Source organism: Xenopus tropicalis, chromosome 6 (genome assembly GCF_000004195.4).
Source record: "Xenopus tropicalis strain Nigerian chromosome 6, UCB_Xtro_10.0, whole genome shotgun sequence".
Taxonomy (NCBI): Eukaryota; Metazoa; Chordata; class Amphibia; order Anura; family Pipidae; genus Xenopus; species Xenopus tropicalis.
Genome location: NC_030682.2, coordinates 85,717,729 through 85,844,024, shown reverse-complemented (window position 1 = coordinate 85,844,024; position 126,296 = coordinate 85,717,729). Strand labels below are relative to the sequence as shown.

Sequence of the window (126,296 nt, the reverse complement as noted above, 5' to 3'; positions counted from 1 at the left end):
TTTAATGCTCTGTGCTGCTGTCAGTTACTGAGCTTAGGGACCAACTCAAAATATACTGTATGTAAATATAACATAGTAATTCAGCTCAGAAACCAGTGCAATTAATATCAGAATGTAATAATCAGAGCTGTAGCATCAGTTTCTACAACAGGCCAACCTCATTTTCTGCTTGATAATTTGTGACAACCCCTAAGCTTAGCTTCTTAACAACTGTTTAGACCATTCCCACTGTCTATGGCAATTCTCAACCTCCTGTAATAACTGTAAAGACAAAACATTACTACTATAGACATGCTGAAACTAGTGCAGCCAGTTTGGTATATAAAATATGGCATTTCTAGTCATATTCATCTTTAGGGTTTAGTACACCTTTAATTATATTCATCACTGGATTACAAAATATATCAAAATATGACTATAAAGGGTTTTTTATGCAAAGAAGGATAGGGGTTGCAATAGCTCAAGCTTGACATTAGTAATAAAATATCTTTAGATATAAGTTAATAGTACCCTCAGTGGTTAATGACCTATAACTTCTGCACATTGGCTTATTAATGTTATGCTATCATATTATGCAGTGTCTGATAGGGATTTTTAATTTTTGACTGTAGGTTGACCAAAACCCTTGGGGGTTTTTTTTTGAAGTTGGGCAGATTCAGGCCAAGAAGGTGAGCCCCAGGTGTTGGTTTAGGCAGGTGGTGGTTAAACTTCAAGCTAGGCCCCTCCCCTAAGGTCACTAAACCACCCATATGAGTCATCAAAGAGCAGTGCTGGTCATAAAGTAAAAAAAAGACTTTGAACTTGGTTGGGCTTAGGTTCAGGCTTAAAAATTTCAGACCCACTCATTACTAATTCACATCGACCCTTTGCCCAAACAAGCACAGACAATTTTGATCAGGAGTCAACCTGTGTGTATGGTATGGAGTTTTGTAGGAGGAAATAACGTGCCTATAGGAAAACACAGAGATGGCAAGTGTATAGACTTGAAATGCATTTGTTTTCAGAATTTACTACTAAACAATATACAGTATTATCCCATTAGGATATTTTTTCTGTGTAGACAATGAGACAGAGATAACTCACAAAACTGGGCCAAATAGTGTTGCTGTCCTATGCAACTTGGTCTGGCACCCTGGTATCCCAACCCTCCTGTTTGCTGACACCAGCAAGTGCCCCCAGCTGCCATCACTAGCCACCCACCAATTCTTTTTGTTGCTGATGCCTGAGCTACTTAACGTCCCTCTGCTCACTTGTCACTCACTATCCCCCACCGTCACCCAACTGATGCCTTAGCTATCCGGCTTTACCCCTCTTTGGCTGTTAACTCACTTCACTGTCCCATCACCCCCTCCAGTGTGCCCTATGAAAGTGCAGTCACAGCCTACCTTAATTATGGCCTGTTGTGTATAGTGTAGATGTAGTATATTACAAATATACTGGATATTCCAAGATTTACCAAAGCCAGGTAAAAGGAAACAACCACGGTTCTTTTCCAGAGATGAAGCTAATTTATTTCGATTATCCAGGCCCAGAGACAGAAAATGATACAGAGTTCCTTTAACTATGCCCACAGGATCTGTTCTATAGGGATCAGCCTTCAGGACTTCTCCCTAACCTAACTCCTCTATCTTTGTGTGTGTTTCTACGTTACTGTCCATCTATGTGACTATCAGAGTTTCCTTAGTTATACTCTTAGAATCTCACTGACCAAAGTAGGGATGTGTTCTGATTGGCTGACAAGATAATCAGGTATCAGAATCTTATTGTGTTAGTCAGTCGGGTAGTTCCCATAAGGAGCCCGTCTCACCACATAAACAACAGTACACACAATTCAACTTTGAAATGCAAAAGACCCTCCAGTTGGCTTCCTGTGATATCTTGGTGTTGATCACCCCCCTATAATAAATACCAAGGTAACCAACACAAAGGCACTTCAAAGCATTCCCAACTTAAGCAACTTAATTAACATCTGACTGACTCATTGTTTAAATCTATACAGATATCTTGTGCACTATGTACATTCATATAATTAAATGATACTAATTTCATACACTTGCAGGTAAGTATGCACAGTCCCCAAACATATTACTACATGGCCATGCTGTTAACTAATATAAGTAGTTCGAGGGCATGAGGAGCCAAGATAAAGGGAGAGAAATTCCAAAGAAATACCAGTTTCATGTTTGGAATTTACAATTTTAAAAAATATATTTGATTGCATGGAATAGCTTGCCATTGAGATGGGATGTTTTCCCCACAGATTACAAAGGTTTTTCATTACTAGTAGTTAATTTTAGCACATTGCCATATTTCCCATCATTATGTTTATACATTATATTGAAAACACTGCTTTTTTATAATTAGGGGCCCCAGAACTTCAGTGTCATAAAATTCTCAAGGGTACAAAGCTAGTATAATGTGTGTTGGTTACCGTACAGCTCCATCAAGCACAGCTATGATCAAGCACAGTTGAAGGTTTAAGAAACAATCCTGTTGTACTTTGTGCTCATATGGGGGAATATGGGGCTTACTGTGCACAGGCTTGCCCCAATATTTAGACCATGTAGATTAAACTATTTATTGGGAGATATTGGCTGCAGAGAATATTCTACACATACAGAATATGAATTTACCCACAAATACATATGAACATATGAGGTAGCATTAATCACAGCTCAGTAAAAATCAGACTAATGCTATCTTATAGAGCAGTGCTGTCCAACTGGCGGCCCGCGACCCCCCTCTGTGTGGCCCCCCACCTGTCTGGCTGCTTTGATGGCTTACTCTTGTGTAAGCTTTAAATGGTATCAGTACTGTGATTAACTGCCCCCCCTGCATGGTTCTCACCTCAGATTCAGGCTGTAATCAGGCTGTATTGTTTAAATATGTAATCCCCTGTACTGTTCACACCTTTTAATCTCTGCATTGTTCACCCCCTGCAGTGTTCACACCTCAGGCTCAGGCTGTAATCACCCCCATTGTTCCCCTGTTCACACCTCAGGAGCAGTAGAAACCCACAAATAATCCCTGCATGCTACAAAAAGAACATATACTGAGGTGGTACTGCAATTAAAACGTTTTTTAATATATAGTTATTGTGCATACTGTAGGAGCAGTGCCAGCATTGTGTCACTGTAGGCTGCCTGTGTGTGCCATACACACAGGCAGCATAGGGCAAGCAGAGTATGGCACACACAGGCAGGGTAGGGAAGGCAGAGTATGGCACACACAGGCAGAGTAGGGCAGGCAGAGTATGGCACACACAGGCAGAGTAGGGCAGGCAGAGTATGGCACACACAGGCCAAGTATGGCACAAACCAGCCAAGAATGGCACACACAGTGAAAGTATGGCACGCAGGCAGGGTAGGGAAGGCAGAGTATAGCACACACAAAGGCAGGGTAGGGCAGGCAGAGTATGGCACACAGGCAGGGTAGGGAAGGCAGAATATGGCAGGTTTTTGCTGTACTACAACCATTAATATGGGTATGGTCATGTGATAACATGGGTGTGGTTTCAAGTGGGTGCGGTTTTAAAAAGGGGAGTGGTCAAAACTGGCTTCCATTATCAGCCCTCCACCACGTAGGTCGGAAAAATTCCGGCCCTCGGTACAACAGAAGTTGGACAGCACTGTTATAGAGAATATACATGTCCCAAAAATGTTCACGACAACACAAGGAATTGAAAAGTTGTCATACATTGGGCAATGTCCCCTTAAAGGTTAAACTTTTAGTTGCTTTACAATTAAGCTGTTCTTTAAGTATTGTATCTTGTAAAATCCCCATATGATGGCAACATACAGAATTTCCAGAAAACTGATGATTCCCGGTCGGCTGCATTAACTGTAAGGAAAGAGGAATAAGCAGCTGTGAATGTTGGCAGAAATAGCCAGGGCTTTGTTCTTCAAACAGCAAACGTTTGTGAGATATTATACTTGTGGTATTGCTGCTCTCTGCAGCAAGGCTTTCCCTCTAAGTAGCCACAAGCGGCAAGCATTCCACAAATCTTCTGTTTGAGGGTAAAATGTCAAATAAGAGCCATATTTAGAAAGTAAATGTCCATTAATGAGCTGAACAACAATTGTATTTGATTTACCACTGACATTAAATGAATAGATAAGACAAGAGCACCCATATTAGGAGGTCATTTGAGCAACATTGGCAGTTATGACTGCAAAGCCCCCTCATGCTTGGTTTTCTTACACATGCCATTGCTGCTATCTTCTGATTAAACTAAGCTTCAAAGTGCACAGCTTGTTTAGATTTGCCACAACAATCTTTTCCCTGGGACAGCTGCCTAAGGAAACTATACAAGTAGTGGGATGTGCACTGAGTATTATTTTCAAACCTGCCTAGTACACATGAAATCAGTTACGCAAAATCTCTTGATCCCAGCTGCTGTAACCATGATCTAAACCCATATGTTTGAAAGAGAGCATGCTGCCATATTTACCACACATGCAGACACTAGATACATACATAAGACCTAATTGAATCTAATTCTGGTAAGCAAAATATTACCTTTAACACATAAACCCAAGGGCCATTTTAAATAAACTAAAAGTCTATTTCTGGGGCCCTTGACACAGAATCTGGAGTAATTATTTAAATTCTTGTGGGTTGATGCTTTTGGTATTTCTGGGAGCTAATCAGTGAACAAGAACTGAAAAGAGCAGCACTTCCGTTTTAGCTCCAGTGTAGAATTAAATTTCACCCAATGAGGTGGGTGTAATTTAGCCCTCCATACTTGCAAATCACATGTGATCGGATTACCCAACCTCTGAGACAATTATTTAAACCTTCACAGCTACTAAAAATCTTATACCCCAGTTGAAAAAAAATGTAAAAACTGGTGCCATTTGAGCTCTATTATCATTTCATAAATGGCAGTGTATAAAAAAAGCTTGTGGGGTGAATTGCCCTGCTGCCTCAAGCTTTACAATTCTTTATGGCAGTGACACAATTGATTTGTAATGTATAGCTTGGTGGGAGATGCATTTGAGCAAGCATTTCTGTATTGTTACCTATACACATTTCAACATTGCTCCCCTTCCATCTAATATTGTCCCTTTAAACTCAGACATTTCTACCCCATTTTATCCTCACTTGACCTTTAGTTAAGTCATTAATGTCCTCAGTGCTAAAGGCTTACTGATGCCACAATATTTTAAAGCTAACCCCATGCTTTGATATTTACATATGATGCAAAATAATACATAAATGTGTATATTTCCTTTACCTCTTCCTTAATTAAAATACTGAATTCTTAGAGCCAAAATAAAACTCCACAGCCATAAACAAATATATTCCTTTCATAACTCCAAGATCTAATCATAAACCCAACAATTCTAGATAGACTTACTTTTCTACTGCCAGTTTTGGCTTGTGCTAGTTCAATATAAAGGAAAACAAATGTAATTATTAAAGATTAGTGAGGCAAGAATCAAATCCTCTGTTTCTCTTTATTTTGATTTCCCAAAGGAACCTGGAAATTCCGTTTAAAAACAAGATTACTGTCCCTGGCACACAATGCTCATTTAAAGCATATCATTTCCATGTTTACTTCTACTCTGCTGAAATCGAATACATTGGAAGTCATAGCTTTTATACCGGGTGTCTCAAAACAAGCTGAACACATGCTTTTTTTTTTCAGCATTGTCCTTGAAAATATGTCTTTGTGAAGATTATTATAGAGGGTTTTGGAATGTCTGTTTTGATTGAGATGATTTATTCTAAAGCTATTGTCTCTTGTTTATCTTTTAATGTAGTCTTTAATTTAGAATGTTACATTTTGTTGTTTTACCAGAATAAATGTACAGTTCTTATTTGGCCTTTTATAGTGTGGGGGTTTGCTTACAACTTTAGTTGGAACTGGAAAGGGAGTTAGCTTGCCCTATCTTTCCTAGCCACTAACCCAGTGAAACAGCACAGGCGTGATCCCATTTATTGTTTAGCCTGAGCTAATGGACAAGTTATATTATCTGTGTAAATTTGCTTCTTCTTTGGATGCTATCCTGCTAGGTGCATTTAGGAGAGGCATTTCTTTTAGTTTAGCTTCTTTTCCATAGTCCATGGTCTTCCCTGACATTAATAAACACTACCTGTCTGTAAAAAAGTGTGGCTTCCTTGTGTTACACCTTCCAGTATTATCCTCTGGAAAATTTTGCCTAGTTCTAAAAGCCACAGCCGCCAATAACTATTTAGCTTTGATCTGCTTTCTGTAAAAACTAATGAAATAAAACTTTTTCTTGGTTGCTTAAGTTTACAGCTGTAGAGCAAATGTGTCCTCTATGAGTAAAATAGCCCTAATATATTTTCAGCACCTTAAACAATAAAAAGTAGCACTGCAAATATGCCATTTAAATGACTAAATGACTAAATGATGTATATTTTCTTCATAAAAATGAAACTGGCATTGGGTGACAATGAAAGAAACGTTCCAACCCTGGAGCTTTAGATTTTAAGCTTCTAGCACTCATATCATAGAGAGATCAGTATACAGCAGCTTGCTAATATTGCATGAAGGCATGAAGTTACTAGTGACTGTACAGTGGCCATAGATTAAGCAGGAGTCCCCAACCTTTTTTAACTGTAAGCCACATTTAAATATTAAAGCATTTGGGGAGCAACGCAGTCATGAAAACAAGTTCCTAGGGGTGACCCAATAAGGGCTGTGGTTGGTTATTTGGTAGCCCAATGAGGACTTGCAGACTACAGAATGTTCTTTTTGGCAGTATACATGGTCTTTATGCCTCCAAAACTTGCATTCAATCCAGAAATTTAAAAATGGGCCCCTGCTTTGAGGCAACTGGGAGCAACTGCAAGTGCAGTGTGCAAAGACAAAAGTACAATGTGTCAAATCTGACACTAATTGCTACGATTAACACACAGCTTTTTGTGCATGCAGGTCAAAAGAAGGACATAATGTGCTATTTTCACACAAAATTCTCTGTGCCCACTGGCCCCACCAATCCCTATCAGACCAGTTGAATATACACCATTAACATAAGCCTTTAGTTGTAAATAGCAATTATTGCAGGGTTTTGTCCGAAAGGCAAGTCTGGTTTTGACTAAAAGTCTCAGTATTGCTTGATTGTAAAGAAGAAGTCCCTACTAACAAAATTGTCAGTTCAAATAATATTTTCAGGCCTTTCTGTCTGAGAAGCTTTGCCCTTCACATGCTATTTCCGTCACAGCTACAAATGTTAGCCTTAAGGATGTGATTGAGGCAAAAGCATTAAGGATGTTATTGCTAACTTAATTTACTGAATCAATTGCAACCAGTCAATAATAAGCCTCATTTCTCAGCAGCTATGTGTAGTTTGCAGCTGTCTTTCTAGTTCACAAATAGGCTGTTCCCACCCCACAAAGGGAAGAATCCTTTCTGCTAGATCAGGGCTGTCCAACTGGAGGCCTGAAGATGGGTTTTTATGACCCCTAGTGTGCTCAAGGGCTCCATAGGCTCCACAACGGTCTGGGCCTAGGGCAGCATGCTGGGGAGCTGCACTGGGGACAACACTAGCTTTTAAATCTAGAGTCCTTGGCAAAACTCTTTGTTTTACTCTGGCAGTGCAACATGCAGGTCCTTAATGAAAAAGGGACACTGCTCCAGTGCTGGTCAGTAGGTCATGGTGGGGCAGGTAGTGGTGGGGTTGTGGTGGTGGTCCAGCAGTAAAGGGTGGCCTGGCCTAGGGGCAGAAAGATTTTAAATCTGGCCCTGATCATTTTAATTTTATCTGGCCCTCCAACATGCTATACTGTATGTGATGAAACTGGCCAACTACATGCAAGAAGTTGGACAACTTTAGCACTAGTTGGAAGGTTAATTAAAGGAGAACTATACCCCAGCTATAAAAGTCCCCTTAACTTGCACTGCCTTGACCCCCTTCATTTCTCCCTTATTGCATAGTTTCTAACTTTAACAACTGTCCCTATCGCTAACCCCAACCTAAAACAGCAGAGGAGTGCGGCTGCGTACCTGGCCAACATCGTCTTTTGAACTGAACTGTCTTTGGGTCTCACCACCGACACAGACCCTGCTTGCACATGCACAGTTTAAGCAGATTTCCTGCTACCACCAACTGCGCATGCGCAAGCAGGGTTCGTATCAGCGGTGAGACCCAAAGAGTCTTCAGTTGCAGGGAAGATGTCAGCCAGGTACGCAGATGTGCTACTCTTTTAGCTCTGCTCTTTTAGCTTGGGGTTAGCGATAGGAACAGTTGTTAAAGTTAACTTTAAAGAAACTATGTGATAAGGGAGAAGTGAGGGGGGGGTCAAGGCAGTGCTAGTTAAGGGGGCTTTTATAACCTGGGGGGTATAGTTCTCCTTTAAAGGTGGCCATACACGCACCGATATTATCGTACGAAACCTCGTTTCGTACGATAATCGGTGCGTGTATGGCATGTCGGCGAGTCGACCGATATCGCAGGAAGCTGCCGATATCGGACGACTCGCCGATCGGACAAGTTTGAAAATTTTGATCGGGCGCCATAGAAGGCGCCTGACCAAAATTCTCCCTTCAGAGCTGAATCGGCAGAAGGAGGTAGAAATCCTATTGTTTCTACCTCCTTACCTGCCGATTCAGCCCTGAATGGTGTGTGGCGGATCTTACGATGTTTCGTGCGACCGATGGTCGTACGAAACATCGTCGGATCGCCACGTGTATGGCCACCTTTAGGTAAGGTTTAGGTTAAACACTTATTTGCCATGCTTTATAGAACAGCTGAATAGCTGATAAATCAATGTTTTCGAATACATGTAACATTGTTATATGCAAAGCAAGAGCAGTATCCAGTTATCCCTTTTGAAACCACTCACTTGGAACATGTGAAGCTGAGCTCAAAACTATTAGCTATATTAGCACGGGAGCTTGGATCAGGACAGTGAACTTGTATGTCCAAGAGCTGGGAGAAGGTCTGTTACAAGCCATTTGTCCAGGTCTTCAGCTGTTTCAAGCATCAATGTGGCAGCAGCTAGAGCACACACTAAGGCTGAAGCTGCCCAAGCTAGAGCTGCATTTTCAAAGAGAGAGAAATAAGAATAGAAAATACCCGTCTAGAAGCCATGCTAGAAGCACTAGAAAAAGAGAGAGAAGCAGACAGAGGCTGCTTTGGCTGAAGCAGCTGCAATGGAAGTTGCAGCCGCAAACCCAGAGGCAGCAGACATAAGACTTGGGACTCAGCTACTGCCTGTACAGAGTCAGCAACATTGAACCACTGAGTATGTAATTGAGCATGCACATTTTAACAGTGACAAACATCTATTTAGAGAAGAATGCTTGAATAACCCTGCACAAAATACATGTTTCTCCAGCTTAGCAGCAGAAGCAGGTAATCAGGCATGCAGCCATCCAGCAGACGCTACTGTGCCCAGAAAGACTTCAGATCATTAAAGAATCAGCCATGTGATAGCCTGAGCTTGCCAGTTTTAACACCCCACTTCACTCACTATACCCACAACAGGGGTTCAAATATCCATCGCCCAGGTGATCCGCTTACTTGGCAAGCGGCAAGCGGATCTTCTCCCAATATCCCCACCTATGGGTGGGCGATATCTGGCTAATTCCGTGACATGGAATATCATGTCAGATGTTTTTATATTCCATGTACCTGAAGAAGTCGAAAGACTCTATACTCGCAGGGGAGTGTTTTCAATTGTTAAGTTTATTTGATCCACTGGGGTTCCTGGCACCAGTGACAATTTGGGGACATCTTCTGCTTAGAGAACTCTCAGAATATTGGGACTCTAACTTGCCAGAAAATATGAGGGAGCAGTGGATGACATGGCAAAATTCACTGCAGTGCCTAAGAACTATTCAAATACCCTGTGTTTATTCAAACATTTCTCTTTCCAATGCCCTGCACACAGAACTGTGTGTGTTTTTTGATGCATCTGTTAATGCTATCTGTACTGTGGCATATCTCAGAGTCTCTGGCCTTGATGGACAAATAGAAGTAGGCTTTGTCCTTGGCAAGATTGACTTGCACCTCAACCTGAACTCACAATTCCCAGACTGGAGTTATGTGTAGCAGTGCTAGCTGTTGAAATTGCAGAAGCCATCAATGAGGACCTGAACAGTGGTATTATGTGCCATCTGAACAAATTCCAGCTGACCATGGTTCACAATCTTTCTTGGCTTCCAAGCTCTTCAGTACAACATAGTTAACAGGACCTCCATACTTACAATGCCGACAAAAGCAAATTCCAGAACGAAATGGATTTCACCTTATTGATCCAGAAAGTGATACTGAAATGCCACCTCCAGTGAAGTCCCTATGCAGTCAAGTCTTGGAAAACTGCTTTGGCTCAAAACGGTGGAAACATTTTTTTAAATGGAAAGCCCTGGTAAAGTACGGTATGTGGTTCATCTTTCTTACATTGCCTACTGTTTTGCACATCCAAGGGAAAACAAAGACTGTGTTGGCTGGCATATTTGTAGGAAAGGCATCTCAGATGGTTCACTGGAAGCAGTAGAGAAACTGATCATCAGAAGTGTCCAGCAAGGAGTAATGAAAAATTTTTACAGCCCTATTACAGAATTAGTTTTCTTCCTATCACCAGACTAAGCTGATTAGTTTAGTGAAATGGTGATATCTTAAGATACTAGGTGGGGAGTGTTCTGGCCCTGCCACTTATAGTTAACCAGTTTGGAAATCTCTTTGTTCCCAACCTGTAGTTACTTGCTCAGCTGTTGCTTGAGACAAGCAAGTAAAACATTGAAAGCATTCCCTGTAAGTTATCCTGTTTTTATCCTTGTTAAAATAGCTTGATTGGGAAATGGTAATGTTATTACTGAGTTTATGAAGCTAGTAAGATATTGCTTATAATAGCTAACCATGTTCATAGTACTGCTGTCATTTCTTTAAATGCTGATTAGTATATTCTCGATGTATTTGTAATCACAGTTTTCACACCATTTGTATAAGTAAACACTTTCACCTCCTGGTCTGGAAGTTATTATGCAAGGGTGTTGCTTGCTGGATAACTGAATAGGACATTCAGTGAGACCAGTACAACTGCCACTGGATACGAGAGCTGTGGAAATGGGCCTGATGATCTGAACTTTACCATCTGGCAATCTGACAGACAAGTCTGGGTTTAGAGAATCCCAGGACAACTAGACAGACAACTAGAACACTAGCTGCGTAAATAATGCAGACTGTAGAGTTAAAGGAACAGTAACATCAAAAAATTAAAGTGTTTTAAAGTAATTAAAATTTAATGTGCTGTTGCTCTGCAAAAAAAATGATGTTTTTGCTACAGAAAAGCTACTATATAAATAAGCTGCTGTGTAGCCATGGGGGCAGCCATTCAAGCTGGAAAAAAGGAGAAAAGGCACAGGTTTCATAGCAGATAACTAGTAGATAAGCCCCATTTAATGAGGGTTTGTCTGTTATCGGCTAAGTAACCTGTGCCTTTTCTCCTTTGAATGGCTGCCCCCATGGCTACACAGCAGCTTACTTATAAAAAATATAGTAGTCTTTCTGAAGCACACCAGTTGTAGCAATGCAGGACAAAAGTACATTATATTTTAATTACTTTCATACACTTTCATTTTTTGGTGTTACTGTTCCTTTAAGTGGGAGAAGAATAATGATCTGGGGCCCCTTGTTCCAGTGAAAGGTAGCAAGCTAGAGCATACAATTACATTTGTCAAAATTTGTGAATGCTACCTTGTGGCCAGTGGCGTAACTAGGCCATGGTGCAGAAATTGAACCTTCCCCCCCCACCTCAGTTTGCCCCCGCCGGAAGATGTGCTCACTCTTACCTTAGGGCTCTTTGAGTGTGCAGTAACTCTGACGGCCATACTGTTGGGGGGGGGGGGTCTGGATTCAGTCACAGTTGTTGCATCCCCAGTAGTTACACCACTGTTTCTTGCATCTGAATGAAAGCATATCTCACCAACACTTTCCAAAACTAATTCAAGGCCTTATCAGAAGAATAGAGACTGTTATGACAGCAAAGGAAAAGAAATCTTACACATATATATATATATATATATTATTATATATTTTATCTACAGGAACCGCTACTCTGAGGTCTTGAGAAAAGCTGGGATAATAGCCGAAACGACAGTCCCATTTTGTTGCAATAAAATTTGTTTCTACTTCACAAGACCTGAGAGTAGCAGTTCCTGTTGATTGAATATCTATCAAATTAAATTTGAGGACTGCACCCACACAAGTATAAACTACTATTATCGAGAGTGCCTACTTCTTGGCTTTTTATATATATATATCTGCTGCTTACCTGGAGCAGGTCCCAAGGCAATGGATGAGGGCTCGTTGAAAAAGTCAGCATGGTGACAGTCACGGCTGGAAGTAGGGGTAGGCAGATAAGGAACCTGCCTAGGGTGCAACAATGGGGGGCCCCAGGCAGATACCTTTTCTGCCTACCCCTAGTTCGGTATGGCTTACCCCTGTCACTGTACTTGCCCAATGTGAAACTTCATTGCGCATGTGCCTGTGCATGAAGGCAGGCAATGGGGCAAGGTGGCTGTCTGGGTTGCCTAGGGTGTCAGCTTGGCCTGCCTCTGTTGGGGTGAATATTTGATCTCCTAGATGTTCTAGAAATTGCAGAAATATGATTGATACAATATATATATTTAACATTGTTATTGTATCAGAGGGGCACTAACCAAATACTGGGAAAGGGTTATTTTAACCCAAAATCTGAAAACCACCACCTTAGAATAAGTGATCTTTCTATTTACAGACCCTCTGGCAGCCGATAGAAATATTATAGCACTGCCAAGCCCTTTTAGTATTGTCTCTGAAGCCTGCTCTGGTGAAGCCGGCTGTGTTTGAATATAAAAGTTGTGGAGGCAATAAGATGGAAAATAATTTCCACACTCGTAATGAATTGCCATCGGAAAAGATGCACAAACCTTGGTTCTAAGCGCTTCACTTCAGACTATGGACACAAGATGGAGATAAAGAGCACAGTTGAATTTGCAAAAACGTCATTATGTTTATTTTCTAGCTGCGCACAGCTGTTTTGTGTATGTGAGGTGTCTGTGGTATAAGATTCTGTAGTTATTTTCAAATGTTGTACACATTTTAAGCAGATGTAATTTGTGATTGTTGTTTCTTACTAAAGATGTAATTTTGATTTACATTATGTATTTGTTTTTTTCTCAGGGTCTTTTCAACTTCCAGGGTTCCAGGTTGGCACCTTAAGCATCTTGCCCTAGAAATCCAAGTCCAAACCCCATGGAATCCCACATTTAGCCATATCCTTGCACTTGATGTTGCATGTCATGTTAAAATTGGAAAATTTGAGGAAAATACAGCCACAAAATGTGCCACCTATTGTCCTGTCCTTTTTTTATTATGACAGGACAGTTATAAAAGTAGGCATGCCTGTCCATGAATAGTGGGTGTGATGTAAGGGGACCAGATGGCCTGACAATTCTGGAAAATCCAGCTAAAAGGGCTGTACAGGTTGCATTTCATTTAAGATTAGGCAATGCATTCCATTAACATATATTTATAAGACATGTCCCTGATTTATTACCTTTTAACTTAAAGAGGCCATAAACTGATTGTAAGCAATACTAATAATGCTCTAGAATGTAGGAAACAGTGGGTTATTATTATTAGCAATAGTTGTATTATTAACAAGTACAGTGTTCATAAAGCACCAACATATTCTGCATCGCTGTACAATAAATGAGTGCATGCAATGAACATACAGATTTACATCTACTGTTACTGTACATAATACAGTAACTGATACAAGAATTAAAGTGGGCCATTTGCTCTAAACACATACAGACTAGGTATAATCCTATCACAGCAAAACCGAGTGTTTCATGTCATATTACTAATTTTGAATATTGCTTTATTTCAAACAAAATAAGGTGACCTTGAGTTAGATCAGTGCCATGACCACAGTATCAGATGTTTAGTTGTCATTGAATTCTCCTGCTTCAGAGACACATGCTGAGTGGGCGGATTTGTTGTGAGATTATATCACACGGTGTCTTTAAACCGCCCACAAGTAAAATGATCAGGCCACCCATGCCTGCCCTTCTCTGTTTACATCAGTATGTGGGATGTAGTATACAGGGTGCTGAAATCATGATCCCAATGCAAGTCACTGCACTTTTACAATTATTCCAGCCTCCCACATGCTTTATACAACTCTATACATGAAAGGTACAATCTGACATTGTATGCAATGCTGTGGGGCATGGATTAGAGCACACATTCCCACAACTCTCTATACCAAGCTTGCAAACTCCTACACCAGACGGTCTGTGCTGTGGGAGGCAGCAACGCCTCCTTTCTGGTGTTAAATTTCAAGCTGATTTTTTTTCAATGAGTAGTGAGGTAAGGTTGCTGGATATTGCTTCAGGAAACATTAGCAGGGGAAGTACAAGTCCTGGGAAAAAACAGCGATAAGATACCCTCTATACATAAATCATTAGAGCGAGGAAAAGAGTTTGTAAAACAAGAAACGTAACATGCTGTAAATGTACACTTATGTACACCATGATACATTTAAAGGGCAGAAGCCTTTTTTAGTTTTTGACACTGTTAATATATATATTGCCAATTAACTTGTTTATCCTCTGACTCTACTGCAATTGTTGAACTTCAATTCCCAGCAGCCCCTGGAAGATCAGATAATGGATTTCCTAAGGTTGGACATACATTTAAGGATCTGCTGTTTTGGAGAGGTCACCACCAAACTAGCTTTGAAGTGGGTGATATCAGACTGGATCACAACAGTATTCAGGCCATTGGATTAAGGAATACATCAATGAGCCATTGCATTTTAATTGCAGTTTTATTTAAACCTGACTAATCAACATGCCAGATGTTGATCGGCAGGCTATCAGAGGGCCCTTATACACAGACAGATAAGCTGCCGACCAGGGCCGTAACTAGGGGTAGGCAGAAGAGGCAGCTGCCTAGGGCACAACGATTGGGGGGCGCCAGGCAGCTTCTCCTGCCTACCCCTAGTTCGCTCTGTTTAGTCATTACCCCTGCCGCTTGTCCTTACGCGGTGGGGGCAATGATCCATTGAATCGCAACGCAAACCCCGCCCCCCCCCCCCCACGAATGAGGAAGGTGCAGGGGCAAGGTGGCCGACCAAGTTGCCTAGGGCGCCCGGTCAGCTTGGCCCGCCCCTGCTGCCGACATGGTCTGAAAGGACCGAAAAGGCATCTTAAGGCTGATGCCACACAGGCGTATTCTCGGCAAGCTGAAAAACTATTGCCGAGAATACGCCCCGCTACTGTAGATTTAGCCTACCTTGTGCCTGCACCCGACGGAATGGAATACGCTCAGGTACAGGTACATGTAGCCTATATACACCACAAAATGCAAGACTTCATGTCTTCGGCGGATATCGGCTACATGTGCCTGCACCCGAGCATATTCCATTCATTGGCGTTATTTTCGGCAAGCGTTTTTTGAAAATATACACCAAATGCTAAGTGTGGCATTAGCCTAAATCTTTCCATGTATGACCAGATTTCCAGTGAAAAGCAATTAGACCCTAAGGTCACACTGGGTCTTTTAGCACATGGTATAAACATACTGAAAACAATAGAATCAATTAGCTGATATGTTTAGGTGCACTCAAACCTGTGTCTTAAACACACTGCAAATGCATTTGAAGACACCCATGTGTAAGCGCCCTTACTCCAATGCGCACTTGAGCAGAAAATGTCCACAAGTGGCTTCATCCTGAACGAGCAAACTGGTTTTAAGTGAGCAGTCATTAAAGCATTTTGGGCTGCATTAGTGTATATTCTTATAATACACAAGAGCCAGAATTATCCTGTAAATTGTATTCTTATAAATAGTGCTTGGTGATGTAACTAATAATTAGTGCTCAGTGATGTAATTTCTGTCACATGACTCACTGAAACTTGTATATTATAATAAATGATATACTCTGTTGAAAAATACGAGGGTATTAGAAGTCACATTGGGTCATATGAGGGTATTAGAAGTTCCATGACCTGTATAAAATATATATACTGTATATACTCGAGTATAAGCCTAGTTTTTCAGCACCCAAAATGTGTTGAAAAAGTCACCCTCGGCTTATACTCGAGTCGGGTGCCATGGGTTCCTCCAGACTAGCACCAACTCTCCTTTGTGTGCAAATTAGGCCACCCGTAACCAGACCCGCCAGTGCCCTGGCCCACACAATACTTATTCGCCCTTACGTGTCCTCCGGGACTGGGTCTGCTGCCAGTTTGCCAATGTGCAATGAGCGTGGGGTAGTACTCATTGTTTTTGTTGACCCTCTTCTCCACTTACAGAGCTAGTGTACGGTTTTTCTTTTAAATAAATATTGAAAAACATATACCCCACTGATGCCTCAATTAATGTAATTTTATTGGTGTTTATTTTGATTATTAAAACTTAGCAGTAGCTGCTGCATTTCCCACCCTAGGCTTATACTCGAGTCAATAAGTTTTTCCAGTTTTCTTAGGCAAAATTAGGTACCTCGGCTTATATTCGGATCGGCTTATACTCGAGTATATACGGTAGTCATAAACTTCTTGGTGACTTATAATATCCTTATATTTTCCAATAGGAGGTACTTAATTCTCTATATAATCTACAGTATGGCTATTTCACTATGGCCAAAACTGTAAATTATATCCTTATAAATGGTGTATTCCAGGGAGGCAGTGACTTAACTATGTATATCTGCCCCCCCCCCCACGATCCATACATACTGCCCCGGCCCCACAACCCACACCCTTAGGCACCCCACCACCCACTCCAGGGACCAGGACCCCTTCTTTGTGGGCACTGAAGTTAATTACAGTGTAATATTATCAAGTGCCTTTGTCTTACACTACATAATATGACTAATATGGAAGGTTTACATCCACCTTTAAATCATGGCAAATTGATAAACTCACAGATTAATTTTTAAGGATGTCATTTCCTTGCAAGGATTAAATTATTGCATTGTCAAACCACAATTGCACAATAGTGCCCATATCTTTGAAAACTGCATAGATAAATGACATAGTACTGGTTGCGTTTGGAACTGACAAAAATGCACTTAGCTGTGTTTAAAAAAAGTGCATATAAACACATATGATGCTTTTTTTTGCACTCAGCATGTGTTTGTAAACACATTCAAAAGATGCTCGTGAGTATTACCCCTTTAAATATTTTATTAAAATGTTAGAGAAAAAAGACCACTACAAAACAGTTAACCATTTTCTGTTATGGTGGCTTCTTTCAGCTTGTCCTTATGAACTATAACCATCTGGTATTTCCTTGGCATTGGTTAAAAATCCTCAAGAAACAAGATAGTTTGGGTTGTGAATTCAACAGGGAATTATGTCCAATGTAAGATTACAGCTGAAAACGATGTCATACAGATTACAAATATTTCGAATCTGCCTGGATATGTGTCCCTCAGCAGTGAGATCATTTCTTTTCTCCATAGGATGAAACAGAGAATTAAGTGGCCCTTTACAATTTATATAATAATACTGGTGATCTATTTGTTATATAGTACCAATAAGAAAAAGGCATTTTTTAGCCATAGCAATCTTATAATCTTATTATTCAGGCAGCTGGAGATAATTACTAGCAACATCTCACTCTGAGGAAATTAAGTAGAAAAAATAAGCTACTAAATAGGGGGCACAGAAGGTTTGCAGATTTCTTTGCTTCTCTTATTATTTTCTTTTAATTGTATAGCGCCAGCATAGTCCGTAGGGTTTCACATAGAATATACATTATTTACTATTTAGTTTCCTGCACCAGTGGATCTTACAACCTGATGTCCCTTTCACATTCACACCCTACCATCATTTTAAAGGGGAGAGTCACCTTTAAGTTACCTTTTAGTATGTTATAGAATGCCCTATTCCTAGCAACTTTGCTATTTTTTTTTATATAGTTTAATTATTTGCCTTTCTCTTCTGCCTCTTTCCAGCTTTCAAATGGGGGTCACTGGGTAATAAGACCATTGCAACAAGATAGCTTCCAAAATGGAGAGCAGTTGAACAAAAAGCTAAATAACCGAAAAATAAAAAATAAAACAAAGGCAAATTGCAAATTGTCTCAGAATATCTACATCATATTAGGTGAACTACCCCTTTAATCAGGAGTCAATTAACCTTCTTAACCTCAAGTGAACAATAATATTCTACTTCACCCAACAATTCAATTTATGCAATGAGTGGTACTATAAACTAGACAGATCTTTGTGGCAGAAATTGTGCAGTAACATTTTGGGGGTATTTTGTAAAATGATCCGCACTCTTAAGACAAGTATAGGATTTGAAAATGGACGCTCACATTTCACCATAATGCCATCTTGTTATGCTCTTCAACTTTGTACAGAATGTGATACTAGACTAACAAGTGCTCATGTTTCACAGCATTCTTTGTATTTAGTTGATATTCTATATTAGGTGAATTTATATTTGGTAAGCCTTTTTAGGAGGGTGGGAGGAGTTTGTCTTTATGTAAAGCCAGAATTAAAGCCTTGTGCTAAATAAATTACCAGGGACAGCAATAGAGAAGGTGAGGAATCCTTTTGGGTAGAGATTTCAGCAGGGCTAAAGGTTACAAAGAAAATTATCATTGGTGTATGCTATAAGCCACCCTATATAAGTAATGAGAATGAGGCCCAGCTACTATGCAATATATTACCTGAAAAGGCTTTTCATAGGGTTAAACACAGAAGGAAAATGGAATATCTTTAAAAAGTTGCTTAACAAATATACGTCAGTATAAAAAGAGAAAGAAAGATTGCCAGCGCTTAGTTTGCCTTTAAAAATAATTTTTACAAAAAATATGTAAGCTCACGTGCCACGTCAAGGCCCCTCATTGTACGTGAGTCCTACACTGTCTAATACCTTTGAGTTTGTGATGCAATTAAAATAAAGTACCCCGGCAAACAATGTGACTGAGTAGTAAGACCCTGTTGCACCTACCTTTAGCTCAAAAAGGCTCTGGTGGAAAAGCAGGGAGCTTTTAAGCCCCAGCTCATTAGCACACACATGAAAGTGATTGATTGGATTAAAGGCTACAAAGCAGCTAGAAGCAAAATTTGGCTACAATTTGTACACAAAACACAGAAAGAAATCACCAGCGCTTGGTCTAACCCACGCTGTAGCGTTGACCAGCTGCTAGAAACACACTATTGTGCCAGTGTGTCAGTATAGTTCCCTTATAAGCAAGGAAAGACATTGCAAAGCAAAACCTTTATGGTTTGATAAACGTGTTGGTGTCAAGGTTGAAAAGAAAAAACGTGCTTTTAAAGCATTCAAATTAGCTGGGACAGCACAAAGTTTCATCAGGCACAAGGAAGCCAATAAAACATACAAAGAAGCAGAAAAGCTAAAATAGAGATGGAAAGGGATATTGCAGCAAGAAGTAAAATGAATCCAAAATTATCTTTTAAATATGTAAATAGTAAAAAAATGAAGCAAGAAGGGGAGGGACCCTTATCATCACAGGTGGGGTTAGTTGGTTGATGAGAACAGGGATGAGAAATTCTGAACTCTTATTTTTCATCTGTCTGTTCAACTGAGGAGGCAGCTAATGGTTTCCTTTTTAATAGACCCAGTTCTAGTAATATAAAGGCTGTGGCAGACGGGGAGACAAGTCGCCCGTGAAAAATCTCCCTTGTCGCGGGCAACTAGTCTCCCTGAAATACCATCCCACCGGCGAGTATGTAAATCGCCGGTGGGATGGTATACACAGTTGCCTTGCGATTTACATACTCGCCGGTGGGATGGTATTTCGGGGAGTCTAGTCGCCCGCAACAAGGGAGATTTGTCGCGGCCGACTAGTCTCCCCGTCTGCCACAGCCCTAACTGCTGATTCAGGGTCATTCAGAAGAAAGAATGAAATTTAAAAGCAACATGTAAAGGTAAACAAAGGTCCAGGACAGGATGGAATTTATCCCATGGTACTGAATGAGCTTAGTTCTGTGATTTTCAAACCTCTTCATTTAATTTTTCAGGATTCACTGAGGTCTGACATAGTGCCAAAAGACTGGCGAATTGCAAATGTAATCCCATTATCAAAAGGGGATGCCGTTCTCTATAGGCCTGTTAGTCTGACATCAGTGGTAGAAAAGCTTTTGTGTGAAAAGTGGTAGGAAGTTGTGTGAAAGATTTAAAATGTTTTCATTTTACATGCTTAGAAAATATAAAGTTTGTTTATAAAAATGATTATCTGATTTTGATTTATTTTGAAGGGTGCAATACACCTCAGCTTAAAAAAAAAAAAAAATCTCTAAATCAGTTATTATTAAAGGAACAGTAACACCAAAAATGTAGGTTTTTTTTAATCAATTAAAAAATAATGTACTGTTGCCCTGCACTGGTAAAAGTTGTGTTTTTGCTACAGTAACACTACTATAGTTTATATAAATAAGCTGCAGTGTGGCCATGGGGGCAGCCATTCAAACTGGAAAAATGGAGAAAAGGCACAGGTTACATAGCAGATAACAGATAACCTCTCTAGAATACAATAGTGTTTTATCTGTTATTTGCTATGTGCCTGTGCCTTTTCACCTTTGAATGGCTGCCCCCATGGCTACAGAGCAACTTTGTTTATATAAGTTTCTGGGGACAACACCCCAGTTGTACCAGTGCAGGGCAACAGTACATTATATTCTAATTACTTTTATACACTTTCATTTTTTGGCGTTACTGTTCCTTTAAGGCAATGAAAAATAAAGTAGAGATATACCAAATTCAAGATTTACTTTAGGATTCTAGAATTTTTTGCCAGTTTCACATGTAGTCGAAATCAAAGCACATACAGTCCTCTATCTGCCTGTGTTTTGTAAGCGGCCAGGGTGAGGTGGATCCGCTCTTTTACCCTTTTGTGTGTAGCTCCACTGATACCACAGCATCAGTCTGCGTGCAACTACACAGAGTACATTTTGGTGCAAGAAACAGGAAAGCAAGAATTTTTAAGCTGATCTCTGATCTGTGTAGATGCACTCAGGCCAACACTGTTCTTGTGCCATCAACAATTTTTAAACATTTTTTTTGTCAAATCTGTGTAAAAATTAAGGTTTAAATTCAGTTTAGTATTGAGTCGCTCATATTTATCCAATACAACGCTCATCATGCTGGCAAGGGGGGTGGGGAGGGGGCTTGGGTTGTTATTATGATAGCTCACTTAATTTATGCACTAGAACTTTAAACATGCTGGCAAAGGGCTGGGAACTGGGTTCTCCTTAAGTGAGGGCTGCATCTATACCTCATTTTCTATTTAGCTATACTAATGCTCACTATTCACAGGATTTTGTTTGCACTGAAGTGTTCATTATTATATCAGAAAACCACATCCTTCCACTCCTTATCTAATACTGAGGCATAATCTCCACATGATATTCATTTGACTTTGTAGGGATTTTTTTACAGTCTTATTATAGTTGGGCCTTAAATGACCTTTTATATATATATATATATATATATAAATTTGCAAGATCAACATACACTTTCTTTACTTTAAGACAGTTTATTTAGCACATGGTTCCCATTTCAGCAAATAAAACATAAATCATAAAAGTAAATCCTGCCCTCTGGGCGCTACCTTTACACATTAGATGAGCTCCCTCACTAAACTGGGCCCCTGGTGCACTACCAATAAAAATGCACAATACTTCCTAGGGAATTTCTCAGCCTCCTTAGGCTTTCCTCTTAGTTCCGCTGACATTCATTCTCTCATTTGCTTTCTCAAGGCTCCCTCTTCTCCTTGCAGTGGCAGGCAGCACCCTCAGTCACCCTGGTGGTTCTTTACACAGGCAGGTAGCCTTTCTGCTCTGTACCCTGCTCTGAGAGACCTTATGCACATTCTCCATAAAATTAAATACCATTCCACAGGACAGCCTTTCTGTGTAAAAGTGAGCTCCAATATGTGAGCTGGACTAGTGGGATGGAACACTTGATCTGACTGTTCTTCCAGAACACTATAGGTTCCTGGATCAGACAGATCAGTCCTTTAAACAAAGACAACATTCTCAGTTTAGCAACATCTTACTTGAAACCTATATCACCCACTATGGAAAACTTAAAGTAAAAACAAAATTTTTTACTTATTTGTTGGATCACTCTACCACAATATATATAGTCCATAGTAAACCCTGAACTATAATTTGCCACCAGTGAGAACATTAAAAGCAAAAAAAGGCTGCAATAACTAATATTACTAACAAAAGGTAGCATCTATTTTTAGTAAACAATTCTTATAAACTACATAAAATTATACTTTCTTAATTCTACTCTGAATTGTCTACTCTTTTTTTGCGAAATCAGTATATATTTTTACTTGCCTTCCCTTTATTTTTCGATCTAGGCACTTATTAAACTATTAAACCATACACATTTTGCCAGGTTGTCACTTGGATCACTCTTTGGTTTCTGAAGTAAGCTTCATTGTATGAGCAGCTCTTAATATGGAGCTCTTACACAGTGTTTCAGTGTGAGAGGAATTTGTCCTGTGCAGCTTCCATATATTGTGTTTATATTGTATCTTTTAAAGTTAATGCAGAAGCTTTTGATTAGGCAAATTGGTGGCTCATATTTTGAACTTGGGCTATGGAATGTTTTTCACTGTCAACAGTTGTGAATGCAGATCTACAATTCAGCAAAATCTTTGCAACTACCTGCATTAGCATGCTGGTTAACTAAGTATAGAATAACAAAAGTGTAGAGTTGGGCTTAACCTTTACAGGAAAAAATAAGAGAGACAACAAGTGTATGATTAATAGCTCCCACATAGATTACATCCCTTAAATCATTTCCTCATTTCCTTAGTTTCATCTGATTGGCAGTAAAGGGGTTACAGCACTTGTTGATATGGATAAAAAAAAACAGCTCATGTATGCTTTGCAGCTACTGTGCCACCATGATGCTGTTATGTTTGTAACAAAAAAAACATTTACTACTATCAGCCTAACTATTTTAATAATATTTGTTGTGGCAGTTGCCAGTTACAAGTTAAAGTGGTCCTACTGTATATACATGATGAGCACAGAGCAAAATAACCCCTTCTAATCTATCACAAATTAGAAGTTATTTCTTTATTGCTGTTACTCTTTTACCTTTTTAACAGAATATGCTTACTGTGGTGGGCCATGATCCAATACAGAAATCTTTTGTTTTTAGATAGTAGCATACCTAAAAATGTATTCTATCCAACATCTTTAGGGAGTTAAAGGGTTTGTTAACTTTTAAATTGACTATAAATATGACATAGACAATGATATTCTGAGACAGTTTGCAGCTGGTTTTCATTTTTTATTTTTTGTGTTCAGCAGCTCTCCGGTTTGGAATTTCAGCAACTATCTGGTTGCCAGGTTCCTGTTTACCTTAGTAACCAGGCAGTTATTTAAAACAGGGACTGGAATATGGATAGGAAAGGGGCTGAATAGAACCATAAGGAATAAAAAGTAACATTTACAAGAACATTGTAGTCTCACAGAGCAATTGTATTTTTTGGCTGTGGGAATCAGTGACCCCTATTTGAAAGCTGGAAAGATGTAGATGAGAAATGCGAATATATCAAAAAGTATAAAAAATTAATAAGGAAGACCAATTCCAAAGTTGCTAGGAATAGGATATTCTATAACATACTAAAAGTTAACTGAGGTAAGCCTCCCCTTTAATATCACCCCTTGTTTTGGGATTAGAAATCATTTTGAAATGAAAGGCATCACTGTTGACTAATATTCAAACCTAAATGCTTAATAACAGTTTTAGCAGCAGGAAAAACCAGTAGAAACCCCCTATTGCACCCTATCCTTTTTTGAGTAATGAAACACTGTTTCACTTAAGGAAAATACAAATAAAAAGTTATCTTGCTGTGAAATTATGTTATTAATGAAAAGAAATCTCAAAAATACTAATACAATTGTGCTTGGGTACATTTGTTTGAATGTGAGCGCACAGTAGGGAGACGCCACCTGCAGAGGGCGCTCCGCCTCTACACTAAATGGCATGCGCACTGACGAACCAAAAGGAGGAAATCAGTCCGCCCAGAAGTAGAAGGGTTTCAGTGCTGTCCTAGCACAGGAGGACCCAGCACAGCGGACAAGCAGTGTCCCGCCTCCAGCCAGCCACGCTGTGTGCTACACGGAGGCAAGATGAAGAAGGCAACAAGGACAATAAAAAGAAACTAAATCACACACAAACACCACCTCTGCTATATTCTCCTGTGTTTAAGAATCTACAAGAATGTCTTTTACTGGCCAGAGTTTATTCCTGTGCTGGATTAAATGAGAGGGATTAGTACTTTTTTTTGCCGTTTCTGAGCAGCAGCATATGTGTGTGGGGTGTGAGAGGCTGAATAAATGGGAGTGAGCAGAACACTGTAGCAGGATCTCCAGTCAGAGGAGGTGGAAAAAAAACTGCATTTTGCTTTCACTGGCGCTTCTGGGTTGCCTGGGTGGCCTCTAAAGCATTTCCTACACAAGGATGCTTATGCGATGTTTGGACTGTTTCATTGATGCATTTAATTCCCCCTGAGGATTTAAGTCAATATAACCCCAGCATATCTGGAACTTGTTTCATGGATTCAGATGAACAGGGAAACCCAACAGCAGAGCAAGTGAGTATCTTGCTTACTTATTCTCTGCTTGTGTATACAGAAGTTATGTGTATATGTCTGTTTCAATATATACATCACATCAACATATACACACGGGGAAAAAGATGTATTATTTTCTATGCAGCATTTTATAATAAGATATTTAAACATGCACACACAAGTGGGTGTATATATATGTGTGCTTAGTGGTTCTGGAGTACAGTGGGTTCATGATGCTGTGAGTATCTAGTCGCATTAGTATATGTAAATGCACATATTATGTCTGTGCATCAGCTCACAGACTAGATTCATGCACATCACTAAACTTGTCACACGGAAACCCCACACACAGCTTTAAAGCTGATTTGTTTTTGTTTCAGGATCAAGTAGGGAATGTCCCTTGAAAAAGCGCAGCTAACAATGAAAGCACCTTTAGGAGGGAAATTTCAATAAAGCTACAGAGCTCCACAAGGAGGAAGAGGGGGAGGAATATTTACAGCAAAAGAATGAAAGAGCTGCCGCAGGACCTTTCGCTTACAGCAAATACATTATAAGAGCTAAAGGAGCTGTTTGAGTAGTTCTGGGCGAAGTATTTTGGTTTATAACCGAATATAATCTTTTCACCAATCCCCTGCCATTAGTCCGTGGACAAATATGGCTCATCCTAGGAGAGGAGGCTATGATCACCGGGACATAGTGGTAAAATATATCCATTATAAACTGTCTCAAAAGGGGTATGAATGGGAAGAGGGGCGGCAGCAGGTCTCTGCTGAGCACCCTCAAGCTTCTGCTGCTATTAGTAATTATTCTGATGATGGAGAAATGCCTGCTGCTTCCGCAGATTCACGTGGACCACCTCAATCTTCACTCGCATCTGCTGCTGCTTCCTCAGATGAGGAAACCCCAAGTAATGCTCCAGCCACCTTCGTGGGCAATACACCTGCTGTTCCCAGGGGGTCTGCACCTGCTGCTTCACCCTTAGCTGAATTGAACGTTGTACCAAGAAATCTTAATGTTAACCCAGATGCCAGTCGAGAAGCAGATGGTGATGATGATGATGATGAAGCAGCTATGCAGCCGGTCCCTCCAGCAGTGCTACAGACCTTAAGTCGAGCTGGAGATGAGTTCTCTCGCCTCTATCAGCAAGATTTTAGACAGATCTCAGGGCTCCTCCATTTAACCCCATCCACAGTTAGGGTGCGCTTTGCAACAGTAGTGGAGGAGCTCTTTCATGATGGGGTCAACTGGGGAAGGATTGTTGCTTTTTTCGAGTTTGGTGGGGTCATGTGCGTGGAAAGTGTTAATCGAGAAATGTCTCCTCTGGTGGATTCCATTGTGGGTTGGATGACAGAGTACCTAAACAGTCACTTGCAAAATTGGATCCAGGAACAGGGAGGATGGGTATGATTTTTACTGTACCTATTATATCTAAAAAGTATATACTCATGTATATATATATGTATCCCAATGTGTTTCTAATGTTTAAGATTCACCATGCTGTGCAGTCTTTTAATGTTTGAATGAAATACTTTGGGAAAAACCGGAGGAATTAAAATGACTGATATGGGAAGCGTAGCATATTTAAAGGGTATCTGTTAATGGTGAAGAAGCTAGAAAGTGACCTATGCTGTGATATTTAACGGCAAGTAAGGTCACATGACTGCACCGAGTGAACCAAAATGAACTTGAGGCATGGAGCCTCTATGAAACTCAGAAGAGTCAAATTAGACTTTAATAAGTTTAGCTCAGCTGTACAAGCCTGTAAGTGTCACTCTTGCTAAATGATATCAAAGACAGAGCTTCCTCTACTCAGTTTTTGTTCTAATGTAGCCTGGGACCAAACACTAGGTAAATTGGCAACTGACTGCTAGCCTGGAGTGATACATCACTGTTAAGCCTGTAAGAGGGAATGATAGTTAGTGTCTGGTTTCTTTTCTCTCCGAGCAAATCAAAGGTACTTAAGTCAATTCAGCTGTTGAGAAAAGAGTAAAAAATGAGGGGTGATTTGAAAAAATCTCTGACATAATACATCCATATCTGATATAACTACTTAATTGTATCCATCAAATTGGTGCAAAATCTCATCCACATTTACTCCCTTGACATTTATTTTACTTGTTTGAAGTTTACCCACCTCTTTAAAGGTTGGTCATTATTTTCTCTTTACCATGACTGGAGAAACATTGTTTCATTGCAAGCTTACCTATAAGAACAATATTTAGGTGAGCATAAGAACAGAAAGTCCTTGTTTAAAACCTGTTTAGCTGCTCGGAATTTTAGGCATGTCACCTTATCCTCTTGTGTTTCTAGTGCCGGAAAAAAAAATGTGTTGAACAATTAGTATTATATGATGTGGATATACAAATGGATGATGGATTGTTTATTTTTTACATCTAAAGAGCTTGGGCCTTTCTCAGTCCATAGGTGCTACACCTCTGTTGACAACTGATCTTCCCTATGCAAAGCTAAATTTAGATAATCTGGTTTAAAGGGATGATAGGTAACAAATTAGATCATCTGCTGGATTATTTTTCTTGGCTGATTCCAAATGAACAGACCTTGAAAACTTTTTAAAATATGTTTTGAACTGATCTATAGATAAGGATTCGGACAGCTTATCTAGATTCTGTATAAGATTATTACATTTTGTATTCTGGGAGCAAGCATAGTTTTTATTCATCTTGGGAAAGGAAAGAAATGTGAAATTTCTTTGAGATAACCATGAAATCTTAACTAAAATGTAGTCATCTCCCCCCATTTTCTATCTCCCCCCATTTTGAATAAACAAGTTGATAAAAATGTAAATATCCATTTGAGACCTATCTACTCAGTGACTTAAAGTACTGTATAATTTATTTTACTGTAACCCTTCTTTTGAATTCCCTAAGTTTATCTAGTTTTGATAGCTATGCCTGAAAAAAATTCAGTGTCATGATATGTTTTAACATCCTCTTTTCAGTTAGTTCTTAAAGGTATCACCTCAGTTGACCGCTATAATTTTACTTAAGTAATTTACACAGATTTATTTGTGGCTAATATTAAAAAGTACTGTTATTAGTTGAAGCTTTAAACAATTCAGGTTTTAGTCTGTCAATGACTATCTTAGATTTAGACTCCAAAATGTTGTAGGTTATCCCTTGTGCAACGATCGGCTATCTTGGCTGTCACTCTTTGTATAGTGACAATAATATAGGCATATTAGAAATCACCTGGTCTAATTGAACTCCTCGATCACTTATAATATTCTTATATTTTACAACAGGGGGTACATTATTCCCTATATAATATGTATTAATTGCCTGTAAAGGAAAACTGGTGGTGGAACAACTTTCAACCATAAATTGTCTCTCTACAGTGTAGGTTCAATGTATTCATATGTCAGTGACACGGAAAATATGACCAACTATTTTACAGCTGGTACAATATTGTCTGCATATAGACTGGATAGAAAAAGAACAAGTTACTTTTCCCACATTGCTTTCATGATATAATTCTATTTGTGTTACAGTTTAATATCCTTTGTGCTATTTTATGAAAGTATTAACAAGAACCATAGAAAACCTTGGCGCAAAATGAAAAATGGAATATATTGCCACAAATATCACAAAATCATCAGTCTGCATTCCTGCTGAGTAGGCTGCCACCTGTTGGTGGGTATCTGCATAGAGACGCTACATCTGTAAAACTTTCTTTTTTTTCAACTTTTTTTATTGGTTTGTTTAAATTGAATGCAACATTTATGAAATATTTTGCACTGATTAATCGCATAATGAAGTATTTTTGACATTCCCTTTATTATTCAGTTTACTCAAGTTTCCAATTACTAGCAAAAGAGAGTTCTTACCATATTTATTTGCACATGCTTAGATTGCCATGGTGCCATTTTTTCTGCACCAGTAACTGGTAGGTGATGCAGAATGCAACAATGAATGACATCTGTTTTTTACACCATCAATTCAGTTATTGAATTCTTACTTCTAGTATCACTGCTGAGGCCCAACTGGTCCTGCTCACAGCCATTCAAACCGAAGTTGCAGTCCACCTAAACAGGTTTTTCATAAGTGATATTTAATGAGTGATGATCTCGAGTTGGGAACCTAAAGAGGCAAATAGTATGGTTTACTGTCCTCAGAAATTTACTGTAGGATGAACTTCAATGTCATAAAAACCTGATTTATTAATAACTCACAACACATTAATTATTCCTTGGGACGAAACAGATCACGTCTTTGTTCTGCCCTGAATATGGCCAGTTATGCCTTGACACTGTTGTGATCCACCCAATCTTCACCAACTTACCAAATACTTCACCAAATAAGAGCCATTCCTTTTCAGGTCCCCAATTTGGTCTGTCCTACAAAAAAGCAGGACCACTAAGAATAATGCAAATGTTTATTTTCAGTAAGCCATTTTGGGTATCAGTAGTATATTCACAGAGCTTATCCACATCATTTCTTAATGTTACTCTACTAAACCATAGAGTCATTGAAATCCAACTTGTTTTTCTTCTTTTATATTGTTGTTATAAGTAGAATTGTAATTTACTTTTTGTGTTTTCACACACATTCTGTTATATAATAGTGTTATTTGGTGACTCCATTTGTATGTGTTGTATGTTGTATGTGTTGGTTTTATTTTGTAGTTTTATTTTTTTTTGTATGATTTAAAATGTTAAGTGAATTTAAACACACTCAACTATAGTTAGTGTTAGTGTGCATCAAGAAATGCAGATGGGCCATGTTAGTATACATGTCAAGTTGAAAACATACAATAAGTTAGCAGATTAGCTATTTTCCTGGCATCTTTCAGAGACAGGTGCAACTGGTCAATGTCTTGTTTATATTTTTCCCCTTCAGGTAAAACCGTCAAATGTGCGCCTTCATTAGCTAATCTGGCAAGAGATGAGAGTGCCTGCAATATATTCCTAGTGAATTGTAGAATGGAGCCACCCCCTTTGGGCTGCTTAGAGTTAAAGATAGATGGCTGCAATTGTGCAGAATTGCCTGTGGCATGTCTGTCAGCTCTATATTTCATTTTTATTTGCTTGCTTTTGTATTCTGGACCTACATTGGTTGGAGGAGAATTGAATTGATCAGGAGCCAAAATGATAAATAGATGTGGAAGATGCCGCTGTTAATGGGCCAATAAATGGCGAGTTCTACTGTTATTCACTACAAATGATTAACTGATCCAATCAGTTAAAACTAGGAACAGTCTACATTCTTGATTCTTACACTGCAATATATATGTATATATGTAGAGAATGGGTGTCAGTCCCATGGCTCTCCAGTTGTGAACTACAACTTCTAAAAATAACCACCCAGCTTTTAAATGACTGGAGATGTTGGGTATTTATAATTTAAAAGGGGTAATGGCTATTCACATGCTGAATCCACATATAAGTTTAGACTCACACTTGGCATTTTCTCCTTTGGCATAGATAATTTTGCATTTCAACACCCTGTGTGTGCTGATACTCTGTTCTCATGCATCTACAAGACAGGGCAGACTGGAGTGGATTGCCCTTTTCTCTGCTGGCATATCTGCCAAGTGTGACATTGCCCCAAGGATTGCAAATCATTCCTGTTAAATACAGAGACTTATGAAGGCTTATAAAAATGATTGTCAGGAAATCCTGGACAATGGGGCTTCAAAGGGTGTGCAAAAAAGTAGAAAGTATATACTGAGGATATTACAACTCTCTATTCGGAAGGTGGTACAGTACAGGAAAAGGCTGGGAACCACAGTAACAGAATGCAATAAAAAGAGCAGACAAACTATGTCTTCTATAGACTTTTTATCTTGGCATCAGCAACACAAAGCACTGATAACACAGAATAAAGCATAAAAAGATTTTTTTTTACATTGAAGACTTGCTAAATATAACCAGCATTGTAAAAATGAAATCTAAATAACATATTACTTTATGAATTGGTTCATTATTGTCATAACAGGCATTTGCCGAGGTTATTTCTTGTGGGAGATGAACACTTGCCGAACTCATCACTAGGAGGATATGAACCTAACAGGGAGTTACAGCTCTACTGTGTGAACGCCCTTGTGCCTTATTTTAATAACTCACATCTTTGTTTTTTATTGTGCATTCCTCTGAAGGTCCTGAAATGTGACCATTTTTCTCAGCAGGATAAAAGAGTTGTAGCCAAATAACCTGAGATGTAATAATATTGGGAAAATAATATGTTTTTAAAACAAATAGTACAGAAAGTACATTCTTCCTTCCACCGAGCATTACTTTGTACCCTACTGTGTGTACATTCCTAGGGATGTTTTTGTCCAGTTTAATGAAGTATTATAGTTTTATTTCATTACTCTAAAGCTATATTTTAATAAGATTTTGTTTTGTTCATATGCTTTATTTTTGGGAACAATGCTTGCCTGGCCAAGTTATTGATAGATCTTCCAGTAGATGTTCCACAAACATGACCATTCAAACTTTTTCACATGTAATGAAATGTTATAGTATCCATGGCAGTATAATGCTTGAGGTGCTAGTCCCAAATGTGATACCTTTCTCCAAATATGCCTTTTTGGAGAGGTGGATGACATCCCCTCTTATAATAAAGTTTTCAGGACAGTATTATTTTAAGTCGAGAATTTGGTGGTGATAAAGTGGATGGGGGACAAACTCCAAGTATAGCACTATTGATAAATATAATTTTAAAAATCCTCAACTCATTAGGCTAACCCTGTGGTGTCCCGTTTACTTTGATAAAATTTGGTCTTCCTGGCTTGATTTTAATTCTAATGATCATTCACAATAAGTGTGAAGCCCTGGGGTAAACTTCTGAGGTAAATGTTTCTGGTAGTGGAAATGTGTTCTACATCTCTTTAGATATGTTCAAATTACTTTGTTTCTTTGTACTTGTCATGGAGCTGTGAAAAAGTGCATTAATTCAGTTGTTGGAATAGAGATTTTGAGATTGTTTTATTCCTTGTAACAGACAAGGTTTAGGTTTTAACTAAGCTAATGCTCATATTAAAACCTACAAACAAATATATGATACACATAGGTAAAAGAGAGGATAAATATACTTGACAGTTTCTGTGGTTGGAAATACTGTATACCTTCTGCATTTTTTATACAGTATTAAAAATACATTTGGAGATGGTTTACCTTGAATTTTTGACCCTGACACATTTGTAAAGAAGTTAAACAGCGAATTCTTGACTCTGGCACTTGCAAATGGTCCACCGCTAAACTGGCATGGCTCTGTCAGGAAATATAATTTTTACATTTCCACAACTCTTTGGCCAGTTTACCCACCTGTTTTATTATTTCAATATTTCAAAATTATGAGCCTCTGAGGAGTGAATAAGTTAGGTGCTTTTATACTGGTCATGGAAGTCGAAGGTTCATTTTTACATACTAAATGAAGTGAATGATATGATACAACTGATATGAATAAAGCACCACGTATACGTATAAATATTATAGGTTGTGTCTATACAAATTGAAATTTTCATTGATGTATTATGTATAGTATGATTTAGTCTTTATCTAGACCTGTGACATGTTCTTTGGTTCATGTCTTAAATCTTGTGTTAGTTGATGTTAGCTAAATGTTGGTTAACCCCACAACAAATTTTTTTTAGGGCCCCCCAAATTTTGAAAAGTACTTTTTTTAAACTTGTATTGAAATTGTTCACTGGATCCTCCGCATTCTTGGGGTGTAAGTATTTGCTTCTCTTGATGTTTTCCCATTGTTTATAAGATACTGGAGATTTCATGATGGTTCTATTTCCATACCATTCGCTAAAAATACAAATATTCTTCTCTTACCATCCAGCATTCCCATTTTAAGTAGTTTGAGCATTTTACTCATAGTACTGATGTTCCACAGCATTCCCATGTACTCTAATCCTGCAATGATTTTCTGTAGCCCTCCATCACTTTCCTGTATGCTGTGTATATTCCTTATGGGGTTGATTTCCTTAAAAAATTGGATTGTTGGCAGGTGGGCTGGGATGACCTAACTGTGCCCTCATGGGGCAAGATATTTTCATGCTGCATTTATTTATATCAGTAAGGAAACAAAATAAACATAAGTTAAAGGTAAATAATATAGCACCCCTGTCATTACAATAATTCATTTTAAATTCATTTTCATACTGCATCTATAGAGAACACTTTGTTTTGCTGTAAGAGCTTTGTGCTTCTTAGAAATGTTCATTCGCATTATCCATGGAACAGATGCCACAATATGATGCTAGACTGAAATCATGTGTACAAATCCAAGTATGCATTGCGGTAAGGGGAAGGTTAAATTAAATCCCTGGTATGCTTTGTTCTGTAAGCTTGTGATCTCCTGATACTTAGCAAGGTTTCAGGTTGAACTTACAATTTGATAAGAAATCACTATGACAAAATATCTGTATTCTTTTTTTATTGGTTAGAAGGATATGTATAAGGGAATAAATAGAAATTAAACAATGTTGACCACAGTCTAACTGCAAAGTTAATGTGTAAACCCATAGAAAAATGTTTTTTAGGGCTATGGCATTTGGGGGGTTCAGTCAAAACATTCCGTTTGCCATAGTTCTAACTATTTTCTCAGGGGACCCAGATTCATTCAGGGAGACTGAATTAGAATAAAATTAGTTATAAAGTTTATTTTAAAGGAGAAGGAAAGGTTAAATCACTGGGGGTGCAAAAATGTTAGGCACCACCCCCCTCCCCAGTGATTCTAATTACTTACCTTTTATTATACCTTGATTGTAATCACTTACCATTGATTATACTTTTCCTTCTCTTATAATTGCTGTTGTCTGTTGTAGGAAAAAAAATCACTGTAATAAAGGGGATCACAAGGGAGACTCATCCAGACTGCATGGAGACCCATTTTAGGTTCTGACCCATAGCTTAATAATTGTCACCATAGAAAATAATGCATTATATGATTAGAATAGAATTGCAATAAATTGCAATACAATTTGTATAAATTTGCTGATAAGGTCCTTAATTTGTAAGCAAACTGAAATAGTCATATTGTCTAGAAAATGAAACAAGTTAGAACTTGAGGGTTTATAAGCACTTGAGGGTTTATAAGCACTAAGTCCATTATTTATGTTCCATTATTTATGTCCATTATTATGTTATGTAGCACAATGTACTTATATCCACTGGACAATAGAAGTGTAAAGTTTCACTTCCCTTGATTCCATAGGAATACAACAGAAAGACTTAATTTGCTTATTTGCTCTAAAAAAAATAAGACTTGTATCTGGTTATTGTTAACCTGTCACACCAGGAAGCACATTTTGGCAAAAATTAACTCCAGGTATAAATAAAAGAGTCAGAAGGCAATTAAGATTTTTTCCAAGTATAATAAATCTCTTTTGTTTACAAAAGTATTGCTCTAGTTTTGCAAGCAGGATATATTCTGATCAATTTCCCCATAACATTATTCTTTTTTGCATCTGCTTAAACTTCAGTCTAAGCATAGTATAATGTATAGTGTAGGATCTCATTTTATTTGCGAAGCAAACAGTGAAAGCAAGAGAATGACCTGGAAGGCTTGTTTATGAGAAAAAAATGTCACCAAACAGTGTAAAGACCAAAAGAACTAAGCAACTACTCGCCTACTCTTTGATTTTATGCCTATTAGTCAGATCTTTCTGCATTTAACTCTTGCTGAAAATCACACTGTAATAGAAAGCATTGCTTGGCCACAAAGGGCATGTGTTAGTCACCTCTGTTTTACTGGGAACCATGACTGCTCTGCTGGTTTAACCTTTACAGATGTAATACAAATGTGCACATGCTAAACAATAACATAAACAGTATATTTTCACATGTTCCCATTACTCTTTGTCTCCATCTGACATAAGTTTAATTGTTACATGTGATTTATTGCTCTACGTAGCTTTTTTGGTATTTCACAGACAAACTGTATTTGAGGAACATGTGGAATATATTAAATGTACATTATACTGTATCAGTAATTTAAAAATGCACATTTTGAAGCAAGTAGGATTCATCAAATCCCAGGAATTTGTGACTTTTATAAAAAATCTCCTAAAGTTAATACTTTAAAAAAAATTCCTTATGGCACGGACAACACTTTCATATTGTTTGACAGAGATCTAAAGCCTTGTTCATAACAACCACAGTGAGGTTGGAACAATTGCATGCGATGTGTCAAAACTAACACTATTTTGTGTTCACATTTGCAGAGTGTGGACTGTGTCACTGCTAGCACAGGTTTTCAGAGTGGGAATTGCATCAGTTCTGGCATTAAAACAGCATTTGCATCATGTGACTGCATCACTCAAGGCCACTGAATGCCCATGAGATAGCCACCCATTCAATAACAGAAATGCCACCATGTTAGTAGCTTGAAACAGATAATAAAGGATGGCATTTTAGCAATATACCATCTTCAGGGTTGTTGTATGAACCTCAACAATTGTCTTATTAGAAGCTATTATGTAACCTTTGAATTGTCACAGGTGTATGTTGATCTTTAGTACCCCAACAAAATAACTATGTAATTTTTTTGACAAGGTTACCCCTTTTACTAAATGCTTGCAATACATTGCATTCTGGAGTAGTGGTATATCTTATGTCAAAAAGGTCCTTGTTTTTATTTACTTCCTGGTATGATATTACGTGCCAGCACATTTACACAGTGCTTTATAGAGATTATACATGATTCAGATCAGTTTCTAGCCCAGTGGTACTTACATTGGTCCCAATCACTTGATTAATCACTTGGCTTACTTAGATAGTGTAATTGGCTTTCCAACCAATGAAGTTTGGATAATATAACTTCTGTTTGTGAAAATAACTATTTTATGAGGTAGATGAAGCTGTTGCAGGACTGGTCAGGTAGCAGCTCCAAGTGGGTTAATGTTCAGTAGGTTGTGGGTCTGTGCAGACCTTTGCAAGGTCTCTTGTAACATTCTGTCTGGATTTGAACCAGGAACCCACTGCTTGCAGTGCAGTTTCCTTTCCTCTCACCTATTTGGGTGGACTGCTAGGTTCCTGCTTCACTTCACTAATATCCTTAGTTTCCCTACCTCTTAGTTTCATGCCCATTATATGTCTATATACCATAGTTCCTGGGTGCGTATTTTGTCCTGTCTGTCTGGTTCTGACCCTTGCTTGTATAGTGACTTTGACTGAACTCTGGCTGGACTGACCTTTACCTTTGCTTCTGGATTCTGATTGTGTACTGCGCTACTGTTCTGGGTTTGACCTGGCCTGCCTGACTGATTCTACTAACCTCCCTCAGTCCTCCTTCAACAATCTGGTTCCCTTGCTCCCTCAGTTGTTCAGGGTTTTGGGTTACTGATCATGACGTCTCTAGGGGCTGCATCTAGAGTCAGGAAGACACTTTCCAATGTTTAAATTATATAGACTCTCAGAAACAAACTATACATTCAAGTCTCTTTAAAGAATATTCAGAATATACAGTTTTAGTTTAGTTCGCAAAAAGAAAACCAAACTTTACTTCAGTGAAGTTAACTTGGGTTTGTTTACACTCAGAAGAGCCACTTGAGAAATATGATCAGTTTATATAAATATAAAAGGCATCTATACAAAATATGTACATCTAGAAGATACTAAATTTAAGAAAGATACTGGTGCTTTTCAGTAAATGTTTACAGTGTCGGACTGGGAACCCAGGGGCCCACCAGAAAACTTTAGGCCCTCTTTCCAAACTATTTTTCTCCTTGTCTCTTTTATTTACATGCTAGCATCTATTCTTCCATCTATTTCTCCTCTTTCTTCCCATACAGAAATAGGGAATGACCATGAAACAGGCCAAATGGTCAGGAGCAGGAGGGCCCACTTACACTTGGGCCTACTGGAGTTTTCCTGGTATCCTGGTAGGCCAGTCCAACACTGAATGTTTATAGTTGTTAATGCAAAATGCACAGTGCTGAGGAACGTATTGAACTCCAATAGCCATTTCTGAATATTATTTGTAGAGGGTTTTTTTACAAGGAGCCCTTATGGAAAGATAGACACTTGTTTTATCTCAGTCAACTCTGCATATAACATGCACCCTCTATACAGTAGCTAAGAATAGTCTCATATCTATCTATCTTAGTGCTGGGCGGTATACCGGTAAAAACCGATCACCGTTTTTTTTTTTGAAACCGATATGAATTTTCTACATACCGGTGTGCTGAATACTTCCGGGTGCGCACGTGACGTCAGCGCGCACGTGACGTCAGCGCGCACGTGACGTCAGCGCGCACACTCTACAAAAGCGCCATTGCTAGGACGCATTCAGAGTCGGATACCAATGTGAGCTGTCGGGGGGGTGCCTGGCCAGTAATTATATTTTATGTGAAGGGGATGGGGTTGTGTTTGGGGGGGGTGGGGTGGGGGGTTATATTTATGTGAAGGGGATGGGGGGGTGTTTGGGGTGGGTGGGTGGGTTATACTTATGTGAAGGGGATGGGGTTGTGTTTGGGGGGGGTGGGATGGGGTGGGGGGTTATATTTATGTGAAGGGGATGGGGGGGTGTTTGGGGTGGGGTGGGGGGGGGGTGTGTGCGGATGGGGGGGTGTTTGGGGTGGGGTGGGGGGTGTGCGGATGGGGGGGTGTTTGGGGTGGGGGGGTGCGTGCGGATGGGGGGGGGGGTTGCGTGCGGATGGGGGGGTGCGTGCGGATGGGGGGGTGGGGGGGGTGCGTGCGGATGGGGGGGTGGGGGGGCTGCGTGCGGATGGGGGGGTGTTTGGGGTGGCGGGGGGGGTGCGGGTGGCGGGTGTTTGGGGTGGTCACCTAATCATGCATGGGGAAAAAAAAATACCGTGATACCGATATAATTTTGAAAAATACCGTGATATAAATTTTTGGTCATACCGCCCAGCACTAATCTATCTATCTATCTATCTATAATATATTTTAATATCTATCTATCTATCTATCTATCTATCTATATATCCATCTATATATCTATCTGTATGTCTGTCTGTCTGTTTGTCTATCTGTCTATCTATCTGTCTATCTATCTATCTATCTATCTATCTATCTAGCTGTATGTCTGTCTGTTTGTCTATCTATCTATCTAGCTATCTATCATCTATATCCACTATTTTTATTGTACAGCATTGCTGAATATGCTGCCACTTTATAATACTTGTTAATAATAATGATTTTGTGTTTGCATGTGGTTGTTTTCTTTATACTGGGAATTTTAAAACATAGAGGAGCTAAAAATAGTGAAGGCCTGAAAATAGACTTCATGATACAAAAAATTTTTAGAAAACAAACATTCTGTTGAAGAGCCAAAAATAGGACAGAAGAAGCAAGATGACAGATAAACAGTGCAGGGGAAGACAAATGACTTTCTGTTTGGAGACAGAAAAGTGTAACCTGGCTTTTGGAAGGGAAGCAGGTTGGTGTTTACTGAGTGCTAACACGCATATTTCAGGTTTTAATGCTTAGCATATATTAATAGACAAATGGCCTCGTCCTGGAATTAGGCAATATTAGTTACACTGTTATACTGTATTTAACAGGATAACCAGCTGTTGCTAAACCAAAACATCAAACAAACCCATAGCTGTTGTGAGACTGTGAGCTCTGCCTTAGCAAAGTTTGGGGAGATTAAAGTTATACATATCTTAAGGTTTGAACTACTCACGGGTTTTCATCAGACCAATCTCTCTTTAAAAGTTGATTATGGTCATATGACACAATACAAAGGAAATTACATCAGCTTAATGCAACAGATTCTTAAATATTGGTTGTAAGCTGCAGTCCAAAGCAGCAAAACAGTCAGGACCAAAAGCAGTACACTTCATTGGACAAGCATAAGTCAGGCAGACCTTTGCTTCATATTGATATACTGTACTTTTGCTTCACAGTGAAATATATACACAAAATAACCAATACATTTAAATTGCTATTTATATATTGCCAACATTTTTGCAGTTCTTTTTAATTTTTTTTATCATTTTCATCAGTCCCTGCCCCAGTTGGCATTACTAGGCAATTAGTCTGCCTGCATGTCCATGGGAGGAGTACCCGAAGGAAATCCATGCAGACATGGAGAAAACGTACAAACTCCCTTTAGATAGTGTCCAGGTCAGAATCAAACTTAGGATTTGCTAGCTACTGAGCTAAACATGATTTACATTACTCTTTGCTGAAAGAGATTTTTTGGCTACAATCTCACATAATAACAACATATTAAGGTTTAGTTAATAACCATATCAAGAACATTGCATTTTCTATAAGCACAAATTTGTTGTCTTCGGTTGCCCAGGGCTTTAAAGTTATGTGACATTTACGTTATTATTCACTTTGTCTGAAAACTAAGGGTCCTGGCTGAATCTTAAACTATTAAAACTGCTGGGATTCATGCAAATCCTAGAGTCATCAGACCCCTTTCAGTATACTACAAAATATCATGTTGTTGTGAGTAGCTGCACAACAGGATGTTATGAGTTGTCATGTAGTTTTACCTTTGTGTGGAATTCCTTGTCAAGTATATTTCTGATACATCTGACATTAATAGGAGTAATTCTTACACTTCTGAAGAACAGGCCTGCACTCCTTGTCCAAAACGTTTCACCAGGCGCAAATCAGATGAGGAATCTCCATACTCCCCCTCCATTACCACAGTCCAAAAAATATTCTGATGCACTCAGTATTTTTTGTATCAAAATTGTAAAAACATTTTCTTTAATATATATAGGAGTAATTATTGGAAATATTTTTATAATAGTCCCAAATAACAAAATAACACTCCTAGCATTCACTTAAATCCTCCACCTACATTAGTGTTAGTGAAGAAAAAAGTTGTAAATATTCATGCATGTCATCTGCAGATGAAATTTTACATGATTTTTACCATGTTTAAGTGCGTTCTGGTTCTGGTAAGACTACTGAAGTCTAATATAAACTGTTTTAGGTCAGGTCAAACAATATTCATTGCTCTTTTTTAATTCTATCAAAATAAAAAAAAACAAAACACTTTTTTGGCCTGGTAAATGTTAACTCATTGTGTTTTGTACACAATAGGGGTAATTAAAATACAACTGCCCATATTTTGCACTTAGCATACTGCTCTTGAAGAAGTCATTTAGATGTGCAAGTTGGAGGTAGGAGACAATCTAGCACAAGGAGCAGGCACAGCTTACCACAGGGTGCAAGTGAGCACTAAGTGTGCTGCATTTTTCAGCCAGACTAAGAGAAGTGAATCTGCTTGCCTACGCTCCTCCATGTGCTTGCATTAAAACCCGCCTAAGTTTGGGCAGACAGAGCGAAGTGGATTGGAGGTAGGCCTGGAAAAGTCCGCTTTCGCTATATGTGGCTGAGAGAAGTGAATATACGCAGTGTGCTCTTGCCCTTAGGCCCAATCACTTGCACCCCTTAGCATGCATGCCCCAGGGTAAAGTCACCCCTAAAAACTTCCCTAAAGCAAAACTTTGTGAAGAGATTATCAATTAATTTTTTCAATTATGATTTGGTAAAAAACACTGGAATTTACTCAGGAAGACTTTATCTGCATATTTTTGTAAATTTATATGTGTGAAAGCTCTCATTCCGTTCCCTGTTAGGTTCTCATCCAGATGGTTCTGTAAAGCCTCAAGCTGCAAAATTGTTGTGACAATGGTCTATTATTTATAGTCTAATGTAGTGATGCACTGAATCCATTGTTTTGAGATTTGTCCGAAATCTTTCTGAAAGATTTGGCTGAATATTGAATCCTAAAATAGGAAAAAAAAGGTCAAAGAGAATCGTGCGTGCAGCTTGTGATGAACAATTTTCAGCTATTGTGTTGATTTTAAGAATTTGGTTCAGCCAGGAGCATGGATTCAGCATCTGAATCCTGCTGAAAAAGGCAGAATCATGAACTGAATTCTAGATTTGTTGCATCCCTAGAAAAATGCATAACTTCTCAGTATACTGTCCCTTAATGTTTCTGTAAACTATTTTAAATCACCTCAAAAGGTCAACTGCAAAGAAGAATGCAGGGTTATTTGCCTTTTTTTATTGGGAGATAACACAGTCTCTCTAGATTTTCTAGCTTGACATGTAATGAATCTGACCCCAAATATTTAATTAGTCATTAATTTAGAAACTGTAAATTTTATCCATCAGGACAAAAGTCAGTTTAATATAATGTAGTAAATGATGCCCTAGAACAAAAGCCCATTCTCTGTTGGTTATCTTAACTTGCTTAAATGAAAACCCAGAATAAGTCATCCAGATTTAAACTGCAACATTCTGCATATTGTGGAACAAAATGTCACTGTGATCTTGGATTTTTCTCTTCCTTCTTCCTAGTCCTTACTTTTTCCTTTAAAGAGCTGCCAAAGTGAATATCCTTATTTTGAAGCTCTGTAAATACTTAAAGACATATCATCATTACATAATCCCTCTTTATTACTCAAATTCACATTCATATTACGTCAGATTGAAGAAAAAACGTTTTTATTAGTAATATCAATTATTTAATTCAGTTTTATTGTAGAGACTAAACATTTGAGCAATGCACTGCAAACTGTTGGTCATTCTGACAGAAACACCAACTTTTCTATTGGTCCAATGAAAGATATCAATACTACAACCATCATTTAGAAGAGAAGTTTTTGAACAAACAAGTGTATGCCAAAAAAAGATATTAGAAGATAAGCGTACCACCTGAGTGAACTTAATAAGTACCGCAGATAAACAAGTTAAATGTAATTAAATTTCAATTTTAAGTTAACAAAATCTTGAATTGGGACAAATTTAAATGGAAGATAACACTGACTGCATTTAATACACATTATTGCAAGGATTAATGAAAAAATGACTTTGGCCTATGATACACCAACCTAAACAAACCCATAATGGTCAAAACATCCTTCCCCCACTTCCCATTCAAAAAGGTGACAGAAGTGGAAGGGCATTTTGACCACTGCAGTTCTCCCTGAGAGTACCATGGCTGATGTGCCATAGACATTAAGGGCTTAGCAAATTCACTATTAGATTGTTCCAACACAACCAAAAGAACATAACTTGCTTAGGTGTGAATTCATTGAGCAAAAGTTTGAAAACACGTTCATTAAAAAATAATCATAAGGTATACCTAATGTTGTTTTAAAAATTATATTAGACCACTTTTATATAAATGTGACTGACATTTGCACAAATAGCAGATGTATGTGAGAAAAGTGCAGAGGCAGGGAATTAGATTGATTGATTTACTATAAATGCTTGTGAAAATTGAGTTTGTTTTCTCTGGAGACAGTTGCATGGTAATAAAATAACATTTACAAATATGTTTTAAGTGAAAACTGGTAAATCACATGTGTTTTTAAATACTTATTAAATGAAAGAAATTAACATTCCCACCTTGAGCATTTACTAACGCTAGATTTTTTTTTCATGATCCATATCTTTTTTGCACCAAAATAAAACACTTTTTATTTACGTTTTATTATGCAACAAAACCACAACAATATTCTAAAGCAAAAATACGCCATCTAAATCCTGTCAAAATCATGTAGAAGTTTTTCTGCATCTTTTTTCATTTGTGCTTTTTTAATTTTGATAAATGACATTTGTTAAAATTAGTTTTGTCATGGTTTAAAAAAAGCCCTAGATCTATGAAAATCAGAATGTTAATAAATGCTCTCCTCGGAAGTTCCATATATGAGGGCTGATTCACTAAAGGTCGATAAGTTTTATCGCACGCTTTTTTGCGCTAAAATTGAAGCAAGTATTAACGCATGCGTTAAGTTACGCGCTACCGCTTGCGTTAATTTGCGCACCGAAATAACACTAACGCATGATTCACAAACACTTGGACGCGCTAAATATCGCATTTGTCTGTGTGAAAATTAACACCTACTTGAGGCAGGCGGTAATTATAGAAAAGTACAGTTAATGAGCTTTTGGCAACACAATATGGACTTTGCAGTGGGATTTATTCAAGTATGTGTTGGCCCTAGAGTGATGCAGCCTCCAGTTTGCAAGGAAATGGTTATTTTCAGAACAGTAATTTTCCGAAAGTAATGGCATGTATGGCTAACATGGCGTGCGTTTTTTCGCATGCAGCGATTATTTGTAAGCGGTGCATTGATTAGCGCACGTTCCGTCAAATACCACACGCAAATAGTCTTCGCGACTAAAATAACAAAAATAAAACAAAAATAAAATTAGACGCAATAAAATTTTTAACGCATGCTATAAATAACGCAGGTTTTATCGACCTTTAGTGAATCAACCCTCTGGTTTTAAAAAGATATAGATGTAGGAAATTGTAGCAGTTCAGAAGCTTCACCTATATACCTGAGCTGCCTGATTCAAACACCAGGGAGAAATAGAATAGCTAAAGGTTTAATTTTAGAGAGATCGGAAAAAATAAAAATTAGAAACAATTAAAAAAAGTTATTTGTGGGGTACTATCTGAAAATAACTGAGGAAATTGTTTGGAAGCTGAACTATCCTTTTAAGTGTTTTTTTTTACTAGCTGTCTAATAATTTGCATTTTTCCAGTCCACTTAACTCTCAACCATTTTTCCAGTCCGCTTCTCAACACATCTTAAGGGTCACTTAAACGTAAAATCATTCAGTTTCATAAGTTTTATTCTTGCATACATACTTATAACATTTCTCTTGAAGTTCTATATGTAAACCACCTTGTCATATTTCATTCCATGCTTTATGCAATAAGGCTGCTTTCCTGCAATATCTTCCTAAAGACTCTTCCTTTCTGAAACCTTCACTGATATAACATGACATCAGTTAAATTATCCCTTTAACTACTTTATGGTACGGTTGGTCACTGGCACATTTAGATCACAGTCTTTCTATATTTCTTTACTGATTCTTTGCAATAATTTGGGCTATACATGATCTTTTCCTTTATATATAAATGAGCAAGGTATTGCATGACTAGTTTTACTATATTATGGCCCATTTAGCAGCATAGGTAGTATATTGGGGGACATCTAGCAACATCACAAAAGACCCTGGTCAAATTTTGTAACTTTTCTAGTGTAGTGTATTTAGAATACTAAAATAAAATGTATGTATTGCTTGCTATAGGTTACAGGACAGTCTCTTTGCTCCTGCTACTATAAAAATTACTTTTGGCACAATAGAAGCTAACATCTCAAACAGGCGTGAACTGCACACCTATTTGAGATGATGAATGTTTGCAGGAAAATATACACAACATAAGCAGATGATTTATGATGTTATTGTGCTAATTATATTATAAAAATTACATTATAAAATATCCCCTGTTTATGTCTTTTTGCATCAAAGGATTGAAATATTTGTAATGTGTTTGCCAGTCATTTCATAATATTCTTATGTGGCTTGCAGACCAGGAAGAGGATCTAGAGATTTCTTTTGACTAGGGACTTAGTCCCTAGGAGAACTAAACCCTAAAAATGTCCAGCAATTGCATTCTATATACTGAATTATTTGCCTAAAGGTTCAGCATCTCTATAGTAGTAGTAATGACCTACAGTAGTCAGTCCCTAAGCTCAGTAACTGAGCATGTAGTGTGAATCAGCAGGAAAGAAGATGGGGAGCTACCGGGGGCATCTTTGGGGGAACAGATGTTCCCTGCTAAAGGCCCCTAGTTGCCTTGGCTGGTACAAACGCCAAAAACATAATGTGCAGCAATTCTGCCCTACTTCTTAAGTCAGGCTTTAGTTATTCTTTCACTGAAAGATCCTACATTCATGGTTTGTTTGTATCATGGTATAAAGCCCAGCAGAACAACAGTGGTTCTAAAGGAAAAATGGGAAATCTTGCACACGCATTTTAGTGAAAGTCAGTTTAAACACCTCACAGCAACTGAAGCACTAATCTGCCCAAAGTGTGCTTTTAGGCAACACTACCTCTGTGGACTGCTGCCATGTTGCCATGGTTATGACTTTCACATCAGAAGGTCACCAAGTCTAGATTTGTTGTTTCACTGAGGAGAATGTATTGCAAATAAAACAACATACCATGCCCAATTTGCCTTGCTGATTCAGAATTTCAGGGATCAGAACTGGAAGTTCTTTTTTTTAAACATATATTCTTGCTTCTCTTTAAACATTTTCCTAACAGCAACCATGGAAGCTACAGAAATAATTGTGTCTGATTTAAGAAAATAATGACCTATAAAGAGATTGATCACTGAAGCATCTGGCAAAGATTCTGATTTAAAATACCAACTTTCCCCTTACAAGGAACAATAAACAGACCTGATTGCAGAATAGATGATGAGGAGCATGTTGAGTGCTGTGTGTTAGGCTAGGACATATCATGGGCTTGTTAATGAAATGTTGGCAGTTCAGCCTAAGTTTCTAATTGTTTATTAAACACTGGAAATAATTTACTTTACTAGTTGCTCTCTTAATTATTGAGTTAAAGTACTAAATTCAAGATATTCTGTGCAAAGAAGCTTTTTTTTTTATCACATATTCAGTTGTAAATGATAAAGAAAATATAAAGATTATTAATGCAAGATTGCATACCTCCCAACATTTGAAAAATGCAAAGAGGGACAAAAAGAAATGCTGCACATAGCTCAGCGAAATTTTTTGACCTTTTTAACGTCCACACCCCCCAAATACCATTACCATTTTACAAAATTTGGCAGTTTATTTAAAGTTTGAACCCAGTTCTAGGTTTTTTTTTTATCTTGTTTTATGTGTTATTACAGTTTTGCTAAAAAAGGTGAAATAGCCATTTAAAGGACATGTAAACCCCGCACATAAAAATGTAATCACTGAACAGCCTCTTTGAAATCTTTCAATACCTGCCACATTTAATAGTAAGGCTGCAGCATCCTCTTAATCACTTAGATTTCCTTCTCCTCCTGTAACCCACTCGCCCCCCCCCCCCCCTCGGGGCTTTGCTTTGATTACTGACTTGCCAGACATGCTCAGTTGTTCTTAGCTTAGATTACTAAACACACCCCCAGTCTAGCTGGCATTGCTGGTTCCCATAGAAACTCAGCTGTAGCTGTCTGCTTCAATTAATTTCTCCTGAGCTCAGCTTTACCATTACAGTGCTGAAACAAGGAAGAAGTTTTATCAAAGACAGTTGTGCCTGTTTGAGCCTGTATTCTTGATGGAATGTATGCTGAATAAGGGTCGGTGTGTGTGTATGCTATTTGCAGATTTAAATGTAACTGATTATGTATCAGAGGAAAAATGGCCACCGGGTGAAAGCTGCTATTTGCTTTAGGAAAATGTGATGGTGCTGGCAAGCGGAGGGAATATATGCAGTACAAATGATGCAATTTGGGTGGGGGAGACGTGCCCAACTTATATACATTATAGGCAAATGTAGGCTTTACATGTCCTTTAAGCTGCAATCTCCCTTGCACTCCCTATACTGTATGCACTTCTAATGTAACAACCAACTCAACCTCATGCAAGGCACCTGGAATAAAATATCCTTGATACAAATGATTGAAGATAATTTGTCTGTCTGCCGACACCGTTCTAAGAATGGTCGAAGTGAAAGGCTATATTAATAGGCACTTACCGTATATACTTGAGTATAAGCCGAGTTTTTCAGCACTGAAGATGTCATTCAAGGCATGCACCCACACCGCCCCCGTGGCCGTACGTTTGTGCGCGTACGCGCTCGCACACACACCCCCCCGTGGCTGTACGGTGTTGCGCTTCCAAATGCGTGCGCGCTCGCACCGTACAAGGTGCCGGGTGAGGGTGGTTACGAGCGCTGACGGGCTGGAGCGCACAGTCTGACTGTTCCAGTTCACGGTCCTGCAGGTACTGGATTACATGTTTCTGCAAGTTATGTAAGTGTCTTGCGCCAACCAGGTGCCTGATACCCACCACAGGTGCATGTGCACACGGCTTTCTAAGTTGTGCCTTTTCCAAGTTGTGCCTTTCTAAGTTGTGCCTTTTCCAAGTTGTGCCTTTCTAAGTTGTGCCTTTTCCAAGTTGTGCCTTTCTTAAGGTGGCCATACACGCACCGATAATATCGTACGAAACCTCGTTTCGTACGATATTCGGTGCGTGTATGGTATGTCGGTGAGTTGACCGATATCGCAGGAAGCTGCTGATATCGGCCGACTCGCCGATTGGACCAGTTGGAAAATTTTGATCGGGCGCCATAAAGGCGCCTGATCAAAATCTCCCTTCAGCGCTGAATCGGCAGAAGGAGGTAGAAATCCTATTGTTTCTACCTCCTTACCTGCAAATTCAGCCCTGAATGGTGTGTGGCACATCTGACGATGTTTCGTGCGACCGATGGTCGCAGGAAACATCGTCAGATCACCACGTGTATGGCCAGCTTAAGTTGTGCCTTTCCAAGTTGTGCCTTTTCCAAGTTGTGCCTTTCTAAGTTGTGCCTTTCTAAGTTGTGCCTTTCCTAAGTTCACACATGCGGCAGAAATCTAACAAGGAGTTTTAGTTGCACAGCTCTGAAGTCAAGTTGCACAGCTCCGCATAGCTTTAGGAATTCATATTGAATTCGCTAATTTTTCTATCATTGAACTGAAATGCCTCACAGCAGCATTGCACAGGGTTTCAACTAAATGACTGAAGACCTTTTGCCAATATTTGAGAAGAAAGGAAATAAAGAGTAATTTTGCATTTATATTATTTGCTCAGCACTGACTGATCATAGCATCCCTGTTGGCTAACTTGGCTTTATTATCAGAACTCAGGGTCCCAGCACATACTTGCCTTGCCAACCAGTCCTCCCAAAGAGGGATTTGAGTAGTTCATTTTTTTCCTGTGCCATAATATTTAGGATATTTGAAAACTTCCAATCTGGCTCCAGCAAAATATTTCTACCTCTTAATTCTTTTAAATAAAATGTTCTACCCCTGTATATATCTAAAAATACAATGTAACACCTGCCTGATAAATATGGTCTGTTTCATTATCTTATTTGTTGAGAAACTTTTTTAAGTTAGTTCAGAGCAATTAACTCCCTGTTCTGTATTTTCAGGATGAGTGTTATGTTCCACCAATTGTGTTATGAAGTAACTCTAATATTTACAGATTAATATTTAGTCTTCATCCTAGCTAATGCGTCATCTTTGCTTCCCTTTGTTATAGGCAGATAACAGGGTCGGCTCTGTTCTGTAAGTGTTTACACATGATATTATTTCTAGCAACACACCTAAACACAATTTAGAGAACCAGTTATTTTATGCTGTTTTTTTCTTGTGGAGCATTTATGTTTGCAGATGATGTCTTATATGTTAGGTGTTTTTCCCAATGTGTGTGGTATGTCAAAATATAAAATGATTTACAGAACGTTTTGCCAAGTCACAACACAGGGTAAGGTGAAGGCAACTGATGTTGTTAAAATTCTTTAGCAAAAAGCTTCTGTCCTATTCTTATGTCCTACCCTTTATTCATTCACTTAACCAGCAGGCTGAATAATTTTGTTGTGGATGATCACACATGAATGACAAAATTATACTTTAAGTTATCCTTAAGGTGGCCATACACGGTATAATTTGCACTCTACCAACGTTAACAGCTGAATCATCAGATATGCAGGTAAAAACAAAGGAATTCTTTACCCCATCTGACGATTCAGCATTAATGTTATGATGTTTGGGCACCTTCAAAGGCACCCAATCACAATTTTGAGTCCTGTCCAATTGGCGAGACGACCGATATCCAAGGCCTTTACCAATATCAGTCGCCCCATCTCCTGCCATACATGCACCAATTATTGTATAAAACTTTTTTGTGCGATAATATAATATCGGTGCGTGTATGGCCACCTTTAGAACTGAACATTCAGGGGTTAACAGGGATTATGAAGTAGTTACAGCCAATACTAATTCCTCTGGTTATTTAACTATGCCGTCAATATGGATAATCTTAGAAACAAAAAATGTTGGGAACGAATAAAGATTACACAAAAAAAGATGACGCTGTTTTTCTTGACTGTATTGAAAAGGCGACAAGTTATACTTAAGAAGAGCAAGCATCTAAGTTAAGAGCAAGCATCAAGTGGATGCATATGTCTAAAATATGCTGAGCAGGGTTTTAACAGAAGCATTATAATGAGCACTTCCAGATGTATTGTACATCACTTTCTTTGTTTTTAATATTGCTAGAACGATCTCTGAGGGAGTGGCTGTAATATATTTCTCTCTTAGGATGTTTCACTCTTTTACTGACAGTGATTGATTAGGATGTGCTTAACTAGTCAGTCACTCAGTAACATTTTGATACTTGTCATTGATCTGCAGGATAGATCCCTGCCATAATTAACTTGATTAAAAAGTGACAGGATGTCTTAATAATGCAAAGTCAAACCACCACAGGTGTCAAAGATTTTGTCTGTAGATATTTTCTGTTTCCTATAATACTTTGCATGTATATTCATGACAGGCGCATCGTTGGGATTTGTTCCACCTCATATCAACCTACCACACCACCCCTCCTAACCCAGAAGAATCACACAGACACCAAATTTTGGATGGAAAGGGCCGCAGAACATTTATTAACACTGAAGTTTAATTTAACACGTACCGTAAGCAAATAGCATAACACGAACATATGATAAACATAAACAAACATAACAACATGAAAATAAGATAACATATCATGAACATATGATAACTTGAACGTTTGTATAACAAACAACTGTAACAATCTAATAACTGCACAACGCCACTAGCGCTGCCAGCTGCCATCCTAGCCCGGGACCACCTACTCCTCAACAAACTCACTTCCTGACACACCTCCTTACCCCTGAGGTGCCAGGCGTGCCAACCACCAATAACCATACAACCATTGGTTCCCGGACTCAACCACTCCGCCAGCCAAACTATAATACCAACTCACCTGTTAGGGGAGGGAGGGTGGGCGTTTTCCTGCACTGTCTAAAATGGACTGGAAGCGGGAAACACCAACTGCCTATTTATACCCTCGCCTTGCTGCTATTTGAAACCACCAATCCCAAACCAGCTGGGAGTGGCCTACACCCCCCCACGACGCTGTCATGCCCCTGCTTCCCTACGCCCTGCTACGGGTCACCGGTCACTTTAGTCTTGTTCTTTAGTATTGCTTTACAATATTTCAAAGTTTCAAAAATACAAACAATGAAGAAATATTTGTAGTAAATTTAAGATATGTAAATATTTTTTAAAAATAAGATGCTTTGGCATTTTATGCAAGGTTCCTATTTTTGTAACTGTAACTGTAAGTATTTCATTTTCAGGGGAAAAAGACGTCAATCCTTTAATAATACTGCTTCAGCCTTTCATGGTCATATGTAGCCAGTGATTGTTTTAAGGGTCACCATCAAAGAGCATCCAAAGCACCTCCAAAGAACATGGAAGTAATGTCAGGTACAAGAAGTACATGTGCATATGTATATCAAAACTAAGGAGCATATACACAAAATGTTTTTCTTTTAAGTAGTAGCTGTGGATAATGAGGAACAATAGCCTTTTCTAGCTTTGTTTTGTACCCCATAGACTTACAATGCATTAAGGCAGTGATCTTTTTTCCAGGGACTTTACAAATAGGTTTACAAATTCTTCATAGGCTTTCAAGACAGAAATTCTTTGATAAATGAGGAAAATCTTTAACAAAATTCAAGACTGTTCGGAAAATTCTGCTGGAAAAAATGTCAGGAATCACAATATGAGCTGTACTTAATCTCCTGTACTGCTAAAAAAGTGTAATGAAAGGTTACTAGTATGGGGGAAAACCTTACAGGTCAGAAGGGAAAAAGAAAATAAGAAGAAAATAAATGTTTTATATGGATTTTTAAGGTGTCCCAGACTAGAGGAAAGTAAAAATTTCCAGCCTGGCTTGTAACCACTGAGACATGTACATCCAGTTTATGTAAAATCACTATGGTACTGAAATAAACTGAGGGCTAGGTAGGTATTTTCCCACTTGCAGTTATTGTGTGAAAAATATCTTATTGTTTAACAAATGTATCCTTTTAGTCTAAATATTTTCTTTTATAATATATAAAAATAATAATCTTTATTTTTTTGCATTAACTACTTATAAAACTCCAATTAGTTCCAAATCTTACCAATGGAACAACTGTCCTGGCTTACAAGCTTGTGCGTTGCTAGAATAAGAAACATAAATCTGTACAAATTCTTTGAATAATAAATGAAGAAAAACGGAAAGTGTTGATTTCTGTAAACATTCCACTGCCTTTTTAGATTCCGATCTCTTGTTTAAATACGGGAGCTATTTTTATGTGTTTTACTCCAAAATATTAACTTCAACACATTTGTCACATTTGACTCTTCCTAAACCCTTTTCTTCAAATTAGACCAAGACCTTGTAACAATAAAGACTCGGAAGGTGATTAAAAGTTCACAGTATCCTGAGTGGAGGAGGAGAGCTAAAATGTATGTTGTAGAGCACTGAGCACTGATGCATCCTTTTCAATTCCCAGTGCTTTATAATGCATAACCCAAAAATGTATATACTGTATGTTAAAGCTTTTTATTTCTAGTTTGTAATTAAAATAATGAAACAGTAATGTTATAGCAATATGACATATACTGTAGGATAAAAGGTTCTCTGATGATTACATTTGATGGCCTGGAAATTCAGCTGTAGGATGCTACAAATGCTGGTCAGCCTCATAATGACTGGTTGCTGCAAGACAAATCACAAGATTTGCAGATTGCAGATTTAAGGGGTCTGCATAGCAAATAATATTTGACATTGACTTAGTGGCGACTCTCATATGGAAATCACAGTGAGCTAGGTTTACAAGTTAGGCTTTCATATGACACTTTCTGGGGTATTTTTATCAAAGGTTGAATAGGGATTTCTAATATCTTTCCTGCAGTTCAATTTTTTTGCATTTATTCAGAAAAAAGGAATGTGTTAGTTCATCAGTTTGTGTTTTCTTAAGGGGTCATACAGATGGGTGTTTAGTTCTGTGTTCCCCTGTAGTGGCGTTCTCCGGATTCAGGGAAATGCAGGATGAAATGCTCGTCTGTACGAGCCCTGTCATGATTTTTATGGTGTAGTTATCAAATAATTCACACTACCATTTAAAATTTTATTTTTAAACCAACAAATGTATTTTTAGCTGTAATATTGCTGTGTAGACAGCCATCTCAGTGCATTGTGCCTGATTCTAAGCTTTCAAACGAAGCCAGCACTATATGCTAGAACTGCTTTCAGATAACCTATTGATACTCCTACTTCATGTAGGAGTCATCTTGGGTCTTTTCACTATTGAGTGCTATTCTGATATCCAACTATTTATATACAACTTTTAGCAATACAGGTGTCAGGGAGCTGCTTTCTTGCTACCTTCCCATTGTTCTGCTGATCGGTTGCTGGGGGGGAAAGGGAGGGGGGTAATATCACTCCAACTTGCAGCGCAGCAATTAAGTGTGATTGAAGTTTATCAGAGCACACGTCACATGGCTGTGGCAGCTTGGGAAATGATGGATATGGCTAGCCCCATGTGAAATTTCAAAATTAAATATAAAAAATATGTTTTTGAAAAATGAATTTCAGTGCTGTGTTCTGCTGGAGAAGCCATATTAAAGGGGTTGTTTTCCCATTTAAATTACTTTTCAATATGACATAGACATTGAAATTCTAAGACAATCTGTAATTTTTTTTTCATTCAATTGTGGGTTTTCAGTTATTTAGCTTTTTGTCCAGCAGCTCTCCATCAACATAACCTATAGGTAACTTTTAATGTACATTATTATTTTGAAAGGTAGTTTTTTCGTGTCAGTATAAATTTAAAGGTTAACCACCCTTTTTAACTGATGTGTTTTTAGAAAAAAAAGTATTCCTGTAAGCTGTTAAACTATATTGCTCAGCTGTAAGAATCGTTGACCCCCCCCCCCCCCCCCCATGCAAATTGCAAAGGGGGACTCACAGTTTGGAAACTTTATTATTTTGTTATGGAACATATCATTTCAGTTCAGAAAATTTGATCTTGAAACAGCTAAACAGTAATCATTGTAGCCTCTTGGTGAAAATCCTGCAAGGCTGTGCATAATTCTATTAGGAACCTTGTTGCCTTTGTGACTTAACCTGGTAGGTTACATAAGTGGCAACAATCATTGCCATCATATTTCACAAATAATAAGGGCGATTGCATAGAAGTAAAATGATTTAATATTGGAACAGACATAACAAATGTACTTTTTAGCTTTGCTATTTTCTTGCTTAAAAGCATTGCACCCTGTTATTACTCAAAATATTCGTAGATTCCACACATACTTAGAATGGTGATGTGACAAATTATTTGATATTAGATACTTTCAGTTCAGAACTACTCGTGTTAATAACACCTACTTGGAGTTGTTTCAAAATAACATGGTTCTTCATTAGGAATACTTTATATACAAACAAACATGGAACACAAAGTAATCTGACTGCATACTGAATTGCTGTTTGAAATCTAAGTTGATACCATACTTTTTGTATATGAGGAAGGATATTTTTTGGAATGGAAACTTTTCAGAGAATTTCAATGGAAGTAGGGATTAGCATGGTCAAACAGTTCATTTTTTTCTTATCTCTCATCAGCTAAAGGGGATCTAAACTCAACTGAATGTAAACCTGTTCAGGGTGTTTCTCTGCTGACTTTTGCAATTTACATTTATTTTCTATTTTTAGCAGTTTCTGAGATGTTATATGTTTTAGACAGTTTTATACTTCTAGGCAAGCTCCAGCTAGCAGCTCTATTTGAAGGCCAAGAAAATCAGTGGCCCTAACCGCCTATGTACTTTCTATGTTTTTCCTAGATTTTGTTAACACTTGGGTTGCTGACTCTTACTTGAGCCAAAGGCCTGGTAATAGCAGTCTAATAATGAAGATAACCACTATTTTAGAAACCTCTAAAACAAGAATATTAATGTAAATTGCAAATGTTCTCAGGGAAGCACCCTAAGGGGGAGATTTATTAAGATACGAATGTTTGGAGCATTCATTTGAATGCTCTGAGCGTATTTTCGATGATATTTTCGAGCTTGCGCGACTTTTTTGTACGCCCGCACGACTTTATCGTATGCTTGTGCGAAAAATTCGGAAAGGTTCTGCCGCTGTTTACAATCGTTCGGTACGAAAATTTTGTGACTTTGGGATCGCCAATACGATATTATCGTGACTAATACGATTTTTTCTTAAGCATTTTCGTGATATTTGCGATCTTCAGAAATTATTGTATCCAATCCGAATTTTTCCCATTCGGGATTCGAACTCGTGTTTTAATGAATCGGCCCCTTAGTATACATTAATTCAGTTTTTTTGGGTTTAGATCCCCTTAAGATTAAACTGTTCTACATAAGGTGTCTGTATATTCCTTTTGAACCTGTGTACCAGCAAAGTGAGTTAAAGCAAATTCATGGTGGGATGGAGGGTAGATATATGCACTCACATTTTTGGGCTTTTTAGATTTCAGATTCTATTTTTTCCACCAAATGTGCCAGCATTACGTCTAGGACCAGATGAGATGTTTAAGAAACATCCAGTGTTATAGATAAAAAATTCATTCGACAGCTCTTTTATCCTTAACTCTTTTACTGCCAACGACGTATGGCATACGTCGTGGCAGTAAAAGGGCTTAACTGCCAACGACGTGTCCCATACGTCGTTGGCATTTAAGCGCTGCTCTCTGCAGCAGCGGCATGTGCCGCCGCTGCAGAGAGCTTCTAACAATGACAGCCCCCCTGGGCAATGTGCCAGGGGGGCTGTCATGAGGGTCCTCAGATCGATCGGGTCGCAGGACCCTCCAGGAAGCAGCAGACGCGATTGCATCGCGTCTGCTGCTTCCTGCTTCCTTCTTCCCCCCCAGTGCCGGCCCACTAAGGAGGAGGCGATCGGGTTTTCAGGACAGGTAAGAGGTTTTTTTTATTTTTGCATTTACACACTTACACACACACTTACATACATTTATACACACTTACATACATTTACACACACTTACAGCACATATTTTAGCATTTTTTTTTCGGCTTTTTTTTTTTTCATTTTTCACACTTTTATACACTTATTTACACTCATATACACACTTACACACTATCACACAACTTTTACACATGTACACAAATGTATACACAAACACTTTGGTTTTTTTTTGTTTTGTTTTTTTGTTTTGTTTCATTTTACCACTTTGTTTTTAGTTTCTTTTACCTAAAAACTGTTTATTTTGACAGCGTGACTATTGGATCAGATATTCTGACCACTAATTACACTGTCATGTGATTTATTTTGTTGTTTCACTGATTTGCACAATTTTTGTGGTTTTATCGCATTTTATCCCTGTATAAGTGTTCCTAATCTGTTTTTAGCCAGGTGTAACTTTGGTGTACAAAAATAACTTTACCTATTTTGAATTCATCAGAATGTGTACTTTCCAAAAATATATGGTTTTGTGGGGGTCTCTGTATAGTTAGAGGAAGTTTCGGGACATAATACGCTGTCAGGGGTCTCTGTGCAAAAGCTGAGTTGGCAGGCGAGAAATCCATATGCGCTATTTTCATTTTGGGTTCAGTACATACCGCAGACTTTGGTATATCTATGCATATTGGGCATCAAACTGTTCAGTAGACCTTAGGTGTTCCTATTTGGGGTGACTTGCCTTTGTACGCAAGAAATTGTGTGAGATAAATGCGGCAAATTGCAACATTTTTAGGCGATTTTCTGAAATGACATAAAAACCAATAACTTTAGGAAAGCTTTGCAGATTGGTACTTTGGTGTAGAAAGGACTCTTTACCCTTGTTGGATTTGTCAGAATGTGTACTTTTCAAAAATATGTGGTTTTGTGGGGGTCTCTGTATAGTTAGGGGAAGTTTCGGCACATAATACACTGACAGGGGGCTCTGTGTGCAAAAGCTGAGCTGGCAGGCGAGAAATCCTTATGCACTATTTTCATTTTGGGTTCAGTACATACCGCAGACTTGGGTATATCTATGCATATTGGGCATCAAACTCTTCAGTAGACCATAGGTGTTCCTATTTGGGGTGATTTGCCTTTATCTGATCTTTATCAAGAAATTGTGAGAGATAAATGCGGCAAATTGCAACATTTTTATGCGATTTTCTAAATGTCATATAAATCTGCAAATTTAGGAAAGCTTTACAGCTTGGTACTTTGGAGCAAAAAGAAATGTTTAACCATTATAGATTCGGGGGGATGTGTACTTTCCAAAAATATATGGCTTTCTGGGGTGAGTGTACTTTGTAGCGTTATCCCACATAAAGGATGTAAATGTGTTGATTTTGCAGGAGCTGAAATGATACATCATATGGGGGTATGTTCCCATTGGGGCCCCTACATGCCACATACTTAGGTAAACCTATACATATTGGGCATCAAACTGTTCAGTGGACCCCTGGCATTCAAATTTAGGGTGTTTTATCTTGGTACCTAACACTATGTGGGAGATAAGATGCTGCGAAGTGGAAGCTTTGAGGGGATTTTTGGAAATGTCATCAAAATTGCTAACTTTAGAAAAGCTGTGTGGCTTGGTACTTTGGAGTAGAAAGACATGGATACCCATTTTAGATTCGGGGGAATGTGTACTTTCCAAAAATATATGACTTTCTGCGGTGAGCATACTTTTTACTAGCATTATCCCACATATAATGATGTAAATGTGTTGATTTTGCTGGAGCTGAAATAACAGAAATGATTGATCATATGGGGGTATGTTCACATTGGGGCCCCTACATGCCACATACTTAGGTAAACCTATACATATTGGGCATCAAACTGTTCAGTGGACCCCTGGCGTTCAAATTTAGGGTGTTTTATCTTGGTACCTAACACTATGTGGGAGATAAGATGCTGCAAAGTGAAAGCTTTGAGGGGATTTTTGGAAATGTCATCAAAATTGCTAACTTTAGAAAAGCTGTGTGGCTTGGTACTTTGGAGTATATATGACTTTCTGGGGTGAGCGTACTTTTTACTAGCTTTATCCCACATATAATGATGTAAATGTGTTGATTTTGCAGGAGCTGAAATGACAGAAATGATAGATCATATGGGGGTATGTTCACATTGGGGCCCCTACATGCCACATACTTAGCTAAACCTATACATATTGGGCATCAAACTGTTCAGTGGACCCCCGGTGTTCATATTTAGGGTGTTTTATTTGGTTACTTTATGACCTGTAGGAGATAAGATACTATAGACTGGAAGCTTTGAAGCAATTTTTTAAAAAAATCACAAATTTTGATAAAAACCAATAACTTTAGGAAAGCATTGCGACTTGATAGTTTGGAGTAGACAGACAGTTGTGCCTATTCTGTATTCCCCAGAATCTGTTCTTTCCAAAAATGTACAATTTTCTGGGATAAACCTTCTGTTAGTGGAAATTTTGTCCTTGAAATCTAAAGTATGCAGCTTTCTGGAGCAGTGCTTTGGAAATTTGGTAGTGTACTGCTGGGAGTTTTTGACCTATACAAGTGAGAAATCTCCATAAAACTATATATATTTGGTATTGGCACGTTCAGGAGACATGGGACTTTCCAAATCAGTTGTATATTCGTGCATAAAATAATTTTTGTTTCTAGTATGTGTGTTTATATTATGGAAAATTTGATATTTTTTTGCATTTTTAGACATTTAGAAGCCTATATCTTGTTACAGAATTGGAATTACACAAAAATTCTACCATATTTTGAAAGCTTAGGTTGTTCTGAAAAAAACGATATATTGTTTCCTGGGTAAACTAAAAGTCCCCCCGAGGAAAGGCCTGTAAAGTGAAACAGTGCAAAATGTTCAAAAACTGTCTGGCAAGTTCCGCTTTGACCAAAACAGCTGGCAGTAAAAGGGTTAAATCAGCTTTGCCCATTGGTTGTATGTTGCAGTATAAAGGCAATGGCAATGGACATTTTGACACCTGCAAATAAACTGGCACTACCACGGGCAACAGAACACCTTAACTTTCTTTCCACTGGTAGTAATGTGAACCGCCGGTGGGAGAATAGATGTGTTACTTCTGCTTTCCCAATGGCAATTGACATTATTACTGGTGGGAAGGAAGCTAGGGATATTTTATTGCCTGTGGTAGCGCAGATTTATTGTCGGTCACAAATGATCTGTGTGCCATTGGTTTTACATGGAAATGTCATGCATTTACAATCACTAATGAAAGTATAGAGAATAAAATTGTAAGTGAAAATGTGGCATGTCAGGTTTTCATGTCAGTGCTGTGAAATATGTTGGCATGCATTAAATGTAATCTACCAATAATGTAAATATCTGCTATCCAACTTGGTTTCTGACCATTTGTGTATGTTTCCAACTTAACCTAGGCAACACTAATATAATACCAAACCAGACACACACGCTTTGGAATGAACTACGTAGGATAAAATGAGTTTATTATTGGATTGCAGATTAACAGTGACTTGGGGTAAAAAATGCTGCTACTGAAACGCAATTATCATAATGTAATATTTATAGCTGAAGCAATAAAATAATGATTCAGTTGTTGGCTTTCATTTTTACAAAGTATAGTCATAATTTGCACAATATTTGACCAATCTGGCACCATGTGGCTGACAAAATATTACTGATCCAACCAATTATCTTAAGGCAGATAGTAAAGAAATTGAGCTATATACTTTACATTACATTTACATTAACATTTATTTATAAAGCGCCAACATATTCCGCAGCGCTGTACAATAAGTGGGTTACATACATTGGACATACAGAGTAACATATAAAGCAATCAATAACCGATACAAGAGGTGAAGAGGGCCCTGCCCAAAAGAGCTTACAATCTACAAACTGTTTGATTGTTTGCTAAATGATGACCCCCACATATAAATGCAGGGTCATTGGTTATCCTTGTTTTCATTTATTCTTCATAAAATTAAAATATGAAGGTATGAAACATGCAGGGTTGTGATTTATGGCTACTGTTTAAATGTGTAACTAAATCAGTGGTCTTTTATGTGAGGAGGGAGAGGGCAGATTCAATTAAAATAGTTACACCAATAAATAAAATAAAAAGTTTAAATAAATTATGCCATAGCTTGGGTGATAATGGTAAAAAACCTTAGGTTTAGGCCTCTTAAAAGGTTACACATTTTCTTGGAATATGCAACAGAGAAAACAGACTAAACTGGTCCAGTGTTAAAACTGGATCAGTAAAAGTCTGTTTAAAATTGCACTAGCCTTCATTGATCCAGACAAAATGTCATTCTATTAAATGTAAAATGTGCTGTTCTAGTGTTTTCATACGGTACTTTTAATGTTGCTAAAGAAAAACTGCCACAGCTTAGGTGAAAAGATATGATAAGATAAGATAGAAAGATATAAAAAATATGTCAGGCACATTTAAAATGGGAATAGAGTAAAATGCCAGATTTTGCTCCATTTGCTGTGTAAGGAGACAGGTTAATTTATTTTTGACATACAATACATAGTAATACGGTCAGATAGAAATTAGTATTTTGGGTTTTTTCCCATGCTTTCCAAATATCTGTATTACACGTGTATGGAAGGGAAAGTCCTGTATACACTGTTCAGTTTTGTTATTAAAAAGTTTGAGTTGCTATCACGGGGTATCATACACAGTTGAGCTCCAAACATCTCCGGACACGATATGCTGCTAAAACCAGGTCTTTATTATTCCATCTAAAAACTAGATGCCTATCACGGGGTAAACACGACGTGAATCAGAAAGTGACATCATTTTATAACCATTTCCAAGACTATTAATGGCTGAGCACGTTGTCACCCTCTTACCGCATTTGTTCCAGTATGGGCATGCTGCCTTTGGGAATAAGTTACATCATCAGCTCATTGGAGCAGCTTACTTAGTGGGGTAAGCATTTCTGGTACAAGGATCTTTAGCTTGTGGCTGTCCAGCTGTTGGCAAGCTTCAGCTCATAGCAACTACCAATGGCCAGTGTGTAACAGAGAGTGCTGGGACCTAGTGTTTAGCTGCAGTTGGTCAGCCACTGGCAAATAGTCCTTATTATTTATCGGTTTAAAGTAAAACCCCTAAGAATAGAACACGCCAGAGTCATGGATTGCTAATATAACATAACATAAACACTCCCACGCTTGCAGCCTCAGCATTCTTTCACAGAGCTTCTGACTCGTGCCAAATGTCAGCACCTAAACACATGTCAGACTTAGGGTAGACAAAGTGAGGAGGGTTTAGAAACAGAATGGAGGGCAGCATAAAAATAGGAGCAAACAGGAGAGGAAAGACCAAGAGGATAATGAGTGATCATAGGAAACATAGCACATTGTACAGATACTTACATAGTTCATTGAAGGTAGGGCTGAAAAAAAGCTACAGTGAACTATAAATTTAAATTTAACATTTCTACCTAAGTTTTAGTTCATTTTGATAGGCAGAAGAAAACCCTGACGGTGTCTCCGATTTGGCTTTGGAGATAGCAAATCCCTTCCTAACTGGACCAATACTAGGTTCAGCCTTATTCTGTTAAGTTTTCTCACTTTCTAAAAATGCTTCCCTGTCTTTTTTATCTATTAGCTTAGCCACTTCTGAGGAAGAGAATTCCACACCTTTCCAGTTCTTACTTTAGAAAACCCCTTTTCACACCTTAGGACAAAACGTCAAAAGGATCCCTCTTGCACTGTATTTTGTTTATACTGTATGAGGCAAAAGTTACAGTTTATTGTTTTTCCTGTAATACAGGGCTGGCAGTGCACAACCATTGTTCACCATTGTGACCATATATAGATATCTTCCATAGTAAGAGCAGATAAGCTATACCTGTTCCACTAGTGACTTTTTCCTGGATAAAGCCAAGAATTGGCACTAGAAAGAAGGGACAGTTGGCACTTTGCAATTCCAGCTGTTTCATCCTTTGTTATACTCTTTCATTGTTTATCCAGAGGAAGCTTCAAAATTTCAGCAGGCCAGTTGCCAAATCATCTTAACACAAAGAGACATTTTTGTCATGACCCCAAAAGAGCAGTTAGACAGCTCCTTGGATCAGTTGTCCTTTGTTATGGAGTTCCACCAGCACCATCCTAGGGATAGATGTTGCCTTGATCTTTTATATATTGTAACACATTGGCCATGCTACAAAGCACATTTTTTAGTGGTGAACCCAAGGTTAGTAAAGAAATAAAAAAAAATAAACAGTGCTTGTTGAGTGAAATTATGTGCTCATCACCCTGTTAATGCAAAAGTTTAGTATAGGTATATATATATATATATAAATGTTTATATATGTATTAGGTTTTTGCTGCCAAGGGCTAGAATAAGCTCAGACAGGGTGGGACTGGGGTTGCCACCGCAGGGGCCCCGTACACCCCCACCGGATTTTTTCCTAATGTCCCACCGGCCCAGTCCGACCCCAAGCTCAGATCGAAACATCTAGCATTAGATTGATGCTTGAGCTTAATGTTAAATTAGTTTTTGTTTTGATTTGGGGTTTTTTTGTACTGTTGGCTCCTGACAAAGGAAGGCCTAAAATGTTGAGATCGGTAAATAATGCCATGTTATAGTTACATATGAAGGATGTTATTCTCTGAGTTTTTTTAAAATATTTAACTATTTGTTTTCTTAAGAAGTTCAAATTTTTCAAGTTATCAACTGTGTTGACAAGGCATTTGACAGAGACATAGAAATGACCCCTCTTACAAAGAGAAGACAATACAGGTCAAACCTGCAATTTTAATGAGAAACCTTACTGACTAATAGGATGCTCTTCAGAGCTGTCACCTTTTTCAGCTTCCGTTATAAACTACAACACAAATTTAATTTCTATAATGGATGGCTCTGAGGTATATCAGACCTTTAGTACATCATAGCATGCTGCCTTGCTTTTAACACTGTTATCGCCTCCAAGGCAATGACTCAGTGACAAAAATGTGTGATGCTGCCTGATTAATGCATAGCTTTTCTGACTCAAAGCAAAAGCATAAACTATGGCTAAAGTTGTACAAGCAAAATAACCTACCTTGTACAGAGAAACCTTTATAAAACATGGTATTTTCCCTAATATGTTGTTTGGCATATGCAAGTTTGGTAATAAATGCATCAATTCCCACTCAGCATAAATCACCAAGTCCCCTTTGTGGTCTAGTATTTGGTCATAATGCACTAAAAAATGTGTTTTGGCTAAAATTTAGACTAAGGTAAATATATTTATGTCTTTAGTCCTTCTTAAAATAAATAAGCAGCCCATCACAGCCTGAAAGCAGCCCCAGAATGACCACTAACCAAAGATGCAGAGTCTCAGTGCCAGCACCTGAAAGCCACTGGTGAGATGGGACTGCAGTGGCAGTAAAGAGGTTGTTTCAGTTGTAGTGTAGAAAAAAAAGATGAAGCCACAGACTCTCTGCTTTTACAGAACACACATTCTTTACTAACTCTGACCCTGAGTCGTTTTATTTACATTTATTAAATATGTACTAGTAATTTTATTTACTAGTTATTTGCTAGTATTAGTCACCTAAATTATGAATAATTTTTGTTTCCTTATTCCATTGGTTTAAAAAAACAATAAAAACCCTTGGAATACTGGTAAAAAGCCCCAGCTTTCTTTCAATATTATGAAGTTATAGACTATTTCAGTATGATAGCTTACAAAAATTCTATATATTCATTTCTTAAAATACTGTGTAACTGTAACTTTTCAGCCATTAGTGCTCCTTCTAAAGTCACATGAGTTGTGAGTCTCACACAGCTGTCGGCTATACTCCCCCTCCCCAAACTTGCCTTATGTTTCTTTAAGAAGAGTGAGATGGAAATTTCACACATAATTTACACAGAGTTTCCATGTAGGATGTGAAGTATTTGCATTATTCTCAGTTAAAACTTCTTACTTGTTAATGGTACAACAGCATTTGATTCTCCACTACTTTTCTACTGTGTCTCAGACTTTTTATTATTGATATGAAAGACATAACCTGCAGGAATAATAACAGTACCACTAAGGATGCTTATGTGTGGGTGGCTGCAATATTGTAACTGAATCCAGACTCTCAGCGTAATTAAAATAAATGGCACACTACATTCTAGGAGATCTTAAAGGCTTAGAAATGTTTAATTTGGGATAAAGTCAAGTTGTGTGCAAGAGCTGTTAAAGCACAGTTCGTCAACATTTGCCAAAAACATACATTAAATATCTTATCAAAAAAGAATCATGGTAGATCTGTATGAGTATTGCCTCTTTGCCTAATGTATCTGTTGTTGTTCCATATTTGAATCTGTGTACCTATTTACAGTATCTAGCTTTCTGATTTCAATCTGGGTATTGCTGTTTTAATCACCTATGCCAGGCGTTCTCATTTTTTGAAATGGGTCAGTTGTCTGTTAAACCCACACATTTAAAGTCTATTAATATCATAGAAGAAAAGCCTATTGAGCTTTAAGTAGGGGCAGGGGACCCCTGACCAATTTCATATATACCCTAAATGTACTATATTAATGATATAGAAATGCAGACCATTAATAGGACATAGATCTGCTGCAGGCTAATAGAACATAGTACCATAGGTAGTGGTGGAAAGACATGTTCTACATAGTCCTGCCTACCTGCAATTATTGTTCCGGGAGGATACTCAGTAGTCCCTGGAATGGCTGTCTTAAAGGTTCCTTTGTTTATGCAGGTTTAGGTATCTATATATATATATATATATATATGATTTACATGTTTTTCTAGCTTCGAACACACAGACAGTGCGACATTAACCCTTCTTTAATTTTAATGTAATATTAGCAAGTAATATTGTACAGTAATTTCAATATGGTAGATGTTAGAAAGATAGGGACAACTGCATCTGAAATAAGACAGAATAAGAGGAGAGCACCTTCACGCAGGTTAACTGCTTTAGCATTTATTAAAACCACTGTACACTGCATCTGAAATAAGCTTGGAATGTTTACTCATTGCTGTTAATTTAATTGTGCTACATCCACAGTGAGATTTATCCTGTTGGTTAGCAATATTTGATCAATGAACTGCAGCATTTGGCACTCCAGCTATTATGGAACCTCCATCAGGATGTTAAAGGTTAGTTGAAGCTGGTGTGTCAATTACCAAAGACTGCCTATCTCTGTCTTGGATCTCTCTTATTTGCGTTGTGCATTAAAAGGGAGACCTACAGTATGTTATTTGAGTATAAAGGAGTATAAAGTAGCTCCACTAGCCAATGAAAAGATCTGCTGTGTTCTATACTTTTAGCTGACACGGTACAGTTTTCTAGAAGGAAGCACAAACAAAGACTAAGAATCTCGTTCTTATACCACTCACCACTGAAGGTAAAGGCACCAAATATGTGAAATGTAAAAAAAAAAAAAGAATGTCAAATACTGAAAGACAATTATAATATAAACTAGTGACTTTGGAGGTGCTGAGTCAGCAGTTTATATAGGCCAGTGCATGGGCAGCTTTGTACTGGTGAAGTCCAGACACATATAATTTGGTTTTTTAGATTGTTGTACTATTACAATTATCAAATATGTTTAACTATAACATGTGCAACATGTCATAACTGCTCATAATTGGTATATTTAGTGAGGATGACATAAGACTGAATAAAATAGTTTTACATCACCATTAATGATCATATATATGTTTTTGTAAGTGCTCCCTTACAGCTTTTGGGTTTGGTGTTGAATATTGAGTAACACCATTTTCATTATTTATATATATATATTAATTTAATTAGATTAAGGAAAATAAATGCAGCAAAGTATGTTTCACCCTTTTCTGCTGTGTGTTTAAATTTGGCTAATCCATTTCTAGCTGACTCGCAAGCTTCATGATTATTGCCCACAGAATGCATAACAGAATAACAGCAGTGTCAAATTTATGATGTCCATTGAATACATTGCCGAGGCAAAATGGGGCACATATCAAGTTAGTGGGAGAGTGGCAGTCGACAGAATATACAGCACAGGCATGCACACCAGAAGTAATGATAGGGTAAGTAGCCACTGAGCTCCTCACTGTGCCACTTGCCACCATGCACTTCCTTTCCATCTTTCCCTCTGCCATGTCTCAACTACCACTTATGAAGGAGCATTGTGATTGTCCCCACATTTTTTGTTGTCAGATTATTTCAGTTTATGGAAAGAAAAAGGTGCCTAAAACCGAGAGGGCCATAGGCTAGTGCCTAGGTGCCTAACAACTAATCCAAGCCTTTAGAGCAGCAGTTCTATACCTTGCCGAGCCAGCTCCCAGTTGAAAAATGACTTAAAATATGATTAAGTAATGATTATTGTTATAAATATTTTTTTTACATTGTTATACAGAAAAGGAAGTAAAAAGAAGAATATGAATGCAATGTTTTGGTATTTTAGTGGAAGAAAAATCATTCAGCCAGATTAGGTTTAAGAAACACTGAGCTTGAATATTGAAACCTATAAACCTGTTTCCCTGTAGCCAAGGAAGAGAAGCTTTAGAATGTTCTGTCATTTAAAGACTCAGTTGCCCCTTGCAAACAGAGTTATTTTGTCTGAAACATGCTTGGGTAGTTTGTTTGCTTACCTTTTTTTGTAGTTAATTTTGATACCCCCATTGGTCTTCTTTTTACGGACCTTTTTATTTTCACCCTCGGCCTATATAACACCTATAATATTTAAAAGGGAATGGAGTTAGATCCCAAATTATTTTATTAAAAAACTCACATACAGATGATATCCATGCTATATGGGAAGGCACTTATGATTGAGTTTCATCTACTATTTGTATACCAGCTCCTGTGCACTTTTAGTTACTATGGAAAACAGAAAGACATGAATAACATTCTTAGATCTAAATATAGAGACAGAAAACTTCAATATATCCATAAATTAGATACAAACATACATAAACTGTCTTTGCTGGACAAATATGTTGAAACTGTGCCCAACAGAATGATTATGGTCTACAGAAAATTATCAAGAAAAGATTATTATAAAAGGGATACGATTTGCATATCATTTGGTTTAAGAATGTGAGGTAGTTTAAGCGAAATCACAATATATATTAATAGCTTTGAGAGTGGGCCCAGGATGTCAGGTTTTCATTGAGGCCAAGTTTGACATTGGTGGTTTGTTACTAAAATTTATTGCTTGATTTCTATGAAGAGTTGTTTTGGACTTTTCTCAACAAAGAGTACTAGCAGTAGATCCATAAAAGCATAACAGCACGCCTCTGTATATATCAGCAGACACTGTGCATCTTTGTTCAAAGATTTGAATACACAGAAGGGTTCAGCAACAAGTATGCACTTCTTGTGCCAAAAATGCAGTTAGAATGAAAGAATGTTATTGTTTTGTCTCCGTTATTTATGCAGTACCTTTGAAAATGTGATCACTGTTGTACAGAGAAATGCTGATTTGCTTAATTGTTTGTTTACTAAATAAGAACATGCAAACAGGAAACAATAATACACACCAGTGAGAAAATCTTCACAGAAAGAAATACCTTCACAATACCTGGGTTCCACGAAAACCTCACTTAACCTGTAAACTTAAAGGGATACTGTCATGGTTTTTATGGTGTACTTTTTATTACACTGTTTACATAGCAAAAAATTTACTCTACCATTTAAAATGTTATTCTTGAACCAACAAATATATTTTTTTTAGTTGTAATATTGGTGTGTAGGCAGCCATCTCAGTGCATTGTGCCTGGGTCTCAGCTTTCAGAAGCCAGCGCTACAAATTAGAACTGCTTTCAGATAACCTGTTGTTTCTCCAACTCCCATGTAACTTGAGGAGTCCCAAGCTGGACTTGGATTTTTTACTATTGATGCTATTCTGATATCTACTGGGAGCTATCTTGCTCCTTTCCCATTGTTCTGCTGATTGGCTGCTGGGAGGGGGGTGCTATCACTCCAACTTGCAGCTCACCTGTAAAGTGTGACTGAAGTTTAACAGAGCACAGGTCACATGGCTGTGTCACCCTGGGAAATGAGTATGGCTAGCCCCATGTGAAATTTCAAAATTAAATATAAAAAATATGTTTGTGCTTTTGAAAAACAGATTTCAATGCAGGATTCTGCTGGAGAAGCTCTATTAACTGAAGCGATTTGAAAAAAACATGGTTTCCCACGACAGTATTCCTTTATAATTTAAAAGAAAATAAATACAAAAATGTTTAAGCGTAATTTTTAAACTGTGCTGTATTTTATTTAATGAAGTACACTGGGGCTATTAAATCACCAAGATTTTCATCTATTAAAAATGCTGTGATTAAATGCAGCACATTTCTGAAACTGCATCCCATAATAAACCCTAGTACTAGTGCCACATAGGAGTGATCATCACCCACATTGTTGTCCATTGCAGTTGAAAATGTTTGATCCTCATAACTGCACCTGAAGGAAGTAGAAGAGATCAGACTTTACCCTAAATAAGGTTAAGAAGTGCAAAAACTTGCTAAACCAAACAGTAATTCATAAGCACAGGGGCAGAGTCCAAAGAGCAGAAATTGCAGACAAATGGTGGAAATGCAGCTGATAATTGTGGTTGGTGCATTTCTGACCCAAGGGGCTGACTGAGAGGTGCAGGGCTCACCGGGTTGCCCCACTATGGGCCCCCACCGCAGCCCCTTCCCACCAGGCCTTTGCTTCCCTCACAACTTCCCCCCAGAGTGTGTGTATATTATACTTATATTAGGTGCAATCTGAGGAGGGAGCTCAGCTGGGGATCAGAGGTGGGGATCGGGTTTAGGTCAGCCAGTCTGTAAAATTTCAACTACTAAGCATTTTGCATAACAGATTTTTTACCTGTAAATGTTGTGGATCAATAACTATATTACTAATTAACAAGACTTATTATTTGATGACAGTTAGGCTGTATATGAAAGTAACTAACTTTGATATTATTTTGCCATGATAATGTTGTCAGTTGCTTTGAAATGGACCACGCTGGTTCTCTTCACCTCATTTTTGATGGTAGTCATAATTGCGAATCAGGTTTAACAGGAGGTTAAATAGATAAAACCCTGAACCAGACAAGTGAAGAGAAAAATACAAATGTTGCTATGGCAACAGACAGCAGACCGATAATGTCATGGACAAAATAAGTAGCTTTAGTGTGCTGTTGTGTTTAATGTGACATTAAAAGGTATTTTTGATCTTGTATGTAATTGTATTAGAGGTCAACTGTGAACTCTGTGCACTTGATCTAAACAAAATAGATATCATAGAAAAAGGATCTAGTTACTTTAAATGTACTGTAAGCTAACAATGTTATCAATTATTTGAAATTATTCTGTAAAAGTAACTAACGTGCACGCCAGTAAAAAAGGTTTTGCAAACGGTAAAGAAAATATATTCAAAAAGAATGGAGGAGATATAAGGGTCAGATTACTAACAAAATAACTTACTTGCTGCTAAGCAAGGGTCATATACTATTTTTGGTTTTAACACACACACACACACACACGGAGCAGAACTGTCAGGGAGGTCAAAGACTAATCCATGATCCCCTAAAAATTTAAAACTCAACACCTCCCTCCCCAGCATTGAGCTCTCTCAACTTTTATTTAGCTTTATTCTTTGTTTATATACCATTGACATTTTCCATGGTGGTTATACAACATTCATATCAGTCCCTGTGCCAGTATAGCTTATGATGTCTAAAATGCAGGTAAAATATTATTGCTTAGCTTAAAAATTATAGTTTGGTAAAGCCATGAGAATTCCAGCTTCTTCAATATCTCATCAGTGGGAAAATATGGATAATATTTTTACTTTGGTAGACCCAGTTATATGGTTTATTTGGGTTATAAAAACTGCCCTTTAGGTTCAGTGTATCTCTCAGCAATAGTGCCACTGACCTACCAGCCTCACAATGTCTTCAGGTTTTTATATTTTTAATTATTTGACTTTTTTTTTGCCTCTTTCCAGATTGTACATTTTAAATGCTATCTGGTTGTGGGGGGAGATGACCGGGGGGAGGCATTAAAAAAACTAATGCTCTGTAATGCTACAATTCTATTATTATTGTTACTTTTTGTTATTAATCTCTCTATTCATGCCCTCTCTTATTCACCTAACTGTCTGTTTGAACAACTACTTGGCTGCCAGGCTAAACTGAACCAAACTGGGGAGATGCTGAATAATATGGTAGATAATTCAAGAAACCCCAAAATTAAAAAAATAATATTAATTCCATACCGTTTTAGAATATATCTCTAATTCGGTCAACAAGAAGACCTGTTGATAAGGGCAGAAAATCCTTACTTTTATTCCATCTGTCACCTGTTTCCATAGTAATATAGGAGAAACATGTTGCCTAAGGCAGACATGGCCATAACAGGCGGCCCTCAGCTCAGAAACAGCGTTGCTGTTTTCCACCCGATTACCTGGTACATAGATACAGAACTGCTGCTGTGTAAGAAAAAGTAAGAAGACTTAACGCTTTGATTGCACCTCTCTCTGCAGACACACACTTTATGGATTTGTTCCTTATAAAAGTTTTTTGTGCAATATTAGAAGTTCCCAGATTTCCATGATCTTATAACATTACCAGTTACAGCAGAGGCGCATTATCTCATATATTATGACTGGACTGGCCCCATAAAATAAAACTACAAATAGTCTTTACTAAAAAAATGTCTGTAGAGTTGCCCAAATATTCATTAAGTAGTATGATTATTGTTACGAGTACACCAATAACTCTTTGGACGGAGACATGATAGCAAAGAAATTGATTAATGTATGCTGAGTGTATGACCTTTTGCTATGTCAGCATTGCCAGTACAATAAAGTAAATGAGGTATGCCTCCCCCAGTGGATCTAAGACCTAATTGAGGGAAAGTATGTAATAAATTCCAGTGTGTGCTAAATTGTCTGTGGGGATGTGCTCTGAATGTGTGTGATAGTATCACTTTGTAACAAACACTTTTTTTTAATGCCCAAGTGATGCTTTTCTTGTGGGGAAGACAGTAATAGAATATATAAAGTGTTGTATTTGTATTAATCATTTTAAATTTGGCAGGCATTAATCGCATGTTAAAACAACAAGATTGTGCTCCAGACCAAGTACAAGAAAATGCACTGAGCTGCCCTGTGGACCATTTATAGTTAGTGGTTAAACTAGAATTTGTCTCTTACTGTTCTCCTCTCTCCTTCCTCTCCTTTCTCCTGAGTATGTTATGCAGTGTTTCCTTGTCACATCACATCATCCCAAGTTCCAAACTTCATACTGTTCACAACTTGGGATGAGCTAGCATACCCACCCCCATATAGTTATGGGTATCGGCCTTGATATGTAGTACTTCTGATGATAAACTGAATTGAAAAGCTTAATTGGTTTATTTTGTAAGTTAATTTGACTTGTATGTTTTTGCTTTCTATTTATGTTGCTAAATACTGATATTATTTGACTATTGTGGTCTCAATGGCTTGCATTTGGTCTGATAATAAATACAGTGTCTATAATACATGGTCTGTGTATATTGAAATGCATGTTTAAGGTTGGGCAATGATCTGCATTAAATATTCTAATAAAGCTGTGGCTTTAATTATTCATAAACTGTACAGTACTGGGTACATAAGTATCACTTTATAAATAAAGCTATACATACATAATGTTTTTTTCTGGTGAGGGAAGAATCTGTGTTTGCCCCAGACTCCAAAACAAAATCTGTTTGGGGCCCCCAAAACGTATGTATATACTTATACTCCTGCTGCATAGGGTCTGCTGCACATATTGTTATGCACACAGTGTTATGCACCTCTTTAAATCCATGAATATTTGCGGGTGTGGATACTGAAAAATGTGGAGACCATACATTACAACTAGTAAATAGCATCACAGAGCATGCTGGTCAATCCCCCCACAGCTAAATCTTTTAAGCCTATCCACTTGTGCACCAGTTTGAATACTGTTATTTGTAAATTGAAGAAGAATTCCCAGTCATGGTGGGCATGTAATGGTGATTTACTAGTGCAGGAAGAGTATAGAGGTCATTTCAAGCACAGCTGTGCTCCTGCACTTTTTTTTTTGCTGTGAGATGCGCCTTTAACCTAATTTATTAAAGGTAATTTCAACAAAATGCACTTTTACCCTTCCATTTACTTGTGTTTTGGAATGCTTAGTCCTTTATGCGCCCTGTTCCAAATCGAGTGCTGCAGCATCTATTAATGCTCATAAACCCTGCCTACCTACCTGCCTCCACCACCACCATCAATAGGTGCAACACCTCTGTGCCTAAAGTATCAGGTGCAGACATCACTCACACAGTGAACACTGGAAATGACTCTAGGTGGCTTCCAAGCAATTGCATCCGATTTGTGGTGAAACACAGACACAGTTGTGTTTATTTTGGCGAATTGTGTCACAATTGTGAGACAGTTGTGTCAGACAAAAAGCCCCCTTGCAACCACAATGATGCTGGAATTCTGGGAAAAAATACTGCATTGTAGGAATAAAAAAACCTACTTTACGTATGTAATAAAAACTTAGATAGTAAACTTCACTTGGGCAGGGACTGATGTGTATTGTGAATAATCTTTATAAAGCTGTACAGTATATGTCTGCTATATAAATGAATAATAATAATAATATTTTTCTGAAGTCTGAAAGGCAGCTCATAAATCTGAACCTATTTGGGCACAGCACTGGTATACCCTACCCATATTTCTACTGTTTCTTCATTATACTCCACCCATTGCACTTGTTCAATTAGGCTAAAAAAACAAAAAACAAACAGACAACAAAGAGTTAGTATGAGCAAAAAACAGTCCTAAAAATAAATGTTCCAATTCAGCTGCAAAGATCAGCCATAAACATAGTTACCTCATACAATCACATGCAAGATCCCTGTAGTATTTTGGAATTTTTTCAAGGGGAAGCGTGTGTGGGTAGTAATGATCACCTTTCAGTGACTAGAGGAATGCTGAGGTGAGTTTAACCTTTTCAGCACCAGCTGCCTACTGCAGCCTCCTGCCTGAACTGCTTGCATTTATCAGATAGTTTTGTTCCACCCCATGCACTTTGTGGCATTGTAGATTCCCACACCACTGCATTCCAGACATTCTTTTCAGGGCCTCCCTCTAATCATTTGACAGCAGCCTGTGAGGTCAATGCACCATGCAACTTATCTGAACACTGTGAACAAGCAAAAGCTCTTTTAAGTGCAGCTAAAGTTCCGGAAGGCATCCTGGATTCTTTTTTTTTTCTCAATTAATACGTGCAAATTATAAAAATCTGATGCTTTTTCAGCTGATGATTTAGTGCAGAACGGAGTATAACGTTGATTGCAGCCTTACTGGGGCCCCACAGAGTAGTCACCACCCACACTGTTTGTTCAGACTCGGAGCTCTGCCATTCAGGATTTGGGCCAAAGAAGAAGTAGAAAAAAAGGGAGGTGGGGGGATTTCTTTTTTGAAATGGCTTGCAGCAATCACGATGGCTTTTCATTGTAATACGATGGTTTATTCATTTTAAAGCAACATTGTTTTTATGTAGTTTAACATGATCTTTGTCATTCAGATTTGCTGAATGCATTCTTTAGCTATTGCAGGATTTTGCTGATAGATTTTATGGGTTGTGTTATTTGTTTCAGGATAGTCATGCCCTATCCTGTCTTTGCAGTGAAAGAGATATGTCTGCTAAAAATGCTTTCTCCTATTGCTATCATTTGCAAACATTGAGCCCGCACACAATCCCTCTTCTAACTTCCAACTTCAAAGAGTGATTTTATGAAAGAAATTAGGATATTGAGTTCTGTACTCTTTCTTCTAGACATTTCCATGTTAATAAAATAAAGAGAGCAAAACAGTTTATTGGTTCAAAAGTGCAGAGGATTTTCTTTAAACTTCTGGGGCAAGATGGCATTCGTTTGATCTTTCTAATTAGCCCATTTTCCTTTGTCTTGAAGTAACAAGATCATTGGCAGAGTGTAGTTCACTGCCTAGTTTTATCCCTTCAGTGACAGAAGTACAAAATTAGCAAAATGTATCTGTATGAGGCTTTAAAGGAGTAGTAAAGTCCAGAACCAGTTGTGGCACCTTTATAAATAAGAAGTGGGCATTTTACATATAAACGTTTAATGGCTATGTATGTGGCCCTGTTAGTAATTGCATGTCAGAGTCAAATTGTAAATACAAAACAAATACATGAGTAACTATAAGGCGATGGAGCTACTGCAGTTTAGTGTAGCTATTAGGGGTGCACCGAATCCACTATATTGGGATTCAGACGAACAGCAAATTGTTTGTGAAAATTTGGCCAAATACTAAACCGAATTTCGATTAAAGGTTAAAGAGACCCATGCGCGTAGAGCACGGCAAAAAAATTTCAACTTCCTTGTTTATGTGACAAAAAGTCACATTGATTTTAAGGATTTAGTTTGGCCAGAGGCATGGATTTGGTTGAATCGGGCTGAATGTTGACCGAATCCCGAACTGAATCCTGGATTCGGTGCATCTCTATTAGCTATATCTAAAGCTAGTCATACATGCTAAAATCTGCTTGTTTGGCGAGGTCACCAAATGAGCAGCTCTTCTCCCAATATGCCCATCTAAGGTTGAGCTAATTTGTTTGACCCTAGGACCAAACGATCAAATTAAAACTGCTGGTATAGGGGCCATCAGACCGAGGACAGCATCAATAAGCCAATGCGGTTCCCAATCCAACAGGGAAATCAAGCCTGCCTGATTGTCATCTGGCCAATTTTCTGGCAGATATCAATCGGGAAGGCCGCTAGGGGGCCCCATACATGGGCAGATAAGCTGCCGAATCAGTCTAAGTGACTCAAATCGGCAACTTAAATCTGCCCACGTATGGCCACTTTAAGTGTCTATGGGATTCCAACAAAAGTTAAAGCTAACAAAATTCTCAGCACATACTAGTCTAAGGATTGGGCTATTGGTTCTAATCAGATGTAGAAAAATGAATTTCAATTTCAGTATAGTTATAACGTTAGCTATATATAGCTAGATTTTAAGCCCATTACCTAGCCATTAGGGCAAGTTTTGTACCTTGTAATCAGGGGCTGACAGATTTAACAGACCAAGGATATGCAACAGAAGCTTATCCAGAAGGTGGGAATGCAGCCACCACTACAACCCCTATCGTTATGCAACTGATTACTAGTCCAAAGGGGGCCAAGACTGGGTGACCCTATGTAAAAATCTTCTTTGTCATCAGTGCTAATGCTTAACCTAATGCTTAAACCAGTCTTTAAAAAATTGTATTTATTGTGTAATATTTTTTTGTAAAACTGCAGTCATCGACTATTGGAGATTAGTTGCGTTCATGTTTAAGCAGTCCAGTCCTGTTCCTATATTATTGTAAACACAAAAGGAGTACATGAGTTGGAAAGCATAAGAAATCAACAACATTTTTGTATCTATTAAGACCTGAAGCATGCTTCTATCATATAACTTCATGGTGCAGTTTTAAAGATAATATACCTTTAGGGGTTTCCTTCCAAGTTTGTTTGTTGCCTTGATCTCTCCCACTCCCATATACGGTGCTCACTTTCATCTCTGCCTTTCTAATAAACCTACTGTGTTTATAAACAGAACACTTCTCAGAATAACTGTACAGTGTTAGAAGGGGAAAGCAGCAGGAAACTGGCTCTTTAAATATATAGAGCCATATCCTCACAGATGATCTGTGGTTTATGCGACTGCTAAGAACTTCTTGTTTCATTTTTCTAAGAAACATCTCTTCCTTGTAAATATAAAAGCCAAATGTTTGTCAGTTTATCAAAAGTGGGATTAATGGTGGTAACATTGAAAAAAATGCCAGTTCCTTTTCACATAGGTGGATTAAACAGAATATCGGGTGAAGTCTTCAGAGCAATTGAACTGAAAAACTGAAAGAGAGTCACCCAAAAAAATATATATATTTTAGTTACAACTGAAAACAATCTGAAACATTTTAATTTAGTGTTAAAAGTTGGTCTTTTTATAAGGTATAACCACGCTTCCTAGTTGTATAACGATATCCATATAGCAGATAATTAGTATTAGCCCTCCTGCTGTCTATCAAAATTGCATAATGCTTCTTTATAAAAAAGGAAATAAATAACAGATAAAGCTTTAATATCCTCTCTATGTTTTTCTACTCCTTCAGCTTGTCTTACATCAAATAATGATTAGACTGCATTATAGAGTTATAAGAAAATAATTGGGAAGTTGGCTTAAACAAAGAGATATGTTAATTTGGCTAGGTTAGCAAACAAGCGGATCACTGCCCAATTTGGTCACCTGCTCATTGTCCTACCTTGGGCAGATCCACAAACTGTGAAATTACGGGGCGTGCTGGGGCGAGGACTGCATCAGCGCACCAATGTGGTCCACATCCAATGGGATTTCCAAACCTACCCAATAGATATCATTCTGGCACACAGTCCTGAGTGGCAATACAAAGGCTTATAAGTTACCAACTTGGTGTGGAGGACCCAAGTTGGCAGCATTTATTAGCTGTATATGGCCAGCTTAACTCAACTGACTGTTGGCTGTAAGAAAGCACACAGACTCATTTGACTGCTGAAAATATACAAGCAGAAAAGTGTCTGCAACTTTTAAATATTCAAGTAAATGTATTTATCTTTTATAAATGACAGAACATGTTAAACAAACTTTATTTCTATAATGTAGTAAGCAGGAAGTTGGACAGTGGTGATGCCAAAGATATTGCCACACAACTTTTTTTTTTTTACAAAGACTACTCATACCCTAAATCAGATTAAGATAAGTGAATCTCTGATCAGGAAGGACCATGGAGCACTTGATGACATGGGCGTCCACAGAAGGGGGCAAGAGGGGGCACTTGCCCCCCCCTGGAAAAGTAGCAAAAAAAACAAAACAAAAAAAAAAAAACCTTACTCCGTTTCTGCACTGTCCCCTCAAGCCCGTTTTGCTGTGCTCCGATTGGATCTTTCTTCTTGTGGATTCTCCAATCAGAGCACAGCTTCCTTGACAGACAGTAAAATTGACCAATCAGAGCACAGATGCACACAGGGATCGGGAGATTTTGCAAACTGGAAACAGAAATGAAGACTGAAAAGAAGAATCTGCAGCTGTAACTTTACCTAAGAACCAACTCTCAACTTTTGCTGCAGTTTTCATCCCACAGGTACTATACACAGGTACTATACAGTTCTAAAGAATCACTAGCTGACATTAAATTGTTTTTTGCCTGACCTGACATCTATAATAATTTATAATCTATCCCCTACCCTAACACATGGAGGGTAAGTTAACTCTTTCCCTCTGAAAAAGCTCATTGTGTGTTTATATATTTGTTGTTGTTTTTTGCACTTACTATTTTTTTTTATTTTTGTCATTGTTTTGTTCATTTATAGTAAGTTACAGTGGGGCCAATGTTGTGTATCAGTGCCAGTGTTATAGTGCCAGGGCCTGAATATCTGCCATCAGTACCCACTGTGTTTCACTGTATATAATGTGCTGGTTTTGTAAATAAGGACTGCGTCTCACTTTATATAATGGGGAGTCAGTATCCACTGCCTTTCTTGCTATAAAACTAACATAAACACATCTAAAGGGGTGGTTCACTTTTAAGTTAACCTTTAGTATGTTATAAAATGGCCTATTCCTAGCAACTTTGCAATTGGTCTTCCTAATTAATTTTTTTGAATAATTTGCCTCTCTTCTGCCTCTATCCAGATTTCAAATGGGGGCCAAAAAATATTGCTCTGTGAGGCTACAATTTTATTATTATTATAATTTTGTATTACTTATTTTTCCAAGTAGGCCCCTTAACTATTCATATTCCCATCTCTTGTTTAAACCACTACCTGGTTGCTAGGGTAAATAAGACCCTAGCAACCAGATAGCTGCTGAAATACCAAATGGAGAGCTGCTGAACAAAAAGCTAAATAACTGAAAAACCATTAAAAATAAAAGTGAATTTGAATGCGAACTACTCCTTTAAGCTAACTGATCACAAACACAAATGTTTGCAGATCCCCTAACAGAAGTGCGCGTATGAATACTTTTACATCCTAAACATTTTAGGGTAAAAAAAAAAAGCACCCCCACCCGCACTTTTGTACAGTATCCCTGGGAGTCAGTGGGAACGGCAAGAGGTAGTTGGGAGGTTAACTTTTTATGCCAGCAGCGAATCCACTAAGTGTCACATTAGCTGTAGGTCAGTCTGTGTATGGGCCATCTTTAGCCTCCCTTAGTATCATCCTGCAAAAAAATATATATATATATATTTATATATATAAAAAAAAAAAAAGGTTTTAACAATATATATATATATATATATATATTTGTCTGTTGCAGGATGATGCTAGCTTACTTGCCCCCCCTTGGAAAATTTTCTGCGGACGCCCATGCTTGATGATGATAAACTTGGTGTAGCATGCAATGCCAATTAATAGCAAAGGTCTGCAAGTTATTGCTCTAAATTAAAGCAGTAGTAGGAAGGTTTCAGGCTACTAATATTCTTTTATTAAGGGATTTATGTTGACTTTAGTATAATTGTGGATTAAAAACCTTCTCCATGCCAGGTCGAACCTAACTACTACTTCCTAGTTATAAATTACTGGGTGAGGACCAAAGCTGGTCAAAAATTGAGAGGTTATGGGAAGGAAGGTGTATGCAAGTAAAGCTTTATAAATAAAAATATAAATACATAAAAGTAGGCAAATAGGCAATAACTTCAGAGTTCGGCAGGATTTACAAAAGGTAGAACTTGAAAGACTAGTGTAATTTTTAAAACAAAGCCCTCCATGAGCATCTTTCATTTATTTTTCTTGGTTCCTCATCCTGCCCTTTCTTTTACCTTTTCTCCCTATTTTCCTCTAGCTGCAAGGCCGGATTTGTAATCACGGTGCCCAGAGGCCACAACCATTCCCCGCCCCTCCTCCCCCCACGTCCATTTAGCTAATGTGAAGCTCTCTGCCGGTCCGTTGCGGTCTCCTGCCTTGGGCAGCGCCGGCTGGCAGACACGCGTTACTTACCCCCTTTGCTTCCGGCCTGTTGTGCGCCCTGGTAGACGGCAACACGCAACTGCGCATGCGCGGTGATCTAGACATGAGCAGTTGAGCATAATGAAGCCTTGGACGCCATCTTAGTAAAGGTTTTTTAAAGGAGAAGGAAAAGCTAAGTCACTTGGGGGTGCCAAAATGTTAGGCACCCCCAACCTGGGGTAGGAATCACTTACCTTCTACCCCAGGCTGGTGCCCCTGTATGGAGAGAACAGCACCAGCCCGGGGTAGCAGTGATCGCTTCCTCCGTCCTTCGCTGCGCGCGCATGCGCAGTAGAGTGAAAAGCTGAACTTTAACAGAGAAGTCTGCTTTTTCACTCTACTGCGCATGCGCCGGACTTGGAGTCGCAGCGAAACGAAGGTGGAAGGAGGAAGCGCATCGCCCCAGGTGCCCCGGGCTTGTGCGGTTTTCTCCTAACAGGGGCACCAGCCCGGGGTACGAGGTAAGCGATTCAGGTCACTTGGGGGTGCTTAACATTTTAGCACCCCCAAGTGACTTAGCCTTTCCTTCCCCTTTAAAGGTTCCTGTTTCCTCACTTCCTTGTTGTTTTTGGTGCCAAAAACTGCCTATTTAAACTGTCTCATTCTCTCTTTGCCCAAGCTGGCTTCTGGTTGTTATCAGTACCTGCTCAAGCTTATTTAATTTTGAATTTCTGGTTTTGACTTCGGCCTGGTTCCTGACTACTAGCTAGTTTCTAGCTGCCCGCCTCGACTTTTGGCTGTTCCCCGACTACGATTTTGCCTAAACCTTGCCAGTACCTCGTATTTTCATCTGTACTCTGCACGTGTGCAGGGCCCCGGCCCCAAAAGGGCGTCGGTGAAGACCGGGAAGGGCTGGGAGTCCCTGCTGTACCGTAAGAGTCAGATTTTACATCTAGCGGTCTCACACATATTCCTGCCTAACTAGTAAGTTACAGGTAACATACGGAGCGCTGGGCAAAGGATGCTCTTAAGATTTCTGCGCATCCTGTCCTCATTGTTCCGTATGTGAGCAAAGTTTCAGCGCGGCTTGGTGGCATGCCACCCCTAAATTTGTGCCCCCCTAAGCCCAGGCCTTTGTGACCTCGCCACAAATCCAGGCTTGTCTAGCTGATAACTGTAGTGATAAAGTAACTATTAACAGTTAATTAACAGTTAAAATTGATGATTATCAATTATGCAGAGATTTCTAATGGAATGTTTGTAGATGTCCTTTCATGTCTGTCTCCATTTCTAAAGACATCTAATATTAGTGCAAAATTTTCCAGGTATTTTGGTACTACTACTCAGTGCACAGAGGATCATGATCAAATAAATGCAGAGGCTTTATCTGTGTATTTTCATTCACTTTCTGTGCTTCCAACCCTCTGTTGTGCCTGTACTCTTGTCTTCTCTTCCCCAGTATTCAGTTTTCCTTGCAATGAAAGCATTTGGAGGAACCTTAAGTCAGTCATGGAAGTTCCTTTTTGTAACATACATTGAATACACATATAATATTTCTGCATCTGTATTCAGTTATTTCTCTATCTGTATTCAGTTATTTCTCTGTCTAGTCTTGATGGGCTGCAAAGAAACTGCAATAGACAAACTGCTAAATTCCAAAACAATCTGTTTCCCATTAGCCCTATTTACTTTAGATGCACATATATTTGAAAAGGAGCAACACTCCTTAAATCTAATCTGCATTTCAATATCTCTGCTGCTATCTCTACAACTTGTTTAGAATCCACTCACTTTTCTGATGTACTAATTACAGAAACACTGATCTTTGATCAACTAGAAATTAGGATCAATTGAATGTTTAAGCCCTCAATTAGTAATCAGATATTAAAAGCACTATAGCACATGTAAAGTCGCCCTCATTTTTCTCAAGAGACCACTTTGGACAACTTCAGAAAAACAAACTGTTGTGTATGTTTTTCCATAGAGTGATGTACATCATCGCTATTGGGAAGGCATTTTCAGAAGATTAGTCTCCCGTGGTAGAGTAGATTTTTCTCCCTTACGTCTGCCATTACCCTAATATATGAAGAGTTTTGACTGCTGCATATCAGCTAAAATGCACGTTTTAGATCATGCATGAAAGACATGTTGCTACTTCCAATGCATTGCTGTTATTTGCTAGCCATGACCAATGAACTGTGTGCCTTAACCCTTTTAGACTGTAGCTCTGTTGAACATCTTAATTATGTTATTAATAGGGATGCACCGAACCCACTTTTTTGGGTTTGGCCAAACCCCTGAACCCACACTGCCGGATTCTGCCGAAACCCGAACCAAATTTAAATCCTAACTAGCATATGCTAATTAGGATTGGGAAGGGTTAAAAATTGGAGCATGCGGCAAAATTACCATTTTGCCGCATTTTACCATAATTGCATAATTACAGCAATTCCCTACAAAAAGCAAAGGTTTTGACTAATTAGTTTCATATCCTCATCAACTGTATTTCATAATTTTTTAAACATGCAGGAAAAATCACTATGTGTGATAAACTATAGATAAACTGAATTATTTATCTATACAACCTGCATAAAAGCCATCCATATTTTGTTTTGTTTAGTGTTGCAAGACTTAAAAAAAAGCAAGAAATATCCATTTTTCTTGCTTGTGCTACTAAATACCATTCTATAATACAATCTGAAAAAAATGTTTACGTTTTGGTGTATAAAATACACATTTGGAAATAATATGATAGCTAAAACCTGAAATAAAATGAGATAAGTCTGGAGTTGTTTTCACATTTATTTAATAACAGTAACTGCATAATTATCTTTAAATAGTAGTGCTAATTGTAAGCAGTGTTGTACATAGTACTTTAATGGAACAGTTCAGTGTAAAAATAAAACTGCTAAAGAGATGTGCAAAATAAAAAATGTCTTCAATAGAGTTTGTTTGCTTTTAAAGTGATACTGACACGAAAAAACAACTTTTTAAAATATGAATCTACATAAAAAGTTGCCTATAGGTCGTGTTGATCATTTTTTGCTGATAGGTTTGCTTTTGTAAGTAATTGTTACTTGAAATCCCAAAACCTGACTGTTTTGCCAGCCTGACTGTCCCTTCTCAGCCTGACAGTTACAGCTTCTAATGCTAACGGCCCCCTGCTGGACAAATATGGCAGCCCCCTCATAGAGGAACAGGGGGGATCAGATAGGCAATGTAAAAGCTTGGACAAATACTTTTATGGCAAAATTATAAATAGCATGCAAAGGCAATGTTATGACAATGTTATAAAAAAGGTTTGATTTCTGTTGTCAGTATCACTTTAATGCTCACCTGGGTGCTCAGCAAACTAACTAAAAGTTTATGTCCCAAGCTGATAGTTAGAGGAATCCATTCTTCCCTCAATATGATTCCTGCAGTATCTATATACTACTTATCACTTACCAGATTGATCAAACATGTAATTTGGCGACGTGTGCCCAAATGTTCCAGTTCAACTGAACTTTTTTACATCAGTGAATCATTTAAAATAATGTCAAGACTGGTGGTATTTATAGTTTCACATAATTAGTACAGGAATATAATGTAGTAGTGGTCTGTTATGACTTTTGTTTCTGGTTTATGAGGCTGTGTGTTGCCATAACTCTGAGAATACCGGTTGTGGTATGTATATATCTGTATTCTAAGAAATCAGAAGCTGAGAGAAGTATAAATCATCTGGCACCAGGCTTCCTGTGATGAACTGATCATAGGCAAAGTATATAGTACTTTTTTTTTAACACTGGGAACATATTTGATTATTATTGTTATATTAATGTTATAATGTTTTTGTAGAAGCTGCACTTGTCTGCACTGTTAAAGTTTTTATTTATGCATAGTTTTCAAATTACAAACAAGGAGAAGAGGAAAAAAAAAACAAAAAGAAGAAGATGATGAGTGAGGCCAAGGAACCAATTATAAATATTCTGAATAAATAGTATTTTCCGAATTAAATATCTTGTACATCTACCCAAATGCCCCATATGGCACTGAATTTCTCTAGGCATCCTCTTGATAGATAGGTCTGTTTCTGGTAGAGAGTCATTCACCAGTTTTTGCCAAAATTGTAGGTGGTAGGATCAAGAGATTTCCAATGCATTAGGATGGTCTTCTTAGTGAAGTATAGCAGCTGTAGATACCACATACTGGTATAGCATCGGAGTTGTAGGTTATTCCTCGCAAACAGAGTTCTGGTGATCAAATGTTTGGAAGTGCAATTCCATCTGCTATAATGTATCTGTGATACATTACAACTTGGAAATCCTAATAAAATGGTAAATTACAGTATTCTTTGTTAATGGCTAATGCTTAACATTTCCATATAGTTTTGGAAAACTTATTTCACTGATGACAGCAATAGCTTCTCATTTCTGTTGTGTATCATTCATTTCTGTCTAGGACGCAAATGTGCTTCGAAATTATTTTGATATTTTTATAGAATAGAAGGTGATGAAGAAGTGTGCAGAGAGTAATGTTTTAATAAGGTGCACATATGAGAACGGCAAATTCTTATCAGCTTTGCAGTTGGTCTTCATTATTTATTTTTTATAGTTTTTTAATTATTTGCCTTCTTCTTTTGACTATTTCACACTTCCAAATGAGGGTCATTGAACCTATCAGCCTGTAAACTATTGCTTTGCAAGACTACAATTTTATTTTCATTTTGTATTACAGGTATGGGACCTGTTATCCAGAATGCTCAGGACCTGGGGTTTTCTAGATAAGGGGTCTTTCTGTAATTTGGATCTCCATAACTTAAGTCTGCTAAAAATCATTTAAACATTAAATAAATCCAATAGGATTGTTTTGCCTCCAATAAGGATTTATTATATCAAGTACAGGTTACTGTTTCATTAATACAGAGATAAAGGAAATCATTTTTAAAAATTAGAATTATTTCCCATACCTGTACTTATGTTTTTATTCAGGCACTCTCCTATTCATATTTTAATCTTTCTTTCAAACCACTACCTGGTTGCTAAGGTAAATGGTACCCTAGCCACAATATAGCTGCAAAAATTTCAAACTAGAGAGCTGCTGAATAAAAAGCTAAAACATTTGAATACTAAAAAATGAAGACCAATTGCAAATATATTAATATAAGTCATGGCATTTTAGCTTCAGAGGTCTAGTTTACATTTTGGGATCTATTAAGAAGGAATCAAACCTAGGAAAAATTATTATAGATTGAAAATATTACCAACTTTTACAACTTTGTGTATTTCAGGGGTTCTTATTGCCTGGAACCAATGCTGGATTTCCAATTTTGCCGCCCAGAGGCTGCCCCTATTCCCCATCACATCTATTTATCTCACGGAGTACTGGGGACAGGACACGCTGAAGTTTTCTGCACATCCTGTCCCCAGTGCTCTGTATGTGCGCAAAATGTAGGTGCGGCTGGGCGGCATGCCGCCCCTAAAATTATGCCACCCAAGGCCCAGGCCTTTGTGGCCTCTCCACAAGTCCAGGCCTTCCTGGAACCTTAAAAATAGGTCTCTATTCTGTTCAGGTTGTGTTCCCATGATTCCTTATTCTACAGTGAATTTCTATCCTAGAAAGTAGTAATCAAATAAAAATGCATTATCAATAAAGCCCCCCTATGTCTGAATTTGGGGCCCATCCTAACAAAATTAGTCTGTTTAGAAAACATGGATGGAAAATGTTTTACTTGATTTATCTTTGACCATTTTTATAAAGAACCTTGACATCTTCTTAAATCAAAGTTAAAAATTACCAGCTCAGATCTAGCTAAATCCATCTATTATATAAGACAATGAAGAACTTATGTTTGTTGTAGTAAGGGATACCATCATCAATATCTCAACACCTGTCAATGTAGCCTTTGAAATGCTATTGAAATAATTGTACAACACTTACAGAGGGATTGCATGGTGTTTATGGTGGGTGTCTATGATCCTCCTAAACGTGCAATGTATTTCTACAATAGAACATAGGTGCATATCCAGAAAGCTGATTTTGCAACTAAATACAGGTTACCCAAGAAAAAAGGTTAACAAACATTATAATAGGATTTCAGTGACATTCAGCTACTTTAACATTACAGTAACAGTTACTATTTCAGCAACTGCTTCACTTCTCTCAGAATTGCTGGAAGCATTATAAACAGCCAATTCTAAATATCAGTTTAAATGCTAAACTCAAGGAACACAGAGCAAAAATGTCACAATTCATTTTATAATTCATCATCTACATTCTAGCAAAGTTTATTTTAAGAAAAAAAGTCAACTCACATGCATGTATAGGCACCAAAGTAGCAAAATGTTGTTATTTTAAGGTCCATAATGTTCTGAAGGATATATATTTAGGTATTTTCCCAGTTAAAAGAGAAGGAAAGTCTAAGTCACTTGGGGGTGCCAAAATTTTAGGCACACCCCCAGTGACTTTAATCGCTTACCTTTTACCCTGGGCTGCTGCCCCTGTTAGGAGAAAACTGAACCAGCCCAGGGTACCTGCAGCGAGTGTTTCCTCTTCCTTCTTTCTTCTGTCTTCGGAATCCCTGGGCCGGCGCATGCGCAGTAGAGTGAAAAAGCCGACTTTTTTGTTACAGTTTGGCTTTTCACTTTACTGCACATGCTTGAGCGTGGGAAGACAGAAGAAGGAAGAGACAGTCGCTACAGGTACCCCGGGCTGGTGCGGTTCTCTCCTAACAGGGGCACCAGCCTGGGGTAAAAGGTAAGCGATTTAAGTTACTGGGGGGTGCCTAACATTTTGGCACCCCCAAGTGACTTAGCATTTCCTTCTCCTTTAAGGACAGTATCTATTACATTCACCCATTGGCATTCAAGTATTACATCGACAAAGGAGAAGTCATATGGGGTTTAACAGTTCACTAACCATACAGTCTGTGGTTAAAAGAATCTGTATTTTGAAGCTCAAGTGTGTGATAGCATATGCCATTTCAACACACTTATTTATGTTAACTGCAATATATTGTACAGGTATTGGACCCCTTATCCGGAAACCTATTATCCAGAAAGTTCCAAATTACAGAAAGGCCATCTCCCATAGACTCCATTTTAATCAAATAATTCAGATTTTTAAAAATGATTAGCTTTTTTTCTGTAATAATAAAACAGTACCTTGTACTTGATCCTAACTAAGATATAATTAATCCTTACTGGAGCCAAAACAATCCTATTGGGTTTAATTACTGTTTAAATAATTGTATTAGCAGACTTAAGGTAGGAGATCCGAATTATCAGGAAAACCCCAGGTCCCGAGCATTCTGGATAACGGGTCCCATACCTGTATTGGCAAAATATGTTTCTGAGGTATACTTTTGAAGCATAAGGCATTTGCTTATGCTACTTTTTGTGATTTATTTCACATTTAGACATGTTATTTAAGTGAAAGTTTCCTAGCTGGCAAGAAAATTGCTGAATTTAGTACAACAGTGCAAAATATCATGACATTTTGTCAAAAACATGATGTCATAGCATAGAAAATGGGCATCTGCTTAGTTCTTTAGCTGCATTTCTATGGTAGGTGTCCCTCCCAGTCTTCTAGAGCTCTGTTAACTTTCACAGTTAATTGTTTACCAATCTGCAGTACATTCTGTGACAATAATGGCTTGCCAGTGCCTAATGACAATTGGAGCTGAAATGCTGAGTAGCAAAGGATTAACATCACATGTCGTGCTTGATGCTGTTTGAGCTATAAAGAGTGGCTTTAGCTTAGGCCGAAGGCAATGCTTGTATCTGGATCCAAGCAGAGATTTCACCATATGCCCAAGAACAATGAACAATATGTGTGACTCAAAATATCCTAAGTACTTCCAGAGTACTAGAAATGGGTGGGAGACAGAATTGTTTTTGTTGACCTTTTCACTCTGTTAATATGATCCTTATTTAATTGCATTGTTTCCTTTGTCGTTGATCAAGGTATAAAAATAGAAATATATTCATCGCCCAGATTCAAGGGTTGATGCCTGCCACCACCACAACTATTTTAAGGTCATTGGACAATGGATATTTTTGCACTGTGACAAAAAGTATGGGAAAATATTGCTACTTAACTGGAAAGTTTGCTCATGTGTTCACCACTATCAACACCAGAGTTTCTTTTACATTAGACAATAGTTGCCTCTTTCTGCATGATTTATCAGAGCCTACATTCAAGGGTGTAACTACAGCAGATCCAATTGCTCCAGGGGGCCTAGGAGTGTAGATGGTAATATTATTTTCTTAGTTACATGCACCTTAATATATCTTTTAGAAAGAGTTTTTTTTTGCCACTGAGGAGGTGTTGAATTGAAAGTACTCTATGGTTGTTTTTAGTTTGTCTTTTGTATTGGGCCATTTCAAGATACACTCAAGACAAGTGGTGTATCTTAAATTGTGTTAAGTGGGAGAAGAGAGGAAATAAAGAGTGTGTAGGGGTCTGTTGTTTGGTAGGTAGACATTTATAAGGGTTATAGGAATGTTACCCAAGATTTCATGTACAATAAAAAATGACCCTTGGGGTCCGCAAACATGTGCTGTATTGATCTTTAAATGGTTATATGTATTAAGACAGCAACTCCTGCTCTTTTCTTGGGACCGGAGGCCCTAATTATAGTTGGAAAATCTTTTGTGTGGATCCTCCATGGGTCTGCTTTACGGTGATGGATTTCTTGAATAAATATAATGTTAGGGCCTGTTGTTTCTCATTATAAAGCAGGTAATGTTTTAACAACAAGTTTAAGCCAGTTACATTAAGGATATTCACTTGGAGAGTGTGAGCATAGAGAGGTCGTTGAAAACTTGAATTTTGACCCCCTGATGTAAATAATGTGGATGGTTGTGTATCCTTAACATTATAGAATCTTTATTCTAAAAGTAATGCAGTCTTTCTACTACATCTTTGGGGAGGTTAGAATTCACTGGGGGGTTCTCTAGTGCTCTATGCACCCGGTCCATTCCCCAGGCTTCCAGAAGGAGGCCTGGATTTTTAGCAGAAAAGAGGCCTCTCAGGTATGATCTTAGGTCTTGGTTTTGTACAGTTAGGTATCCCTTGAATTCTGAGGTTTTGCCTTCTCTCTCTGTTCTCTTGGTTTTCCTGGTGCATTTTTAAGTGGGAAAGTTCTTCTCTGTGGAATGTATTATCATCCTCCATGTGTGCCAGCTTCTGTATTATATCGTCAGTGTTGTTCTTTAGTTTGACAGTGCGCTCTCCTAAAGTGGAGATTTCTAGCTTTAGCTCTGTCACCACAGCTTGCAATGAAGCTGTTATACTGCGTGCAAGCCTATCATGTAGTGCCTCTAGATGAGTTGTGAGTATGTCAGCTGTCATTGGTTGTGTAGCACTTCATCTCTACAGAGTGATCTCTATCTGTCTCCATCGCTAGGTGAATTTGAGACGCTAGGCGAGTGGTAGGTGCCATCTTGAGTTTCAGCTTCCTCGTGGTGCAGAGACTTATGGTAAAGAAATGGTGATAGCTTACCATTTGAATCCTTAACACAACTCCTGCCCATCCTCGCAGAGTCTTTGCTCGCTGTGGATGTTACCCGGTGAAGTCAGCTCTGCTGTTAGCTGTTACATGGAGCTAGCCTAATGTGAGCTGTTAAAGTGAAACTGTTGGACAGGCAGAGAAGAGTATACAGACAGTCTCCAAAATGATACTCTGACTACTGTCACAAACTTGCTCATAATATAGTATGCTCTGAAACACTCTTATCAGTAGTTAGCTTTGTTATCTCTAAAAGCAGAACAGGCAGTGGGGCCCCAGTTGGCCAACACAACAAGGCCCCTCAGTAATGCAAACACAATGGGTGGAGGAGCCTAAAGTACATTTGAGGCCCCTCTGTCAGGCGGACTCAGCAAAACTCATCAAACATAGCTCTTTAACAGAAAAAACAACTTAATATTTGAAAACCCTCTAATATTAAATGATTTGAACAAGATGGAGTTAAGAAAACAAGATGGTTTCTGTTTTCCTTCACAGCTCCCATTTCCTGTCTCGCCGTGCTCCGCCCATCTTGCCCATTCTTTTGAAACCCCAAATGTTGCTGTAGTACCCAGCCAATTCAATTCCAAGTAATATTACTAGATACTGTAATTTATGCTGCCACAATTGTGTACCGAATAGGATCAATAACAGTAATTGCTGTGTAGAATGTAGAACCTTGGATTTGCCTTCTTCATTTCAATTACAGATTACTCTGTAGGCTGATGGCACATACTGTAGATGTTTTGACTGCTTCTGTGCTCAGTTGGAAAACAGTGGCAGGCTGACAGTCAAAATGCCCCCTTCAGTTTTTCTGAATGGTGGTCTGTCTGTTGCCACTTCTGTACACCATAGGCAGAGAGGTTCCCATAAATTTCTATAGGAAGAAATGATTGGTGAATAAAAGCATTTTAGCTGCTGCACACAGAGGTTGTCAAATTCAAAAAGTGTAACATAGGCCTAAATTTCAAGGAGAGGGGGTTGATTTTAAACACTTTTTGTCCCAACACTTACTAACTGGTCAGATTGCAGATTTCCCAAATGTGTACTTCTTGTACTTTTATGCTGCTTAGAATTGTAATAAATACAGGCTATTTGTGGTTCTTAAAATTATAGAAGTATAGTCGCTTTCGCATTTTTTCACTGTGTGAACTTTTTTTATGCACATCAAATAAAACTTATGGTTTATTAACTGTCTCCTAACTGGGATCAGAATGGTGCCTTTTATTGGTTTAGGGTTAGGGTAAATAAGACAAGAGTGAGGGTGTGCTGCTGTGGGATTTCTTTTCTCTTCACCCTGTATATTATGTGTGCTACTGGCAGTGGAATGTAGGGACAAACTAAAGAAAGAATAATATAGAACTGGCTCCCAATAGGGCATAAATGTAGATGAAGCTAGAGGAGGAAGTACAACACCCATGCCAGCTGCTTCTGCTTTCCTTGCAAAGTAACTAAGTTTATAGATGAAAAAAATCCCCTCTCTTCTAAACTTATACTGATGTGGGTATGGGCCATGTTGTCTGATTTGAGAGAAGAATACGTGGTTCTTCTCTCTGGTCAAGGGTCATTTACCAGAGCCTAGGGAAAGACACTGTTGCTGTTATTCCTTGGTCTCTTGTTGCTCCAGAAAGACTTGGGTTGAAGGAACCTTACTTATTTTCCATCCTCTCTTTTGTACTTTAGACAGAGAGGTACATTATATCAGCTGCTGTGTATAGTCAAAAATGGGGAAGCATATGTATATATATATATATATATATAAAGGTATTTAAAAATATCAGCTGTCAATCATATATTATATAGCCTGCTCGCCCCTTGCCTCAGGCATAGAGGCGGGGCAGACAGTTATTTTCACTTTCCATTCTGCACTTCTTAGATGTCACTGCACTCCATTCATTACTCCTCTCAACTCACTGTCTATAATTGTGTTGCCAGTGCATGTTCATGGCTTTAGGTACCCACTCTGGTGCATACACAAGATTTTGGGATGATACAAAACATGCCTTAATAACAGTGCCCACAAAACAGAGCCTGCCTTCTTGCTGTGATTGTGAATTCCAAGACTAAAGGAAACCAGATTTATTTATATCATGTACGTTTATTTTGCCTGGCTTATACAGTTGAAAAGAATTTGGAATTATTTCTTAGGGTGATAGGTCCCCTTTAATAAACAGTTGAGATTTGTCTAATTATCCTACAGACAGAAGGACTTTAATAGGTTGAAATATTATGTTTGCCTTTAATTAAGGAAAGGCAAATTAGTCCAAATTAGTAATTCCCTAATAGCCTGCCTTATATTCAAGCAGGAATATATGTCAATTCTAGCCTGCTAAACCCTTTAAGGTCTGCAGCTGGACAGCCCTCTCCTAGAAAATAAATGGCCATATTGAAAGCAAGGCTAGCAATTTAGTTCAGATGGATAGATGAGGCAGTGGTTGCAATGACTATAATTGCGAGTTGGTGTATAATGCATTATAGATTAACCCTCATAATAGTAGGTTTATCTATGGCAGCCTGTAAAAACCTTTGATGCTGTATGTTGGGACTTCCTATGTCTGCCTGCCAAGTAGAGATCTAAATACCTGGAAATTATATGCTCGTTGTGAATTCCAATTGCTTTAATTATATAATGATATGTTTTATCTTAAACTCTCATAGATAAACTCTTTGTTTGACTTCATAGTCTGCCTTCTAGTTATCCTTAGTTACCTTTTATGCATGGATTATCACATTAATCACAGAGAAATGTAAAATGGCTGCATTAGATTCCTTTTAAACATAGCAAGTACCCTTCAAATGTCACATAAAAACATAGCTGAAAAGGTTATATTTATTTTGAAATATAGAATATTACATCTAGAGAAAAAAAGTGTTGACCTGTGTAATTATATTTTGGTGCCACCTACTGTAACTGCAAAATGATAGCATTTAAATTGAAAGACAAAATTTCCTCTTTTACAGTGCCATAATGTTTGGGACAAAGACACATTAACCCTCTGCTCCTTGGTGTAAAATTTTAAATCAAATAATTCAGATGTAATTAAAGTGTACATTCCAAACTTTAACCCTTTCACTGCCAGCCGATTTGGTCACTTGCAAAACTTTTATTGCTTGACAGTTTATGAACCTTTGGCACTTCAATGTAGGGGCCTTTCCTGGGGGTGACTTTTAGTTTACTCAGGAAAACTATATCATTTTTTCAGGCAACTCAAGCTTTCAAAATATGTTGGAATTTTTGTGTAATTCCACTTCTGGAATAGACTTCTAAATGTCTAACAAAATGAAAACAAATTGTTTCCATAATATAAACACATATACCAGAAACAAATTATTTTATGCATAAAATTACAACTGATTTGGAAATTCCACAGTCTCCCATATGCGCCAATACCAAATATGCATAGTTTTATGGATATTTTTCATTTGTATAGGTCGAAAACTCCCAGCAGTACACTACCAAATTTCCAAAGCACTGCTCCAGAAAGCTGCATATTTTAGATTTCAAGGCCAAAAATTCCAACAACAGTAGGTTTACCCAAGAAAACTGTACATTTTTTAAAAGAACAGATTCTGGCAAATGCAGAATAGAACTGTCTATCAGGTCATAAGGTAACCAGATAAAACATCCTAAATATGAAAGCTATGTGTCCAATGAACAGTTTGATGCCCAATAAGCATTGGTTTACCTAAGGATGTGGCATGTAGGGGCCCCAATGGGAACATACCCCCAAATGATCTAACATTTCTGCCATTTCAGCTCCTGCAAAATCAACACATTTACATCACTGTATGTGGGGTAAAGCTACAAAAAGTAGATTTACCCCAGAAAACCATATATTTTACACATTCCCCCAAATCCAGAATGTCTGGACCAAGCTGCAAAGCTATCCTAATGTTGGTGATTGGCATATGTTCAGTTCTCTCAATAGTGCCCTTAAGTCTCCCCATGCTCTGTTTGTAAGACTATGAGGAAGCTTCCTGCTGATTGGCTCAGATCACACATTCCTAAGGCCCCCCCCTTAGGAATGTGTGATCTGAGCCAATCAGCAGTAAGGGAGTTCTTAGCATTCTTGATGGAGGAGGGGAGAGAGGAGAGAGCTGCACACACTTTGGCATAGGAAAACAAAGAGACAAGAAATCCTGTTTCTTTTAAGAGAGAACTCAGTGTAGCATTTCTGTAAGTGCTTATGGCTGTATTTACATAGACCTTTCTGATAAAGCTTACTTAGTTTTTACTTATTTTTTTACATATGATGGGAGTTCTAGTTCAGCAAAGACCAGGACGCCTAAACAATAATGTGTTCTTGTACCTGTCTGTGTGTGCTTATGACTACAGGTGTTTTCCTGTTGGAAGGGAGTCAGCAGAACACTGTTGTGACCTTATAATACAGTATATACTTCAGCTGTGCTGGAGCTGGAATTCCCCTAGCCCCATTCTATTCTCATTTCTTGTCAGTTTGTTTAGGCCCTTTTTTTTTGAAAATGAGCTTTATTTTTAATGTTTTTTTTTTTTAATCATGTAATCTTGAAACTAGAAAGAAGGCAATGAAAGAAGTGATTTGGCTGTGCTGGAAAGTCCCTTTTTTTCTTATTCTTTGTTTATGAACTATAGTAATTTTTTGGTGCCTAAAATGACTAAAAGCAGGAGCAGAAACTAGCGCTGAGAGATGACTATATCAGGCCATTCCAGAAAATATTTTGTACTAAACTGTAAAGTGGGTAAGGCATGTACATACCTCCCAACTGTCCCGATTTTCACGGGACAGTCCCTCTTTTAACAGTTCAGCCCCCAGTCCTGGATTCTTACTGAAAAGTCCCTCATTTCCCTTTGATCTCCTGCACTGAACAGATACAAACTTAATTAAAAAGTAGCTTTTGGCAGAGAGCCCAGAATTCTTAACAAGCTTCACTACAATATTTATCAGTCTTAATTAAATAAGTGGGCTTTTGGCAGAGAGCCCAGAAAGTTAACAAGCTACAACTGTAACTAATAAGCTAAACGGGTCTCTTGGGGGGACTGACACTTGCATCTTAAAGGGTGATTTCACCTGCATTAGCAAAACTGTAATAACACATAAAATGACCCCAAAACCCCCAAAAAATGTGTTCAAAGTTTAAATAACCTGCCAAATTTAGTAAAATGAGAGTGGTATTTAGGGGGTGTGATCGCAAAAATGTGCTGGGTCAAAACATTTGCGCTGTTTCTTTTTGTCTCTCTTTTCATTTTTCAAATGTTGGGAGGTATGACATACTATATATTATTATACTTCATGTAATACTTCAGGTAGTTTGCATGAGGTGCTTTTCATATGTTGCCAACACTGATTCAGTGGATCATGTTTACTGGGGGGCATCCAAAAGAATGCGTCATTGCAATAGATATTTCATTTCAACAACTGCAGCGAAAAAAAAACCTGTACAGATCAGTCTCAGCACCACACCAGCATGTGTTGTTTGGTTTATATAAAACTCTCATTATCAGTCAATCTCCCTATATATAATTTGCATGAGAAACTTTTCTCTGTAAGAAAATGTTTTCCTTTGCACTGTCCTTTCCTTGGGACAGTGTGCAGTGGGTAATAACTCACACCCAATAGAAAAATTCAGTGCATTGCACAGAGTGCATTGTTGGTAAGTGCAGGCCAGGCCTGTTCTTACTACTTGCCCATTGAAGCCTGCATACACCACTGCTCCCTAGCTTGCATGTTTGACGGAGTGCCTCCATCATCTCATGAATACAACGTTGCTAAATGCAGGAAGTGCTGTATTCATGGTGGAAAATGAATAAAGGATTAAGCGCTAATAACGTGGATTTTTTTCCAAGCTAACCAACTTTATATAATCTTACACAAAACCTTTTTTGAGAAAGTAATACTATTTATGAATTTTTAATAAATACGTAATCCCTTTTATTTTATGTAAGTTTCGGTGGAAGAAAAAAACACATACACAATTACCCCGGTTTTTATGCGGTGAAAACTGGTGATGTGTGGCAAATGTTTTCATCATTTTTTATACAGCTTAATAAATAGGCCTCTAGGTCTTATACCACACCTGGAGAAGGAGCCTAATCTGTCTAGACCAGTAATTAGACAATAAAAGGTATCACTTATTATACATTTTCCTTATGGTGATAGTATGCCTTCAAATGTTGCCTTTATCCTTTTCTCATAACATGAACTTTATTTAATATTATTCATATATAATATATTGTTTAGTATTCATAGCTTAATATAATTTCAACTATGAAAGGAAAAATATCTTAAAAATCATTGCAAGCGTTAGTCTTTTTAAAACAAAAGAAAATGTCTTGCATTTAAAAATACCCCATGTGTTATCACAGGGACATGTATGGTATAATGAAAATGTGGGAAGAGATCTGAATAATTTAATAGTAGCTTCCAGTTGGTTACATCTTACCATGGACAAAACATAAGAGAACTTTCTAAGTGCAGTTGCCATATTATTATTGCACAATGCAGCATTTTCTTCATACAGCAAAACCACACAAAAGTTTACACCTGACATTTAGTGCAATATACCACAAAAGGGGCTAGCTCAATACTTATCATTCTTTAAAGATGCAGATGATTTTGTGGCTGCAAAAGAACCCTTTAAAATGAAAAAAGGGAGCCTCATGTATGCCTGGCCTGTGGCATGTATAATGTACAGTAGTATTCCTTTCCAGAGCAGAGCAGATGTACCTTTTCCTGTGATCATTAATACCTGGTTGGGATGTTCCTCTGATGTAGCTGGTATGCTGAACAGAAAGTCTCCTCATGGCTCCACTGCTTACAACATAATGCAGTTTAGATGGGATATTACAACAGCTCCATTAGCTTAATTTGTGACATTAAAACAAAATGACTTTCCACTGTTTGCTCTTCTCTGCCATCCGCCATATCACTGTGATAGTTCTTGCATTCTTTTCTTAATGCAGTAATAAAAAGAAGTATAAAAAACAATAAAGAATGCAGTTGAGGGCAAGACAGAGACAAAACAACTATGAGCAATTAGCCAAAGCACAAGATTAGTTTTGTTTTGTTCCACTCATTTCCTGAAGTGCAAAGCCACTACAAGCACAAAAAGCTTTCCAACTGTGGTCCCAGAGGTCTCGTGTGGCCCTTTATGTGATTCTTAATGTCTCAGCCTGTCTACAACTCAAGACAACTTTTTCTCTTCTCTTTTTAAAAATATATGAACTGTAAATATGTGGATACAAAGTCAAATATGCCCTCTACATGCAGCGAGCTGGAAAAGCCTGAACTAAATCATCAATGGCTATGTTTGTTTTCACCATTATATTCACCAATTTCATCATAAAACTAGACTTCATGTATCAGATTTACAGAGTGAGGGTATTATACATCAGCTGTTAAGGCTATGTCACACATGCAGGCAGAGAAACCACCAGTACTGAGCCAAACCACGCAAATGTAAAATTTTTTTGTCTAAAATAGTTTGGCTTGGCATTGGCATTTGGCCTGCCAGCATTTTAATGTTTTTCCACTGGATGAGAAAACACCTTCTTCCCTTAGACCTTAGGGAAGAAACTAGGAAAAATGGTTGAGTCTCAAGATATATACCTGTGAAATTGACTGGGGTACAGTGTTTGACAAATGTCTGAAGGGTGGATTTATCACAAAATTCTAAAATTACTATTATTCATAGAACTATATATATAATGAACAATACAGTTAGGTGTGGTGACATTAAGGGCAGATTTATCAAAATGTGAGTTTAAAGGGGAAGGAAAGGCAAAGTCACTTGGGGGTGCCAAAATGTTAAGCACCCCCAAGTGACTTTAACCGCTTACCTTGTACCCCGGGCTGGTGCCCCTGTTAGGAGAAAATAGCACCAGCCCGGGGCACCTGGAGCGCAGCACTTCCTCCTTCCGCCTTCCACTTCCTAAACTGCCGGTGGCCGGGCATGCACAGTAGAGCGAAAAAGCCGACTTAAATGTTTAAGTTCGGCTTTTCACTCTACTGCGCATGCGCGCGCAGCGAAGCCGGAAGGAGGAAGCGCCGGCAGCTACCCCGGGCTGGTGCTGTTTTCTCCTGACAGCGGCACCAGCCCGGGGTAAAAGGTAGGCGGTTAAAGTCACTTGGGGGTGCCTAACATTTTGGCACCCCCAAGTAACTTTACCTTTCTTTTTCCTTTAAAGCTTAATACATAGAAACTCACCCATGGTCTATTCATTCTTATGGGACTTTTAAAAGTGTGTTTATTAATGGGTGAAAATTAGAACTCACCATTTGATAAATATGCTTCTAGAAATCCCATAGGAATGAATAGAATGTGGTTGAGTTTTTATGTATTAAGCTCTAAATTCACATTTTGATATATCTGCCCATAGGTGCTTTTCCTTGACAATCAGGTAAAGGCATCAGCTAATCAATCATATATATTGCGCCCCTGGTGTGCATACTTGTTTATTAAACTTAGGTACGGAGCAGTGGGGAGAGGACACGCTGAAGTTTTCTGTGCATCCGGTCCCCATTGCTCCGTATGCAGGAAACTTTTCAGTGTGGCTTGGCCACCCCTGGATTTGTGACGCCTAGGCCCAGGCCTTTGTGGCCTTGCCACAAATCCAGGCCTGTCTTCAGTTTGGAATTTCATGGATTATCTGGTTGCTACAGTCCAAATTATCCCTAGCAACCAGGTACTGGTTTGAATTAGAGACTATAATATGAATAGGAGAGAGGCCTGAATAAAAAGATAAGTAATAAAAAAATGACAATAGCAATAAAACTGTAGCCTCTCAGAGCAATAGTTTATGGGCTGCTGGGGTCAGTGACCCCCATTTGAAAGCTTGCAAGAGTCAGAAGTAGATGTGATTCATGTGGTATATATATTCACTGATATCCAAAGCTTTTAAGTTAATACTCCTGAGTATTAAATTTCTTCTTTTATCAGTACAGTGTTTTCTACTCTTACTATACTCTTCATACCCTCCCAATATATCTACTTGCAAACTGCATATTACTGAAAAAAGTAATTACTATTATGTTTTTATAAAGAATGAACATATTCAGTGGCACTGTAAATGCAGGAATTAGTCTTTTAATTACATGCAATATAATATAAACATCTAACAAATATCTACACAGTGGTCACTGGTTCTTAGTGGGAATGGATGAGTTATACAAAGAAAAAACTGCTGCTTCTGTTTTATCTGAGTATCTCAATTCAATGTACCAGGAAGCCTCTTCCAGATCTAATTAATATTTGTTATTCATTTCTTGGAAGTGTCATAGGCAGCCGGAATGACATATGTGCTCCATTTAATGATTAGCATTATACAAATATTATTTTTGTTTGATAGTGTTGTCTGAGATTCTTGGAAACATGACTTATATGTACCATAATGCATTTGAATTTTTTTGGAAAAAGAAAAGATATGAAATAAAATGTTATTTTGCATTTATAGGCTCAGTCTGTTAAGCATAGCAACTAGATGTTATTAAGCTTGAGAGGCCTCTGGAGATGAGTAAAGATTAAATTGAAATTCTGGTTTATGGTAATCCATTTATTCATTAGTACTTTGTTTATCAGCTTTGAACTTCCAGCAGACTTTTTCCTAAGCTTACTGTCATCTCTGGCTTTCTAAACAAAGGGGACGTTCCAGAAACTGGAAGACACTCAGTTAAGATGTGCAGCAATCCGCATTTGCACAAATGGCCACTTTGTTTAAAGATTTTTACATGGCAACTTTATCATGATTTAATATGTATTAGATTTGTATGTAATGGGCTCTGTATGGACCACCTGAGTAGTATTGTGCACTGAAGCCATTAGTGGTTTGATATTGATTGCCTCCTGTATGTATACAATTTCACACTGCTATCCGGAGATTCAATTTAAACAGGTCAATTCCCATTGGCCTTAATGAACATCCGATATAAATAGACAACTCAGCTAAGATGCCACAGCAGTTCAAGATACTGTGTAGAAGGGGAGCCAAGCCTGAAAACCAACAGGGTGAAATTTGAGGATGAATATGAATTTACGGTCTTGGATACCTCTAGAACTACAAAAGTGTGGTTCCTATGACCATGTTTTCATGCATTTATTATTCTCTCATGGTCCAAGGGGTGCTTTAACAAATAATGGTCCTAAAAGAGCACCCAGGACCCAAAAAGTCTTAATACCTCTTCAAATAACATAAGGAACTAGATACATATATACCTAGTTGTCTTGAACTATACACTGAGAAATATTTGGGTGTTGGTTTCGATACCTTCTTATACATATATTTATTTAGTACAGAGAGGAATATGTCATTGAAACACTGACTGATGAGCAAATAAGAAAAGATGAATAGAAAGGTAAATCATAAAAAGTAACAGTAGCAATAAAATTGTATACTCAAAGAGCAAAAGTTTTTTGGATTCCAGGGTCAGTGACCCCCATTTGAAAGCTGGAAAAAGGTAGAAGAGTAAGGCAAATAATACAAAAATTATAAAAAAGGAAAATTGAAAAGCTGCTTAGAATTAGCCATTCTATAAAATACTAAAAGTTAGCTTAAATATGAACCACCCCTTTAAGGTCCGGTGCTGTTCTAAGCACTGGGTCTCAGCCTCCTTTCCACCTTTGGATGGTAACCAAATGCACAGACTGAGGCTTAGGCTAATGCCACACGTAGCATATGTAGCATATTTTCAGCTAGCTGAAAACCACTTGCAGAGAATATGCTACATACACTTAAAAATCCTCCTATCTGTGCCTTCACCTTAATGCATTGAATTGCGCTCGGATGCAGGATGCAGGCACTTGTACCCAAACGCAAGACTTTTTGGCGGATATTGTCTACATGTGCCTGCACCGGACGTATTTAATGCATTCGGGTGCAGGCACAGGTAGGAGGAGTGTTAAGCTTATTGGCAAGCCAAGACTACGCTTTGCATATGCTACATGTGGCATTAAGGTATTGGGCCCTTCTGCTACAGCACCAGTGCTCAAGATCCAGCCCAGCTGATCTCATTAATGTAATGAATGCAAAGTATACTCCCTGTATCAGACTGCCATTAGATTATAGAAAAAAAACTGCTCAGTGGTTAAAGGCTAATGCTTGTGTTCTATCTATCCTTATAAATGATTAAATTATGGACAATAAACTTTGATTAATTAAGCTTCATGGTAATTACAAACGGAGTTTGTGTTCCTCAGTTAAAATTAAAATAATGCAGAAGTTTGTGCTAATCGTGTTTCAGTGAGAGCACAGAGCACGCAGGATGCATGGTGGTTAACCAAGAGCTTATTACTCAACTTCCTAAATTTGTGACAGCCTGACCAAAGGACTCAGCCAGAAAAATCTGAATTAAGTGCTCATTTTAGGAAGTGAAGCCCTGGGTCTATCAATGGGGATATTTTTTCTTGCTATGAGTGACGTGTATCTTGCTAGCCAAGACATGCCTGTTCTTCTGCTGATGTTGCAGAATTCTTAGTTTTGTCTCAATTCACTTGTTGTTTGTAATCAAGCACCTGCAGAACTATAGGGACCTGTATCAATAATTGGTAACTGGAAGCACTTCTAATTGCCATCTGTACCATTCTAAATTCTCATGCTTTAACTTTCTGGGTTCTTCCAGCCCTATATTCACCACTTTGTTCAATCACAAAAGCATGTGTATGCACCTCTGGGCATGTACATTGTGTCTGCACTGGAAAAACACTGACAGTAAGTGGCTTGTAGTTTACAATGCAAATACCTTATAATTGAACAGATGCTCACTAATTGTTATCCCTGTTGGCAGTGTTCATACCCAAGTGTGACTTGTAGCATTAGATGTCATGTACACCACCCCTGGAATTATGGGCAAAATGCTGCATTGTGGGTAATAAAACATGGCAACATTTCCGAAATTGCACTTTGCACACTACACTTAAATGAGCCCTTGTATATCTCTTTTATTTTGAGGCAAATGCTCTGATGAGTCTGGAAAAGGCTGAATGATGAAAGCAAATCTCTGACTGATTTCTATATAAATTACTGCACTGAGACCCAGTTTAATTAATGAGCACTTGTGTTTTTATAAAAGCGCAACCCAAGCATGTCTTTCCCTTTAAACAGATGATGAAGCTGCTCTCTAATTTTTTTTAATCATTTTTAATAAGGTTACATTGACTGTGGAAAGGTTATAGTCCTTATTTGTAGTGTGCAGAGGGCACAGTATCTCAGAGGAGGCATGACTGAATCCACGTGCTTCTCAGCTGACCTGGCCAAGCTACACATAACTCACTTAGGCTGGTTACAGTACTACTCTGAGCAGGTTCCCATCACAAGGGACCTGCCCCTGGTGCTTTCAGGTGAAAGTGTATTATCGTGTGTTATGAGTCTCTAACCTACTAGGTCAATCTGATTACTTGTCAGCTACCAGAGGTAGCAGTAGTCCAAAGTTTTTTGGTTTTTTTTCTTAATATAGAGCATGCATTTTCACTTCATGTTTTCATATCTGCTATTTCTGTGAATGAGCTGCCAGGATTTGCTTTTATACTAATCTCAAATATTACAATCATTCAGTCCTTATACAACTGTGGATTAAGGTCAGATCATAAAAATGTATTTGCCATGTTGACCTGTTTTGCTAGATTAAGCTATGTAAGTAGATTTCCATGAATCTTTTTTTTTTTTTTTTTTTTTTTTAATATTTGTTTGAAAGGCTTAATTGCAAGAGTGTGTTAATCTATAAATGCCTTCTGTGTTAAACCCTCTTAATAAAAGCCCCCAGGATGCAGTGTCTTTATTTAAAATCAGTGGCAGCTAGTAACACAAAGGCAGATTAAGAAGCCTTCAAAGACTATAACAAACAGGATATATTTATAAAGCTGTGAAAAACTATAGAGTTAGAATCCAAGTTACTGTAGAGTTAGAATTCAATTTACCTCACTACTTTAACACTATGACAGACCAATAGAAAAAATCACACCATATGTGTGTTTGCATCTGCAAGGGAGTTGTAGTTATACACTAGATAGAGTAACAAAGGTTATCAGTACTTGTCATGTAGTAAGATTGTGTACAATGCTACTTCCCAAGAAATGTAACAGTTACCTTCCTGCTATAACAGCTTGTATCCTTTTGTATAGAGCATTAGCAAGGTTGGGCACTGAGGCCTGATCTCAACAGATCAATTGTGTACAGACTTAATTAATTTATGGGGTCATTATTATTCTGAAACAGGAAATGGCTTTGCACAAACTGTTGCCACAATGTAGGAAGCACAGATATATTAAGAATTATATTTTATACTCTAGCATTAAGGTTTGATTGCATTGCAACTTGTCCAAACATTGAACACAGCTCCAGATTATTATCTCCCACCAACCTTTATGGTCAGAATTATACATTTAGACATGTAGGGGATGTCCTGGCCATAATTCATCACTCATATTTACAATACTCTGACCAACACTTAGGGGCACATTTACTAACCCATGAACGGGCCGAATGCGTCCGATTGCGTTTTTTTACGTAATGATCGGTCGCGATTTTTTCGTAGCGTTAAAACTTGCGCGCAAGTGTTAACGCTACAAAAAATCGCGACTTTGCGCAACTTTCGTAATGGCTACGAAAAACTCGCGTTTTTTCACAAAAATCGTAAAGACGCCGAAAAAATCGCAAAAAATACGAAAAAATCGCAAAATGTTCGTTTCCAATCGGAATTTTTCCAATTCGGTTTCGAAATCGTGTCTTAGTAAATCAGCCCCTTAGCATTGTGCATGGTGATGTTTGGCTTGTTTGCAGCTGCTTGCCCATTGTAACTCATGTTGTTAAGTTCCCGAATAGTATTGTGCTTTAAGCTGATTTGTATGCACTACATACAGTATATCAGCACTGAGTGGTCTTTTCTTGTGAGTGTCTGTGGCCTACCACTTTGCAACTGAACCATCGTTAATTTTAGGCATTTTCTCTTCACAATAATCTCACCTACAGTTGGTCAAAGCAGCTCAGATATTTGACATACTGGCATGCTATGAAGGTGGCACGCATTAAGGGGCTCATTTACTAACCACTGATTTTTAATTTTAAACTCAATACAAATTTTTTTTACAAAAGTTGCAGAGAAAATCACTGCGACTTTTCCAAGATTTACTATGCATCTAAATGGCTAAAAATCTGAATTCAACAATTCGCCAGATTAAACTTGCCGAGTTCATGTAGAAGTCAGTGGCAGAGGTCCCTTTGCTTGAAGTTTTTTATTTTGACTCGAAACTGTAGAGATTTTGTGGTGTTTGTGATGTTTTGTGATGTGTGATGCCACACATAGCGTATTCCACTTGCCAAGAATCTGCCACTACCCTTGAAAAAACTTCTACCTGTGCCTGCATGTGGAAGCATTCATTCAAGACTTTGCACCTGGGTGGACTCAGTGCTTCCGGCTGCAGGCTCAGGTAGGAGTTTTTTAAAGTAAAGCAGTGGATTCTCAGCAAGCATTTTTCAGCTTGCCGAGAAAACGCTACGCATGGCATCAGCCTAAACCTGACTGTTTTGCCAACCTGACTGTCCCTTCTCAGCCTGTATATAGCTTCTAATGCTAATGGACTCCTGCTGCACAAATATGGCAGCCCCCTCATAGAGGAACATGGGTAAACTGATAGGTAATGTAAAAAAGGAAAATACTTTAATTGCAAAATTATAAAGCACATGCAAGAACAATGTTATGATAGTTGTAAAACAAGGTTTAATTTCTGTTGCCAGTATCTATTTAATTGCAAACATGTGGCAGCAATGGGTTTGGCTTATATAGTCAATAACACTCATTGGAAGAAATGTTTTTGGTTTAGGTACCCATAGGGTTAACAATCTCTATGGCCTTGTCACCTACAACTTCCTAGTTTGCTTTTACTATGCAGACTTAAATGTTATGACTTTTCCTATCTGTATATGTGCATTTATTGGCCCTTAGATAGGATGACCACTTCCTGCACACTGTAATATAGCATCAGGCAGGGGATGGGCACTTCCTCTTTGGCCTTCCTCTTTCCAACAGAAGGTTGTGTACCAGGGAGCCTGGACCAACTAAGTCCAGAAGCATTGAGCATTATAGGAAAGCTATAGCTCTATTAATAAATGTCGGGGAGCAGGGATACTTTGAGTGAGGGTAAGACAGTGTGCAGGTTATCTATTTGTGAGAGCACGTTCTAGAAGGGTGAGTTAAGTCAGGATTATATAAAAAGAGCAGTTGTATGCTCCAACCAGGAGAAATTAGTGGGATTAGTTCTCCCAAGGCTCTGCTGCCTTAGTGAAGGGACCGCAGTAGCGACAAGGAATTCAGGTATAGCTCTGCTCCCTGATTCAAGTCGGCTGTAGGGATCTGGCCAGTTAAGGTGGGAACCCTTGGGACTTCAGTCTACTTTACCACATTGTTCTCCACAGTGGTGCTACAACAATCTGTCTTTATTTTGACTGCTCCTGATATTCTGCTATTATACCCCATTAATGTGAGTATTTAACCTGCATATATTTTATTTTGGACAAATAAATCAAGTTTCAGTTATTTGCTAAGTACCTCTGACATCTTATCCGTATTACTACTACCTTTGGCATTGGAGAGTTGTAGTTAAGCAACATCTCTCAAGTGCATTCTTCCCCTTTGCAAAGGCCTATCCTATCACGTGTACCTGTGCTCTGTACCATCTAGCTGGACACTGCCTGAATATCAGCCAAATTAGGGTTACACATGTTTATTTGTTTAAGAAGTAATTGAAATTACAGTTTCAAAACAGTACATAATAAGTTACACTTTAGAAAAGATCACATTATAACCTAGCTTTGCAACCTTTTTCCTTTACAACACTGCTGCGCTGTTTCTCAAGGTTATGCTTGTGCCTTATTTTGATACCAGTTTGTTGAGATCCCTGGGCACTGCAGAAAACAATTGTTGCTGTCAAGTGTATTTAAAGGAGAAGGAAAGGCTAAGTCACTTGGGGGTGCCAAAATGTTAGGCACCCCCAAGTGACTTAAATCGCTTACCTTTTACCCCTGGCTGGTGTCCCTGTTAGGAGAGAACAGCACCAGCCCGGGGTAACTGCGATCGCTTCCTTATTCCTGTTTCTCGCACTTCCCAGGGGATTCGGTGGCAGAAGAAAGAGGAAGGAGGAAGCGCTCGCCGCAGCTACCCCAGGCTGGTGTTGTTTTCTCTTAACAGGGGCACCAACCCGGGTGAAAAGGTAGGCGATTAAAGTCACTTGGGGGTGGCTAACATTTTGGCACCCCCAAGTGACTTAGCCTTTCCTTCTCCTTTAAAGTAGAAGGATATCCTTATAGCTGAAAAGCTTCACACAATCAAAGCTGCAATAGCTCAAACAAATCTAACTAAATGTCTTCAAAATTTCAAGGCATACAATATGCTAAAGATAATATGGATCCATATCAATTATGTAATAACAACAACCTAGTTTCTGCTCAAACAGCCAATTCCTATCCATTATGTAATCAAATGCTTGCCAAGGCCAGGTAACCAGTAAGTGCTGCCTGCTGGCTGGTTGCTATGGTTTACTGCACCTGTGCAAAGTAGTAAAATGTGAAGTTATTCACTCAGAAAACACATTATGAAGTTATTGGTCAGTCGAAGTCCAAATCTTTTATTTCTCTACTACACTGTGGCCTACAGGGCAGGATTCCAGCTAAAGGGTGTAGGTATAAATGAAAATGCTATTATATTTTAAAATACAGTGTTTTGCTACTCAATATTATTTCAGCTGCAGCTATTGGAACCAGACCACCTGTGTTATGCTTTATTCTGTACCCTGCATTATGTTTGTTCACAATTGGTGATGAAATAAAGGGAGATATGTGAGTCCATTTTGGGTCTGTTGGCATAGAACAGCTCCATGATGTAACCCATGATACACTGGCACAGAGCATTCAGATACCCTCAGTACTAACCGAATATAAATTAGACATTTAGTTCAGAAGCACCAAACCCTTCCAAGATTGTCCCTGTGAATTAATATTTCATTTGGCTGCTAAGTTTCAAAGGTTGAAGAAATTTACAAATACACAATAAGTTATACCTAACAACATGCACTTGCCATGCCTCCAGTTCACTAGTGAAGAAATGATAAGGAAGTTAAAAATGTTCCAGTCATTTATTTTCCATGCTTGCTATTCTCTATGTTCTATCTGCAGGAGGGTTTTATGTTAGAAAGTGAAAGTTTTTAGTAGGTGTGATTTGCAGTTTTACTGCTGCTCAGGTTGCACAGAAATAGCAAGTTATGAGTATTAGTCATCTTTTGATAAGGAAAGAATAATACGGTTATTTTCAGGGACAACTAATATTTACTAGATATTATGCTAGTCCATGATTACCTCATTATTACTGGAACCTAACATTTTACTTATTACTAAACATTTCCCAGCACCTTCAACTACAGTTTTGGGCTGAAGCCACAGAGGATTTTTCACCTTTCTTTGACCCTTAAATCTATTAACACACAGGTTGCTAAATGATATGAAAAATTATTGTTAGGCCACTCCCACTTTGGCACTTCCTTTAGTTATAATTACCCAGACATGCCAGTATAATCACTACAGAAAATAAATAAAAAGCTTATTAAGCTCATGCCAATATAATCATTACATAACGTGTATGAGTATATTAACCCAGGAATACCAGTATAATTACTACAGAAAATGGTTAATTGGCATATTAATCCCAGACATGCCAGTAGGTTTACAGCAGAAATGGCAAAAAAGTTGGTTGTGCGAGCAGGTTGTGGGGTAAATTTTGCTTCTGAGCTCTGCTTGAGCAAATAGTGCTTATTTTTGTGAAATGGTGGTTAAGTAAATTTTAGGTGTTATACTGTATCTAAAGGCTACATCTAGTTACAGTACATAGGCACTGAGGGCAGGGCCAAACCCAGTATTGCAGCATTAAAGCGGACCTGTCACCCTAAGAAATAAGTCCAAATTATTTTCTATATTGTTAGTTCAGCAAAATAAACTTTACTTACTCTATATAAATAATATAAATCTTGTTTCCTTCCGTCTTGGAATTACTCAATCAAAGCAAGCAGGCAGGTGCCATTTTGTGGACACTGTTATTAAGGCAAGCTTTGTATTATGCCAAAATCTTGTTTATGTGACTGACTGGGGGACCTGATCCCCAGGCCCATGCACTGGCTACACAGTTAGATGAGGAGGAGGGAGGGGAGAAGTGAGATGTGCAGTGACATCTAGGAAGTGCTGAACGGAAAGCAAGTTACTGTCTGCCCCGCCTCTATGCCTAAGGCATAGAGGTGGGGCAAGCAATATATGATTGACAGCTGGGATTTTGAAATGCCTTTATAATGGGTTTGGATGTGTTAATATAAAAATGAATTTGGGTTTCATGTTTAATTTGAACAGGACTTTTATTATACAGATTTTCATGTCTGGGTGACAGGTCCACTTTAAGAATCCACTGGGATATACTTTGCATGCTGGACAGGCAGAGTGACTTTCCTATAAATTGTAAATACTTGAGTACATTCTCACTGGAGAAAACATTGATTTGTTTCTGTGTGCATTGAAAGAACTGGAGTCCAACTCTCAGCGCAAAGACTTTTCATGACAAAAATATTAGTATAATTGTATGTGGCACTGGATAATCCCATATGAAACACTGCCATTTTAAGTACTAATGTCCATCCCTCTGACTCACACACAAACCAAGGGCACTCATACATATTAGGTTCTATCAGGCAAAGAATAGATGGAGCTGTGCCTTTTCTCCCTACACTTCCTCCTTAGTTAACCTGCACTATTCCTGCAAAGTATTCAGTGAGTGACACAGAACATTATAAAATGGTGGCTCATGGTAAAATTGGAAAAAGCTAGACATATATTGTAAATTTGATAATATTCTTTAATAGTTACATACATGTTTTGATACAACATATAAAAGTTCATATGCCTACAATGCTTATCATATGTATAAAATGAAGAAAACAAAGCCACCACTATATACCTAAAATGCTTATAATATGTGTAAAATGAAGAAAACTGAAGCCACCAATAAATGCCAGATGGCTAAAAATTCTTACTTAAGGTGGGTCTGCTGAATTCTGCTCATATCAATTACTACAATACATTTCAGTCCAAGCTAAAAGAATTCCTATTCTGTAGTGGAATCCTCACTATGCTACAGTCAGCACATTCTTACTCCCAAGGATATCCTGTCCAGTGACAGTGGAGGAAGTAATGATTCTTCCTAGCCGCTGAATTACTCAGGTATCGAAAGGAAGCCCTTACTTCCTCAAGCAAGCCCTGCCTACCACCCACATACGACTTTCAGAAGAACAGGAAGACCCATTTCCCCTTTTTATTACAATCAATGAAAACTTTTTTTGCATTTAACCATTTATACCACTACATATACATACTGCTTTTACTACAGTAGATTAACTCTTCTTAAGGACTGGACTTTTTCATTTATAATGCAAAAAAACACGTCTCTAATATATATTATTAAACCAATAATTCTGCAACCTTACCCCAGTTGCAGTCACAGCTAGAGTAAATGTGTTATTGGATTCTGGTTGATCTGCCTAAATGTTTCTGTTTACAGGGTGGGTCACAAAATGTACTCATATTATGGTGTAGCTAGTGGGATTCTAATCTCTTATGCTTGGAATTTCAATTTATATGAAATATGGTCCATCTGTAACATGCCATGAATGAATTATCTAATTAGGGTGAACTTTCTATTTAATCATTGCAATTGTAGATGCTTCCTGTGAGTTTTTGTTTTTGCTTAAAGTTGCAAAATAGTGTTGCTGGTGGTTTGGGATTTTTGCTTGCAAAGCCCCTACATCCCACACAAAAGGATCAGCTAGCAAAAATGTTAGGGCTAATAATCATTTATCTCCTTTTCTATGCTTCCTCTGGATCAACTTGCCTCTGTGCCACCCACACCTCATGGATACAGTAGTGTCAAACGAAAGCAGCATTGTATTCATGAGGTGACCACAGGGCTCTGAAGTGGAGTTCAGAAGCCTGCAGCAATTTGACAGCACCAGAAAGCAGTAAACAAAGTACAACAAAATGGCTGGTTTTGCCTTTAGTTGAAAAACACCTATTGTCTCCCAGTGTATTCAGTTGCTTCTTTTTCCATATTCTTTCTTTCCTTTCTCGTTTTTATGTTCTTTACTTTGTACCAAGATGGATGTTATTTTTCTACAACTTCTTATTTATTACAAATGTGAGATCTACGTGTATTTGTTTAAGAACTGCTTTGTGCCTAAGATAAATAATAGGAGTCTGTTCAAACAAGATTCGGAAGTTGGCCTTATCAGGCTGTCTGAGAAAGTAAAAGTAAGTGAAAAGTGGCGGAGCAAGAGAAAACAAGACTGTAGGGTGATGTTGCCAGCAATTCCCACAGCAGATAAAATAGGCCTAACTAGGGTCATAATACAGGGTTGTTTTCTGTGATATTTTTATTTCAGAATCAAATAGGGTTTGTTTTATTGAGACATTAATTCTTAAGAAAAATATTAAACAAAAATGTGTTGTACCATCCTTTCTTCTTTTTTAACTACCCAAAAACATCCTATTCTCTGGGCTTTGTCTTTACGTTGTGCTGCTGCCCATTATATTAACTTAAAGTCACAGTATGCACCTAAAAACATCTTATTACAATTAATAGGACTTGAAATTGCATTCTGCCTATTGGTTACATTTAAAGAAATCTATATTTTCCCATTTTTTTGGCATTATAAAGCTAATTTGAACTGACCTTCCCCTCTTTTATAAACAGAGTAATTTTGTTCAGAGCTCCCTATCTGTCTTTGAACAAACCAACCCCTCTCTTATCTAAGAAGCAGCCTTTGAGTAACTCATTATCAGGAACTTCTCAGTGGCCAGGTAATTATTTTTATTAGCTCCATTAAAATTCTGTGGGATCAGGAAGTGAAAGGAAGTACTACTTGCAGTGAAACTGGATTCTTATTATTATTTAGTGCTATAAATATTTCCTCATTAAAAAATTAGACTACTATACATAAGCTCATGTTAAAAGAGCATGTATATTGTCCCTATAAGGAACCTGGCAGAATTGTTTGATATCGCTGAAGTGCACCAACTCTGCTTGTTTCCTAATAGGGGGTCAATCCTTTGCCCGTGGTAGAAAAATAAGGCCACCAGAACTAGTGTAAAAGCTAAATAAAATCATATATATTTTAAAATATTTTTTATTAAATAGTTACTATTACTAAATCCATCAGCTTTTCAGTTCATGGGTACTGTTTGAAATATTGAAGGATACCTTACCCAGAGGATCCAATGATGCAGGGGCGGGCCAAACCTTCCCTGGGGGGGTCATTACCCCCACCATGTAATGACAAGGGGGAGCAGACTAGGGGTAGGCAGGAAAAGGCCCTATTGTTGTGCCCTAGGCAAGTGCCTCTTCTGCCTACCCCTAGTTCAATGAACTATTTGTCTATTTAGTTGACTGCAGAATTTGACGCAGTGTACTTTTTATTCAGTGGTAGTGTATTCTGAACATTACATCTGGTTGTGTTGTACCAAACTGTCAGGCCAACTTTACCTGTGTGTTGCAAAGCTGCTGTGGCTTCCAGATTAGTTGCTTCTCATACACACTAGCAGTTGCTTGTTCTTGCTTCTACTCTTTAATGTAATGTAAAAACATATGTAACAGTAATGCTTGACATAATTGTAATTTGGTTGCTGAGCATGATAACAAGTTAGGCCTTGTAGAAAAAGCTAAGAACGACCTAGCTACCTTTTACCTCTTCCCATAGAGGTGCAAGGTGTATAGGAAATACTTTGCCTGTAGCTTATAGACAGTTACATGAAGGAGACCAGTTTATTATAAAACAATGATGTCATACAGAGAGTTTACAGACATGTTGGGAATTCTGGGCCATAAAACTCTTTTGGATGGCCAATTGGACATCTCTATATTACTTTATTATTTTTGTGACCCTATACACTGTGCTAAGCAAGAGACCAATGTAAGTAAAGAAATATTTGCAGACTAGTACAACTTTTAACAATGCATATGAGGCCATAATATTAGTATTAGTCTGAACATCAATGATTAGTATATTTACTAACTGAAATACATATGATTGATATGTGTATGTATATTTATATGGTAGCTTAGACTCACACTTCCTTTTATTAATTGTAAAAAAAAATCAATACAAAGCTTTATTGCATTGAATGTTTTGGTTCCCCTTGGGACCTTTCGCAAGGATCGTGTTTGTGTTTATTAAATTCCTCCTAGTCCTAGCACTACTTCATTAGACTCCTGCTGAGCAGGATAACATACAGTGCTAGCTCGACTGCCGAACAACAGCACATGCCATTTTTAATAACTTAAGCTCTTCCAAATTATGAATATGTATTCAATATATATTTTAGAAAATTGCAAAATGATCTGTGATATAGAGAATGTTTTATTTCGCTTTGCCTCAAATGAACTTGTATAATTTGTATTTGACTTGGTCTTTCTGTTCTGCAGTGTAGTGATTTGCATAGTTTTATTGAATTAATAAAACAATTTCGATTTTGAGAATGCACTACAAAACACACGTGGGAGGCATGATAAGAGGGATATTGTTTCAACAGGGTCATTAATCATGTGTGACTCATTAAAATCATTAATATTTTTAATTACTGACATCATGAAATTGTCCATTTGTGAATCATTAAAGTCATATGTCTCCAGCAGTGCTCAAAGCTACTTTTTTTTTTCTTTAAAGAATTAGAAAGCCCTTAATAGCATAAGTCTTTTTGGAATGAAACCCTCCAGGAAACCCAAAAGGTTTTACTTCATTAATAAATTACTTTTCAAACAAATTTTAAAGGGCCACAATTCTTTATTTATTTATTTATTTTCACCCTTGTGGCAAGGGTGAAAATGTATGTGTTTTTGATCGTTTTATTTCTCCTATCTGCTATAAAGATGTTACCTTTACCCCCTTGTCTTTGTAATCTTACAAACTCGAACACCCTAGTGACTTTACCTTTCTTCTTTAAATACCATGGAAGAACATCCTCTGCCTGGTCATCTTAAACTTAGCAACAATTTGTCACTGGAATCTTGCAATAGCAGTTTATTCCCAATAGGGTTGCCACCTTTTCTAGATAAAATATAATATATAAATAATATAAGAAAATAAAATTCATTTGGGTTTGTTAGCACAATTCTCATACAGTATAATGATTTTTTGGCCTACAGCCTGAAAGCTTATAAAGGTCTTACACTCCCTCTACTGGTAGCTATTCAAAGGAAAAACCTACAAATATCAGTAATGTAATGACACTGTTGCACATTTATCACTCAGACTTCAAATAAAGGAAGCTTTATTTGAGCGGATTATGTGGTAACGCAGGTAAGTAATGCATAGCAACAAATCAGCAGATAATGTTTGTTGATCTAGTACTGACCTGTTAATGAAAGCAAGCATCTGATTGGTTGCTATGTGTTGCTGTACTGAGTAACAAATTGCTCATCTTACAACAAAGGCATGGGTCTTTAAACCTTTATGCACTGGCAAACATAAAATATACAGCACTGATATATTTATTCTATTGTGCTGGCCCTGTAGATTTAAGGGGTTATTTATCAAGCGCAACACAGGGTGCAAAGTGCAAAAGATACTCTTTTTATCTGCACTGGAAAAAAAATTGGCACATGTCTCTGCACCTTCACAGAGACCCGCATTTCACCAACAAATAAAGGCCTGTTTTCGTCCACCAGTGGTGTATTCATGAAGGGCAGGTGATGGAGGCATGTCGCTTAGTGATTTGTCAATCCACACTCACCAACACACCCTGGCCTTTCCACTCTGTTCCGCCTGGTGCACAGTATTTAGAGAGACTTCAGCACTCTCCACCACGTTCCAAATAGCACAAAAATACCGGCACAACAGGACTTGTTTAAGCGGGATAAATGCTTCTGATTTTTAATATGGTTTGCTACTATTAAAAATCAGCAGGGTTTATCCCGCTTAAACAAGTCCTGTTGTGCCTGTATTTTTGTGCTATCTGGAAAATGCAGATCTGTTAACCAACAGGGTATATTGATGAAGTCCTGTATTTTTTAGGTCTGAATTCTTCTTCACACTAAAGGATAATTTGAAATAAGGTCTTAAAAAGGCCTGGAATGGATCATTATCTCCCTTTTGACATAGGGTTGATTTACAACTATGCAAATGACTCGCTTGGTGTTTTCAGGTTGCCTTTTCATATATACCTGCCTTGCATTTTTTCTAGCAACATGAATAGATAAAAAGGCAACTTCTCTCCATTGCATTTTAACTATACTTCATGTGACTTTCTTTCCTTAGTTTATGCATTTTAGTGCTTCAATACCATTGCATATATAATATTCATAATATATAATATTCATATATAATTAATGGATACATCAGGTCTGGACTGGGAGTCAAGAGAGGCCCAAACAGCCCCTACCAGCCAGCTAAATAGTGACTGTCTAGGCATATTACAGCAGCTCCTCTGGCATTTGTCAGAACCAACAGATTGCCACTCTGGGGGGGGGGATACACCATAGTTGAACAATGGAATCTGTATGTTTTAATTAGTATAATAGGATTGCATTTCTATGTTACAGGAAATTTGTGTTAATGTTAGGGAAGCATGGGAGAATCAGGAGGGGTCATTTACAAAAGAAGGTAAGGGTGAAAAGTGCAAAAAATAGGTGCAATCTGCCATGTTTTTCACCCTTTGCACCCTGTCCTTTGATGTGCACGCACAGGTGCAGGTCTTTGTGCAGCAGAATGGAATGCAAGGACCTGCGGCTTCCTTCCTTATGGGGCTAGGGGAGGCAATAGAGGCATGGTCCTGTCCTCACTGCCTGCATACAGGGCTGCTTTGAACCTACCAGCTTTATATCTTGCACTGGATTTTGTAATCCAGTAATGCCCCAGATGCAAGTGATGAGTAAATAAGCACTAAGGGAGTAGTGCCCCTTAGTGCTCAAGCATTTGTATTTAGGGCTTTTGTAAGTGAGCCCTAAGAAAGGTATATTGCTTCCCAGCCCAACAAAAACGTATGTGTGGCTTTAACAGAGGTAATGGCAGAATGGCAAACATTGTAATGTTCAAAGCCTGATTATCCATTAGTTTAAGGGAAAGGTTAGTGTTTAAAGTTTTCTAAAACTGTCACTTTTTTTCTAGGATGCTTTTGTGGAGCTGTACAACAGCAATATCCGGCCACCATTTGACCCCAGCTGGTTATCCATCAAGACAATATTAAGCCTTGCTGTGGTTGGAGCCTGCATCACAATAGGGGCATATCTTGGTCACAAGTGAAGATCGCACATGATTTGGAACAGTAATATCCAGACTTAGAAGAATTGGACACTTTGATGTGTAAAACTAGTGGACCAATTGTTAAATCAGCTATAACTGCCAAAGGAGGTTTCACTTTATTTTCTGTAGAAATATTTTCTTTTTATAGAGGTTTTATTTATTAAAGTTCTTTGCATTTCAAGCTAAGCCTCACCATCCGACAATTTACATGCAGTGTCTACAGTCTCTTCTTACTTGGTTCACAAATCCATTTGCAGACACTATCAGACCCTTGGAGTGTTTAATTAATGTAGCAGATGTTTAATACTTACCAGGGGATTACTAACCCAACCTTCATTTACAGAATTTAACTTTCATTTAGACTCTTCATGTGTCTTAATTCCAGAAATATTTGCTGTTAATATAATCAAGGCAAAAACTAACATAGCCTCTGGTGCCTCCTAGAGATGAGGAGCAATATCATTGCCATCTAATGACTGTGAGTTGTACATACACTTACTGGTTCACTGCAGCTGGGTAGAGTTCATTTCATCATGACCAACAAAATGAAAATCAGTTGGTAAATGATGTTTTAATGCTCTAATATGAACCCAAGATCACTAAATATAGCTGATATGGAATGTTGTTATATTGGTACAGGTGAAAGTATGTATGGTAGGAAACCAAATGAAATTCTTTCTTCTCTTTGAATCACGAGGAAATGTTAAGTCAAACATCTTAATGTATTATGTTCAGCTCTTTTAAAGGCTGAAGTAACTATACCTATAGACAACCTTTTGCTGAATTGCCTAGCCCTAAAAAAGGGGGAGGCTGTCTGGGCCAGATGCATCGATAAAATCTTTTCCATCTCTATATAGGAGGTTGCTTTTATTCTTATTAGGCTAGCATTTTCAGTTTGCTTCTTTTAGATGACCAATATCAATAACTGGAACAGAGAACTCTGAAGTCTGTACTGATGTGGCCCAGTAATGTTTGTGACTATTGCTTTATGTATAGATCATCAAATAAAATTACTGGAACACAGTATGTTAAATATACAGCAGTCCCTAATTTTTTATATAGGTGATATTTAAATATGAGACCCCTTGTGCCTTTGTATGTTTATCTTATTTGGCAATGGGGCTAATTTAATAACAAAGAAGCTGGCCATACATTGATTCAGCCTCTACAGAGTCGGCAACTTATTGGTCTGTGTATGGGCCCTTCCTGATGTCCTGCCCAACCAATATCTAAATGTGTTTGCCTAGCATGGGAAGAGGAAAGCAAATCATTTACGTTGGTAACTGCTGGTGCAATTTGGAATCTTTGTTAGTAATTTAGCCTCCAGGTTTTAGATGTCCAAATGCCATTGATATTTACAGATAAAATGGAACCCGGAAGACAAAATATTACACATTAAATGCCCAATACACAAATTGTTGTGCTATAGAAACACTAATGGTAAAACAGAGAGATAGCCTATTTAAACAGGTGGGTTTTTTGGAAATGGTGATCTGTTTAACAGGTTTCTGTATAACAGATATCTTCCTGTATTTAATGGCCCACTAAATAAAGCATACAAGTTGATCAACTATGTATTTTTGGCAAATATATGTAAATAGATCTGTCAAAACCCATGCTGTATATGCACATAAGCTTAATGCAAGACATTGTCATCTCTAAATGTGCTATAAATCAGGCCATGATGTCCCCTTCAGTAAAAGAAAATTCAGGTTAAATGAAACTATTAAAAACTGCCTCCCATCGCAGTCTAAACTAAACTGTGTAACCATTGCATGTGTGTGTTTATATATAAGTTGAAGTCAATATCAGGCATTTTTGTAGCCATGTATTTGTGTATGTTACAAGCTGTTTTTTCATGAAGCAACTTGCATATTATATTTAGTGGCTGTTTAAGACACCTGATGTGCTGTTTTTTAGCATGACAAGACAGTATGCTTTTCCCCAAGTGCTCTAATTAGAAGTTAGTGGGCAGAAATCTTATTAGGGTCCCCAACTTTCTGTGTCTCCACAAATATATTGAGTCTATACACCAGTCAGTCACAACCCCACTGGATCCGTTTATACCCTCAGTAGCCTGTACATGTTTTACTGCTCCTTGTATGGTAGGAAGATGCATTTTTGATTTATAAGGGCTGATTCACTAAGGTGCGTTAAAACGAGTGCTATTTATAGCATGCGTTAAAAATGTTATCGCGTCTAATTTTCCGCGTCTTAACGCACGATTCACTAAAAGGATACTTGCGTTAATTTAGATGCGATGCTGTTTGCATTATTTAAGTCGCGAGGACTATTTTCGTGCGGTATTTGATGCAACGCACGCTAATTAACGCAGCGCGCACAAATTGTCACCGCGTGCGAAAAAACGCACGCCATATTAACCATACATGCCATTACTTTCGTAAAACTACTGTTCTGAAAATGACCATTTCCCTGCAAACTGGAGGCTGCATCACTTTAGGGCCAACACATACTTGCATAAATCACACTGCAAAGTCCATATTGTGTTGCCAAAAGCTCATTAACTGTACTTTTCTATAATTACCTCCTGCTCCAAGTAGGTGTTAATTTTTGCACAGACTAATGCGATATTTAGCGCGTCTAAGTGTTTGTGAATCATGCATTAATATTATTTCTGCTCGCTAACTAACGCAATGCGGTAAAATTAACACATTCGGTTGCGCACTATTTAACGCATATGATATGCGACTTAACGCATGTGATAATAATTTAGCGAATCACGCGATTTTTGTGTGTCAATTTTAACGCAAAAATCATGCGATAAGCATTATCGCACTTTAGTGAATCAACCCTATAGTTTTTTTTTAAATTGCACTTTTATCTGCATTCATTTGTCATGTTTACCTTTTACCTTGTTTACATATGTACTTCAAATCATAAGGTGTGTTCACTATTGCTTGTTCACTTTTTTGTACACCCTTTTTAGCACTTATAAATAGCAAAACACAATTGCTTTTGTATTTTGCTGATATTTTTGTTCAGGTCAGATATATACAGCTCTGTCATCAAAAGCAACTAAATCATGTATTGCTGCAATGGGAGAAGTAGTGCATCCCCAGTACAGAGGAGTGTCACATACACAACCAGGTACAGGACATTTTGGATTGACCATCATATGTTGATGATGAGACAACTAGTATAAGGCTACTAGATTGTTTAACTCTTTAACTCCTTCTGATCCTTCTAATAAATCCAAGTTGCTGGACTCCAGTTGCATTTGTTATTATTTTATACTTATATAGTGCTGACATAGTCACAGAGATTACAAGTAATTCTGACCATGCCACTGTGTAACATAAAGTCTCTATAACATTCACACACACTATGGCATTTTAATGTGTGCCAAGACATCATACCTGAAGGACAAATGTCCACTTGGTTAAATTACTAAACCATACATACTAGATAAGTTTGTATCAGTCTAGTTTTCTATAGAATCTAATGAAATGTTTGCTTTCAGTATACTAGCTTCACTTGACCAGTTAAAGCTAACTGCTAATTGCCCAGTATAACTGGATGATGGCAATCATTGTCCATATTACTTGTTAACCACTCCTTGTATAATATGCACAAAAGACTATCCAGAAACACATTTCCCCATATTTATTAAAAGGCACTATGTTTGCCCAGGAGCAGTAACTAGTGATGAGCAAATTTTTTCGGCAGGCATGGATTTGCAGCAAATTTCTGCTTTGTTTTGCAAAACTTCAGCAAAAATTAGCAGTGGAAAAATGTTTTGCGTGACAAATTAGGCGCGGTTGTGACAAAAAAAGGCGCGTGTGACAAAAAAAAGCATGACAACCGCATTTCGGGAATTTTCGCCATTTCACAAATTTTCCTGCCATTTCACAAATTTTTCTGCCAAGCGAAATGGGACAGATTTGCTTATCACTAGCAGTAACCCATAGTAACTAATGAAATGTTCATTTTAAACAGGTGACCAGAAAATGCTACCTGCAGATTGGTTTTTATGAGTTACTATTTCTGGGCAAACTTAGTTATTACATAACCTCAAAAGAGTGTTACCTGTGCTACTGTTTCTAAGCTTTGTTTCTATAGACAGTTACCATATGCACATTTCTCATCTCTGTCTTTGTAATATATTTACATATTATTATAATAAAATAAATAGGTAGAAAGCCACGCAACAAATTTAATACTATAGAAGATGCATATAGTGTCAGTCATATTAGTAACATTAAAGAGATCTCTAGTTGCTGCTCTCAGTCTTATGTCAAGGCCATAAAATTACTGTATTTCCAAACAGATTTATCTTTTTTTTTTTTTTTTACAAAATTTTGTTTTTAGTATATCACGCAGAAGAACTTTCTCATGCAGGGATAAAATCATAAATGGGGAAGATGCCTCTGCATAGGAGCCAGTTACAGTAAGGCTGCTAGCAAGCATCATCAGTGCTTGAGTTGAAAAAATACTTTGTAACATGTTAACACTGATAGAAAGCTATTCCATACCTGATCAGTTATTGTTGTTTATATCAAAATAACAATGAGAAATGGTTGAAATAACAGACAAATAATTTGACTGTTATTAATAAAGGGTAGAAAGAGGCTGTTAGAATTAATATGCATGCTGCAGTATTTCTGGAATGCATAGTATTCACATTTAGTAATGGGAATCTGGTATATATACTTAGCTGGAATGTTGTCCATTCAGAAACACCAAGAACAGTAAATTATTAAATCAACTGCACTCAGCATTGCAGAGGGAACTATATCTTGATGTAAAATACTGACCATAATACGCATGTAATTATGTTGTGATGGTGTCGGCAATGTAGTTGTAAAAAACTAGAAATGTAACAAATCTTATTTTAGTTCACATATAGTCTGTGTAGAAAATTGCTGCTTTATCCCAGTGTGCATCTCAGCTATTATGATGCTTTTTTATTGTACTGATATTGCATTTGTATTTAATTGTAACGGTTCCTTTTTCTAAAGTGTAAAAAAAAAACAGGAGAGAATGAAATGTAAATACCCAAATAAAGACTAAAAACATTTATCACTGATTCCCAGATGTTCATATATAGTTATTAAATAGTTTACACATTTTTATATATTAATGAACACAGTAACAACTTTCAGTCATGTTATTTTATCACATAGTTATCCATGTGTTTAAAAAAATACATTTCTTTCTGTACTGAATCAGTAATAAATGTCTCGCCTTGTGTTAACTGTCTTAAAAGATAATTCTAGAGGTTTTAAGCGATTTTTTGAAACATTTATGCCAACTGCAGCAAGCTGTATTACAGAGAAGGTACTGTACCCACCATGCTGCAGTGAATATTATATGCACGTGTTGGTTAGGGTATATTATATATCATATGTTTTCACAAAAATGATCCAAGAGCTTTCATAGCTTCTTAAAATGCAGTTGGTTGGATGCAAAATGCTTTTTTTTCTTTTTTTTTTTAAATCCCTGTCCATAGCTATGACTTCAAACAAGGGAAAGTATACCCTGTTTATACACATTATTTATCTTCCATTTATAAATAGTGGAATATGAATAAAAAGCTTGCTTTTTTCACATGGAACATTCCTTCTATGTTTGTTGATGTGTAATGGTTATATATCCTATGATGCAAGCAATGGCACAGCTTATAATTATATGTATAAATGTCAGTATGCAGCACTGGGATGTCCTGTGCCCAAACACCTCTACCACCATTTGTATAGTTGGAAGAAAATTCTAATAAACTAGAGGTAGGGTATATTTCCCTTTTTGCTTGCTGGGGAATTTTCTGACATCATTTTGACAACAGAGCTCTCTCCTGAAAATCCATGAGATAAATGTTTTTTTTTTTTCACAGGAAGTGAGAATCCAACTTCATTTTATTAATGCCGTATAATTTAAGATTATTTATCCTTGAAATATCTCTGGCTAAAAGTATTCTTTATTTTATTACATGTTACAGGACAGATGATTTCTAAACTGTGCTGCTAAACTACCAAATTAATTTGAATTTTATATGTTTAATATGTAATCTATTAGGGACAACTGAGAGAAGCTGCTGACATTGAGTAATATTATGTACATTATCTATTGCTAAGGCAAAGGGATTTGTCATGTTCAGGAATATCCTGGTTCATTATCTCACCCAGAACCATGCAGATTTTCTTTGATGAAACTTTAGGGAAATGTATTCTAAAACAGTATAATCCAACATTTATGGAATGTCCATGTTTTTTAGGTGTACATGCAGCATTTAAAAAGAAACATCTACCCCATGTTGTGAAAATCCCATAGGAGCAATAATAAGGGCATATTGTCTGACTTTGCTACTAAACAGGCACTTATTATTTAAAAGGCTATATTAATATATTGTAGTTTTTAAAAACCCACCCATTTTTGCTTGTGTTTCTCTCCAAATATTTTACATTTGACTGTGGCTCACGACTAAGAAAGGTTGGGGACCCCTGTTGTAGGCCACTTAGAGTATTGGGTACATTGCCTATTTTCTTTCCTAGATAAACCTGAAGTACAAATGTCAGTAAGGACGGAATTTAAGTTGATTCAAGTATTTACTGAACTATAACTGATACACCAAAATTTGTCTATATCTGTAACCTTTCTAATAGCTATGGGGGCCATGATCAAAGGTAGAGCATAATAATTTCAAGGGGATTATGGCTATGGTGAAATATGTACTAAGGCATGCAATATGGCCTTTGCAAATGTACACATGCAGTTATGCAGAGAATCAATGTCCTGTGCCCTCCCAGTATAAAGTATGCTAACATTAATATATTTATACAGATTCTAATTTTATGGCTATTCCACTTGGAACTACTCATCAACTGGGACAAGAGAAGATGGGTGCCCTTTCTCCAGTCTACATTTTATTGTAAGGGTCTGTTTAAAAATACACCTAAGGTATATTTCTATACTACTAAAATGCATAGAAAAAAACAAATATTTTGGAGTTTCCAAACCTAGCCCAGTAAGCAATGTTCTCATGATTTGTGGTCACTCTATCACCCGCCCATTAGCTCTATGCACTGTGAGGTTTTTACTACAAAATTTTTTTGCCCTTCTTAAAGAACATCTCAACCCCTCAAAAATAATTTTTTGCCTAATTAAAGAAAACATTATACTAAGCAACTTTCCAATATGAATTTATTAAACATTTTAGAGCTTTAACCCTTTCACTGCCATCCGTTTCACTTTAGGCGCTTTTCCTCGGGGGGACTTTTAGTTTACCCAGGAAAACTATATATCGTTTTTTTTAGGACAATTTTTTAAAATATGGTGGAATTTTTGTGTAATTCAAATTCTGTAACAAGATATAGGCTTCTAAATGTCTAAAAAATGAAAAAAAATTATATTTTCCATAATATAAAAACATACACCAGAAATAAAAATTATTTTATGCATGAAAGTACAACTGATTTGGAAAGTCCCATGTCTCCTGAACGTGCCAATACCAAATATATATAGTTTTATGGAGATTTCTCACTTGTATAGGTCAAAAACTCCCAGCAGTACACTACCAAATTTCCATTAACAGAAGATTTATCCCAGAAAATTATACATTTTTAGAAAGAACAGATTCTGTGGAATCCATAATAGGTAGAACTGCCTGTCTACTCCAAACTACCAAGTTGCAATGCTTTTTCTAAAGTTATTGGTTTTTATCAAAATTTGTGAAATTTCTAAAAATCGCTTCAAAGCTTCCTGTCTATAGTATCTTATCTCCTACAGGTCATAAAGTAACCAGATAAAACACCCTAAATATGAACGCCAGGGGTCCACTGAACAGTTTGATGCCCAATATGTATAGGTTTACCTAAGTATGTGGCATGTAGGAGCCCCAATGTGAACATAGCCCTATATGATCTATCATTTCTGTCATTCCAGCTTCTGCAAAATCAACACATTTACACCATTATATGTGGGATAAAGCTAGTAAAAAGTACGTTCACCCCAGAAAGCCATATATTTTTGGAAAGTACACATTCTCCTGAATTCAAAATGGGTACCCATGTCTTTCTACGCCAAAGTACCAAGCCGCAAAGCTTTCCTAAAGTTGGCATTTTTGATAAAATTTACAAAAATCCTCTCAAAGCTTGCAGTTTGCAGCATCTTATCTCCCATGTATCATTAGGTACCAAGATAAACACCCTGAATTTGAACGCCAGGGGTCCACTGAACAGTATGATGCCCAATATGTATAGGTTTACCTAAGTATGTGGCATGTAGGGGCCCCAATGTGAACATACACCATATGATCTGTCATTAAAGTCATTTCAGCTTTTGCAAAATCAACACATTTACATCATTTTGTGTGGGATAACATTACAAAAAAGTACGCTCACCCCAGAAAGCCATATATTTTTGGAATGTACACATTCCCCCGAATCTAAAATGGGTACCTGTGTCTTTCTACTCCAAAGTACCAAGCCACAAAGCATTTCTAAAGTTAGCAATTTTGATGACATTTCCAAAAATCCCCTTAAAGCTTCCACTTTGCAGCATCTTATCTCCCACACAGCATTAGGTACCAAGATAAAACACCCTGCATTTAATCGCCAGGGGGTCACTGAACAGTTTGATGCCCAATATGTATAGGTTTACCTAAGTATGTGGAATGTATGAACATACCCCCATATGATCTATCATTTCTGTCATTTCAGCTTCTGCAAAATCAACACATTTACATAATTTTATGTGGGATAAAGTTAGTAAAAAGTACACTCACCCCAGAAAATCATATATTTTTGGAAAGTACACATTCCCCGAAATCTAAAATGGGTAACCATGTCTTTCTACTCCAAAGTACCAAGCCGCAAAGGTTTCCTAAGTTTGCCGATTTTATGACATTTCCAAAAATCACCTCAAAACTTCCAATATGCAGAATCTTATTTTCTATAGGTCATTAGGTACCAAGATAAAACACCCTAAATATAAACCCCAGAGGTCTACTGAACAGTTTGATGCCCACTTTACATAGGTTTATCAAAGCACATGGCACCAAAATATACCTTGTGCACACTAATTTCATGGCTTACCTTTACCTAATTCATAAACACATGGCAGTTTTATGTGGGATAGAAACAGCAGAAATGTAGTGTAACCCCTGAAAACCATATATTTTTGGAAAGTACACATTTTAACAAATCCAACAAGGGTAAAGAGTCCTTTCTACACCAAAGTACCAATCTGCAAAGCTTTCCTAAAGTTTAGTGGTTTATATGATATTTCAGAAAATCGCCCAAAAAAAAAATTTTGCAATTTGCCGCATTTATCTCACACAATTTCTTGCATACAAAGGAAAATCACCTCAAATAGGAACACCAGAGATCTACTGAACAGTTTGATGCCTTATATGCATAGATTTACCAAAGTATGCCGAGTACAGGGGCACCCAAATGAAAATAGTGCATATGAATTTTCACAAATGACACTCCAACTCGTGCAGTTTTTGCACCCAGTATGTGTATTATGTGCCATAAGACCCCCTAACAGTACGGAGACCCTAGAAAACAATACATTTTCCGAAAGTAGACATTCTGACAAAACAAAAATGGGTAAATACATCTTTCTACTGCAAACTACCAAACTACAAAGCTATGCTAAACAGAACGGTTTTTATGACATTTCTGAAAATCGTCACAAAGCTTGCATTTTACCTCATTATGTACCCCCACAATTTGTAACGTATCAACATAAAACACTCTAAATATGAACGCTAGGGGTCTACTGAACAGTTTGATGCCCTATATACATAGATTTACAAAACTATGCGGAGTAAAGGGGCACCCAAATGAAAATAGTGCATATGTATTTTCACGAATGCCGCTCCGGCTCGTGCAGTTTTTGCACCCGGTATGTGTATTATGTGCCATAAGACCCCCTAACAGTACGGAGACCCTAGAAAACAATACATTTTCTGAAAGTACACATTCTGACAAAACAAAAATGGCGTAATACATCTTTCTACTGCAAACTACCAAACTACAAAGCTATGCTTAACAAAACGGTTTTTATGACATTTCTGAAAATCATCACAAAGCTTGCATTTTACCTCATTATGTACCCCCACAATTTGTAACGTATCAACATAAAACACTCTAAGTATGAACGCTAGGGGTCTGCTGAACAGTTTGATGCCCTATATGCATAGATTTACCAAACTATGCGGAGTACAGGGGCACCCAAATGAAAATAGTCCATATGAATTTTCACGAATGACGCTCCGGCTCATGCAGTTTTTGCACCCGGTATGTATATTATGTGCCATAAGACCCCCTAACAGTATGGAGACCCTAGAAAACCATACATTTTCTGAAAGTACACATTCTGACAAAACAAAAATGGGTACATACATCTTTCTACTGCAAACTACCAAACTACAAAGCTATGCTAAACAGAATGGTTTTTATAACATTTCTGAAAACTGTCACAAAGCTTGCAATTTGCCCCATTATGTACCCCACATTTTATAATGTACCAACATAAAACACCCTAAATATGAACGCTAGGGGTCTACTGAACAGTTTGAGGCCGTATATGCATAGATTTACCAAACTATGTGGGGTACAGAGGAAGCCAAACTGAAATACAGCAGATAAAATGTCCATGTGCAAGACAAGTAACAAAGAACAATATGAAATGCAATAAAATTGCTAAAATTCCCCCCAAAAAATCTAAAATCAATGTTTTTTTCCCCTAGTGATATCTGTGATATCAGAATCACAGTTTGAGTATTTTGGTTTGGGCAAATTAGTTTTACAGACAAAGTCAAGCGAACAACAACTATGCTTAACTGAAAATGCAATAAAATGTCTAAAAATGCAATAAAATGACTAAAAATGCACCAAAATCACAGAAAATGTAATAAAAACACCAAAATAATACACAAAAGGTATTGCGCAGTGCGGTTAGCAAATACGCTATCCACAATGGCAATAAAACATTTTTTTCAGGCAAGAATAAAAACGATGCGATAAAAAAAATTACAAAATTGTGTAAATGTGTATGTACACTAGGCAAAATGTGTTTTGTGTGCATGTGCGTGAGTGTGCAAGTAACTGTGAGTGCTGTCAATGTGTGAAACACCCCAACCCCCCCAAAATGTATGTGTGTGTAAGTGTGAGTATAAGTGTGTATTAGTGTAATATGTCCGTGTATGTGTGTTTGTGTGTGTATGTGGCACTTACCTGGGGTCAAAGGAGCTGGAGATCGCAGGAGGGTGACAGGAGACACAGGGACAGCAGCTGCAGTGGTGCAGCGGGGGGGTGGAGCGCAGGAAGGGAGGGAGAGAGCAGAAAAAGTCTGACATGTAGAATCTACCTGCCTGACTTTTTCTATGGGGCCCCTGGGCGATCGTGCCCCAGGGGCCACTAGTAACCCCCCTTTGCTCATTCCCTAGGGGGTTCTTTACTTTGCGCTCGTTCTCTGCACTTGGATTAAGCAGGGAGAGCAAAGAAAGAGCGCAAGATAAAGAAACCATAGGTCTTATGTGCTTGGCGGTTAACATCTTTTTATGCCAGCACGTAGGAGCTACGTCGTTGGCAGGGAAAGGGTTAAAAGTTATTTGTAAATGTAATTGCTATTGAAAGCAGCATTTTCTGAACTCCTGGTTGTTACTTTTTAAACAATGTTGCAATGCCAGTGTCCTCCAGCAAGTCAGGTCTGTCCCCTTTTGTTTCATTGCTTCAAGTTCCAGGGCCAACAGGGCAGAGAATGGAAAAAGACTGAAAACACTACTTCTAATAGCAATTATATATACAAATAACTCAAAAACCATTACAAATTTGTAATGAATGTATATTGCAAAGTTACATAAAGTTTTGTTTTCTTTTATTGGACAAAAAATATATTTTGGGTTGACTTGTCCATAATAAAATGCAAATTATACAATATATATAAATGTATATTCAAGTTCAACAATGTTTTCCGTTAGTTTACTTCAGTGTCTGTTGAAAGGGAAACAGTACTGACTCGCAAAGTTAAATGTTCATGACCCAAGGAAAATCAACCTTTGTTCCCTGATACTGATTGGGATGTGCACCAAAATGATATTATAAGCTGCTATTTTGTAACTTACGTGTAACTATTTTCTTAGAAACCCCTGCATGTCTTATTTGAAATTCTTTCATATATGCACCTTAAACGTAGCAATAATGGCACTTACCTATTGCATAACCATTTTATGCATGTAAATGCACCACAAATAACAACGTTATTAGGCCCTTTGGCAAGTTTATTTACTGTCACAGTGTAATCATTACTGAAAATGGCACCTTACGTGATGCACATGATTCTCACATGATATTAAAGGACGTGGGTCAGCAGCAAAGGATTCTCTGCCTCAGATCAGATATGGTCTATATACAAACTTGTACAATGGCTTCCAGGTGCAGTGTTCTGTCGGAACAAAAGATGATTACTGTGCAGTTTCAGCCTTGGCTATAGGGGCAGCTTGCACAGTCTAACTGAACATAAATCCATTTTTGTAATATTACCCAGGGCTAAACAACATATTTTGTTTATAGCTTCATTTTGTGAGATAAGTACATTGGTGGGCAGTCTGCAGCTCTCACACTGAACAGGTTTCCTTACAGTCTGTAGTGACAGTTGTAGGTTGCCCTACTGTGAAAAATTACAAGCTATTTTTTAATGATTTTTATTGTATATGGCTCTTGTTTTTCTAATGTCGCCCATGTAAATTTACTCCACGGCTGCCATAGTTAAATCCCTCTGCAATAGCTATTTGTGCAGTGTATCACTTATACTTGTTATTGAACTTTTGTCTTGTGTTTTACCATATGTTTCGCTTTGGTTCATTATTCAGTATTGACTACTTGCTCAATCCAGATTTTATTACCAACCTTTTTAAGCTGACAAAAGTAATTCTGGGTGCGCTTAGCATTGAATTCTAATGTTCCACTTATGCCAACCTTACCATCTGTTTACCCCTCCGTTGGTCAGGAGAACAACCTGAGTGAGCCAGAGATAGCTGACTGGTACAGTTGCCAAATGTATGAGCAGAAATGTGCACATTTATAAAATGATTACTTAAACAGTAAGTAAGGAGTAAAAAATATTTGATCTGTAGACCCAATGAATGTCCAGTGTATGACTGCAGAGCATACCAGTATACACGTAGTATACACGTAGCTGATTCATCTCAGACCTGTACACCATGCTGATTGTGAATGATGATCCCAGCAATTCTTAGTAAGAAGCAAAGCAAAACAAAATAAATCCTTATTGAGTTATCCATTGCAGGCACTATATCATGTGCAGTTCTTTTGCCAGTAATGCTACGTTCAGCACAGTCCCTCATAATAGGGGCAATGTGTGACTCTTCTTGTGGGTATGGTGTGATTCAGTTGGCATTGTAAATAACTAAGACTATTGTTGAGGGTTAGATTTATTTATGGAAATATTTGGGAGGACAATTACATAGGGCTTTGTGAAAGTACACCTACTATACCTTTGTATATTTTAGATTTGTACACCACTTACAGTGTAAGGTGCAAGTTGGTGGTTTAAGAGGTTCAACCCCATGGAAAAAAAGAGAGTACAGGTATCGGACCCCTTATCCGGAAACCCGTTATCCAGAAAGCTCCGAATTACGGAAAGCCCGTCTCCCATAGACTCCATTTTAATCAAATAATTCAGAATTTTAAAACTGATTTCCTTTTTCTAAATAGAAATAAAACAGAACCTTGTAATTGATCCCAACTAAGATATAATTAATCCTTATTGGATGCAAAACAATCCTATTGGGTTTAATTAATGTTTTATTGATTTTTTAGTAGACTTAAGGTATTGAGATCCAAATTACGGAAAGACCCCTTATCCGAAATACCCTTGGTCCCGAGCATTCTGGATAATGGGTCCTATACCTGTACTAGTATTTGTGTATGGTATAGCAGCTTTTATAGGGCTAAATCCAATTGAAATTCATTGAACATTATCCTGGGTGTTATATGGAAGGATGGGCACCAGGTATGAAATTAACTGCTGCATTAAAGCATACATATATGCATTTTACTCTTTTCTATTTTCTGGCGTTCACTGTTGCTTAAAGTATGATTAACTGATTTTGTTTTTTACTAAATTGATATATTTCCTATCTGTTATGTTTTTTTTACAAATAAAAGTGTCTCCTTCACAAGTAAATAATGATCATTGGTATATTTTACAGCTTTGTCTCAGGATGCATTTCTGCCTTAGAGGGAAGACAAGTAAGGG

General features: G+C 37.8%; 1 protein-coding gene across 1 annotated transcript; it reads left to right on the top strand.

Annotated features, from left to right (window-relative positions):
- The first annotated feature begins 23,996 nt into the window (after window positions 1–23,996).
- On the top strand, window positions 23,997–113,086 carry bcl2 (B-cell CLL/lymphoma 2). The gene is made up of 3 exons (XM_002934396.5): window positions 23,997–24,569; window positions 24,929–25,949; window positions 111,915–113,086. The coding sequence occupies exons 2-3, from the start codon at window positions 25,203–25,205 to the stop codon at window positions 112,047–112,049; spliced, it is 882 nt and encodes a 293-aa protein (XP_002934442.1). The 5' UTR covers window positions 23,997–24,569; window positions 24,929–25,202; the 3' UTR covers window positions 112,050–113,086.
- Window positions 113,087–126,296: the final 13,210 nt, after the last annotated feature.

Bases quoted from the DNA above. Each gene is read 5' to 3' on its own strand.
- bcl2 (XM_002934396.5), top strand. From the start codon at position 25,203: ATGGCTCATCCTAGGAGAGGAGGCTATGATCACCGGGACATAGTGGTA. The intron at 25,950-111,914 runs GTATGATTTTTA...CTTTTTTTCTAG, and splicing joins TCCAGGAACAGGGAGGATGG to GATGCTTTTGTGGAGCTGTA.